Genomic DNA, 106,535 nt, shown 5'->3' with positions numbered 1-106,535 from the left:
CATGTATGCATGTTTGCTCAATGTACAATATTCAATTATGTTTGTAACTTGAAACGATTGCTGCAATGCATGACCCAGACCATTTTGGACATGGACCATTGTATCAAGTAGTGTGTATGAGTGCATGACAATTTTCATCTCTAATAAGTGTAGCCACCCATTATTGCCACTCAACGGTATTACCCTTACTGAGGCCCCACACCAATATACCATTCAGTGCGAAGCAAACTGTTTCATTGGTATATCTTGCAGCATCCTAAAGATCTGCTATCCATACCATGCACAATTTGCACTGCAGTTCTTGAGTTTCAAAAAGAAAACTGAAATCTGTGGGTCAAACTGCAGCTGGAGAAACAAAGAAAGGCAAGTCAACATTTGGGTTAGGACCCTGCATCAAGGTTGAGAGGGAGGAATTGTCAAAATATGACTGGTGTGAAAAGAGGCTGGTTTGTGATAGGTACAACCAGCTGGAAAAAGGATGGTGGTTAATGAGACCAGGTAGGGGATGGGAAAGGTGAATGAAGGAATAGGAAAACAAGATGGATGGGTGAGTGGAAAGAGAAGACCAGGGGTGTAGGTGACCTGTGAGTCAAAAATTCGCATCTTCTGCTTGCCCTTCTACATTGATGAGGACGGTTCATTGAAGTGTAGACGGCTGTAGAACACCTGAGTTCTGTCTGCAATGGCCATCTTGACTTCCAAATGTATATCATGTAATCGATTACAGCAAATTGATTACACTTTCAATACTATAATTCCAAGCAAACTCATCAATTACTTGAGCTGGGACTCAACATCTTTTGCAACAGGGTCCTTCACTTCCTGACCAACAGACTGCAATCAGTAAGTTTAAGGCAGCAGCACTTCCATGTTACCTTCAATGCTAGTGCCTCAGAAGGCTGTGTCCTCAGCCCTCTACTTTCCTCCATGCAAATGGGTGGTGGCCAGATTCTGCCCTAACTCTGTCTACAAGTTTGCAGATGACATTTCTAGTAGGTTGAATCTTGAATAATGCTGAGTAAGATTACATGAAGGAGATGGTGATCCACGTGGCATGGAATCATGTTATTTTTTCCCTTTAATGTCAGCAAAACAGAAGAGATGGTCTTTGATTTCAGGATGCCGGTGATGCACATGCGCATGCCAGTGCCAGGAAGGTGCACCAGTACCTATACCTTCCGAGGAGGCTAACAAAACTTGGCATAGCCCTTTTGGTCCTTATCAATGCACCACAGAAATCATCCTATCTGGATACAACATGACAACTGCTCCGCCTGAGGCTACAAAGAACTACAGAATGTTGTGGACACAGCTCAGTACATCTCATAAGACAGCCAGCCTCTACACTTTTCAATGCCTCAGTAAAGTAGCCAATATAATCAATGACCTCTCCTACCCCAGAGATTCGCTCTTCTCCTCTCCTCCCATTCGGCTGAAGGTACAAAATCCTGAGAGCACTTAACACCAGGCCCAATGACAGCTTCTATCCTGCTTTGAACAGTCCTTTGGTAGAATAAGATGAACAGTTGACCTCACAAATTGCCTCCTTAAGGCTTTGGATCTTATTAGCTGCCTGCACTGCATTTTCTCTGCATCTGTAGGACCTTATCTTGTTTTGCTTCCCCTTGTACTACCTCAAAACACTGTTGAGAAATGATCTGTATGAATGGCATGCAAAATTTAATAAAACACTCGGGTACATGTCAGCACAACTTCATGCTCCCACATTGACCTGCCCGCCTTCAGCCTTCTCCATGATTTCAGAGGCCAAATGCAAATTGGAAAGTGATATCTCATATTCTGTTTGGTTAGCTAACAAGCCAAGAAACAAATAAATAAGTCTAAACTTTAAGCCAAAGGGATGATAATTGATTTTTTCCAATTTCAAGCAATCCATACCTTTGGTATTCTCCCATACAGAATCAGTCATCAGCCAGTATTTTTTCTTAATTTGATCTTTTTTGCCTCCTCCTTCTCACCTACCTACTCTATCTAACACCTAGCCGTCCCAGTCCCAAACCCTCACTGGTTCTGTCTGCCTCTCTTTCCCTCCCCACTTGGTTCCTCCTGCCTCTATCTCACTGCCCTACCCTACAAGCATTGCTAATGTACTGCTTATGTTTTTATGCTCCCACTCAGTCTGAATGCAGGGTCAGGATCTGAAACGTTGTCTTGGACGTTTTGCCTTCATAGATGCTGCTTGACCCACTGAATTCTTGTAGCATTCCTTCGGTTTGTTCCAGATACAGTCTCTGGGCTTCCTACCATGCTTTTTTTTGCCTAAACCTTGGTAATAGGTTATCTATCCTTTGTTACCGCTGAAGTAAACTCCCTCCCCAAAAACTCCACGGAAATACTTTTAAAGAGACTGCAACAGTATTAGGAGGTGGCTAACTATCGTTTTAAAGGCAATAGGTAAAGAAAATCAAAATAATTGAATCTTTCCCGTTTTTGGAAGCAAACTTGCTCTGGTCTCAGGATGCAATAATCCTGTTGATTTTAGAGAACTATTCAACTCATATCCCTGGAAATCCAGAGCAACACACACAAGTTGTTGGAGGAACTCATAAGGCAAAGTCTCCAGCATTTTGTACGCTGCCTGACTTGCTAAATTTCACCAGCGTTTTGTGTTCTCCATAGATGTTGCTTGAGCTGCTGCATTCCGCCAGCTTTGTGTGCATGTGTTGCTCTGAATCGTTAATGGCTTAATTCCCCAGTTTTCATAAAGTAACACTGGAAATGTCATCTTCATAACCTATCAGATCAGATCTATTCTTGTCAAGTCAAAATCATCATGAGTAACCGATGTTGTAAATCTGCAGTTCACCAGGAAGCGAAATGTGGAAGAGATACTTTAAAAAAAACTTGAGAACTGACGCCTGATAGTTCGGGGCCCTAAGTTTTTTTTTCGTGGAATTTCCCGACAGGAATATATCCAGCTTATTCCCTTGCGTTCCTACGAGATTCAAGCCATCCAGTAGCCAAACTACGACTGTAAGTTGTGTTTCATCGTTGTTCATATTAACTTCTCTAATTTCCTTTAATCTCGGTGAAAAGAAAAGTACTTTTCTTTCAGTCAGCCCTCTCGAGTCATTCGTGGCTACTTTTCCGCTTTTGATATTTTTCCAGGGATTCTAGGTCGTGTTGCTACATGCGCAGATGCACGGCTTTCTTTTTCTGCAGCGATAACGAAGGTACTGTACTTCTGGAAACGCGATCTTCTATTCAACTGGTAACTGAACAAGCTTCTAGGCTTTCAAAAACTCTATTTCATATATATATGAATCTGATCTCGGGCATTTCGACATACCCTAAGAAAGTCGTTTGTTACTTGGGACAGTGGTTTTCCGCTAGTGTGTAAAGATAGTACAGCTTTAGAACGCACTGCTAAAGTTTTAAGAGTGCAGTGATTAAATAGCATTTGAATGCACTTAAGTCCTTTAAATTGATTGATATTTCACTAATACCGAGAGGAATCCGGTGGTGCATTCAATGCACTGACTTGCTTTATTAATTTTAGAACGTCTGTGTGTTTCTGGCAAAGCAACCATTTATTATTAACCCGTGTATGTATGTGCTGAATTCGCTTCGAGAGCAAGCAAAACTGGACAACGATGTTGTGAATCTAGAGTTACATACAGGCCGGATTGGAATGGACGTTGCCTTCATAGGCTGTTGACAAGCTCCAGCATGAAGGACTGGTCCAGAAGGTGAGATCACACCAGATCCAGGGTGAACTTGCCAGACACGTATTAAATAACATTAGCTTGGTGGAAGGGGTTAGAGGGATGTCGTGGCTGTTTTTCAAATTGGTTCTGGGTCATTAGGATTAGATTAGGATCAAATGTATTCAGCATTTATATGTATTAGGAAATTACTGTGGTTGTTGGCACTATATGCTACAAAATGACAATATTCAACAATTACTGTATATAGAATGAAGAATTATATGAAAATAAAGTTCAAAATGTGTGGCGTGTGGCCAAGTGGTTAAGGTGTTGGACTGGCGATCTGAAGGTCGTGAGTTTGAGCCCCAGCCGAGGCAGTGTGTTGTGTCCTTGAGCAATGCACTTAACTACACACTGCTCCAGTCCACCCAGCTGAAAATGGGTACCAGCAAAATGCTGAGGGTTAACCTCATGATAGACTGGCATCCTATTTGGTGGGGGTGGGGGGGGGGGGAAGCCTTGTACTCTCAGTCGCTTCACGCCACGGAAACCGGCATAAGCACTGGCCTGATGAGTTTATAAGGCTTGGGACTTTAACTAACTTCAAAATACAGGTATGTAATACAACGTGCATAAATACACCAGCATATCTTTAAAGATAAACATCATTATATAAAGTGGTTTAAAGTGTTTACAGTGCAGTGTAATGGCTGTGGACTGTGGTAATAGATAGAGAGGGTTTGACAGGGCTAACCAGAATGGCTGATCAAATTAACTACTTGGGGGAAGAAACTTTAAAGATGGCATGATTTTTTTTTGTTGTTTTAAAGCCTTGTAGTACTTTCCAGAAAGGAGGTTTGTCCACAATGATTTGTCCTGCCCGCTTCTTCGTCCTGGATGCCAACCAGTCCTGCACTGATGGTGGCCTGCAGGCAATGACCTTTTCTGCGGACCTGACAGTTCACTGTAGTTTTAATTTTCATATATTGTGAGAGGATATTGCACCAAACCAGGCAGTAATGATGGATGTGAGGATGTTCCCATGTAGAATTGCGCCAGTATGTTCTGGGGAAGATGGAATTTCATCAACTGCCACATTTACTGTCATCGACTATTTGTCATTAATAATAAGTTTGTGAATGACATCAAAATTGGTGGACAGCGAAGAAAGTTGTCGACGGTTACCATAGGATGTAGATCAGCAAGAAAAGTGAGCAAAGGGAAGGCAGGAGGAATTTAACTCAGACATGTGCAAAGTCCTGTAATTTGGAAAGTTGTATCAGAAAAAGGACGCACAGTAATGGGGAGGCCCTGGGAATGATGCAGAAAACAGAGAGCTGTTGGTAAAAGTACACAGCTCCCTGAAAGTTGTGAAACAGGCACACAAAATGGTAAAGAAGGCATTTGGAATGTTTACCTTTATCAGCCAGGATACTGAATACAGAAGTTGGGACGTCATGTTATAGCAGGGTGAGACATTGGTGAGACCACACCCGGAATATTGTTTGAAATTCTAGTCGCCACACTATGGGAAGGATGTGATTAAGGCAAAGGGAATGCAGAAATGGTTCACAAGGATGTTGCTATGACTGGTGAGATTGAGTTACAAGGAAAAATTGGAAAGGCTGGTCATGTTTCCCCCAGAGCAAAGGTGAGTGAAGGAAGAGGGGCATAGAAAATGGTCACAGTCTTTTTCCCAGGGCAGGGGAGTCTAAAACTGAGGGCATTGGTTAAAGGACAGAGAGGTTTAATGGGAAGTTTTTCATAAATTGTGACATGTGTATGGACTGGGTTGGCAGAAAAAGTGGTAGAGGTGGGTACAGTTACAATGTTTTAAAGACATCTGTTCAGGTTCATTGATAAGAAGAGCTTAGAAGGATTTGGGCTTAGTGCAGTTAGGGGACATGGTGGGATCTAGCTAAGGAAAGCATAGATGAATTGATCCAAAAGGCCATGCTATTTAACATTGACTTGTTAGCAAGTTAGAACATATTATGCTCAACTCTTTCTTTCAATGTGAAAAAAGGTCTTGGCTATTTTCCTTACCTTTGTGGCTTCATTAGCATAATTCAATACAGTAAGATTTCCCATAGAATCCCTCAGAAACAACATTTAAAGTGCTATTGATATAACTGTCATCAAGCAAGCATGGCTTACTTCGATCAACCCATCAGTTCATAGGGTGCAACTTTCAAGGGGGGAACTGAGCCATGGAGAAGTGAACAATGATTATACCTGATAAAAGCGTAACAGATGAAGTGAATGTTTCCTTGAGAGTAATAGGAAATTAAGTAATGGTAGCAGTCTATCACACATTAGGAGGTGGTAACACATCATGACCATTAATAAAACAATTAAAGGATTTTAAATGTTAAATGTATATTTATAAAGAAACTTTCTGAGGATTATTTAATGTGTAATCCTATCATGTACATGTCATAAGTATAATGTTTGGGGTCAATATGTCCTGAGTTTTTACTCAAGGTATTAACTCAGCAGTAGTCTTATACTTGGTATTGCCAGTTGAAAAGTGACTGTGGTTTGCCCCAGTGCTTTATGGTAATTAAAGTACTTTTATTTACTATAGTCTGAGGAAATTTGATGACTAATTTCGGCACATCCTGATTATATAATCACAAGGTTTTTTTAAATGATTTTTGGTTGAGAGAGGTGAACATTGAACAGAAGCCTTCTGTTGGCTCGGCTCGACCACGGATGTTGTGTCCTAGCTGTCTACATTGTCGCTGTCATTCCATAAGCAAGCAGATATGCAAGCCAGGGCAATACAATGTGGAGAGCAAGCTGTCACCCATGGTTTTTCTGCTCCATGCAGCTGATGAACGGCAGCAACTGATACAAATTGGCACCAGAGGCACTGCAGGAGATGTCAGTCAGCACAGAGCTCAGCATAGGATTACCTTATGGGTTCCAGCTCCAGTCTTCCCCATGAGTTGGTATATTGGTATAGGTATAGGCACCAGAGGCACTGCAGGAGATGTCAGTCAGCACAGAGCTCAGCATAGGATTACCTTATGGATTCCAGCTCCAGTCTTCCCCATGAGTTGGTATAGCCACAAGGAAGTTTCTTCCTCCTTTTAAATGAGGTAATGTATTGAATAATAGATCAGGTCACATTGACCCCAGATGTCGTACTTATGACGTGTACATGATAGTATTATACACTAAATAATCCTCAGACTTTTTCTTCTCCAAGATGAGCTGCCATTTGCCCAAAGTGACTGGTTCTAAGGTGCCAGTAACCTGTCTTTGCCCCTTTCTCATGTCAGTAGAGACGGTTCCACCAGACTTAGTAGCAAAGTACTCTAACAGATTTGTCAGGCAGAATCTCCATATAATGAAACCGTGCTGACTTTGCTCTATGTTATCATTTGCTTCCAATTACTCTGAATTTTCATTCTTAATAATGGACTCTTAAATCTCACCAGCCACTGAGGTCAGACTAACCAGCCTAAAATTTCGTGCATTTTGCCTTCTTAAATGGGGTGTTATATTTGTGAACCTCCCTGACTCCAGTGATTCTGGAAACGTCACTATTAATGCCTCTGCAATGACTTCAACTACTGCTTTCAGAACCCTGGGGTGTAAACCATTTGGTCCAGGGGATTTATTCAAGCTCAGGACTTTCAGCTTACTGAGCACTCAGTAACATCCACTAAGTTCACCTCTATCTTCTGACCCTCCTGAATTTCTGGCATGTTACTGACAGCTTGCACTATGAAGACTAATTTTATTTTTTCTTCTTGTTTGCTGAGATACAGCACAGAGTCGGTAATTCCAGCCCTTCAAGGCGTGCAGCCCAGCAACCCCCGATTTAATCCTTGCCTAATCACAGGGCAACTTACAATGACCAATTAACCTACCAACTGCTAAGTATACTTCGAGTTCCTCCACCATTTCTTTGTTAACCATATGGCCACTTGCTTTTCTCTTACCCGTTACGTATCTAAAAAAAAAGATCAATCAGAATTGACATTATATTTGAAGCACAGCTGATATCAACCTAGTTTGGGAATGTCAGCAAGACTTAGACCAATGAATAAGGACTGTTTATAAATCAAAAATAATGAGCATGTCATATGATATGATCCATATGTCTTTCAATATCTGGATTTGAAATTATATATAAAGATATTAATCCTGGATTTCCATGACGTTTAACCATTATGCCTTTCTTGTTTTGTGAAAGAAGTTTGGTGACAGTACAAAAAGCTACATGCAAGGATCTTGAACCTAAATGTAAACTTTGAAACAAGTATGACTTTGCATTTCATGTCAGATTATGTTCATTATTTGGAATTAATTACAAGAATTTTTATGCCTATGGCAATTATAATTGGCTTTTGATAAATACAAAGTATCTGTGGTAGTAACATTTATCTGTATAATGACAACTTTTTATTTCTGGTTTAGCTAAGTGTTGCAGTTAACAGGAAGAGCGAGCAATGGGATGAATTACTGGCACAGTGAGTGTTTGGAAGGGAAAGCAAGCAAGGAACACATTTGCACAATTTCCTGTTCTTGACATCAAGATAATTGAATCAGAATGAGCTTTTGGAGTGACTTTGTTTCACTTTTAGCTCTACATATTGTATACAGCATTGGTGAATTTATTAAACATTTAAATAGTGCAATCTAAAACTATGGCCAGATAAATATTAAAAGCAGATCAAGATTGCCTCAAATCTTGGAGTCATGGTCTCAGATACAGGGCTTAAAGGCAGATTTCAGCTGCAAGTGTCTGACAGTGATTTGCTAGTGACTGCTACCATGCCATGTGACGTTGGAGAGTGACTATATGTTATCAGAATGGAATGAATTGCACACATTTCCAGTTAGACCAAGCACACCTACAGATGGAGTGGGCAGTTGAGGCTGTGGGATCTTTTTCTGTGATCGTGGCCTTCCTGAGAAGCTGCTTCTCTGATAATAGTCGGCAGTGGAGGCCAGCACTTCTTGTCACATTATGGCAGATGCAAAAGCAGAGGGCAAGTTGCACTACTGATTAGAGAACCTAACAGCAATAATTAGAGGGCATCCTGAAGGGATTGTCCAGTGTGGCCGTGTGTGTAGAATCTAGGAATAGAAGGGTTCATCACTTTGCTCACGTTATGTTATTGGCTTCCTAGTCATCAGGGCGGACTAGAGAAACTAATATGTAAGCAAATTGGAGAAGTGTAACTGCAAGGATACGTGCTTAGCCCACTCTACTCTCTCTACACTCATGACCATGTGGCTACGCTCAAATCAAACGCCATCTAAAAAACCTGCTCAGATGAGACAGCAGATGTAATCCCTTTATTCCAGAAGGACGGCAGGAATAAGCCAGGAAGTTACACGTCAGTAAGCAGAGGATTTACCTGATAAAGTTGAAAGGGACAGAGTTTATGCAGAGCTGGAAAGGCAGCAACTAATAGGAATAGTCAGCATGGCTTTGTGAGAGGGAAATCATGACTTACTAATTTGAATGAATTTTTTGAGGAGGCAAGTAGGAAAATTGATGAAGGTGCTTGTATTGCTTGTATGGAATTTAGTAACAAGATTCACACAGTAGGCGGGTCCATAAGGCTAAGACAGATATGACCCAAGGTGAGTTAAATAATTGGATCCAAATTGGTAATAGAAAGCAGAATGTGATGACGAAAGGATCCTTTTCTGACTACAGTAGTCTGGATTCAGGAGTGTACCTGATATTGTTTGTAACACAGTAGATTACATTTAATTGGGACATATCAGATACAGTAGATTTTGGCCCAATTAAGCAGTTGCTTCAAATTAACTAGTGTCAGGGAAATAGTGAAAAAGGTATGAAAAGGAAAACTGTGTAACAAATTATGTATTTAAATGCAATACGGAACAAATTAGAACACTACCAATACTACTACAGTACCATAAAGCTGTGTATTAGTTCTGAATAGTTATCAATAGAGGAATTTATCCAGTGTTCTCTGCATGTTCTTTTGGTTATCAATGAACAAAATCACGTAGTACAGGTAATGAATTCCGTTCATACAATGCTTTTGACAATTCCAACCTCCAAATCTACATTCTTATTTATTCATTTACGGGATGTGGGCATCATCATTTATTGCCCATGCCTATTTGCCCTTGAGAAGGTGGTGATGAGTTGCCTTCTTGAACCACTTAGTCCCTGAGGTGAAGGTACACCCACACTGCTGTTAGGGAAGGAATTCCACGATTTTGACCCAGTGACAATGAAGGAATGGCGATATGTTTCCAAGTCTGAATGGTGAGTGACTTGGAGGGGGATTTCCAAGTGGTGATGTTCCCTGGTATCTGCTGTTCCTGTCCTTCTAGATGCTAGTGGTCGTGGGTCTGGAAAGTGCTGACTTAGGAACTTCGGCATATTACTGCAGTGCACCTTGTAGATAGTACACACTGTTGCAATTGTTCGTCGATGGTGGAGGGATTGGATGCTTGTGGAAGGGGTATCAATCAAGCGGGCTGCCTTGTAATGGATGGTGAAAACCTTCTTGAGTGTTGATGGAGCTGCACTCATCCAGGAGAGTGGCGAGTATTCCATTACACCCCAGATCTGAGCCTTGTAGTTGGTGGACAGGGTTTGGGGAGTCAGGAGATGAGTTACACACTGCAGGATTCCTAGACTTTGACCTGCTCTGTTAGCCACGGTGTTTTTATGGCTAGACCAGTTCAGTTTCCTGTCAATGGGATGTTGATAGTAGGGGATTCAATGATGGTAATGCCACTAAATGTCAAGGGATGATGGTTAGAGCCTCTCTTGTTGGAGATGGTCATTGCCTGGCACTTGTGTGGCTTGAATGTTACATGCCATTTTTCATTCGTCACTCAAGCCTGGATATTGTCCTGGTCCTGCTGCATTTGGGTAGGAACTGCTTCACTGTCTGAGGAGTCACGGATGGTGCAGAATGTTGTGCATTCATCTGCGAACATCCCCACTTCTGACATGATGGAAGGAAGGTCTTTGATGAAGCAGCTGAAGATGGTTGGTCCTAGGACACTTCCCTGAGGAACTCCTGCAGTGTTGTCCTGAGGATGAGATGATTGACCTCCAAGCATGTGTCATTGATGTGCATTGTTCCTTAAATAGAGCAATGCCCATCTCCCCACTGCAGAGTATTCTCTGGGAAGATGTGAAAGGAGAGCTGGGTGAAGTGAAGAGGAGCTGGAAGGGCTCCTGGGTCAGGGGAAGCCATTTTGAGGGATGTGCTCCAACCACCAAGTGATAAAGGGTTGTCTTTTTGGAACATGGAGAGATTGTGGAAGTACCGGGAGTTAGAGACAACCTGGCGAAAATGGGTGACATATGTAGAAAGGTTCATGGATCAGAAAACACAGGAAATTCAAACCAAGCAGATGATACACAGCTTCCTAGAGTAGCAATCCAGCAGAACTGAGGATATCTAGAAAGGACATGTCAGGGATGACAAATGTACTTTTGCACTTTATAGCTGTGTACATGTATGTAAATGTTTACTGATTATATTACTTTATATTTGTTAACAGCCAGTGACTTAAGTGGTGTATAAGTTTGTGTTCTTTTTAAATATGCAGTGTAGTATATAGAGTATTTTTTAAGTAAGGCGAGTACCTTATAGTGTAACCTTGCTACAATTCCAGACTCTGCTGTTTAGTAGGTTGAGGAGTATTTATAACTGTTTTTATAACTCTGAATTTATAACTTTGCCTCCATCGAATTGACTGAGCTTGCAAGTAACCCAGAGAAATCTACAAACTACAGTATTCTACTCTCATTTATGGATGACTCGGATATATTAAGAATAACTGAAAACCAAAACGCTGGAAATCTTTATAAAAAAAGAACGGAAGCAGGCTTTAGGAAAAGCACTTCATCTTCTGTGTAGATACACATCAGGGAATAGTTATTACCCCTCAGCCATCGGGCTCTTGAACCAGAGGAATAACTTAACTTCACTCACTCCAACAATGAAATGATTCCACAAGCTATGGACTCACTTTCAAGGACTCCAATTAATGTTCTCAATATTTGTTGCATATTTATTTATCGTTATTATTTTGTGCTTTTTTTCTTTTTTTAAATTGCACGGTTTGTTGTCTTTTGCACACTGGTTGGTTGTCTGTCTTTGTTGTGTGTGGTTCATCATTGATTCTATTGTTTCTTTGTATTTACTGTCAATGCTCGCAAAAAAAGAATTTCAGGGTAGTACTATTTGGTGATATATATGTACTTTGATAATAAATTGGCTTTGATCTTTGAACAGTATTTAATGTCAAATTTAACCATTTCAGAAACCAAAAGTAGATTGGGTGATTGCTGGACAAAGCACTTTATGCTCAGATCACAGGTGTGACTCACATCTTCATGTATTCTGTCACTTTCATTCGTTAATCCTCTTTCTCCCTGACCCATTATATGTGGCTTGATGTCATACAATGAAAGACAGAGGAAAGGCATGCCACCCTCCACATGTAGCTTTTCAGACTCCATATCAGATTTTACACCTCCAAGTAATGTTCTTTCTCTATCAGTATCAGAACAGGAAATGCCACCAATGTGATTTTGGCTTTATTGTCTCTTTCCATTAGCACAACCTGACTGTTGGGCATGTCTTACATCACTGAAGTTTGCAGATTTAGTTGTGCTTTGTTTTCCTTATCACTGACAAGCATTTCAACTTTTTCCAGCTTCCTCGAGTAACTCAATGATTATATAATTTCTACAATTTGACATTGGGTATCTCTGAACTCACTCTATTGAAGATATTCTCATTGTCCTATCCATATCTCCCTATCTTCTCTGCACAATGAATCCAATTCATCTTTGCCCTCTCCCAGTTCTGACAAATGGTCTTAGACTTGCAACTCTATTTCTCTTCTCACAGATGATGCTTGCCCTGCCTAGTGACTCCAGCATGATCTATCAAAATCTCACCCAGTACAGTTTTAGGTGCTGATTTTCCTCATGTTAGAGTGACTTCTGCTACAACATTTGAGATATTTTACTAGATTAAGGACATATGGAAATATGGAAGCTCATAACTTTAATTATTGCCTCTGGCAACTGGTCAAACTCTTCTCGTGATTGCAACTTGAAACCACATTTTTAAACCACAAGTTTTCAACCCCACCCTAATCCATCATGTGTTGACCTTTCAGTATGACATGAGTTGATTTTGTGTGTAACACAGAATGTGCATTACAGTTGCATGTGCAGTATATAATTGTTTTGGACTGTGATTGTAACTTAGTGATCCTTGGTATCTTGGTCAGAACAATAATCAATGTGATGCCATGGTAAGTAATCTAACTTATGCATCTAGGGAAATGAAATCTCCAGCAAAAGACCCTTCCTGTATGAATCACAAATGCTATATTCCAGGCAGCGAGTTGGATATTTGAATTATTCTAGGATACAGAATCATGGCTCATTAAAATGCAGCATTACTGCTGTTGGAGTGGAGTGGGGTTGGAGTGGAGTTACCTACCCAAGGGAAGCAACAGCGGCCGTGCCTCTGGCACTGTGACTCAGAAGTGTAGGGAACTGAAGAGGATGGCAACAGTAGTAGGAACTCTATAGTCAGGGGGACAGATAGGCGATTCTGTGGACAGGAGAAAAAAACTGGATAGTAGCTTGTCTCCCAGGCGCCAGGGTCCATGATGTTTCTGAACATGTCCACAATATCATGACAAGGGAGGGGAAGCAGCCAGAAGTTGTGGTGCTTATTGGTATCAATGACATAGGTAGAAAAAGGGAGGTCCTGAAAAAAGAATACAAAGCTGAGAGACAGGACCTCAACAGTAATAATTTCAGGATTGTGCCTGTGCCACGTGACAGTGAGGATGGGAATAGAATGAGGTGGCAGATAAATGCGTGGCTGAAGAATTGGAGCAGGGGGTAGGGTTTCAGATTTCTGGATAATTGGGACCTCTTCTGGGGCAGATGCATAAAAGGGACAGGTTGCACTTGAATCCGAGGGGGATCGATATTCTTGTGGGCAGGTTTACTGGTACTGTTGGGAGTGGTTTAAACTCATATGGCAAAGGAATGGGAACCAGGATGATAGAGCTGAGGATGAGCCAGCAGGTTTACAAGTAGATGCTGGGTGCATCAGGAACGTAAGGAAGGACAAACTGATGATTGGGTACAAATGCAGACAGAGCAAAGAGTTAAATTGTGCCACAGAGGCAGAACTCAAAAGGGCAAAGAATGCAGGACTGAAGGTGCTGTATTTAATGAGTGCAGCACTTGTGGCACAATTACAGATTGATCATTATGATGTTTTGGGCATCACTGAGTCGTGGCTGAAAGAAGGCCATAGTTGGGAGTTTAACATCAAATCATATTCTTCGTACCAAAAGGACAGTCAGAAAGCCATATGTGGTGGTGTGGCTCTGTTGATAAGAGGTGGAATTATGTCTTTAGAAGGAGGTGACATAGGGTCAGAGAATGTTGAATTGTTGTGGGTAGCGTTAAGAAACTACAGGGATAAAAAAACCATTATGGGAATCATATGTAGGCCTCCAAATAGTAGCCAAGATGTGGGGTTGAGATTGCAAAGTGAGGTGGAAAAGGCATGTGATAAGGGTAATGATGCAATTGTAATGGGGATCTTCAATATGCAAGGGGACTGGGAAAATCAGGTTGGTGTCTGATTGCAAGAGAGGGAATTTGTTGAATGCTTATGAGATGGCTTTTTAGAGCAGCTCGTGCTTGAGCCTATCTAGGGAACGGCTGTCTTAGATTGAGTGTTGCATAATAATTCAGATCTTATTAGGGAGCTTAATGTAAAGGAACTCTTAAGAGGCAGTGATCATAATGTGATTGTATTCATACTGCAATTTGTGGGGGAGAAGCATAAGTCACAATGGAATGAATGGAATTACAGAGGCATGAGAGAGGAGCTTGCCCAGGTAGATTGGAGGAGGATACTGGTGGGGCTGATGCAAGTGATGGTGGAAATTTCTGCGAATAGTTCACAAGGTGCAGGATAGGTATGCCCCACAGAGGAAGAAGTTCTTAAATGGCAGGGGTAGGCAATCGTGACTGACAAGGGAAGTTGAGGACTGCATAAAAGCCAAGGAAAAGGCATATAAAGTAGCAAAAGTGAGTGGGAAGTTGGTTGATTTGGAGCTTTTAAAATAAAAAAAAGGCAACTAAACAAGCTATAAGGAAAAGATGAAATATAAGGGTAAACTAGACAATAATATAAAGCAGAGTACCAGAAGTTTTTTCAGTTATATAAAGAATAAAAGGTAGGTGACAGTTGATATTGGACCGCTGGAAAATGATGATAGTGAGATAGTAATGGGAGGTGAACTTAATGGGTATTTTTCATCTGTTGTCATAAGACCATTCAGAGAATATTCAGCCTTTTCTGTGACACTAAAGATATAAGACCATAAAATATAGGAGCAGAATTAAACCATTCAGCCCATCAAGCCTGCTGATCATGGATCTCGCTCAACCCCATACACCTGCCTTCTCACCATATCCTTTGATGCCTTGACCAATCAGGAAGCGGTCAACTTCCACCTTAAATATACACCACAGTCTGTGGCAGAGCACTCCACAGATTCACTACTCTCTGGCTAAAAGAATTCCTCCTTAACTCTGTTCTAAAGGTTGTCCCTCAATTTTGAGTCTGTGCCCTCTAGTTCTGGATATCTTCACCATAGGATGGATCCCCTCCACATCCACCCTATCTATTTCTTTCAACATTCAGTGGGTTTCAATGAGATCCCGCTCCATTCTTATAAATTCCAGTGAGTACAGGCCCAATGCTGCCAAATGCTCCTCATATGTTAACCGCCTCATTCCTGGAATCATCCTCGTGAACCTCTTCAATGATAACACACATCCTTTCTGAGATATGGGGCCCAAAACTGTTGACAATACGCCAAGTGCAGCCTGACTAGTTTCTTATAAAGGCTCAGCATTATCTCTCTGCCTTTGCATTCTATTCCTCTTGAAATGAATGCCAACATTCCATTTGCATTCTTGACCACATACTCAGCCTGTAAATTAATCTATTGGAAGTCTGTCTGCACCTCTGATGTTCAAATCTACTCCCCATTTAAATAATAGTCCACACTATTGTTCTTTTTTTAGTGATAGACTAAAACAATTGCTTAATGTGCTTAAAAATTATTATTTATAATCACTTATAAGTATTTTTATCATCTGCAGGTTGTGTTTCTGATATGATTTGCTGCCTTCTTCTAATATATAAAAGCAGACATCTCGTATTTGTGAATTTTGATCTGTGTCAGTGGCCAATAAAACCCGGTGTCCTAACTGAATGCCCAAAAGAATACATCTCCGGTTAAAGTAATTAAACCATGTCCAGGATTTAAAACACTGCCGGTCTCTTTCCTTTCTAAGTATCTAGCTCAGTGATTAATTATAATAGCTTGGTTAAGTGTATTGTGCTGTGATACTGGGTCAGTAGGTTAATGATGCAAGCCCCATTCCAGAGACTTGAACAACACATCATGGCCGTTACTGAGTGAATGCAACACTCTCAGAGGTGTTGCTTTTCAGATGTGTTTGACCCAGTCTCCTGCTGATGCCAGGGGGATAGAATGGTTCCTAGGCAGTGTTTAAAAGATCAAGGGAACTCTCCTAGAAACTTTGTCAATACTTAGCACTCAATGAAATCAAAGATACAATTCTTGTCCTCCCACTGTTTGTAGGACTTGTTGCACATGGTTTGATTGTAATCTTTCTTAAACCACAATATAAATAAGATAGATACTTTATTGGTCCCAAAGGAAATTATAGTGTCACAGTGGTATTACTAGTGCACAGATATGCAAATATACAAATATTAGAAGAGAAGTAAGAAAAAAGTTAAAAAAATTATCTTAAGCACTCTAATAGGAGGGGGTCATCACTTCCCCAGCAATAGGTTAATTTATTTTAGAGCCTAATGGCCGAGGGTAAAAATGCCCTCACACAGCGCTCTTTGGATCAGTGCAGTTGTTTTAGTCTATCACTAAAAGTGCTCCTTTGTTCAGCCGAGGTGGCATGCAGAAGGTGAGAAACATTGTCCAGAATTGCCAGGATTTTCCGTAGGATCCTTTGTTCTACCACAGCCTCCATTGTGTCCAGTTTGACTCCTATAACTGAGCCAGCCTTTCTAATCAGTTTATTGGGCCTGTTGGCATCACCCGTGTTGATGCCAGTGCCCCAGCACACCACCGCATAGACGATTGTACTGGCGACAACAGACTGTTAGAACATGTGAAGGAGAGGCCTGCATCCCCCAAAGGACCTCAGTCTCCTCAGGAAGTAGAGGGAATTCTGGCCCTTTTTGTCCACAGACTCTTTGTTGGTGCTCCACTCAAGTCTGTCATCCAAGTGTACCTCTAAGTACCTGTAGGTCCTCACCACATCCATGTCCTCACCTTCAATAGTAACAGGGAGCAGTGCAGGCTTAGTCTTCCTAAAGTCCATCACCATCTCCTTTGCCTTACTGATGTTTGAGCTGCAGATGATTCAGCTGGCACCATTTGACAAAGCCCCCCACCAGGGCTCTGTATTCATCCTTCTGTCCTCCCTTTATACACCCAACTATTGCTCAGTCATCAGAGAATTTCTGCAGATGACGTGACTCAGTGTTGTATCTAAAGTCTGAGGAATACAGGATAAACAGGAAGGGAGCTAATACAGTCCCCTGTGTGGCCCCAGTTCTGCTTATAGCCATGTCTGACACACAGTAATATGTAATTGGAAGAAATTTGAGAGATAATTGTAAAGGAATTTGTGCAATTGTGGGTGTTTTCTCCCCATAATTACTGCTGCTATCTCAGTCTACTCTCACTGCCTAAAGAGCACAATAGTATATAGCTAATGGGTGTTATTTGAGGAAAAAGCCAAGAAATGGAGTAGTTATACTTTAATGCTTGACATGAAAAGATGACCTATCCGTGGTTAATAAAGCAAATTAATATAGTGATAGTCTAAAGAGGAGTTAGGGAAAGTTAGCAGCATTTGAGGACTGGGAGCAGTTGAGAATTCTGCAAAGATGGAACAAGAGATTGATTAATAGAGCAAAAATAGAACACAAAAGGAAACTTGCGAAGAATATGATTGGGCATCAAAACTTCTCCGTGAATGTAAAATATAGGTCCCTTACAATGACAACGGGAACAAAGAGAACAGGGAATACTGAAATTGCAGATTAAGTTAGCAATTACCGTTCTTTGATTTAGCCTTCATGGTAAAAGACACGAATAACTTCTCAGAGATGCCAGGAAGTCCAAACTCTAATGAGAAGCAGTTATTAAAGGAAATTAGTATTAGTTAAAAATGGTGCTGGAGAAATTAATGGGTCTGAAGGTCAATAAATTCCCATGGTCTGATAACCGGCATCCCTGAGAATTAAAAGAGGAAGCTGTTGTAAGTATGGATGCATTGATGTCTATCCATAATTCCACACTTTATGGAACGGTTCCTGAAGATGTAGGATGGCAAATATATTCCCACTATTTAAAAATGAAGAGAGAGAGAAAACAAAAATATTGGCTAAATTGACATCAATGGTAGGAAAAGTGCTAAGGGTATGTTATTCATAGCCACACTCTGAAGTTGTCAGTGGGATTAGACAAAGTCAAGATAAGTTTATGAGAGCAGAATTATTTTTGATAAATCAACTAGAATTATTGTGTGGCTAACATGAGAGGTTACTGTTCAGAATTAGCCACATGTTATTGGGAGTAATATTAACTGAAAATTGACAGACAGAAACAGAGAGTGATAATAAATGTGTCTACTTTGGGAACAAGAGCCCAAAATTAATTTCTAAACTGGACAAGCTGCTCGGGGAGGCAGAGCAGGTAATCATCTCTCTGCGCTGTCTGAAAAGAAAGCAACTTAACAATATCTAGGTCTCCATATTGTGCTGGATGTTGAGTTTTCAGAGGTAATTGTTGCTCTAAATGATCTAGATATAGTTCCATTTCTGTTATAATAAATATAGCTGATCTTCTGGGACTAGAGTACCCAGACAAAGCAATAGTTTTACGTGCATCATTGAAATGAAATGGTGCCAATTAACCATTTAAAATTCCGAATCTCTATTGAAACTTTCAGATTTGTCTTGAAAAGATGTACAATTTCTATTACTGCTGACCCTCAAAGACCTATAATATTCTGGTACGCAGAACCTGAACTTAGTGGCAGCAATGCAAGATTCCAGTGTGGCACATTGGTTAGTTAGTTTGTGAGTGAGTAGTTAGTTAGTTGCCCATTGCCTATGCTGCAATGAAGGTTGAAAAGTCTGAATTCAGATTCTGCATTATGAAAGTGTTGGAGCCAGCCTGCACTTCCTTGCTGGAATGGATGAGTTTTCATCTTCCTGACTAAGCAGAAAGGAAGTTTGGAGCTGGACTCTCCTGTGCTGGTTTTTGTGATGGCTTACACAGGCTGTAAACATCTCAATGTCTTTGTCCACTACTTTTCATCTATCAATTCCCAGAAACTTAACTGAATTGTGAATTGTCTTCTGTTCCTGATGGTTATTGGCAAACTGTTGAAATAGTAAAATATGATAACTGGAAGTCCGTTAAAAAAGAACTTCCTAAACTCATTGAATGCAATTTGTAAAGGAAATCTCCAGGCAAAGATCACACAGTTGTGAGCGCATGCCAATATGCATCTTACAAGTTACTGTATTACCTGTAATACTATGGCAAACATTCCAAGGGTGAGAATTGATAATATTTTTAAAAAAATCTTCTAAAAATGCCTAGGAAATATATTCAATTGAATAGCAATACGCTTGGGAAAAACTGATACATATCTCTACAGCAAAAGCAAAGAAACTCTTAATTTTATAGAATTAGATATGCCTGTAAGTGATCTTATGTTTTAATTTCTGTTTTGTAGTTGTTTTAAAGTTATTCTGCAGTGCTTTGTAAAAAAGTGCATTTTACTAATAGAATTCCTCCTATGTTATAGATCAAGATGGTAAGTTCTTTTAAGAGTGAAACAAGTTGTAAAAGCACTCAGCCTCCTGGTTCTCCCTTGCTTTGGCATCACACTCCAATTTCCATCTCCCTTTTCTCACTCTTAAGAGGAACCCCGTCTCTGCCTGTCCAGACCAATACTGTACATCATTCATTCAGACTTCTGGCATTGGAGTAGATTTTGGAAATCATAATCAATGCCATTTAGGTTGGCATGGTAGTGTTCCAGTTAGCATAATGCTATTACAGTGCCCGCAACCCAGGTTCAATTCCCTTCGTTGTTTGTAAGGAGTTACCCCATGACCACACGGGGTTCCTTCGGACGCTCCGGTTTCTTCCTGCGTTGTAAAGACGTATGGGTTAGTAGGTTCATTGGCGTGAGCTCGTCGGGTCAGAAAGGTTTGCTGCTGTGCTGTACTTCTAAATGAGTAAATAAAATACTGTATCATAGCAAATAATGGTCACTTGTAACAAAGTGTGCACTCATTCTATAAATGGTGTAAGAAATATCAAAATATGCAATAGGATTAAGATGGTTTGAAAATGTGATTGAAAGGGTTATTCTTATGGATGGTTATTGATCATTCTTTCGGACTCAAATCAGTAATGATCTTTGGAAATCAATACTAATCAACTGATCTTGTCTGATGAAGGATTCGGGACCTGAAATGTTAACCATGCCCAGCACTTCCTGTTTTACTATATTGATTCTGTTAATTAGTTTGGAGAATAAAATCTTCCAATACTGATCGTATCTTTAAGAAGTGGTGCAATGAAATACTGGTGTCATTGAAATTCAGTGTGATCAATGGGCTTATGTCTGCATTTCATTTCATCAAAGAAAACTACTACAAATGCTGGAATTTTTAAAATAAATTGGGGAAGTGCTGGAAATTCAATATAAGTCAGTCTACACCTGCCAAGGAATAACCCAATGTAAACCTTTCTTCACGCCTTTCAATTCTGACCAAAACTTACAAAATTCATTTTCAATTTTTAAATCTTTTTTATTAATTATTATTGAAGATCAACAAAAAAGATACATTAAGTCAATATGTCATTATGTACAATAAAGAATTAAATTAGCAAATAATTATTAACAAAGCTAAGCAATATATCAATAATAATAAGAAAAAATAAAGCGTTAAGAATTTTTTTTTGAAAGAAAAAAGGGGAAAAAACCCTACTAAGAAAAAAAAACCCTACTAACTGAAAAACACCCAAGAAACAAAAACCCATTGGGAGCACAACCCCGGAGCCTTACATCATACAAGCTTCCATAAAAGAAAAACATCAATCTGCCAACAGTTACAAAATTAATATGGTTTCTTTTTGCAGATGTTCCCGAATCTTCTCTCCACTTCTCGTGTATTTAGTTTCCAGTTTTAATGAATCGAGAATGGCTCTTGATGATCCAGGAATATTATACCGCAGAACTCTTATGACAAGAACTCTATGAATCTTTCAACAATGTGTAAGTTTTTGGAATGATCAGATGAGAGTTGAATTGTCTCAGATGTTCATTGGCTGAGCAGTGTATTTGCAGCTTTTTCTGTTTTATCATCATATGCCTGTATTAATATTAATTGAGCAAATCCAGTGCAAATTGTTGGGGAGTCAAGCAAAGAATTTAGAAAGTAATGAAAGAAGATACGCCTCATGTTCCTCAGATGGTGTAATTTAGCTTTGAATTTTGTATCCTTGTTCACCCTTTTTTCATTCCTTCAGCATTTTCACCATACCCCCTTCCCAACCCCACATCGCATTGTGATAGGAATTGACTCACTGAGCTTCTTCGCCTGTCTAATTCCCTCTCCTCAGATATCTTTGGCTAGGACAATGGTCAACTTTACCCAGGTTCTTTGCTTAGCTTCCCTTCCTTTTGGTTATACATCAGTAAAGTAGAAATTTTGGGAGAGGGTAATGTGGTTGTATATTGGAAGAGTAATCCATGGTTTGGATTAATAATCCAGAAACAGGAGTTCAGATCTTGGAGTTATACAGCGTGGAAACAGGCTTTTTGGCCCAACTGGTCCAGACTGACCAAGATGCCCCATTTGTTCCATTTGTTCCATTTGGTTCATCACCTTCTAAACTTTTCTAATCCGTGTACCTGTCCAGCAGTGTTTTAAAAGTTGCTATTATACTTACCTCAACCATTTCCTCTCTCAGTTCATTCCACATAGACATCACCCTTTATGTAAAAAAATTTGTCCCAGAAATTCCCTTTAAATCTTTCCCCTTTCATCTTAAACCTAGGCTCTCTAGTTCTTGATTCCCAACCCTGGAAAAGACTGAGTACATTCACTGTATCTAGACTTCCCATGAATGTATGCACCTCCAGAAGATCATGTCTCAGTCTTTCACACATTTATAATTCTGGCTTGTTCAATCTTCCCCTATAACTCACTTCCTCAAGTCCTGGCAACATATGCCATGCTGCATGTGGTTATGAAAATTATAAGTCAATTCTGTCATTTGCTGTTGCTTTTAGTTCCTGTATGTGGTAAGCATATTTCAGGAAAAATAAGGATCCTACACCAAGTATGAATAACTTTAACCTTTTGCTATTTTATTAATAATATCATGATTGTGGCATAATTCTGTTTTATAAAATGATGTTAAATATATATTTTGTATTAAATTTCTGAATCAGGTAGGTTAGATCAAATGATTTTATATATATTGATAAGAACATGAGAATAAGAGCAGTAGATGACGATATGCATTTTCAGTAAGGTCATGGCTGATATGATCTTAATCTTGGTTCAACTTTCTTACATATTCCCCATAATTTTTACCTCCTCTAGCCAGCTTCTGGCAAGAACTTGACCGTTTTGTTGAATATTTCTGCATGGCCCTCACTCCATTAATTTAATTATTAACAGATCCATTAACAGATCTTTCTTTCCAGACTCCTAAGAGTTATTTTCAAGATGCAACACCTTGGGGGCTTGAAATGTTAGTTGGAGCATGGAACAAATTGCTGGAGGAATTTTGTTAATGCAGCGTGAGGGTTGATGTTTCAGGTAATGACCTAGCAACAGGGCTGGTGTTGGTTGAACTCTAGTTGCTTGAGCTGAACATCTCTGAACCATATCAGTGAGTGAACAATTTAGAACCAGCAGTCAGAAATTACCTGAGTCACTTGACCTTGTTTCTGCAGTTTTTTTTTATTATGGGAGGGAACTTCAAATTTAAACTGCTCTTTGGATGGAGAAGTGTTTCCTGATGATGCCCTGAAATCATTTAACTTTAATTTTAAAGTTATACCCCCTATTTTGGAGTGACACACAAAAAGGAATAGTTTTCATATATTTAGCCATTCAGTCTTCGTGGAACATCACTTAGTCACGGACAGCTACTCAGAATAAGACCATCAACCATTGTGTTTTATCTTCTATAGCAAGACAATTCTGAATTTGAATGACAAAATCACCATAGACCCCATGCATCATAATCTCTGGATGAGCATCTCATGAGGGACCTTGTCGAATGCCTTGCATGTAGACATTCAACGTCTACTGTTCTACCTTCATTGACCATTTAAGTCATCTCCTCCTGCAGGACTGACAGAAGTTAATTTGCACTTTCCCCTGTTATGGGAATAGCTTAAGTGAAAAAAAAATCAAGGACATTCAGCGGGAATGCCAAACACCATGCTGGAGTCAATTGATCCTAAGAAAGTATAAATCAGGAATCAATCCATTTAAATAGTAAATAAGCGAACGTTATGTGAATCCTTGAAATAGCTGTGGGTTACTATTAAAGGGAAATACTATCTATAAAACAGGGCTGTTTCTTTATAGTACTAGACTATCTAAAAAAATCTGGGTTTGCTTCTACTTTAGTTCTTCAGTTCGGCACTGGATTAAGCTGAGTTTTGTTTCTTTCTTTTTCAAAGATGTATGTCATGACTCACTGGAGAATGATGATTCCTGAGCTGTAGCTTCTTCTGATTTTAATGTCAATGACAGAAAATTGTCGCTTTGTGGTGCCGTTCTTTTTCAGATGACTTAGTCTGAGAAGTTCTAATGGTAGGGCAGCTTGCACGCAAGTAACTCTGAGCAAGGAAATTTCAATATTCATATGGGGCAGAGGGCGAGTGAGCTCTTTATACACATCATGTGCCAGAATGTGTGCATGTAAGCACTGTGAAACCTTCCCTGTGGTTATACAAAAATGCTGCATTATTTCAAAAGTCTCTTGAAAAGAGCCAATTTCAAAATGTGTCCTGCACCTTGCCAAGTACTGTAAAAATGGTGAATCTCAATGGGAGCCACTGCTTTGATTACTGCTGAGGTTCACTGGGGCAAACAGTGTTCTGTAACAGTGAATGTATTATGAGATTATATTAGATCAGTGAAAGAGGGAATAAAATGCATTATTTCATAGTTAACAAATCTGGCTCATTTTTTACAAAAACACTGCCAACCTCAAGACTTGTGCCCAGATATTCAGAGACGAACTCCAGAAGTTGCACTTAAAACCATTCAGAAAAAAAAGACCTCAAAAGTTTATTATTATTTTCACTATGGCTATTATACGTTTAAAAATCTCCTTCTTATCAAAGTGAAGAAACGTTTAAACTTATGACAGCCAAAGTCAGAAAAAAATGCATTCATTTCCTCTGTGCTCTTTTCCTGGTTCCACTGATTGTTGTGTGAAGGGCTTTATCTGTGAACCACAAACACACCTGTGAGTCTTTCATGACTAAATACTCAGATGGGACCATGATAGTGATGGTTGTTAAACCATTTCACAGCCTGTTAAAGTGAAAGTTAACTGCTATACTACAGTGATACATGATGACTATCTCTTCAAACTTTTCCTGTTATGTACTTATCCAAATAACTTCTAAATGTTGTAACTGCATTGGTCTCCACTTCTTCCTCTGCCAGTTAATTCCATGTAAATGGAGTTCTTATTAAATCATAGCCTTCTCTACTTGAACCCGTGCCTCCAGTTCCCCATTCTTCAACCCTGGAGAAATGATTCAGTGGATTAACCCTATCTGTGCTCCTCATGATATTATACAGTCTATACAATCGCTTTTCAGTCTCCTATACTCTAAGGAATCAAGTTCTAATGTATCCAACTTCTCCCTTTAACTCGGTCCCTTGAATCCTGGCAAAATCCTCGCAAATCTTTTCTGCTCTCTTTCCAGTTTAGTAACATCATGGTAGCACAACACTTTACAGTACAGATGATCCAGGTTCAGTTCCTGCCTGCTGCCTGCAAGGAGTTTGTACGTTCTCCCTGTGATCGTGTCGGTTTCCTCCAGATGCTCCGGTTTCCTCCCGCAGTTCAAAGATGTACCAGTTGGCAGGTTAATTGGTCATTGTAAATTGCCCTTGGATTAAGCTAGGATTAAATCAGGGGATTACTGGGTGGCAAGGTTTGAGAGGCTGGAAGGGCGTAATCCAGGCTGTATTCCAATTAATCAATCGTTTCTGTAGCTGGGTGACCAAAAATGAATAGGCTCCTCCAAGTGTGGCATCATCAAAGCCTTATAAAACTGCAGCATAACTTCCACCTTCTATATTCAATGCCCTGGTTTATGAGGCCAGCACGTGAACAGCATAGCAACACATTCAAAAAACTGGAGGATCTCAGCAGGCCAGCAGTATCTATGGAAAAGAGTAAACAGTCAACGTTTTGGGCCGAGACCCTTCATCAGGACTATAGAAGAAAAGAGATGAGAAGTTAGAGTAAGAAGGTGGGGGAAGTGAGGAAGAATTGCAAGGTAGTAGGTGATAAGTGAAACCAGGAGAGGGGGAGGGGTGAAGTAACGAGCTGGGAAGTTGATTCATGAAAGAGATAAAGGTCTGGAGAATGGGGTGTCTGATAGGAGAGGGTAGAAGACCGTGGAAGAAAGGAAAGAGGGAGGAGCACCAGAGTGAGGTGATGGGCAAGTAAGAAGATGAGGTAAAAGAGGGAAACAGGTACGGGAATGGTGGAATGTGGGTGGAGGGGGTAATTACCAAAAGTTCGAGAAACCTACGTTCATGCCATCAAGTTGGAGACTACCCAGACAAAATATAAGGTGTTGCTCCTCCAACGTGGGCGTGGCCTCATTGCAACAGTAGAGGAGGTCATGGACTGACATATTGGCATAGGAACAGGAAGTGGAATTAAAAAGGTTGGCCACTGGGAGATCCCACTTTTTCTGGCAGATGGAGTGTAGGTGCCTTGTGAAACGGTCTCCCAATCTACAGTGTGTCTCACTGACTGGAGGCCACACCGGGAGCACCGGATACAGTAGATGACCCCAACAGTCTAGTTGAGGCGCCTCTTTATTGCTTGCAGTGATAATTTACTTCAGAAAGGGTGTTTTTTAGTCGAGTTCCTTGCCTTTTGAACTAGGAGTGAGCTATAGCTGGGTAGCAGCACTAAAGCAGAAGGTAAGGATTCATGGGGAAAGTATTCATATTCAGTACCCCATATCAGAATTGAGCTCAGTTCAGCAGCTCTAAATAATCATAGAGAACATCCCCAACTTCGTGCAAATCATAATTGTGTTCACCCTTCCAAGGCTGCTGTGCAAGTGATACGTGGAGCTGCTTTTTGCAGAGGAACTTTAAGAAGTATTTCTCTTTGCGTTTTGGTGATGATTGTGTGTGTATGTGTGAGTCAGTGAGGCAATTGGCTGCAACAATGTTGGGTCTGGACTCTGACGCCACAAAGGCTAAATGAAGCCAAGGACTTGGATTTCCTGATGGGGTGTGAAAAATCTACCTTTATTTGGAGGCTCCCATGAGGATTGAATACTTACTTTTTAGATGGCAAGGGAAGATTATGGAGAAGGGAACTTTAGGAGTGAAAATTGTTTTCATTTGTGGTCTCTTCCTGTTTAAAAAAAGGCCAGGGATTATGCTTACAATAAAAAGAGAAGATGTTAAGTGAGATATTGTAAAAGTGTATCAATGAGGGCATCAATGAGGAATAAGTTTTATGTGGTTTTCCTGTAAGCACATAAGGAAAAGTTATTGTAATTGTAATCCATAATAATGTTTAAATCAAGTCCTGTGTGCTACAGGAACTTCTGGAGCTGTTTGTCACTATTGTCTAAATTGGCAGCCAAGAGAAAAAGTTCCTGTTTTTAATCACATTTCTTATAAATCCATCTGAAGTATCCAAAACCAAACTGAAATGAAATCAAACAAGTCAAACATCAAATATCACACGACAGACTGAGGTCAACTTAGTTATTCTGAGTCAACAGAATTACTCTGGTGTTTTAACAATTGGCTTAACATTGAAGGTAGCTGTGTTTAATAAATATAAACACTGGGCACACTTATCACTGGTTTAAGCAGTTTTGTATGCAAATTATTATACCAAAGATTAAGAATCCATTCAGCCGAATACTCAGCGATTCAGGGGAAGTCAGGAGAACACACATCAATCTTCACTGAGGGACCAGTGGTGGAAAAGGAGAGCAATTTCAAGTCTCTGGGTGTCAACATCACAAAGGATCGGTCCTTGGCCCACCATTTTGATGCAATCACAACAAAGACAAGCCTGCCCCTCTACTTCATTGGGAGTCTGAGACGATCTGATATGTCACCAAAGACTCACAAATTTCAGTAGATATTTCATGGAGAACATTCTGATTGGTTGCATCACTGTCTGCTGTGGAGGTGCCAATGCACAGGACCATAAGAGGCTTCAGAGGGTTGAGACTCAGTCAGCTCCATCATGAGCACAAGCCTCCCCACCACTGTGAACATCCTCAAAAGGCAGTGTCCATCACTGAGAACCCTCACTGTCTGGGATATGCCCTCAGGGCGGAGGTACAGATTCAGGTTTATTTTTCATCTATACATGCAAACATACAGTGAAATATGTTGTTTGTGTTAAGAACCAACACACACAAGGATGTACTGGGGACAACCTGCATTCTGGTGCCAATATAGCATTCCCACCATGTTCAACAGAGCAACACTCAGCACAGAACAACAAAAGCAGCAGCAACAGAACTAATACAAAGAACAACAATGAAACAAGCCCCTTTCTCATCCTTCCACCCCTCATACACACAACATCCAAACCCAGGCTGCCTCTGGACCTTCAGGACTTGGCCCCAGACTCTCAAACCCACAGACCTCTGGCCTCCAACCTTCAGTCTCTGGCTTGGACTGTCCTGCTACCTTAAGACTCGCTGACTTCGGTCTTCAACCTTTCGGGTTTTCTCCCTCTGGACTCCCTGAGCTCTGGACTTTGTCCTCTGGGCTTCACTGACTTCTGGGTAGCAATATAATATTTGATATACAGGAGCTGGAAGACCCACAAGTAATGTTTTAGGAACAGCCTCTTCCCCTCCACATCACATTTACAAATGTCCCATGAACATAACTCGCTAATGCACTATTTATATATTCTTATTGTAACTTCTAATAATTGGTTGTGGCTGCATTCTACTGCTGCCGCAAAACAACAAATTTCCTGATTTATGTCAGTGACCATAAATCTGTTTTTGATTCAGTTTCTGATAAATAGGGGCAAGAATGTTAGTATTAATTTTGTGCAATTTTCAATAGCAATTTTGTGAACACCCATTAGAGCTGACCTTATTAACAATAGACCATAAAGGTGCAGAACTATCCTCCAATTTCATAAATATTGTAGCACAGAAGATGCCTAGGAGTAAGATCAGCTGTGCTGTGTGAAAGTAAGTGGATTTGAGGAATGTGTGTAAGAAGTTCAACTATTTGTGACTGAATAAAAAATACTGCAGATGCAAAAAATCTGAAAGAAAAAGTTGGAAGTAACCATCCCAGAAATGTGACCTGACCTGCTAAGCATTTTCAGCATTTTCTGTTTTTGTTGATTAATGGTGGTTTTTTTTCAGACGATGAAGGCTATAACGACCTTAAAGACTTAAATAGAGAAACAGTGAGCTTTTACCGATTATAGGCTCTGCTGACAATAATGTTGAACCATGCAAAACTGATTTTTAATTTATTTTCTTTATGAGTGCCATATATATATGAGCAGAGAGATTATGCTGCAGCTGTACAGGGTACTGGTGAGGCCACCCCTGGAGTTTGTGTGCAGTTCTGGTCTCCTTACTTGAGGAAGGATATAATAGCTTTGGAGGTAGTTCAGAGGAGGTTCACCAGACTGATTCCAGAGATTACGGTTAACGAATGAGGAGAGAATGAGTCATCTGGGATCACACTCACTGGAATTCAGAGGAATCAGAATCAGAATCAGGTTTACTATCACCCGCATGTGATGTCAAATTTGTTAACTTAGCAACAGCAGTTCAATGCAATACATAATCTAGAAGAGAAAAACAACAATAATAATAAAAAATAAATAAGTTTATTATAAATAAGTTAAATTCAGGTTTTTTGTCATTCGTCCGTATACATGTATATTGCCAAATGAAGCAACATTCCTCCAGACCATGACATGCAACACAGTACATATAACACACACGCTGCACATTACCACAAATAAATTAGCAAATAATAAAATATATTCCAGAAGTCTGACATTTAGTATAAGGTACATTTATGACACAAGTTAAAAAATAAACAGTACAGGCGCTTTCATAAGTCAAGGGACAGAGCTTAAGAGTCACGATGTAATGATGCAGCTCAATAAAACTCTGGTTAGGCCACACTTGGAGTACTGTGTCCATTTCTGGTCGCCTCACTATAGGAAGGATGTGGAAGCATTGAAAGGGGTACAGAGAAGATTTACCAGGATGCCGCCTGGTTTAGAGAGTATGGATTATGATCAGAGATTAAGGGAGCTAGGGCTTTACTCTTTGGAGAGAAGGAGGATGAGAGGAGACATGATAGAGGTGTACAAGATAATAAGAGGAATAGATAGACAGGACAACCAGTGCCTCTTCCCCAGGGCACCACTGCTCAGTACAAGAAGACATGGCTTTAAGGTAAGGGGAAGGAATTACAAGGAGGATATTAGAGGAAGGTTTTTTACTCAGAGAGTGGTTGGTGCGTGGAATGCACTGCCTGAGTCAGTGGTGGAGGCAGATACACTAGTGAAGTTTAAGAGACTACTAGACAGGTTTTGGAGGAATTTAAGGTGGGGAGTTATATGGGAGGCAGGGTTTGAGGGTCGGCACAACATTGTGGGCCGAAGGGCCTGTACTGTGCTGTACTATTCTATGTTCTATGTTCTAACACTACTGGATCTTCATACGTGATGAGACACAGGTGGCGACAGGGAGTTTACCTGTCTCATGGTCTGGTGGAAGACATTGTTTCCCATCCTAACAGTCCTTGTCCTGATACTATGCTACCTCCTGCCTGATGGTAGAGGGTCAAAGAGTGGAGGCCCTGAACAAAGCCTACACATTTCACCGGGAGGACATACAGAGAGTTCTTACAGAGGATGCTGGGATTGAATGCTCAACTCTGACGCTCCAAACTGTAATAGCATCACACTCACTGCCACGTGGCGCTACTACTTAAGCATGGCATATTTCCTCAGACGTGATTTCAAAATGTACATGGAGACAACTGGTCAATCTGTTTCGTGGAAGTGAAAAGTTTATGCATCTCTCGACAACTTTTAATAAGCAAATATACCCGGATTTTAAATGTTAAAAATGAAACCCATCAAAGTGAACCAGGAATAGAATCTGAAAGCAAAGTTACACTTGTGTTTTAGATTACTGAGGGCATTGGTGAGTTTGAATTCTGAAGTATCATACCATATGCATTAGGCTCATGATATTCATTAATCTCAATATATCAGATTATGCAGATACCAAAACTCAAGTTTACATATCATGGCGATCAATGGTTAGTTGTAGACTGTGGCCATTTATTTGATTTCAGGTGGAGCCACACCTAGAGAGATGGAAAAAAAATATTAATTGGCTTTCCAATTATTCATTTTAGGGAACTCTAAATTTGCATGGGTGATAAATGGACCATGATGTTTTCCATGCTAAATGAGCCAAACCGTACTGTCTCGATTCACAGAACAGCTGAAGGACAGCCATGAAGCCCTGATGTAATAGCACATTTGAAATGGTATCTTAAAGAGAGTCAGTGTCATGGCGTGCAATGGAAATAATGGATTGAAATATAAATCAAATTGAATAATGTTGTAATTTCCTTGGTATGAATAATTATTCTAAAATAGTAACTGCAGATGACTTGAGAAAATGTCAGTGAAATAGCACAAACAAATAACCTTCTAAACAAGGTTTATTAACAATCATTTACAAATCCTCCTATCACACGACCAATTGAGTACGCTTTATCTTCACTCTCAGTGTATAAGTAACCGAGACTTTAAGCATGGTGAGTATGGTGTGCCTTCCACAACTGGAAGTTTGGCTCTGTTGTTGATAGAGCCAAGATTCATCAGTAACAGGATTTTGGTTGAGCCATCTGACTACCAGGACAACAGACAGTGAACTCGTGTTTAGTCTTGTCTCGCATGGACTGTCCATTGCTCATTGCAATTTCCCACAAGGTCCTTCATCTTTCATGTTCTAAAGAAGAACGTGGATGAAAAAATTCTGAATCAATATGTAATAAATGTTATGACTACTCTAAATGAGAAATTGCTAGCAATATAGAGTGCTCCAGTCAGCATCCAGGGAAGTTAATGTTTCCGGTATGATTCTTTCAGATCTGTTTTGAGTAACTGGCATAAAGAATATCTTTTAAAATTAAGTGTAATTGTTCAGAATATATTATCTTAATATTAAGATCAATATTTTCTTTCTTTTAATTTTGCAGTTTCTACAGGAAAGACTGCCACTGCTTGGGTGTGGGTAATGTTTTCAATAAGTTCATTTTTGGTTGAAGGTAAGCATTATAAAGATTGCATGTGTGGTTGGAGTTCAGACTAATTTATTACACTATCTCGTGTGTGTGTGTGTTGCTTGACTATATCTATCTATCTTTCTTTATATCCTCATTGCATCTCTGAAATGATGTTGGACTCTTGCATTTTACACTCCCTGCTCTTCCAGAACTCTATAATGCTTTTGGCTCATCCTTTCTAGCTCTGTCTCAACTCCTTCAAGTTTTATCTTCCTATACAAAGCTTTCCCACACTCCTAACATTTAATAAAGTCCGCCTACTGCATGTAACAACAAATACACATTAGGCAGAAGAACTGTGTGCCACTTTGTTCAGGGGCTCTACGGGACTTTATAAGTATTGTTGAATCTCAGAGAACAGTCAGTAATATGATGCCTTAAAAGCAAAAAGGATGTTTGTAGCAATGTTACATATTGTATACTACAACTCCAATGGCCATCTTTTTAAAGTTCGAAGTAAAATTTATTATCAGAGTACATATGTGGCACTACCTACAGTCCTGATACTCTTTTTCCTCCAGGCATACTTGCAAATCTATAGAATAGTAACTATAAACAAGATCAATGAAAGATCAAGTAGAGCATAGAAGACACCAAACTGTGCAAATGCAAATATAAATAAATAGCAATAAATTACAAGAGCATGGAATAACAAGATAAAGAATCCTAAAAGTGAGATCGTTGGTTCTGGGGACATCTCATAAATGAATGTAGTTATCCTCTTTTGTTCAAAAGCCTAATGGTTGAGGGGTAGTAACTGTTCTTGAATCTGGTGGTGTGAGTCCTGAGACTCTTATACCTTCTACCTAATGGGAGCAGCAAGAAAAGTACAAGGGTCTGGGTGGTGAGGATCTTTGATGATGGTTGCTGCTTTCCTACGACAGCATTTTATGTAGACGTGTTTAATTGTTGGAAGGCCTTTACCCGTGACATACTGGGCTGAATCCACTACCTTTTACAGGATTTTCCACTCAAAGGCATCGGTGTTCTCCTAACAGGCCATAATGCAACCAGTCAATGCACTTTCCACTACACACCTATAGAAGTTTGTCAAAGTTTTTGATGTCATGCTGAATCTCCACAGACTCCTAAGAAAGTAGAGGTGCTGTTGTGCTTTCTTTGCGGTTACATTTACATAATGGGTCCAGGAAAGGTCCTCTGAGATAGTGACACCCAGGAATTTAAAGCTATCGGCACTATCCAGTGCAAGTTATGGATAAATGGAACATTTATAGCATGGAGATGAGATTGGCTAAAATAATGGGAGGTTATGGTAAATGATTATATTTTTGGACTGGAGGAAGATGAATAGACACCATGCCTATGGATTGCGATGGTAGCCATTGCCCTTTTAATCTGTGACCAGGGTTTGGAGGTGTACTCCTTATTTTCTAATATTGAAAATGGCACAAAATTTACCAATATTGTGAGCACTAGAGAGGATAGATAGTAACTTATTATAAGCAGGCCGGTGGAATTGGCAGATGCGTGGTAGATGAAAGTTAACGTAGAGAAATGTAAGGTGACGCATTTTGATAGGAAGAATGAGGAAAGGCTTTGTGTGTCAATGCAAGGAGCATTTGTAACAAGGTGGATGAATTGAATGTGCACATAGTTATTCATGAATATGATATAGTTGGGATCACAGAGACATGGCTCCAAGGTGACCAAGGATGGGAGCTCAACATCCAGGGAAATTCAATATTCAGGAGAGATAGGAAAGAAAAGGAGGTGGGGTAGCATTGCTGGTCAGAGAGGAGATTAACGCAATAGAAGGGAAGGACATTAGCCTGGAGGATGTGGAATTGATATGGGTAGAGCTGCATTACACTAAGGGGCAGAAAACGCTGGTGGGAGTTGTGTACAGGCCACCTAACAGTCGTAGTGAGGTTGGGGATGGCATTAAACAGGAAATTAGAAATGCGTGCAATAAAGGAACAGTAGTTATAATGGGTGACTTCAATCTACATATAGATTGGGTGAACCAAATTGATAAGGGTGCTGAGGAAGAGGATTTCTTGGAATGTATGCAGGATGGTTTTCTGAACCAACATGTCGAGGAACCAGCTAGAGAGCAGGCCATTCTAGATTGGGTATTGAGCAATGAGGAAGGGTTAGTTAGCAATCTTGTTGTGCGAGGCCCCTTGGGTAAGAGTGACCATAATATGGTGGAATTCTTCATTAAGCTGGAGAGTGAGATAGATAATTCAGAAACAAAGGTTCTGAACTTAAAGAAGGGTAACTTTGAAGGTATGAGATGTGAATTAGCTAAGATAGACTGGCAAATGATACTTAAAGGGTTGACAGTGGATATGCAATGGCAAGCATTTAAAGATCGCATGGATGAACTACAACAATTGTTCATCCCAGTTTGGCAAAAGAATAAACCAGGGAAGGTAGTGCACCCGTGGCTGACAAGGGAAATTAGGGAAGAAACATATAAATTAGCAAAAAAAAAGCGGCACACCTGAGGACTGGGAGAAATTCAGAGACCAGCAGAGGAGGACAAAGGGCTTAATTAGGAAAGGGAAAAAAGATTACAAGAGAAAGCTGGCAGGGAACATAAAAACTGATTAAAAGCTTTTATAGATACGTGAAAAGAAAAAGATTGGTCAAGACAAATGTAGGTCCTTTACAGTCAGAAACAGGTGAATTGATCATAGGGAACAAAGACATGGCAGACCAATTGAATAACTACTTTGGTTCTGTCTTGACTAAGGAGGACATAAATAATCTTCTGGAAATAGTAAGGGACCGAGGGTCTAGTGAGATGGAGGAACTGAGGGAAGTACATGTTAGTAGGGAAGTAGTGTTAGGTAAGTTGAAGGGATTAAAGGCAGATAGACCCCCAGGGCCAGATGGTCTGCATCCCAGAGTGCTTAAGGAAGTAGCCCAAGAAATAGTGGATGCATTAGCGATAATTTTTCAAAACTCCTTAGATTCTGAATTAGTTCCTGAGGATTGGAGGGTGGCTAATGTAACCCCACTTTTTAAAAAAGGAGGGAGAGAGAAACCGGGGAATTATAGACCAGTTAGTCTGACATCGGTGGTGGGGAAAATGCTAGAGTCGTTTATCAAAGATGTGATAACAGCACATTTGGAAAGAGGTAAAATCATCGGACAAAGTCAGCATGGATTTGTAAAAGGAAAATCATGTCTGACAAATCTTATAGAATTTTTTGAAGATGTAACTAGTAGAGTGGATAGGGGAGAGCCAGTGGATGTGGTATATTTAGATTTTCAAAAGGCTTTTGACAAGGTCCCACTCAGGAGATTAGTGTGCAAACTTAAAGCACATGGTATTGGGGGGTATGGTATTGATGTGGATAGAGAATTGGTTGGCAGACAGGAAGCAAAGAGTGGGAGTATACGGGACCTTTTCAGAATGGCAGGCAGTGACTAGTGGGGTACCGCAAGGCTCAGTGCTGGGACCCCAGTTGTTTACAATATATATTAATGATTTAGACAAGGGAATTAAATGCAGCATCTCCAAGTTTGATGACACGAAGCTGTGCGGCGGTGTTAGCTGTGAGGAGGATGCTAAGAGGATGCAGGGTGACTTGGATAGGTTAAGTGAGTGGGCAAATTCATGGCAGATGCAATTTAATGTGGATAAATGTGAAGTTATCCACTTTGGTTGCAAGAACAGGAACACAGATTATTATCTGAACGGTGGCCAATTAGGAAAAGGGGAGATGCAACGAGACCTGGGTGTCATTGTACACCAGTCATTGAAGGTGGGCATGCAGGTACAGCAGGCGGTGAAAAAAGCAAATGGTATGTTGGCATTCATAGCAAAAGGATTCGAGTACAGGAGCAGGGAGGTCCTACTGCAGTTGTACAGGGCCTTGGTGAGACCGCTCCTAGAGTATTGTGTGCAGTTTTGGTCCCCTAATCTGAGGAAAGACATTCTTGCCATAGAGGGAGTACAAAGAAGGTTCACCAGATTGATTCCTGGGATGGCAGGAATTTCATATGAAGAAAGACTGGATCGACTAGGCTTATACTCACCGGAATTTAGAAGATTGAGGGGGGATCTTATTGAAACGTATAAAATTCTAAAGGGATTGGACAGGCTAGATGCAGGAAGATTGTTTCCGATGTTGGGGAAGTCCAGAATGAGGGGTCACAGTTTAAAGACTTTGCTGAAGCCTTTTAGGACCGAGATGAGGAAAAACTTCTTCACACAGAGAGTGGTGAATCTGTGGAATTCTCTGCCACAGGAAACAGTTGAGGCTGGTGTATTGGCTATATTTAAGAGGAAGTTAGATATGGCCCTCGTGGCTAAAGGGATCAGCGGGTATGGAGAGAAAGCAGGTACAGGGTTCTGAGTTGGATGATCAGCCATGATCATACTGAATGGGGGTGCAGGCTCGAAAGGCCGAATGGCCTACTCCTGCACCTATTTTCTATGTTCCTATGTTTCTACGAAAGGCAAAATAGAATAGTGTGGGTATGTGTGTGCAAACAATTGAAAGGTTAAGAACATGGTTCATGAAGCAAACACATTCTTGACTTTATCAGCAAAGGCATAGAAAATAACTGTGAGAAGCTCTACTAGTCTGGCTTCAGTTGGAATACTGTGCTCAATTCTGGTCAAAATATTATAGGAAGGGTGAGTAAGTGTTTGAATGGTTCCTCTAATGAGGGACAACAATTGTGGGATGCTTTAAAAAGGGTGTGGAGCAGAGAAGGCTGAAAGGCAATTTGACACTGCACAAAATTATGAGGGATCTGGCCAGATTTGGTTATTGGGAAGTTGTTCCTGTAGTAATTCAAGGACGAGAGGTCACAGGGTATAAAATTAATGGAAAAAGAATTAATTGTGATTTGTGATGAAGTGCCCTTTTACGCATTCTCTGGTTGAGTTCTGGAATATGTTACACACAGTGGTTCCATTGTGGCCTTAAAATTAGATCTGGATAAATATATAGAAGCATTTTGGACCATGGAAAAAGGACAAGAGAGTGGATCCTAGGAGTTGCTCTGGTAAAGAAATGGTATGGAAATAATATGGCAAATGGACTCATTTTGCGATATAGTCATTTTATTAAATAAATCTATGATAATAGCACCCTTGATCAACATCAAAAGGTTTATCAAATTTAGTTAGATTGAACTTTGAAATTTGATTAGGCCGCTGTTGGAAAGTGGTTTGAATCATCTTGAGGATCTGAAAGGCACATTATAAGTTTACAAGATTTCTTTCTTGAGATATTGTGTAGAGTTTAAGAGGGAAATGAAACACAAAATATGTGAGAAAGGAAGTGAAAAAGAATAAGAAAACAAGTATTAAGGAAGAATGCCTCATTAGAGAGAACAACACAAGATTAAAAAAGGAGCAGTGAGTTTAAACATTAAGTGCGAACAAAAACAAAAGGATTTGAGCAGTGAAACAAAAATAAAAATGAAGATAACTCTCAAGTTGAGGGAGTGCCAAAATTACAGGAATTTTAATGTGCAAGTCCGATCATGATTTGGGAGCAGCATACAACATGATTATGTCCCTTAAATAGAAGTTGATAATATAATTAAGATAAAGGAATTAAACATTAGAGAATCCTGTCCATTAATTTATAACTCCCTTGGTGTTCCTTTTAAGTAACTATTCTTCATGGGTAGACATGAAGACATTCTTATTTCCAGCTGATGTCCACAGAAGAATCTCACTCAATTACAGCCAAGAAAGTTTAACCTTGGTTAAATTACCTTCACATGGGACACTAAATGTAGTTGAAACAGGCACAAGAGACGGCAGAAATGCTGGAATCTACAGTGTCTTCCCATATTGTCTGGCTTGAATTCCTCTTGAACCCTGAAGCTTAACCTGTTGCCACTTAAAATCATTTAACTCTTCTTCTGAAAGATTCTACCCTGAGTATATTATTGGCAGATTGGATGGAGTCTAACTCTAATTCAAGCCACAGCATCGTGAACATCATAAAGTTAAACTTTTATTTAGTGCCTTTAATATAATAAGGTGGCTCAGGCCGGTGTATCAGATAACATTTGGCATATGTAAATGACCGAGGTCAATAAAAAGGAATAGATTTAAAATTGCTTAATGAGAAGAAAGAGAAATAGAAAGAAGAGGGACTTGGGGAGTATCTCAAAAGCAGAGAAAGGTGTGGACAATAACCTGCACCATCGTGGCTTGGTGTGAGGTAGGATGCAGGTTAGTTCAAGAGGGTGCCAGGAAGGAGACTGGCCAAGAAAGCATGGAGGCAGTGATAGAGGGTTTGGTAGCATTTCCGCTACGGCAAGAAATCAGCCAAAGACAGAATCGGCCTCCAATCCAAACACCAGCAGCAAATACAAATTCTTTACACTTTGAGAAGCAAAAGAAACTGCTGATACTAGAAAATCTTGCAAATATTCCTCAGGTTAGGGCAACATCTGTGCAAAGAGAAAGCGAGTTAACATTTCAGTTTGATGATAATTCATTACAGCTGTTCTGAAGAAAGGTAAGGTTATCAGTCTGAAATGTCTCCCCCTTTCACAGATGCTGCTTGACCTTTCCAATACATTTAACTTGCCTTACAACATTTTCTTTTGAGATCTGAATTCAGTAATGTGATTGATTTGCGAATGCACAGAGTTGCTTGGCTTTGACATTCTTTTCTTTTCTAAATGGACAGATGGATTGCCGTTTCTTTGCCATGTTGTTGATTCGACTTCAAAAGTGATTAAACTACGATCATCTCTATCGCTGACTTGTGCATTGCGACGGGAGTGTATTGCATCATTAGATGCAAATGCAAGTCATATATTCTGGAAACTAAATGATACCAAAATTCCACAAGGACAGTATCATTTTAATGAGACTGTTTCACAAGTGACCTTGAATTATTTTGATGCAGTGAAAGGCTATTTGACATGTCACATTAATATCAAAGGAGCACCAAATATTCTTCATCGTTTTACTATTAAAGCAGGATGTAAGTAGTCTTTTTGTAAGAAGTTTGATATGGGTCAGAACAAAATGTTCTAGAGGCAAAATATTAAATATATGTGAAAACTAATGTGAAAATATTTACTGATCTTCTAATTATCAAAATGACCTTATGTAGAAAATATAGAAATTCCGAAGTTTCAGTATAGTTACTAGTTCTGTAATTTGCTAAACTTAAGAAACTGGAGAGGAACAGCAAGAGTGGGCATGTTCAAAACCAAGTCAATGGACAATAACTGGACTAGCAACAGAAAATGCTGCTGCTCGACAGGCCAACAGTGTTACACGTAACAAGTAAAACTGAATTAATAGCTATTGACTTTTCATTAGAACTCCAAACAAAAGACACAAATGGAAGCACTCTGGAGACTGGAGATGCTGGATTCTGGAACAACAGATAATTTGTTGGCAGAAATCAGCATCTGGGGGGCGCGGGGGGGGGGAATGAATTGTCAACATTTCGAGTCAAAATGCTGCACCAGGCCTTTCAGTGAATTATGTACAAGAACATCTCTGAACATCAAAAAAGAGGTTCAACTCAGTTGCCACGACCCCAGCACAGGATTGAAGTGAGGAGGCAGTGCTGCCTAGTCAGTTCAAGTACAACCAATTTCTGTTTTTCGTCTTGATGAATCAGTATGTTGAGCAGCACTTGGAGGAGGCAAGGGAACAGCATGTACTCTAGGTGGGAGATTTCAATGTCCATCACCAAGAGTGGCTTGGTAGTTCCACCATAGACTGAGCTGGACACAGCTACTAGACTGGGACTACAGCAGGTGGTGAGGGAACCAACAAGAGGGAAAAACACATCTGACCTCATTCTCACCAACCTGCCTGCCGCAGAAGCATCTGTGCACGACAGCATTGGTAGAAGTGACTACTGCACAGTATACGTGGAGTAATAGTCCTCGACATCAAAGCAGCTTTCGACCAAGTATGGCATCAAGGTGCCCTAGCTAAAATGGAGTCAATGGGAATTAGGGGGATACCCTCCACTGGTTGGAATCATACTGACACCAAGGAAGATGGTTGTGGTGGTTGGAGGTCAATCACCTCATCCTCAGCACATCACTGCATGTTCGCAGGTGACTGCACAATGTTCTGCACCATTCGTGTCTCCTCAGATAGTGAAGAAGTTTGTACCCAAATGCAGCAGGACCAGGACAATATCCAGGCTTGGGCTGACAAGTGGCATGTAACATTCGAGACACTCAAGTGTCAGGCAATGACCATCTCCAACAAGAGAGGTTCTAACCATTGTCCCTTGACATTCAGCAGCATCACCATCACTGAATCCCCTACTATCAACATCCTGGGGGTTACTATTGACAGGAAACTGAACTGGTCCAGCTATATAAACACCGTGGCTAACAGAGCAGGTCAAAGGCTGGGAACCCTGCCCGGTGGCCTGTAACTCATCTCCTGACTCCCCAAACTCTGTCCACCATCTACAAGGCTCAGATCTGGGGTGTAATGGAATACTCGCCACTCGCCTGGATGAGTGCAGCTCCATCAACACTCAAGAAGCTTTTCACCATCCAGTACAAGGCAGCCCCCTTGATTGGTACCCCTTCCGCGAGCATCCAATCCCTCCACCATCGACGAACAATTGCAGCAGTGTGTACTATCTACAAGATGCACTGCAGCAACACACCGAAGTTTCTTAAGGCAGCACCTTCCAGACCCACGACCACCAGCATCTAGAAGGATGAGAATAACAGATACCTGGGAACACCACCACTTGGAAATCCCCCTCCAAGTCACTCATCATCCTGACTCGGAAACGTATCACTGCTCTTTCATTGTCGCTGGGTCAAAATCACGGAATTCCTTCCCTAACAGCAGTGTGGGTGTACCTTCACCTCAGAGACTGCAGTGATTCAAGAAGGCAGCTCATCACCACCTTCTCAAGGGCAACTAGGGACGGGTTACTTGGCAATGCCCATGTTGTGTAAATGAATAAATTAAAAAAATCATTGTTTCTGTAAACAAATCTTGTTTTATGAGGAGAATATCCCATCTTTTTCTGCGGTCAAGGGAGAATGTGCAATATGAGTAACAATTCAAACAGAGATTAGAGCTTTTTGTCTACCAGTGGACATAGTTCCATTTATCTGGATGTTAAACACATGTTGTGCATTAGAGATTGAGCTCTGGTTCAGCTTATTAAAACATAGAAAAAGTATCTGGAATCAATGCCCTAGAATTTTTTTTGGCAGTTAAACTAAGCAGCACTTCATTTACTTTCAATCTCTTGGAGGCTAGGTCAAAATGTTTTATGCCAAATGTCAGTATTTTCCATTTTAAGTAAAAACAAACAGCAATTCCTTGGAGAAACCGGATGTGCACTGTAGGTGTAATGCCTACTGATGCTTGCTCAAAAGCTTGTTAGCAAAAAGGTGAATCTCAAAAGTCGCATGGCTAAGAGTGATTAAGGTGACTTCATACAGATTTTTATCTTCTCATGTTCAGGACGGAGACCTGAACACACAGGATGATGTGTGCAAAGTGAAGAGATGAGGAATCTCAGTATTGATCAGTAAGCTCTGTATGACACACGTGAAATGCTGGAGGAATTCAGCAGGTCAGGCAGCATCTACTGAGGGGAATAAATAGTTGACATTTCGAGCTGAGACCCTTCATCAGGACCCCACCAAAAGCATTGACTGTTTATTCTCTTCTCTTGATGCTGCCTGACCTATTGAGTGCACCCAGCATTTTGTGTGTGTTACTCTGGATTTTCAGCATCTGCATAATTTCTTGTCCACAGACTCACTGGACTTAACATTTATAATGACAATATAAGCAAAACATTTTTTTATGTTTTGAACAGCCTCTTTTGAGACATCCCATTTTTAATACTGAGATACACTAAACTATTAAGAAGCTACTCTTCCTTCTAACACAAATGTCAATTATTCATCAGAAATGGATCGCCAAGATTTAATGCCTGAATTAATGAGAAATTTTGTGCGGTGTAGGTGTCAGAGATGCATTTCATAATTCGTGTCTTGTTTAGTGTGACATTTCTGTTTCAATACTTTTATTTTTCAGTGCCTCCTGAGAAGCCAAAAAATATTTCCTGTGTTTCATACTGGGTGAAAAACTTTACTTGTTTCTGGGATCAAGGATATGAAACATATCTAGAGACTAATTTTACATTAGTTCGAATAATGTAAGTAACATACTTGACACATTTTACTTGCTATCTGCCTTTTGGTCACTTACTATATCACTAAAACTGTATTTTTGATTGGACTTACGCACTATAATTTGACTGCTTTAAAGTGTAATGTTTGTTTGTCGTTCCGGGCATGTGATTGGGACTGGGAAAGTGTCTATAAAGTCTGCTGATTTGGGCGTATCTCATCAACATCCACAAAATGCTGGAGGAACTTAACAGGCAGCATCCAGGGAAAATAGTACATTTGATGGTTCTAGCCGAGACCCTTCAGCATTTTCTGTGTGTTGCTTGCATCTCCAGCATCTGTAGATTTTCTCCTGGTTGTGTTTGGACATCTCTCATTCTTTACCAGGACATTATCTGGGACCATGTCCGAACAGGCTAATGTTACTTGGTGCATTATCATATGCTAATGTGAGAATTACCACCTCACAGACTCACAGAGCACGACAGCACAGAAATAGGCCATTTGTCCCATCTATTCTGTGCTGTATTATTCTGTCTAGTCCTATCGACCAGCACCTGGACCATAGCCCTCCGTAGTCCACCACCCCTCCCCTCCCAGGTTATCCTTAAACATTTCACCTGTTATCCTTAATCTATGACTTCTAGAGCGTTTCACCCAACCGCTGATGAGAAACCTTTCTTGCATGAACCACAGCTATATCCCTCATAATTTTGTATACTTCTATCAAACCTCTTTCATTTTCCAATGTGCCAGGGAATAAAATCCTATCCTAGAGTCATAGTGTCATAGAACATAGATCACTACATAGTGTCATAGAGCACTACATAGTGTCATAGAGAATTACATAGTGTCATAGAGCACTACATAGTGTTATAGATTACTACATAGTGTTGTAGATCACGACATAGCGTCATAGAGAATTACATAGTGTCATAGAGCACTACATAGTGTTATAGATTACTACATAGTGTCGTAGATCACTACATAGTGTCATAGATCACTACTTAGTGTCATAGATCACTACATAGTGTCATAGAGCACTACATAGTGTCATAGATCACTACATAGTGTCATAGAGCACTACATAGTGTCGTAGATTACTACATAGTGTCATAGAGCACTACATAGTGTCATAGATCACTACTTAGTGTCATAGAGCACTACATAGTGTCATAGATCACTACATAGTGTCATAGAGCACTACATAGTGTCATAGATCACTACATAGTGTCGTAAATCACTACATAGTGTAATAGAACATGACATTGTGTTATAGATCACTACAACATAGAAACAGACCCTTCGATGCACCTTGTCCTTGCCCTACTATTATTCTGCCTAGTCCCATTGACCAACACCTACATCATAGTAATCCATATCCCTCCCATACATGTACATATCCAAATTTCCCTTCAATGTTGAAATTGAACCAACATCCACCACTTCCACTGGCAACTCATTTCTCACTCTCAGCACTCTCTAAGTGAAGCAGATCTCTCTCATGTTCCCCTTAAACACTTCACCTTTCATTTTTAACCCAGACCTCACCCGACCTCAGTGGAGAAAGACAGCTAGCAATTATCCTTTCTATAGCCCTGTTAATTTTGTATGCCTTTATCAAATCTCCTCTTATATTCCTATGCACCAGGGAATAAAGTCCAAATTGTTTCTTGAACTTCTATGGTCCACACTCAATTATGAATCTGGGAGCTTTGTTATAATGAGGAAGACTGGAAGATGGAGATGCCACTATGGTGCAGATGTGCAGTACTTCTGATATGAACTGTACTAATTGCACCTGTTTGGCACAGGTGCCATAAGATCAGCCTCAAGAAATCCTCTTGTTAACATGTATATAGTAACTGGCTAAAAATAAATTTATTTTTTTCTTACCATTTTAGTAGTACTTATTTTTTTAATTTGTTTTACAGAGAACATTCTGGAAATAGTACCTGTGTTAGTACAAGGAAGAATACGTGCTCCTTTATTTTCCCGAATATGTATATTGTAGACTGCAAGGTTATTGTTATGGCGGAAAATGCTCTCGGCAAAGCTTGGTCTGATCCTTTGGACGTGAAGATTGATCAGATTTGTAAATATTAATAACTCAAAAAATAACTTATATAGTACGGTAACTTCTACAGCTAAGTATAGACTTTCTGGCACATAATAAGGAGAAAAAAGTAATAAACAGTGGAGAACAATACGTTTTTTATGGTACACTTACTTTGTAACTGAGAAGATGAAAGATTTGGAGAGATTTAAGATTAATCAAATTAAACAAAAACACTTAGAACACATAAAATTACTCAGGAATATTTGGATAAATTCCGTTAATTTTAAAAAGATTCCACCATATCTTATACCTAGTCCTTTGCAGTTACTCTCTGAACTGAAATGAACAGAGAAGCTTTCTGTGCTTGGCCAATTGTGGAGGTTCTTCATAAACTGTCTCAGAATTGTCCCAGATCTGTGCTCCCATTGATCTCCATGGGGATTCAGGGTGAGGGCAAATATGGAATAAATGACATGATGAATTGACTGCAGTGACAGGAGATCCATGTTATTATGGAAATCCTAAAGATGCAGACCAGCAGGATTGCAGTGAAATCTTGGCAGGTATGTGTGGAATTGTTGGTATTTTAGGGAAGACTACCAACAATTCCTCAAACAACCTGGGTCAATGTTTAAGAAAGATCAACCTAAATCCCACAGCTTTTGGATAGCTAGAGATGTAAAATGTGTTTAGCTTTGAGTTCACAGACTGCTAAGATAGGACACAGAATCTTCAATGCACAACAACATAAACTCACATTGAGTGGCTGGTTTTAGGTAAGTCTAGTTCTATATGAATCAAATTGAGAGTAAAGGACCAAAAGATGTCAGGGTAATTCCACAAAGAGGTATAAGTAATCATGGCAAGTTTATATGGTGTTCATAGTTATCAGAACTCTTGGCCATTATCCACACATGTTAATTGATGCAGGAAACACATTTGAGTGAGCGCCTCACTGCAGCAAAGGGAAGTTTAATAAAATATTGAACCTCCAGTTAACATGAATCTCACATGTCAAAAAGCAATGTTGGTCTAACCCCAGCAGAGTACACTGGAGTATGAAGACAATGGTAAAGCTTGAGAAAATTGAAGTTCAATAAAAAGCCTTTGAAGTATATTTCAAGATGAGAAATCTCAGTTTTTGGTCATGAATTGTCAGTAATGTCTTTATGAAAATCCTAATTTTTCTTTGGATGAACTGTACATCCTTGGAAGAGACTAGAAATTCATTGTGATAAGTACCCACGTTTTCTTAATATTCTGGGTCATTGCACATATGATTTTAAATATGTAGAATACAGAATAAATATTTGGAATATTTATTCAGGAGAAGATGAGTTTTCACAATCTGCATGATTGTTGCTGTTATGCCCAGCATTTTATTAAATATGCATGCTTTCATCATTGCTGTGTGAAAGACTTAAAGCCCTCTCTCTCTCTGACAGCTCTGTGTGAGTGCTTTAAACATATGGATTGCAATCTCCTATTTCAGCAGTGCCATGAAGTATGGTCCCCAGCCTTACCTGACATCCATGTCCTGATAGCAAATAAATACACACTCATTGTATATACCACCCGGTCAATGAATGTCAATAGAATGAATGTTACTACAGCATTCATAGAACTTAGATCATAGAACAGTACAGCACAGGAACAGTGTCCTCAGTCCACAATATTGTGCCATTCAGATTAAATTAGTAATCAAACTAACTAATCCACCTTGCCTAAAAAATGTTCATATCCTTCCATTTCCTCACATTCATGTAGATATCTAAACGTCTCTTGAAAGTCCATAATGTATCTGCCTCTACCCCCTTTCTGGGCAACACATTCCAGACACCTACCACTCCCTGTATTAAGAATTTGCCCTGCACATCTCCTTTGAATTTACCCCCTCTCACCTTACGTGCACATCCTCTGGATTTCAACCAGAGGAAAAGATACTGTGTGTCTATTCTACCTATGCCTCTTGTTATCTTATAAACCTCCATCAGACCTCCCCCCAGCCTCTGCCACTCCAGAGAAACAACTCAAGATGGTCCAACCTCTTGTTATAGTAGATGCAGTCTAACACAAGCAGCACCCTGTACCCTCTTCTGCACCCTCTCCAAAGCCTCGACATCCTTCCTGTAATGGGGTGACTGGAACTAGTCACAGACCTCCAGATAGGACAAGTCCCTTCGACCACAATCCTCTGTCTTCTATAGGTAAGACAGTTCTGAATCTGTACAGCCAATTCACCATGGATTGTAATTTTCTGGATGAGGGACTTTGTCAACCGTCTTACTAAAATGCATGTAAACAACATCCACAGCTTTACCTTCATCATTCACCCTCATTGCCTCATTAAAAAACACACTCGGGCGAATTTTAAAGTTTTCATCCTTTTGAAATATTTTTTCATATTACCCCTTCAACATTTGTAACCTTTTCTCACCCTAAGTGCTTCATGATCACCGCATTCCTTCAAATGTAGCCCCTGGTGGAGGTTGTGCCTTCAAATGCCAAGCCCTAAACCGACGGAACTCTCCCTAAACATATCCATCCCCACCCTTCTCCTTGGTCAGAACGTCAGACGCATGTTATACTATACCATGCAGCTCCTGTCAAACTTTGTTAGGGACATTTTATGATGTTAAAGTTGCACTCTGACTGCAAAATGTTTCAAACAACTTAAACACTGACGTTTACAACAGATACAACTTTTAAAGTTAAGGACCACAGTTGGATGCAAACATGTCATTCAAACTCTCACTGCATCCTTTTATTATTAGTAGGTGAAAGACTTGAACTCTTTCTAACAGCACTGTGTGAGTGCCTTCATCAAATGGATTGCATTCCCTAGTTTCACAAGAGCCACTAAATATGGATCCTAGCCTTACCATGAAATCTGCATCCTGTCATTAAACGAACACACATTATACTATTTATTAAATTGATCATCATTCATAGGATGAATACTACTATAGCATTTATGTATCAGTGTTGCTGTATTATTCTTTCGTTAAGGATGGTTGATTTAGTTAAATTATCCCTTTGTTGAGCTGTGCTAAAATAGTCATTATTTCACAGCAAAAACAAACATTTGAACTTAACTAATTTAACACAGAGGAATGCAGAGTAAGCTCTTGGTTTTTAATTTTGCATTAGTAATAAGTGCAAATAAAATTGATCAACTGTTACTTTGTTCAATGCAGCCAGAACTGGTCCACCTCAGAATGTAATTGTTCAGTCTGTGCGAGGCCAAGGGAGATCTCTACTTGTAACTTGGCAAAAACCCATTGAGGTGATGCCGTCTGTCCACTTACTTTATAACATCCAATACCAAGCGGCTGGCTCAAGCAAGTGGATTCAGGTACAATGTCAGTTTAATCTACTGTAACATCTTCTTTTGAAGTACAAAGCAACTTCTGGGCTTCTGTTGTGGAAGATCCCTGTATCATTCTGGGTAATAATATCGAGTCATTGATAGTTCCAATGAATGGAGATTCCTGTCTTGACAACAACAGCTGTCGGTAGAATATTTATTCACATTAAGATGTCTTTTTTAAAACTGTTCCCTCCATGTCAGGGTTATTGAGCATAGATCCGATAGAATTGGTCTTCCTAAAATGAATGATTTCTCTCTGTTCATTGGGTCACAATGATCTCTTAACGTTGAATAGTAGCACAAGTTCCAGTTTTGCTTCCTAATAATAACATCACAGCTTCGAAACACACAATGTAAAGTATCTACATTAATTGAACGTTCTGTTTCTCTGATAGCAAATTACCATCTAGCCACTAATAAATTTGGGACAATGTATTGTACCACATTATAGTGCATCTTGATAACCATAAAAAGAGTTTAACATAGGGTCTAATATTTATTTCACAGTTAAGATCAGTGAAGCAGAAATACCTGGTCATCATTACATTGCTGTTTGTGAAAGCTTGAAAATTAGCTACATTGCTTCCTAAATTGTTTTCAGACATCCTAAGTAGATGATTCCCATTCAGGAAATTGACCAGAAGCATGGCATTTGCAGAGTCTGTAGCAGTGTCAAGGACCACTTCCATTCATCCCATAATCTCTTTGACCTCCTGCCGTTAGGTTAATGTACCGCAGTGTAAGAACAAGGACTGTCAGGTGGGTAACAGCCTCTTCCTCCAGGCTGCTACCACCTCGTACTCATTACTTATGACAGTGCCAGGAGTATATTGCACTGTTGTATATTTAACTATACATCACATATGCACTTTATGTCAACTTGTACTTCTGGAAAATATTTTTAAATTAGTGATAATCAAACCACCTTGTCTGACACCAACAACCATTCCACAGTTAAAGTCATTTAGATCACATTTCTTCCCCATTCTGATGTTTGGTCTGAGCAACAAATGAACCTCTAGACCAGGGGTTCCCAACCTGGGGTCCACTGACCCCCTTGCTAAGTGGTATTGGTCCATGGCTTTGGAGAGGTTGAGAACCCCTATGTAGACCATGATTGCATTGAGTTGCTGTACATGATTGGCCGTTTAGATATTTCCATTAATGAACTGGTGTACCCAATTCAGTGGCCACTGAGTGTATGTACTGTGCTTTGCACTTTGATTTAGCTCTATACAGTTGAATGAAAATCAACTTGAACTTAAATAGCAAGATTTGAATGCAAGAATTTCTTTCATAGTAGTAGTTATTCCATGCAAGGTGCACATAAATTCTTAAACAAACTGCCACGTCTAATGGGCAGCCATTGTCTTTATTACTGCAAGCAAATGATTCAGGCAGGTACATTAAAAGGCATTTGGATAGGACATGAATTAAAAAGAAAGGACTAGATGAATATGGAACAAACATGGGAAAAGGAACCAGCTTGGATAGGCATCTTGGTTGATATGGACTGGTTGGGCCAAAAGGCCTCTTTTTGTGCTCTGTGGCTCTATAATTTCTCCTCTATTCCTTTTGGACTAAAGGTTCTCAATGCTATTCTGGATCCATCTTCGTACTTTAAGTAGTCATAGACTACGAGTTCCCAGGAATCAGTAGGCCTGTTGCATTGCAGGCAGTGGTGGATTCCATAACTAGAGTTTGCCTTCCTGATGATATCCTCTAGGATATAGAAGTAGTCGACATTTCCCAGGCTTTTCTTCATTGCTGGATGGCTGTGTGGTGTATTGAGTGCAGGAAGGTAGAAGTGCAGTGCTTGCAGATTCTGAGTGCAAGGTATATCTTCAATGGAAACATTGACAGTATCTTGGAGCTCAGTCTCCAAATATTTAAGTTGTCTGCAAAAAGGTGGCATGGTAGCATAGCGGATAATGCAACGTTTTACAACTCCACCAATCAGGGTTCAATTCCTGTCACTGTCTGTAAGGAGTTTGCAGGCTCTCCCCATGACCATGTGGCTTTTCTCCACGTGCTGCAGTTTTCTCCCACATTCCAAAAAGATGTACGGGTAGGGTTGGTAAGTCGTGAGCATGCTCTTTTGGCACTGGAGATGTGGTGACACTTGTGGACTGCCCTCAGAACATCTGTCATGTTTTGATGTTTCAATGTACATATGACAAATAAAGCTAATGTCTCCTCTTTTTGTGGATCAAGAACTGAGGTTTGGGTGACCATGGCGATAAGCAATGACCTAAGTTACCTGGTCAATAAGTGAATTGAAGCAGTTAGATAGAACATTTGAAGAAAGTCCACATACAGATTATGTAGGCATTATGAATTGCAGAGCTGGCAGATATCCCTGGTAGGTCAGGCTGGCCATGTCCCCTGCTTCTAGAGGAATTATTGGGAAAGAAGGAAAAACAAACAGCAAGCTGAATGAATATTATAGATGGACAACTGATACAGACAGGAATCGAGTTACCAGAAGTTTAGAATTCAGTATTAAGTCTAAAAGGCTGCAAATTATTCAAACAAAGATGAGGTGCTGTTCCTCAGATTTGTTTTGGGCTTTATTGTAACAGTGCAAGAGGCTACAGATGGATATGGCAGAGTAGGAGTGGGATGGTGAACTAAAGTGGCAGGCACCAGGAGACTCAGGGTCACAGGAAGGTCTTAGTGCTTGTTTAGACCTTGTTAACTTGTCAGTCAGGAGTATTTACATGGCTGGCCTGAAAAGACAGCTCTAGGATTGATCTAAGTGTGTTTGTGTCAGTGACAGAGTCATGGTTGAGGAAGTCTTCAAGGTGTTGCTTCCGGCAGCTGTTGGTAACCATTTCTGCAACTCAGTGGAATGAGACCATAGGTCAAATAAACTCCTCTCAGGCTTCCAGTCGAGACAGCTCTGCCATCTTTTTCAGGGATGATATCTGGGCATGTCCTGGCTAGATATGTTCAGGTATCATCCCTAAAGAAAGCGGCAGAGTTTGTCATTAAAATGTCGGCTATAATCAGTACCTGTACCAGGCTGGAAGCCTGAGAAGAGTTTATTCATCATATACACCGGGAAAGCATGAGATCCTTTTGGGGACCATAGGTGTTTGGTCCAGGTATGGCTCTTACGCTGCTGAGAAACCTATGCATACAATGGCGGTTGGTACGCTGCTGAGCTCCTGCACTCTCTCCATCCATCATCTATTCTTTAGGTGACATGTTTTCTTCTGTATCTTTGCTATTATGTTTTTCTTAAGAATGGCTTTAGCTTCCAATCCAGGAACACCTTACGTTTGTGTTAATCAGCTCTTTCACCTCTGTACCTGCTTATCAAACCACTCCTGGTTCTTTATTTAATTATATTATCCAAATAGATAATTAAAGATTAGGTGCATGCATACTTTTACAAATTTATTAATATTTGACATTTTTTCATATGAATATCACATTTGAACAATGTATTGTAAAACTTAATTTTATAACAATTATGTTTTCTTAGGTAACAGAAAAAGAAGAAATTGTTAATAATTCATTTGTAGTTCAGAACCTCAACCCCTTCACTAATTATACTGTTGCTGTGCGATGCATTGGTAAAGAACAGACCATATGGAGTGGATGGAGTAATGAAGGAACTGGATTAACATCTGAAGCTAGTATGTAATAAAAGCTCGATAGGCTTATTTATTAACTGGGGATAACAATGTCATAAAATTCTAATATGAAGCACAGGAATGGTCTTGTCAGTGGAGTCAACAATCAACCACTGACAAATGAAGCTCTGTAAGCATGCTTACTTTGTTTTCCAACATTTGATCTTGATATTGTGAACAAAAACGTGAATTGTAACACAAGTTATTTGCTCTCCACTTTCCAAAACTTTTCATAATTTCTTTACTGCACTGTACCCTCCCTGATCTGAAAGATTAACTTTTTAACTCAACAGTCTGTGGAAATGCAGAATAAATTTGAAAAATATTCAAGCAAAAGATAGGAGATTAAGAAAGGTGTAATTTCTTAGTAACTACCTGGTGCTGAAGGTTTGAATTGAAACAGTTTTGTCTTTCTGTGAAATATAGAAAAAGTGATTGATTGGGTTAAAATAACCTGTAGTAGGTCTTAACGTATTTAATTTTTCCATCCTGTACTTCCAGAACCATTGGCAGCACCAGAACTATGGAGGCAAATCAAAAATCATGATTCTCAGGGCATTAGAGAAGTACATCTTCATTGGAAGGTAACTTGCTATGTTTAAATTGGCTATTTGCTTGAAAGAGAAATTTGGATGGATAAATAGATGTAAGCCAATGGAAAAGATTCATTAATTTTGATTCAGATTTCTAGCCATTCCTTGCCTTTTCTGAATAGTGTCTAACTCTTCCCTTCTGGACTGCTCCCCCAATGGAAGCTCACTGATTACCAAACTATAAAAGGCCAACCTGCTGCCTACACAAATGCTGCCAGACCAGCTATTTTCCACCATGTTTTGTTTTATTACACTTTCTCAACATTCTAACCCACCCTCTTCTCCATTTCCCACTGTACGTTCTCAAATAATGTCACAATTTCTGAAACACCTATTTTCTCAGCCAAAGAGATCTTTCAGCCATAGCATATGAGGCTCCTGAGCCCTCCTTCCCCACCGGACACATTCGATAGATCGTTGTCATCTATTTCTGTTGCCTTAATTGCAATCCCTTTAACTAGTACATCTCCCCTTCCCCTGCTCACGAGAAAATGAAACTCAGGGTTGCTTTTGGTGACATATACAGTATGTACTTCGATACTAAATTCATTTTGAACTGCGAATTTTGAAAGAAACTGTACCACAATCATTTATTTTATTGTTTACACTAGTTAGCCAATCCCAATGCTGAACTCCCTGACATTCACTAGTTCAATTGTCCATCCATACCTACTCTGACTTTTTATTCCTTTGTTTTCTGCATTGTTCCAGTGAAGCTCAATGTAAAGTTAACAATTCACACTAGAACATTCTTCCGGTTTCTTTGTGTTGGTCAGGGCATAATGTTGGAACATAAAACATCGCATATTATAGCACTGTACAGGCCCTTCAGTCCACAATGTTGTGCTGACCTTTTAACCTACTCTAAAATCAATCTAACCTTTTCCTCCCATATTGCCCTCCATTTTTTTTATCTATGAGTTTCTTAAATGCCCCTAAAGTATCTGCCTCTTCTGCCACTCCTACCAATCTTCTGTGCACTCAACACTCTCCATGTGAAGAACATACCTCTGATATCCCCCCTATACTTTCCTAAAATCACCTTAAAATTATGCCCCCTATCTTGTACACCTCTATCAAGTCTCCTCTCATCTCCTTCAGAGATAAAATAGTTCAACCTATCTTCATAAGGCATATCCTCTGATCAAGGCAGTATCCTGGTAAACCTAACATTGTCTTAAGTAGTTCCAAATCTTAACCATAGATCATTTCCTTTCTAACAACAAGTCTGGTGATAATGGTGATTCTGTGGATGACTGCATTGTTTTTCCACACCCTGTATTGATCTTCCCCTTTCACTACACTTCTATGTAAGTGGAACCTGATTCCCTTCTCATGTCTACAAACTTAGCTCTCTCTCTATATATATATATAGATATAGCTAGGGTGCTTAAGACTTTTGCACAGTGCTGCACTGTACTGCTGCCTCAAAAAAACCGAATAAATTTCATGACGTCAGTGACGATAAATCTGATTCAGATAGGTGTTTCTATTGTGGAATGAGAATGGGAAGGGGGCAGGGAGAGGAGAATCATGATAGGGACAAGGGGAAAGGGAGTGGAAAGGACCGGGAGGCACCAGAGAGACAACCTTGAATGATCAATAAACCAACTGTTTGGAATCAAATGACCTTGCCTGGTGTCTCACTCCGAAGGCCATTGCTCTGTTATAATGAAGCCCTATGCAACTTGGGGAACTGTATGTTACCTTTTGTTTGCTTTTTAGGTTCTGTATTGCAATCTACTATAACTTGATTTCTCTGTTTGTATCAGTCATCCTCATTTGTTGCCTCAGCTTGTTTATTGCTTCCCTCTCCCACTTAGTGGAGGACATGCCCACCCCAAATTGCTGAGCATTTTGTCTCTGTCTACATTTTGCACCTCCTATGAAAGTAGGAGTTTTGTCCTTGTTCCTTTATCTAAGTTCTTGATCTCAAACTGCTCCTATTCACTCACTGACCAGATCACCTTGTTCACACATTGGTCACCACATTTTTACCCTGTCAGAGACTTCCACTCACCCCCACTCTCCCTGTAGCACGACAAGCTTAACTTGTCCCCTTCCCTGTTCTGACAACAATTCTTTGACATAGAAAGTTAACTCCATTTCTCTTCCCACAGATGTAGCCTGGCCTATTGAGTATTTCAAGCATTTTCAGTTTCTTTTTGTGTTATATTTTCAACATTTACATTTTTTAAAAAAATCACCAAGCTCACCAGTTGCCTGGTGTAGTCTGTTGCATGCGATATGAATCATAGCAATGTCAAACAGGGCTGGCCCTTGGGACACACTAGACAGTCTGCTTTAATTGCAGGTGCAATTTAAGTTAAACTGATAACGAATTGAATATAACAATTTTGCTTACCATATACCTGGCAGCCATTTTAAAATTTTAATTAAATTGCTCTATTTGAGTTAGCAAAGACTCAAAAAAATTGTAATTCTAGCCTTAGATTTGGAGAGTTTGCAAAGGTTCACACTACCCAATTGAACCCCATCATTAAGTTTTGTGGTGCAGCTGAGGACAGCAGTAGTGTGGGCAACAGGACAATGCTGTCAATGGTTTAGGGTCATGTCACCACTAGACCAGAGATAGGAGAAAGTCTGGGTGTAAGTTCTGGTGCTGGAAGAAAGATGTCCAACACCATGGTATGAAAGAGCTGATGTAGCAAAAGTCTTTTATTTTTACAAAAATTATTCATTTCCTTGCCCAAAAGCCTACAGTGATGATGAACTTGATTTTGGTTTTAGATTCATCATATAGAAAATGTTTATAAAACTCCTTAAAGCAATTTAGGAATGCCTTTTAGGTATTGAAAATATGCTCACTACTGATTGAGTGTACGAATAGAAGATCCCAGTTCTTCTATTCTGTTCCCAGTAATCACTTTGATTTCTTAAGTTTGATGCCTTAATTGGGTTGTGTCCATAGATTCCAGGCATGCCCTTCCCATGAGCTGTTTTCTATTAAACGAGCAGATCACTTGCAGCTGTTCGGTTCCTCTGATGCCCTCCCCCACCATCTGAACACTTAAGCTGTGCAGTTTTCAGCCCATTGTCACAATCTGAGCATACTTAGCAAATTGTCCTTGACCATTTCTTACTTAGTGGCTAAGATTCCTGTTATCTGTAAAGTTCAACTAAAGTTCAATTTAAATAGGAAAAATAAACTAACATTGTGTTTGGTACATAATTAAAGCTGACTTTTGAAATATTTGTGTTGACTTCTGCAACTTCAGTGACAAAAGTTGTATTCTTCTGAGAAATTTTTGTTGCTAAATTGTGCAAGCAGAAGGGTTCATAGGAAATATAGACTGAGTCAAATTCTGTAAAACTCAGCAGTCAAGGAGGAGGATATTATAATCTTTTTTCTTAATTATTACATCATGTAATTATGGAAATGTAGACCACAGAAAATGTTCCTTTCAGCTCATCTTATCAGTGCCTGTCTATGCTAATATTATTTGCCCATATTATATCCAAATCTCTCCATATATTCTCTATGTAAGTTGCTGCCCAAATGCTTTAATTGTTGTAACCATATCTGCCTCTACCATGTCTGCTGCAGCTTGTTCAAAATATTCACCACCCTTTATATGAAATCCTTACATCCCCAGATCTCTGCTAACTTTCTTCTTAGCATGTTGACTCTGAACTTTGACCATTGTTTAAATGCGTTCCACAAATCTGGTCTTGTTTCCTTCCCTCACGGTTACCCTTGTCTACCTCTTATACTCTGCAGATCCCATGTCACATGAGAAATCTACCTTGCCTTAGTGTAGGGCCCTAACTCAAGTATCAGCATTTTCTTTTTCTGTGATGACCCTGAAGCTTAGCATCCCATTATTACTGTTCCCAAAAGGTTTCTCCACAGACTCTTTGATCGCTAATCCATTCTCATTCCCTATGATGTCAAGTACAGGCCCCTCCTTTGGGAGGTCAAACACAAGAAGAAAGTAAATAGCAGGATGTATAGTAGCACTGATGTACAGAAAAGTCTTGTTGTACAAGTCCACAGATCCCTGAAAGTGGGAAGGCAAACTGATTGGGTGGCTAAGAATGTGAGTGATGTGCTTGCCTTGAGTATGAAAGTTGAGAAGAATATAAAAGCTGGGTTAGGCCAACTTTGGAGTATTCTGTGGAGTATGGATCACTCCATTACAGGAAAGATGTGGAGGTTTTGGAGCAAATGCTGAAGAGGATCACCAGGATGCTGCTTGTATTGCAGGTTATTATAAAAAAGGAAAGCTTAGACGAACTTTGATTGTTTTCACTGGAACATAGGAGTTTGGGCAACCTGATAGGAAGTGTATAAAACTATAAGGGACATAGACAAGGTAGATAGTTAGAATAGTTTTTCCCAGGATGGCTTTGTCAAGTATAATAGAGCATTAGTTTATGGTAAGAGAGAGATGATGGTGGGTACTTGGAACTTGCTACCAGGGGAAGTGGTGGAAAAGATACAAAAGCACCATTTATGAAGCATTTAGTCAGTTAGATGAAAAGGCAAGGATTAGAAGAATGTGTACTTTGTGTAGGCAGATGATACTGTTTTACAATGGAGTCATGTTTGAAGGAAACATTATAGGCTGAATGGCCTATTCCTGTGCAGCACTGTTCTATGTTCTAAAGTAAAATCCTCTACTACTGTGGCACTATTGCACTTACGTTCTTCTGTGTTCTACTTATAGGGACTCCTTAATTTTATGAGGCAGAATTTACCCGGACATTTAAGGGTTAAGTTTGCTGTGTATGTTATGTGTTACATTTTATGTTATTATGTTCTGGGGGCAGGGTTTTTTTTCCTGATATATGTTCGACATCGCCATTTGTTTGTGGAGGAATAAAGTGTACTTTAGAAGTAATTACCTCTGTGTCGATTTTTGTCGACACTCCTACATACTTACATATGCGTTCTTCTAATTCTCACTGGCTTTTGGGAGGCCTGTAGTCTAACCCCATTCAGGCGACCCCCTCCATTTTTATTCTTAATTTCTATCCATATTGCCTCATTAGATGATCCTTCAAACAGATCCTCTAATTGCTAACACACTGCTCTCCCCGATCAGCAGTACAACATTCCTTCCTCTTTTACACCATAAACATCACTATTCCAGACATTGAGCTGTCAGTCCTGCCCATGTGTCTGTAATTGCAACAATATCAGAATCCCATACGTAGATACATGCTCTCAGCTCCTCTGTCTTAACTGTGAGGTTTAAATGGAGTTAACTAAATACAGTCAAGCCTATTGGCTCTCCCACACCTCCCCTCTTGACTCTGCCAATACATTGCACTGGACATGCCTGCTCTCTTTCTATGTATGAGTCAGTCTCTCCCCAACTTCTGAACTCCCAGCACAAACCGTCCCAACTAGTACCAACAAACTTCTGCTGGATCACTCTGTTTATTTGTCTGGAGTCCTTTGTAAGTCAAGAATGAGTCATAAATCTTGTTGCTTATGATCATGCATTCAGTGTTACAAGAATAAAGAAGAAGTGAGAAAAGGCAAGATAGCAGAAAACATCAAGACCCTAATGGTGAAGAAAGGAACAAAGACGAGAGACAAAAGAGACAGACGAGCAAAAGAGACCAAGCCAACGTGGTCTGGTCCTCTTATGGCAAATTGCTGATAACAGACATTCCATTCAAAGTCCAATGCTTGAATAAGATCACACCCACTCAAGTAATGCAATACCCACAACCGTAACCACTAAAAATCACTGAACAATTGAAGGTATGTAGGTAATTGTATAAAAATACAAACAAGCATAGGAACATAGAAACATAGAAAATAGGTGCAGGAGTAGGCCATTCGGCCCTTCGAGCCTGCACCGCCATTCAGTATGATCATGGCTGATCATCCAACTCAGAACCTTGTACCTGCTTTCTCTCCATACCCCCTGATCCTCATCAGCATAAGAAATACCAAATATGTAGACTAATCCAACAACCCTCCCAATGATTCCAAATTACACATTTAGAATCATTACATCTGAAAATTCTGGGGTAGGAAAATTTGTGGTACTATATTAAGTATAAAGTTATCAAATATTTACCTAATTCATAGAAATAGTGAGGGATTATGTCATTGTTAAGGTAGATTGATTTTGTAAGTAGGCTCACTTACATGTGTTTGAACATGTTAATGATTGCCCTTATACAAGTAAAAAAAGATGTAAATTATGTTGGCATATAGGACAAATTTCATGGCATGCAATATTGAGTAACCTCAGCTTTCTAGATTTAATTGAATCCGGTCAAAGAAATCTCATCCATCAGATTGATGTATTTGAGCTGTTCCTTTACAAATATGATCAGCCATATCAGTTGTGTCTTCCAACTCGCCAGGTGCAGTATATAAGTACAGCATTCCTTGCCTATAACTGTACATGTCTCCCCCTTAAGCACTAAGAAAAGATTTAATGCCACACAATTTTGAAGAACCATTTTATGCATGGTGTCTATTTTGAAGTGAGTGGTGTACATTGACATACAAAACAGCTAGAGGCATCAGCAGATCAGCAAATACATGTGATACCTGCAAGTACACATCTCAATTGACACATTGTGAGCAGGGAAAATTTGTAGAAATATAACCAGCAACAAATAATATTAGAATAATCTTCATAATGTCCAGTAGTTATCGACTCTGTTCAAAGTTTGGCTTATTAGTGATTTGTTCACTGCAGCCCAGCAGTGCAGGCACTGAGTCAGCATATTAAACTCAGTTTTTGTTCTCTCAGTTGCTAGCACTTCAGCCTCAGCTTTAGCTGTCATGTGTCCACTTACTTACATCTTCTACTTTCACTGCTGAGTTGGTAATTAACAACACTGGATAAGGACCTTACTATCAAGTGGTTCTCTTTGCGATGTTTAAAAAATAGGACCTTCTTTAAAGGAATCAGGGCATGTTCTCGTTCTGTTGGATCACTCCAAGTGGCAAAAAACCTGTTGAGATGTTGACTGTACAGCTTAGGTTAATTTCACTCAATTGTTAATTAAACTGTCTGCCATAATATGTATATCAGCCCCTCTGACATCAAGAGCTTCTGGCAATGATGTGGGTTGTCCTGTTACTACCTCAAATGGACTTAACTTAGTTTTCTTGTTTGAGGTCATTTGAACGCTACACAAGACCATGGGAGTTGCTGTAGACATGGTATGCCTCCCTCATATACCTAGTCATTGTTTGATGATTTCATTCATTTGTTTGACTTGTCCTGATGACTCTGGCTGATGTGGTCCATGAAAAGACCATTCAATATTCATCAATTGACATAATTCCTGTTAAACACTCGCAGTGAAAAATGTATTCCTTGGTCAGAATCAATGTGGCATGACAATCCCCATCTAGGAAAATGGTCCTTGTTGTTAGTTTTTGCTGTGTGTGTGGCAGTGGCTTTCCTTGCTGGAATATTTTTCACCCATCTTGAAATCTTGTCCACTATTACCAGCATGTCTGAGTGTCTCTGATGCTTTGGCAAAGTAATGCAGTACACTTGTAGTGTAAAAATGGACCAGGTGAGGCGGGAACACTTATTTCAGGTTGCTTTTCCACTGCTCCAGGATTTGTTTTCTGGTGCATTATGCATCCTTCAATTGTTTGTCGAATCTGTGCCCTGAACTTTGGATTCCACGTTCCTTCACTGCTTAACCGCCACCATTCTCCATCCAAAACCACTCTTCATTGTTAGAGCATTGTGCCTGTATCTCCCAAGTATCTTGTATGTTTGTCAGTAATACAGAGTTCAATTCGTTTCCATATTTCTAGTTGTCTGCTTCCCAGTACTTCTTTTATTTCCTTTACTCCTTTGTGTGCTGCCCTTTTTGCAATTTCACCTGCAAATGCATTTCCACGGCTTTCCATTGTGGTCAATTTGGACTGGCTTTTACATTTTAATACAGTAACTTCTGATGGCATCCATAAGGTCCTGTACTAGTTGGCCATTCTTGATTGGGGTTCTTACAGTTGTAAGAAATCGTTTTGGCTCCATGAGTTTCCAAAGTCATAAACAAATCCAAAAATACCTCAAGAATCAGTGCAGATATTAGCTGATATTCCTTCTGTCATCTTACAAGCTTCAATCAGATCTTTCAGTTCTGCTTGTTGCATAGAGGTACCAGGAGACATGCTTCCTGATAACAGCACTTCAGTTTCAGAAACAACTGCCCATGCAGCCATTAAAGTTCCTCCCTCAGGCACTAAGGGACTATTGGTGTACAGAATCAGATCTGGGCTCACCGGGCGTTTCTTTGTTATAATTTGCATTTTCATGGCACAGTCGTGGTCATCATAGTCTAAAGAGTATTCAGCACATTCATTCCCAATTAATAAGTTAACATATAAGTTGTCTGGTGTTTGCTCCATCAAGGCAAGAAACAAAGGCTGTAGTGAAGAGCTTAAACATTTTTGAATTCAACAATACGTCCACTACACCCAACATTGCTTGTTGAAACCATATAATCGGGTCAGGATCTCCCAACTTTTGTGGGGCAGAGGATTGAACTTGTTGTTCAGCTTGTTCCTGTTTTCCACCTTGTTTCCCATACCAACAATGAATAGCCCAAAGTCATTTTTTTACCACAACAAAGACATTTTGTTTTAGGGGATTGGTCTCGGAGGTATGGCTTAGACTGAGATTTCTCTGGTGAAAGGCAGCCCCATTTTTTTCTGTAGGTTAATGAGCATTGGCTGTTGGCTGATCTGCCGCAGCTGCGGCTGTTGACGAGCAAGTGATGACTGTTGATTCATGGTCAGTGGCTGACTCACCGATCATCTTCCGATCTTGATATTTCCTTCCACTTGTCTGTCGGCTTGCTGGCTCACTATGTGGAACATCAACTTCACCCCAATTTGGTTTTCTCAACTTCACCATTTTGGAAGTATCTGGTTTCAAACCATCCATAAAAGTTGACTTCAAAGGACACATAGAGAATCCTCAATGTTATTTTCATTTATTCCTGGAATTTCTGAATAATTTAATCACATTGTCTTGTTGCATTCCTCATATTCAGAAACATCCACTGAAATAATTTGCTTGCAATCAACCATTTTCTTCCAATCAGTTTATATTGGGACTTGTTCTTCCAATCACCTCTTAATAGCATCCCAACCACCTTGGTCATTTTGTTTATCATCTCCTATGTTGCTGCAAACATGGAGTCAACTGTCTGTTTTGCTGAGAAGCCAACATAGTAGCCAGAATTTGGATACCATCATAAAGGGTACAGGTTGTATATATTCTTATATGTTGATGTGCAGCCCAGGTCTTTAAACTTACTTTTTTTTAGGATGTTGTATTTCTTGGAACCATATTTCCATCATTACCAGTTAAGGTGGTTGATGGAAAACCATCTGCTTCCTTTCATAGATCCACTTTCAGTCCTGTGTGTTTTCACTGTCTTGGTACCAAGCTGTGACATGGCTGACAATGCTAGTTTTTCCATCACTGTCATCCCCACTTAAATGGCTAGAAGTCATTGTAAAGTCCATGTCATGTCTATCCGGTAATTCCTCAGTATTTGAATGGTGGCATTGTCTTGGAGGACAGTCCAATGTAGGGAATGTTTCCCAAGGAGAAGTGCCCCTGGCAGGATTGCCCACTTGAGATCCCTGTTGAGTTTTCTGATACTGCTACAGTTTATTTTGAAGCCCCATACATTTTGATTCAATTACACTTGTGATGTTGTTCTTTCATTCATTCAGTTAATGTAGAGATTTGCTCTTTAGACTTTTTACCCCTCTCTGCCATACTGTTTTTATAGTTTATCACAGTTTTCCCTTTCCTTTTCCACTTGTTCAATTAACCTCCTCACTTCTTTCGCTAACTCACATATTTGACCAAACCAACCATGTGCTGGTTTCTTTAAATGCAATGAGATTGCTAAAATCAATCCAATTTTTCCTTTCTCTTGGGCATTCTCTGCATCTTGTCAAGTGCCTTCTTAATAGACTCAACATTGATGATATATTTCATGCTGAGATTTTCATTAATCTCATCAAATTAAAATATGAGATTTCAAATCCTCAGTCATCTGTTCACACATAACTGAAGATTCAGCTCTCCCTTTTCCGGTGTAGGTTTCACAACTTTGGCCATTGTCTCAATTTTTGGTCATTGTCTCAAGTACCATTTAATTTGCATGTATTTTCTGTGTTTGCTTGACTGGGATTGAAATACTGTTGAATTACATCAAGATATTATTGGATTTCAATCAAAATATCATAGGATTGTGATCAGAATTATCTTTTTAGGGTTGCGATTGGAATATCATTTTAGAATTGCAGTCGGAACATTAGGAATGTGATTAGAATATTATTTTGGGATTGCAATCAAAATTTTATTTTCAGATTGCAATTGGAATTTTGTACAATGGCAATTAAACTTGTAGGACTACAATTGGTATTTTGTAGGATTGCAATCAAAATATTATTGGTTTGCAAACTATAATTTTTTTCTCATTGGATTGCAATCTGTATATTTTTTATAAGCACTAGATTACAATTGGGAGGTTTCCCAGATGCTCCACAGGGTAGTACAATTTTAATTTGAGTATGATGTTAATTTTAGCACAGATCTGACTTCCCCAGAATAGCAAAGTATAATATGAATTTCCTTTACTCCTAAACCTCCGCTAGATAGTGTATTGGAGCAAGAAATAGGTGATTTCTCAGAAAAATTGCAAAATTAGGAAGAAGGTATTACCTCCTATTTAAATATGCATACAAATGTTTCCATTTCATCTCGGATTCTTCCAAGACCTGAACCTTTGTAACCATTCTGCCAATCACATTAAAATTGTTGGCTGTCAATGTTTTTGATCTGAGGATCTTCATAAGTCAAGAATGAGGCGTAAACTTGTTTACAATCATTTATTAAGTGTTACAAAAACAAAGAAAAAATGAGAAAAGGCAAGATAGAAGAGAACATAAAGCTCCTAGTGGCAGGAAAAGGAACAAAGATTCAAGACAGAAGAGGAAAGGAAACTGAATTAACATGATCTGGCCCTTGTATACCAAATTGCTGATAACAGATATCCTATTCAAATTGAATTGCTTGAATTATCCAATATGATTCTCCCATTCAAGTAATGTGACACCTGCAATTACAACCAATAAAAAATCACTGAAGAATTACAAGTGTAGAAGTCTTTACATGAAAGACTTCAGAGCAATAAGAAAGGTAAACTACGAGAAAAATAATTACACAGTTGAATCCAACACTTCCCTAATAAGACATTTGTCGCATTTGTTTTAATGTAACTTCTTGTGAATGTCACATCTACCGCAGATGAGCTTCCCAAAAACTTGAAGCCCTCCCTCCTGCATCAACAGATTCCTCTTGTTCGATTTCTATAGAGACTAGCAGCCTTGAAATCTTAAGTACAACACCAGGAACAATGAATCATAGCACAGTTTTACAGCAAATTCACGGTCTATGCCATGGGAACTGACAGGAAATGATCTATTTTTTGACGCAGGCTTTGAACAAGTCTATAGCAAATGGAATCATTTTGGGATACAGGATATGGTCTGAGAAACGATGGGATCAAACATTGGTGCAACAGGATAACACAACATATTTGAATTATTCCTTGTTGCTGACACATGAAGCACACGTTGTAACTGTCATTGCTTATAATTCAGCGGGCGATTCTCCTAAGGCAGTCTTGATAGTTCCAGCTGTAAACCAGACAGGTATGTTTTTAATGCATCACAATTACTTAACTGAAATCTTTTTGCAGGAGACGTAGAAAAACAAATTATTGTCAGGAATATGATACAAAATAAACATTTGTGTAATTCCGTTGTTCTTCCCATCTCCTAATTTATTACTTCCGTCAGTTTGTAACTTTGTTCAGAGAAGCATATAATATACTGTAGAACAGTACAGCAAAGTACAGGCCTTTGCCCCATGATGTTGTGCCAAACTTTAAGCTTATTCCAAGTTCTACCTAACACTTCCTTCCCACAAAGACCTCTGTTTTTCTATCGTCAATGTACATATCTAAGAGCTTCTTTAAAGTCCCTAATGTATAGAAAAGTGTCGATTGCATTCCTTTCTAAAACATTTCTTGAATGCCTCTCAATGGCTGGTCACATTACTGAACTGGAAATCTGAAATTGTCTTTATTCATCCTATTAATACATTGACACATTCTAAAGTCAGTCATGATTAAATGGCAGAACATTCTCAATGGCCACATTGCTCCCTTGACATATGGCCTTGTGGTCCTTAGCTGCTACTTCACTACCACAGACAATGAACCAAATTAAATTTGAACCCAGGTCTTCCTTCTTATTTTAGAATAGACAGAGTGCCATGGAGAGGAAAGATCACTGTGATTAGGTGTGTACAGTTCTACATAAATACAAGTATTATCAATAGGTTGAACACCTCCTCTGTAATAAACATCCACGATTTTAAGGAGCAACCTGTCTATGTGGGAAATTGTACCCAGCTGCCACTTTTCAGTCCGGTAATCACTTGCAAGAATTGACTGTCCCACACTGAAGCTCCGTGTTGATTTAGCATTCAAGTGCTTGAACTGTCTGTTCTCCACATCACGCCGTACATCTGGTTTGAGAAGATCCATGCGGGACCTCAGGTTCTTGTTCAGAAACATCATCGCTGGAGTCTGGTTAGTGGTTGCATGTATTGCATTACGATAGGCAAGGAAGAAGTTGTCTGTCTTGTGTTGCATGGTCAATTTTCGCCGTCCATTGCCTTAATGGCTTTCTTGAATGTCTGCACGAATCTTTCTGCCAAGCTATTTGTGGATGGATGGTAAGGGGCAGATGTAAAGTGCTTGATTCCATTGTTCTTCACAAAACTTTGGAATTTTTCAGAGACAAAGTGTCGTCCATTGTCTGTGCAGATTTGTTCTGGTACGCCATTCCTGGTGAACATGGCCCTCAGAACTGTAATGGTCTTTTCCGATGTGGTTGTCTTCATTTTGATGACCTCTGGCCATTTGGAATGTGCATCGATGGCGATGAAAAAGATAGAGCCCATGAATGATCCAGCAAAGTTGATGTGCACTCGTTGCCATGGTGATGAGAGCCACTCTCATGGATGGAGAGGGGCTTGTGGTGGTGTGTTCTGGATCCTTTGACATCCAGAGCAGTTCTTGGTCAAGGCCTCAATCCGTTTATCGATTCCTGGCCACCACACATAGGCACAGGCAAGACTTCTCATCTTCACCATACTCAGGTTCCCCTTGTACAGTTCCTCCAGCACTCTGGTGCGTAGCTTAGGAGGAATCGCAACTCATGAACCACACATTAGTGTTCCCCGACACACTGACAGCTGCTCCTTCCTCGCTGAGAAGGCTGGAACCAGAGTGTTATCATGCACTTGCCATCTCTTTACTGTGATGTCATACACTTTTTACAACACAGGGTCATTGCGTGTTTCTCTTTCAGTGAGGCTGTTTGTCACTGGTGATTGTTCAACTATTGTTGTGTGAAAGACCTCTGCTGAATCCATGTGTGTAGTTATCTCTGAAGTCGGCAGTGGTAAACATGACAAACCATCTGCGTTGCCATGTTGCTTGGTCCCCTTGTGCTCAATGTCATACACGTGGCCTAAGAAAAGAGACCATCGCTGCAGCCTTTGTGTTGTCATCACTGGAACGCCTTTCCTTGGGTTGAAGATTGACATGGGAGGCTGATGATTGGTCAACAGGGTAAACTTTTGGCCGTACAGGTAGTGACTGAATTTCTTGACCCCCACACGAGGCTTAGGCCTCTCTGTCAATCTGTGCATAGTTGCGTTCAGCTGAAGTTAGCGTTCTTGAGGCAAAGGCTATTGGTCTTTCTGAGCCATCAGGAATCTTGTGTGATAACACAGCTCCTATCCCATGGGGTGAGGCATCACAAGCCAGTCAGATTGGTAAGGAGGGGTCAAAGTGCACGAGCACCACTTACGAAGGTATGAGTCTTTTAGTTTCTTGAAACGCTTTCTCACAGCTCTCAGTCCACTCCCATTGTGTCCTTGTCTGTAATAGTGCATTCAGTGGGTGTAGGACTGTGGATAGGTTGGGCAAAAACTTGTGGTAGTAGTTCACTAGTCCAAGATATGCGCTCAGCTGAGACACATTTTCAGGTGGTGGTGCCTTAAGCACTGCTTCTATCTTGTCTTGAGATATGTGTAAGCCATCCTTGTTGATCACATGAGCACAGTATGAAATTTGCTTTTTGAAAAACTCACATTTTTCTGTCGATTAGCTCTGAGCCCATATTCTCGTAACCTGGTGAGCACTTGTTTTAGGTTAGAAAGTTGTTTGTCGTCCTCCTTGCCGGTGACAATGATGTCATCCAGGTAACACTGAGTCTCTGGAATCCCCTGCAGGCCCTTTGCCAGATTGCAGGAGCTGCTGCTATCCCAAACACCAACCTGTTGTCCTGGTAAAGTCCTTTGTGTGTATTTATTGTCAGGTACTTCTTGGATGCGTCATCGATTTCCATTTGGAGATAAGCCTGGGCCAAATCGATTTTTATGAAATGTTCCCCTCCTGATAGGGAAACAAAAATGTCCTCAATACGAGGTAGAGGGTACTGTACTGTGCGGAGAACTGGGTTAACAGTCACTTTAAAGTCTCCACATATGCACACCTTGCTTGGTTTTCCTGGTTTTGTGCTGGAGGTTTTCTTCATCACTGGAGCAATAGGTGTGGCCCATTCACTCCAATCCACCTTTGACAGGACCCCAGTCTGCTCCAGATGTTTCAGCTCAGCTTCTACTGTAGGACGGATTGCATATGGCACTGGTCTGGCTTTGCGAAATTTTGGACATGCATTTGCCTCAATCTTTGCCTTCATGCCCTGAACTGTTCCTATTCCTTCCATGAACAGTTCCTCTGAGTCAGCAAGTGTTTGTGACAGTCTCTCAGATGTAGTCTTGCTGCCCTCCTTTGCCGACACAACTAGTGCCTTGATGGTGTGCCAATCCAACTGGATTTTCCTGAATCATTCATGTCCCAGCAACGGTGGTCATCCATTTTTAATACTTAGAGGTTCAGCTGCTGTGTTTTGTGTCTGTAGGTCCATGTCATTTTAATTTTACTTCTAGGATGCACTCTCTGTCCTGTGTAAGTCTTTAGCAGTAATTTAGTTCGTTTCAGAGGTATATGAAAAAACAGTCATTTGTAGTCGTGTACAGAGATCACTGTTAAAGCTGAGCCTGTGTCCAACTCCATTTTCAGTCTCACGCCTGCCACTTGTGGAGTGATCCTTATTACTCTTCGATCACCTGTCTCTTTCACGCTGTGAAGTTGCAGCCAAGACAATTCACTTTTGTCTGAATTGTTTTCATCAGAACTGCTTTCTTCCATTTTGTGTACATTGTTGTGTTTTCCTTTCTGGGCTTTCTTGTTTCTCTGTATTTTGTCCTTTTTCTGCTGTTTACTAGCTCTGCATACTCTGCCAGTGTGGCCCTGTTTGCCACAGTTTCTGCATTCTTTTTCTTTAAGCCAACAGTCATCAGGGTCATGTGACATGTTCCCACAACAGCAACATTTATTTCCTTCATTTCTGTTCAGTAACATTTTATTTGTAGCATATTCCAGAGATTTTTGTTGTATCTCTGAAGCACCCCGTGCTGCTGTTTCCAGTGATATTGCAATGTTCACCGCCTTCTCTAATGTAAAGTCTTTTTCACACAGGAGCTTCTTCAGTGTGGTTTCACAGTGCATGCCACATACTAACCTGTCCCTCAATGCGTCGGATAGACCAGATCCACATTGACAATGTTCTGATAATTTGTGCAATTCAGTACAATATTCAGAAATGCTTTCATTTTTGCTCTGATTCTGTTTGTGAAATTTAAATTTTTCAGCAATGACCAGTGGTTTGGGGTTTAAATGCTGTTGAAGAGTGTCTGCTATTTGCTTGAATGTTTTGTCAGCTGGCTTTTCAGGGGTTAACAAGCTCTGTAGCAGCCTGTATGGTTTTGCTCCCATAACGCTGAGTAAGATGCTGGCTTTCTTTTCATCATTAACACTCTTGGCATCACAATATAACTCCACTCTTTCAACGTAAGTTACCCAGTTTTCAATGCTACTATCAAATGCTGTAATGGTTCCAATCATCACCATCTTTGTTTTGTTAATTTAGTCCAATTTTTTCCCTTGTTTTCTTTTTAGCTAGCTCCTTGCAGTTACTGCATGTTCCACTTAACTCATGTGTCCTTTTTTCTAGTGCCACAAGTGCACTCCGTCTAAATGCTTGTGTCACTCCTTTTCATCTCCCTTCTCTCTCTTCTCCTCCGAGTACCGCTATCAACTAAAACATGGTGTTCCGATAAAATGTAGGTTCATAATTCTCGCCACCAATTTGTTGTGTATGTGGCCTGTTTACACAATTGTGTTATTAATAAAAATGCTGGAGATGGGAACTAAGTTTCATGGCTCTTTACTGGTAGAGTCTGAACTTGACACATACACATACATATCAATATGTGCCTAATAGCGCTTGCAATCATGTGTTACTAAAATATAAAGTAGTCTCTTATTATAATGTAGGCCATACGGTACAAAACCTAAATCAACAACATTGTTTCTGTTGCATAACTATAATGGCTGTAATTTTACAATTATATTATGTTTCATCCCAGGACGTACACTAATTAATGTTTATTTTAACAAACAAGCTCCCACAACTGTTCAGTATGTTCAAGTTACATCACAGAATAACCGACTGCTCATACAGTGGAAGGCTCTAGAACGACCAGATAATGGATATATCATTGAATGGTGTTTGTTTTTGGATGCAAACCCCTGTGCTGGACCACTCCAATGGCAATATGAAGGAAATACAACAGAAATGATGTACTTAAAGGGTAAGCACTTATCATGTTACGTTAAAGGATACTGTGTTGATGCTAGTTTAAGGTGATTGTCTACTGCCCCAAATGTTCTGAAAGAATAGGATTTAAGGGAGCTGTCTCTTACTTAAATTTCATTCCTGGCTCAGAGTGACAGGGTTGTTGATCATCTAGAAAATACAATGCAGTTACTCACTCACATTACTCCACCAGCACCTCCTAAACCAATAGCTTCTAGACCAAGGAGGGCAAGGGTACCATGTGCATAGGAATACCCCCACTGAATTATTTTGTCCTGCTGTACACCATTCTCTCCAATCCCAGAAGACCCAACCCAGGCAGCATTGAAGGAGTAGTGTCACCAGAAGTACTGCAATGGTTCCAGAAGATGGCTCGTCATCACCTTCTCAAGGCCAGTAAATGCTGGCCCTGTTAATGATGCCCCAAGCCAAAAGTGAATCAAAAGAATTACATGTTGCATCAGTGCGTGATATTGGATGGCGATGAGGAGTGGGAAAATAGTAGTAATCTGCTGAAGTGGTGAAGACCAGGGGTGGAATTTGTCTCATCTGTATCCCAGAGGTCTCATATCTGCCTTAAATAGAACAATTAATGAGCAAGGCAGCCTGACAATCCATTTAATATCTAATGGTTGTTAGTCCAATACTAAAGCATATTGACTGTCGATCATTCAAACTTTGGAGTCTCTTAAAAATTTCAATAATTATGATAATATTTTCAATGCTATGAATTTTGCGGTTGTCCATATTTCCTAAAAAGCTATAGAATCTGACAAAACACAACTTTGCATTTTATTCTTTCACAGGTGATTTTAAACCATTTGTGTGCTATAACATTACTGTTTATGCTTTGTACAACGATGGTCCAGGAAATCCACGGTCAGCACTAGCCTATCTGCAACAAAGTTGTAAGTAAATTCTCATGGGGTAATGAGAGGTTTCCAGAGACCTTGATGTGAAAGAATGGCTTGGTACTCTATAATGAATGCATAACTTCATATCTGACATCAGGCGGCATTATTCCTTTCCAGAAATCCAGTTAATGTCATCAGTTTGGAAATGCAGCTGGCCAAGTTGGCTCAGTTCAAAGTCCACATTTCCTGATATACAAACAAGATATGTTCTAGAGAGAACAATGAAATTGAGACAGTTAAAATAACTTGAATGGTTTCCAGCAGTTAGTATTTCTTGCTTTTTGGCTGTAGTTAAAGTAGTATCCCATTCTTCTGTAATTACCAATATTACAGTGTAATATTATGGTGATTTTTGATTGAATTGCAAATATGGAAGTGTTACTTTACTTTGTATTTATCTCTAATTTTCATATTGCTTTGATTTAAGCTGTTTTTATGTAAGTAACTGTATTTGTGGAATTTATTGAATAATAAGTGACATGGCCAAAAGCAACAGATTGCCAATCCAATCAGGTGGACCCAATCTGTGAGGGCAAACGCAATTAGAAATATACAGAGATTGTTTTATTAGTAGAATCATAGAATTATTGAGCAATACAGCACAGATTCAGGCCTTTGGCCCAGCTAGTCCATGTCAACCACAGCACCTGCCCAGTTAGATAATACTTAATGGTGTTGTGGAAGAAAGAGGACCGGTAGTTTTGCATATAAGATAAAAGCCTGATGGCAGAGGACCTAGAACTTCTCAGGATCAGAGAGTCAGAGATCAGAATCTGGTGGGTGGGGTGGTGGTGGAAGGGCTGCTTCTAGACCTAGTTTATTTAAAGGCCTGAACAATTAGTAGTGCCAATCATTTCTCAAAGTTCCAAGTTCAAAGTAAATTTATTATCAAAATATATATACATATGTCACCATATACATTTTCTTGTGGACATACTCAATAAAGCCAATAATCATAATTGCCAATGAAAGACCACACCAACAGGGGGGACAACCAGTGTGCAAAAGACAAAAAACTGCAAATTCAAAAAGAAAGAAAAATATAATAATTAAGCAATAGATATCAAGAGCATGAGATGAAGATTCCTTGAAAGTGGGTCCATAGGTTGTGGGAGCAGTTCAGTGATGGGGCAAGTGAAGTTGAATGAAGTTATCCCCTCTGGTTTAAGATCCTGATGGTTGAGGGGTAATTACTGTTCCTGGACCTGGTGATGTGAATCCTGAGGCTACTGTACCATCTTCCTGATGGCGGCAGTGAGACGAAAGCATGACCTGGGTGATGGGTCCTTAATGATGTTGCTTTCCTGTATCAATGCTCAGTAGTGGGAAGGGCTTTATTCGTGATGAACTGGGACGTATCTACTATTTTTTGTAGGCTTTTCTGTTCAAGGACATTGGGTTTCCATACCAGGCCGTGATGCAACCAGTCAATATACTCTCCACCAAACATCTATAGGAGCTTGTCAAAATTTTGGATGTCATACTGAATCTTTGCAAATTCCTAAGGAAGTGGAGTGTGCTAGCAAGTGTATATATAAAACAAATGGGAGAGATGTAATCTCAAGCAGATGGTGATGTGAAAGAATGTAAACCTTGCTTATCTATGCAAGCAACCTTTTATGCCCCTTCTTAGATTGTTTATGATCAATAAGTTACTTCTGAAATAATGTCACTGTTGAAGTGTAAGGACTGTGACACAAAATGCTGGAGGAACTCAGCAGGTCAGGCAAAGGAATTAAGAATGGGCAGATTAAGTCTCTTCATCAAGACTCATTCTGAAATGTTGAATCTTTACTCCTCTCCATCATGCTGCCTGACCTGCTGAGTTGTGTGTTACTTTGCATTTCCGGCATCTACAGAATCATTGTGTGTAAAAATACCCCATTGTGTTGAATTACTATTTGTTGAGGATGAAGTGAGAAGATTGCTACATATTATTAGATCTGCCACACAATGTTAAACTAAGATATCTTTAGATCCAGCAGAAGGACCCAGCGGCGTTTTTCATAAAGCAAGAGGAACAGAAGTTACGATTAAATGGCAGGAAATTCCTATAGAAAAGCGACGTGGTTTCATTACCAATTACACCATCTTTTATAAATCTGAGAAAGGTGAAAAAGGTAAGGGAACCCAGATCAATTTTGTGACTGGAAATGCCCGTGTTATCATTGCGAATAGCTCATTGTTTACTCCTTATATATGCCACTTTATGCAGCTCTACTTTATGCAAGTCCTGTCACGACTCTCCTACATCTATTCAACCGATAGATTGTGCTATTCCTTTAATGTTGCTGCAACTCAAGTTCCCTCCTCCGTTGTTCAAACAGATTTAATTATGTGGAATGAAAGGGTCATTCCACAAAATTAAATCTGTTATGCTTAATACTTACAAATTACATGCAATAGAATTGTTTAATAGAATTGCCAAATATCAGGAGCTGGTAGAGCAGTGCCAGAGACGGGAGGAGGGTATGATGTGAGCCTATAGAGTTGGGGTACAGAGGTTTTGCTGGTTGCTCGTTCTGCAGAACCTACTCTTCCACTGGCATTATGGGGGCTGTGAAGAAAAGAGCCACCGGACCCTCACAGAAGCTGCTGAGCAAGCCTCCAGACGGCTATGTATTTTCACATTATTACTCAATAATGTGTTACATGAATAGAATACAATCTACATTGCAGAAATAGGTTACATTTGAAAATAAAGTTCCCAACTTTTCCTGAGAAGTGTCTTAGTATGTCTTATTCAGTTCAGGAATACTTGCGCTCCCCCGCAAAATTTGGATGTCAGTGCAAAGACAAGTGACTTCTCAAGAGGTGTTGCCTGATTGTACTCCAAAACAAAATTCCTAGGGTGCCAATTCCTGCAGCTACATTGGGAAATCTGTTTTATAATCCTGCTAACAAATTGGATCAGATTACAAAACTGTTTTCTAGCTTGTTGCAGGTGCTAGTCTCTGCTAGGAAATTACGGAGAGTTTGAAGCAGACACACCTTGTGGAAGGAACTGCCAGCTAAGTTCACTCCACAAGATGATTTATATTTTCAAACTTGCTTGAGACTCAAATAAGTGACTTGCCTCTTCTCTTGGATGTTTGCTATTTGTGAAGCAGTTCTTGAAGGCTCTTAAAGATCCCAGTTTAGATCTTTAGGCCACAGCAATTTGCAGCAGTAATTTTTCCTTCTCATACTAAGACAACCTATGAGCCTTGCTCAATGTAAAATGTGGAGTGAAACTGGGAGTACCTTATCCATGGTTCATTTTATTGAATGTTAATAATAAATAAGATTTTGAAAGACTATCCAGTTACAAATATTATTCACTAAAGTATGATCTTGAATGCTATTTTACTGCTATCTAATTAATTTCTGTTATTTTGTAGCTGTAACACTGAGTCCAGATACTTTTGAGTATACTTTGGAATCTCTGGACAGAAATACTGAATACTTCGTATATATAATGGCATCCACAGTGAAAGGGGGTAAAAATGGCAGCTTGATTGTCTTCAAGACAAATGCAATTGGTAAGTAAATTTAAGAAAACATCAATATAAGGAATGTTAGAGTTGCACAGAGCAAAAAGTTTTTAAAGATAGTGAATGGATTGCCAACTTCCCTTTGTTGTCCTGTCTGAATGTCAGTAGCCTAGAATATGTGGGGATACAATCCGACATATGGATTGGAGTTATATTTGCAGCTTATCATCCCAAGCTTTGCAGGTATGGAACAAACTGTCTGTGGAAATGGGGCAGCTCTGGTCTCTTTCCAGGCCAACTTCAATTGCCCATGTAGGAGCAGTAGTGTGGACACTGGAGTCGACTATGATGTTCTTCTAAGGGGCTGTTTATGGTGGGTCTTTAGGTGACTCCGATCCAGTTTCCACGTTTTCTGAGTGGCTTCCGGACCTCCAGGCCCACCCCCTTTGGCACTTGCTGATTGCCACGGGTCTTAATCCAGGGTGATAGATGTGGATTCCCTTAATGTAAAATGCTTGTGCGTGACTTTGTTTAATGTATGGAGGCTGATGCATGGGCAACCACCACACGGTCCTTGGTAGGTCAGGGTACAGTAGCATGGACTGCAAGATGGCGGGAAACTATTCAATGCTGCAGCCTCCCTCTGCCTTCACACTTCACACCTCGTGGTGTGTCATCATTTTCCACCAGCTTCACCATTGAAGTGTTGGTTGGAATGCACTTCTCTGGAGCCTCCCTCTTAGCCTTAAAGCCACGGGTGACCCTGCCAGGAGTTAAGCATCTGATAGTTAAATTCCAGACATATTGCTCTCACAGTCTCTGGAAATCAGAAGCCTCTTCTCCGTGACAAGACTTGTTTGCATAGCTTACGTTGTTGAGTCCAATGGGAACATGCTAGAGGCTACTTTGCAGCAATTGGATAAACTTTTATCTACCCTCTTTGCCTTGTGATCCTCGGGGTCCTGGCCTGACCTTCTAATTTTGCATTTTGCATTTTGCATAGAGTGAATGGGCCTACATTTTATATTATGGTCACGTATTACGTGCAGTAGCTGCTCACTGAATTTCTAAATAACTGGCTGTCATCTTGTACCGAGTACAGGTATAATTCAGTTGTCTGCTTTACATGTAGAGTGTGCTCAAGTACCAAAATCAAAACACCTCACTAAATTGAGAAAATAAATACAACTTGAAATCTGCGCCTTCTTTGTGCCTTTCACAAGTTTTCCTAGCTTTGCAGCAGAACATTTGAAAGTAAATGTAATTTAACTATAAGAGGTTCCATTCTGCAAGGTCACATTGTTGCAATGGAATGGAGCGACACAGACATAGAGGCTGAGTAATCTGGAATGTTTATTAAAGGTTACAGGGAAGGCCGGGGAGCAAGGACTAGGCAGAGGAGCGCTGAGGATTGAGAAAGGTTTGACCGGGGATCGAACCCGGGTCACTATGGTGGGAATGCAGCATTTAACCACCGAGCCAACGGAAAGTGTAGGCGGGCGGCGGAACAAGGCAGAGCAGGGATGCAGACCAGGGTGTGAGCGTGGCTCGAGGAGAACAGCAGACAGAAGGACGAACTCGAAGACAGGCGGCATGCAATGGCTCCTATTAACACGGAGAGACAGAGTTAACACAGGCAAACATCGCGAAACAGAACTTAGAATACACAATTCTAAGCGGCGAGAGACAGTTAACACGGGTAGACAGTGTGGGAATAGAATTTAGAATGCACAATTCTAAGCGGTTGAGAGACAGAATTAACACAGGCAAACAGCGTGGGTGTTCAGAGGAGCAGGAGGCAGGCAAAACTTACCTTGACACAAAGTGTAGAAAGGCAAGCAGCAGACAACACTTTTCTTAACATGGAGAGACAGAGCTTCACAGGTAAACCTTGGTACTGAAGTAAAACTTAGAATGCTTATCTTGACACAGAGAGACAGAGTTCCACAGGTGAACCTCGGTACTGAAGTTAAACTCAGAATATTATCTTGACACGGAGAGACAGAGTTCCACAGGAGAACCTCGGTACTGAAGTTACACCATTCTAAGCGGCTGGGAACGTGAATTACTGCACTGACTGAAGCAACGGTCTGGCAACGAGTGGATGCAAAGCCAGGGTTTTTATGCAGCAGGTTTAGTAGAGAATCAGGTGCCGCAATCAAGGAGCCCAGGAGAACATGGGGAAAAGGGGATTAGGATAATAAGAGGAATTAATAGTATAGAAAATATTCAATTCCTCCATAGTTTGTAGATTTTCAGCAAGACTCAAATCCTGAATTGAGTTAAAGGAAATAAAGGTTGTAGCTATGGTTAACATACTACAGTGAAAAATTTTAAGCTAAAATAGTTGAACATATGATCTTACAAGAGTTAACAATTTATAATATGCATTGCTTACAAGCAAGAAGAAATAAAATTGGGGTTTGTAATGCCAGCAATGTAACTATGTTTTTAAATATTATTGTTTGTGTGTTGCCCATTGAGCTTGGCAACAGATTATAGATTATTTGCTTGTGCATGTTTGAGCCTTGCTGTTATGTTATACAAATGTTTGACACATTTGAAAACTAGCTAATTATCCTGTGGGATTAAAATGTTAAACATGAAGACTTAATTAGCCTGTCAATATGTACCTAGCATATATTCAGGACCCTCTGTGAAATATGTTTAGGTTCTACAGAAATTGGACCTTTGTCTTCATATTAAGAATAATTAAAATGGAATAAATTGACAGATAGCACCAACATTAAAAGTTTTGTCAAATATAAATATCGACATAAGCATAATATTTTGTGGTCTGCTCTATGACTGACATTGCACTGAAACTAAAGCCATATTACAATTCCTCTGCAGAGCAAGGAGATATTGTGGTGCTTGTGGTGTCCGTCGTTCTCAGCTTCCTACTAATGATCATTGCATCCGTGGCCTGTTTTAATTACCAACACAGGTATATGTTTACATTCATTTTAAATTGACCACCTGAAATAGCAATTAATATTAGATGCATTCCAGTCTTCTCTACTTCTGGATTATGAATTCACACACTATACTCATCAGGAAATCAGATGAATTTCCATCAGTATAATTGAATAAGTTGAAGATGCTGAAAAAACCATTTTACAATAATTACTCCCAGTGGGGGAAAACATCATCTGACAGCAGCACTAAATATAAATGTTCACACACATTTGGCAGCTCATTTAGGAGAAGGAAAAACTCTGGTCTCAAACCTCTGCTGCCTTGTGGCTACACCCACTCATGGGGAAGGCATTGAAAGTAAATCCTGGGGAAAAGATCTGAAACTGGAGTTCCTAGGACAGTCCTTTGTTGAGTTCAATGCTGCCTGGCAACTCCAGTGACAATGCTGGTGTCAGATTGAATCGGTCTCTGCTGTTCCTTTGGACTCATCAGCTGCTTGGAGAGGGTAGCCTGCTACCTGGGTGACAGCTTACTTCCATATCAGACTGCCCTGGCTTGCGTATCATGTAGACAGCTGGGACAAGACCTCAAGCAATGAGGGCCTCACAATAAAAATACCATGCAGAACTCCAGTCTTTAATATTGTAGACTTACTAAACAGGAGGTTACAGTTAGTATCTCTTAACTGGCACAAACATAGTAAAGTATGCCACTTTATCCATTTGAACTGATTAAATTTACTGAAGAGGTTAGCATGCTGTCAGATGCAGAGAGTGGTTAAGGCCCCTTTTCCCTAGTTTAGTACCTGCAGGCTGTTTGGTACTCCACTAATGATGGATTTCCATTGTTAAGCTGCAAAGGAACTGAGAAAGGAGAATAAAACATAGTTTCTGAAATGAAGTCAGCTTAGGTTGTTGAAAAAATTCAGTGAGGAAATACTGAGTAAGGCGATTCTGTGAAATGACATATCTTGAAGGATTACTCTCTGTTCCTGGTGCTTTTTAAATTGTAATAATAAATTCTTGGGTCAGTTCTTCACAGTAAGTCATCAAGGATCAAGGACTAACGTTATGTCTCACACGTGTTAGGAATTTACTGTGGCGTTTTGGCATGACATCACAAAAAAATCACCATTCAATAATTATAAAGAATAAAGGATTATATAAAAAATAAAGTTAGAAGTGCAAAAACAGATACAGAATACAATGTGCATAAATACATAAATACCAGCATGTATTTGCAATGTAAACAGCATTATGCACAGTGGTTTACACTGTAGTGCAGAGATTGAGGGAGTGGTGGGGGTGGGGGGGGGGTGCCTGACAGTGATGTCCTCCTTTTTCAAAGAAAGGGGCTTCCTTTTCTCTACCATCAATGCTGCCGTCAACCGCACCTCTTCCATTTCACTTCCCCATCTTCCTACCAAGAGGTCCCTCTTGTCCTCACCAACCACCCCATCAGCCTACACATCCAGCACATAATTCTCTGAAACTTTTGCCACTTCCAATGTGATCCCACCACCCCACATTCTGCTTTCTGCAGGATTCGCTCCCTATGCCACTCCCTTGTGCATTCTCTGGTTTGTAATTTTACCAGCTGCTGTGCTTCTTAAATAAAGGAACAACTTTTACCATTCTCCACTTTTCTGGTACATCACCCAAGGATAAAGAGGTTTGAAAATTCTCCATCAGGATCCCAATAATTTTCTGTCTGGTTCCCATAACAATTGTGAATAGATCTCATCTGACCCTAGGGATTTCTCTGCCCTTATTCACTTCAAGAGTAGTTGCTGAAGGAGATTTCTGCAGTTGATGGTATACCTAGTGTGTGGTGGAGAGAGTGAATGTTCAGGGTGGAGGTTTAAGCTGGTGGACCTAAGTGCTGGCTGGGCAGACTATTATCTGGGGGTGGTATTAAGGTTATTGTATATGCGTCTATTGCGAGGGCTTCAATAGAAATGAAGGTCTGTTACATTCCTAAACTGTGTCTTTTTGGGAAATCAGGGCTTGAAGCACAGGCCACACAATATCTCTCCTGTCCTGGAATCCAAAATGTCTTTGTATTGGATCTCAATGTATCTCACCCATGGTGACCCAGGATTTTGCTTGTGGTGAAGGCAGAGATCGTAATGTCATTGAATAACAACAGGCAGTGATTAATTATCCTCTAGTTGGGGGACAATCAATGCCTGGCACTTGCATCTTGATTGTAGATGCTGCTTATTCATACTGAGTGATTATGCTTCATGAGTATCAGATGTTGGGCTGCCAAAGTGTTGGTCTACCCAGCAGAGTGATACTGTTTGGTGAATGATAAATCTCAACGTGGACCCAAGACTTAATGACTATTGATTTTACATAATAATGATTAGAAGTAGTTGATAGTCGTTGGATCATAAACCTCATTCCTGCATTCCTGCAAACGATAAGATTGGTTTGTTCTTTGCTTAATTACACAGGTTGAGTTTGAGATTGTGTCATCGTGATAACTTGTTGAGGTTATTTTTGTTCACATAAAAAGCTAAAAACTTGTAAAAAGCTCTAATTTCCATGACTGTCATTTTGTTATAAATATGTCAAATACTTTAATTCTTCCAGGATTAAAACATACATTTGGCCTGATGTTGCAGACCCAGCAGGGAGCAGTATGGCAGATTGGTTACAAAAGCACCCATCCAAGGTATACTTCTGCTGATATGATTTAAATTTAATGTATATTTGTGAAGTTCCTCAAAACTGTAAATCTGATCAGTAATTTACTTTGGCTGGAGGGCTTACACAATTTAGTGTTAGTATGTTTTTCTTTTACTGTTATCATTTCAAAGTTATAATGATACAACTCTGTGATAATGCAGGCTACACAGATGTATGTTTTTAAATTTTCATTCAGCACTAGGTACACTGTGATTGCATTTGCTAAAAAAATGCTTTAATTCTACTTTATATTTTTCCAGATGGTTCAATTCTACTTGCTTGCACGTAACAAATGCTTCCCTATTTTATATTATAAAGATGCAAGTACAGGTAGAAATGTTTTTTAAATGCATGATAAAAGAGTCTTGATTAATGACTTTTGATGTCTAATTCTAAGTAGTTTTTCTTGTTTTATGAAAATTCAAATGGCTCTAGCTCCTTTAGTGATGCCATAAATGAAACATAAGAGTTTTATGAGCAGTGAGGATCTTGTGTCTTTCTGAAGATGTTGATCAAGTTATAGCACCTCATCAATACCTAAGTAATTTCAGGCCTGAGATTTACTTGGTTTATTGAAAGCACCTGGAGCAAGTCATTGTATAATGACAGCCAGAGAAAGGCTCCTGGCTCTCTGTTTCCCAACAGAGGTAGCGGGGGAATGGGAGTGGGGCTGGGGTTGAGGTAATGGGTTATGGCGAGCAATTTTTTTTAAAGTTAGAAGACACTTGAACTCAATTGCCTCCTTCCTATGTGTGAGATAGGCTGATACATCATGTAGTTAGAACTCAGGACTGCCAATAAGCTATATTTTAAGCACACTCAAAATTTTAGGATCAGGGCATGCCTGAGGCCTTTTAGGCTTTGGCCTCTGTTTGGTTCTTTTTTCTGAGGAGTAAACAACCTGGAACACTTTAACAACTACCGCTATACTATCAGCCTGAGAGGGTGCAGTGACACAGTGATTAACGTGACTGATGTTGATTAGAGATAGGAATTCAATTCCCATTCATCAGGCCTGCACAGGCAGGCTCCTTCCAGTCTCTAACCAGCCAACAGGAGTCATCTGCCACTCATTTCCAACTCATCACCTGCAGCCTATTTAAACCCAGCACTCTCCTACAATCCTTGTTCAGCCATCAAATTAGCCGGTTGCTCCTAGCCTACTGTTATCTTGTTGTGTTAAGTATCTGTTCTCTCTTGTTTTTGTGGCTTGTTATTTTGCGTTTTATTAGCTACTATATCATCGCTGCTGCTCTGTATTTGGGCCAAGCTTCCTCTAAATTTCCAGGCACCCTTTGTGGCATCTGGAAGATTTAAGTACAGGCAATTAAATAAAGCTGGATTTAAAAAGTTGTGTGAATGATGTCTGCAAGTATCCATCAAGTTGACCAGTAAGAGAATGGAATCTGGAATCCTGACTGCTATGGTATCTGTGTGAATCTCTGGACCAATCTGATTGAATATTAATAGCCCTTTGTTGACAACAATAAAATAATAAATGTTGACCTTGGTAGTTAAAAAATAAAATAACCAGGACAAATTATTTGAATATTTTAAAAACAGATCCCTTCACTTTTATACAGTACTTCAGGGTGGAGAGTAATGATTAAGTATATTTATCTACTAGAAGTATGATCGTGTATCATTTATAATCGCTTGGTTTGATTATATTTGTACTGTGAATAACAGTAAGAGTGGCAGTCCATCAGTCCATTAGACACAGAGCAGAAATAGGCCATTCAGCCCATCGAGTTGGCTCTGCCATTCCTTCATGGCTGATCCCAGATCCCGTTCAACCCCATACACCTGTCTTCTCACCATAACCTTTGAGGCCCTGACCAGTCAGGAACCTATCGATTTTTGCTTTAGGTATACCCACAGTCTTGGCTTCTACCGCTGTCTGTAGCAGAGCATTCCACAGATCCACCACTCTCTGGCTAAAAATATTCCTCCTTGCCTCTGTTCTAAAGGGTCGCCCCTTGATTTTGAGGCTGTGCACTCTAGTTCTGGAAACCCTCACCACATCCACCATATCTAATTTCCAGTGACTACAGGCCCAAAGCTGCCAAGCTCATTTGTTAACCGCTTCATACCTGAACTCATCCTCGTGAACCGGTTCTGTACTCTCTCCAATGACAATGTATCCTTTCTGAGGTATGAGGCCCAAAACTGTTGACAACACTCCAAGTGCAACCTGACTAGTGTCTTATAAAGCCTCAGCATTATCTCCTTGCTTTTAATTTCCCTTGAAATAAATGCCAACATTGCATTTGCCTTCTTTACCACAGACTCAACCTGTAAATTAACCTTCTCTGAGGAATCCTGAGACCCTTAGCACCTCCAACTGCCTGCTTTATTTCTGAACTTTCCTTTAATTCCAGCAGTGGACAAGTGGGTTCTCAATGCACTTTATATCTGGGCATCATTGGGGAGGGCTGGTGTAGTAACAGCAACCCCCCGTCCCTTTGAGTAGGGAAGCCAGCCTTATCGAAAAAGCAAGTGTAGGCAACTTTTTGTTTTTCTTTTAATATGTTTTGAAATAATGATTTAAATGATTTAAAAATGTTATTATATTTATTTAAATCTATTCAAAAAGTATTCAAATCTCTGATTAAAGGAAATGTTTAGAGATTATTTTGTCAGCCAGTGAGCTGTCAAAAGCTCTCACATTGTTGTGGGAGAATGACTTTTGGAAGCTTGTGGAGAAGATGGACAGTGGCCATAGGGTTGTGTAGTGGAACTGAGAACAGTAAATATTCTCAGGAGTGTAACAATGGATCATAGTCTTAATTACAGGAATGATTTTGTCTTCTTTCCCAGAAGGTTTTAATCCTTCTTTCCACATTTCAAGAATGCCCATTTTGTTAAAGTACTGAATCCCAGGATCAGTTTCATATATGTGCCAGTCAACGTGTCGAACACATGTTGGGTGTGGGGACTCAGCCCATGTAGCCCCTACAACCAGGCGAAGGGAGTACAGCCGGGTGGGGATGTAGGTGCAAGGCTGGGCAGTGATCCGAGAGCTCAGCGTAGAGCTGCTCGTAAGTGTGAACACGCTGACATAATGGTGAGCATGCCACTCACTGGGCTGAACTAGTGCTAGACCTCAAGCAACAGCAGGACAGAAATTTAAAAAAATCTTCAGAAATCACAATGCGTGATTATAAGGTGCCACTATTAAAATGAGGTTTTGAAGATAATTGAAGATCATTAAAGTTGAAAATTATAAATATCCACATGGGCTTTAATGTGATGACTTTTCATTACTGATTACAATTACAATTGAATGGATTAAAAAAAAGGGAAACCCTGATCTTGGAGAATTTAGCTTACGAAGATGATGTTTAGAAGCTCCGGGTGTGTAGTGGTGTTGACAGTAGTATATATTCTCAGGAATGTAACGGTGGATCAAAGTCAAATTAACAAGAATGATTCTATCTTACTTTACCAGAAGGTTTTAATTACTTTCATTTACATTTCAAGGATAATCATGTTCTTAAAATACTGAATCCTGGGAATGAATCCATATCAGACTTCAGTTCCGTTGAAGTTTTGTGTTTGTTTGAGCAAGACAAGCTAAAGTCTGTGCAGAAAGAGGAGACTTCATCCTTGCACACAGCAGAAGAGGAATCTTCATCCGGTTTGTCTCCACCACAGCAAGACATTGCAAATGGAGCAGAAACGGCTCGCCTGTTGCCACCTACAGATGTAGTAGCATACACAGTCTTGGAGGAATGCTACAAGAGCCAAGTGCCAGAGCAGCCATTAGTTTCAACTGTTCCAGAAACAAGTGCAGAGGACCAGGTAAATGGGCAAAGCATCTGTGATGGAGAAGAGGAAAATTGGTGGGAACCAAACGTCAGTGAAAATGATTTGTTGCAACAAATAATTAAAGACAGTCCATATTTGAAGAACTCTTTAAGTGTAAGAGATGTGCCAGATGTACATGACCCACGTGCAGATGGCTCAATTAACTCAGGGGTTGGTAATTGCTCTGAGGTGGACGTAGCTGCACCTGGTGATAATGAAAGTTTGGATCAGAGCGAGTACGATGCTCAGCTTAATAACCATCCAGTTAAACCAGTGCAAACTTACATTACACTAGAAATACTTGGTCTAAGGGTCAACAAAGGAATGTAATTGACTTAGCCGATGGAAACAACATTTTTTTACCACAGGAACCTCATCTTTTTAAATTACTAACAGAAGAATTACACAGCTGGGCTGCTGGGATATGAAAAGAGAAAAGTTAATTAATTTTGTAGCTCTGACAGATCATTAATCTAGTGTTGTCATTTTTGTGTCTTTTTATATTTTTATCTCAACATCTTCACTTGTTTTTTTTTAGCTCTTCCTTTTTTGCAGATTAACTGCAAGTGTTCTCAAGGAATATTTATGGTTGTCAGATTTACTACCAAGTAAGAGAGACTCAGATTTAGTTAACTTTCCTTTATCCACCCACACCTTGGCTCCATTTTAAAAGATAAGCCCAAGGAAAATAACTCAGGAACAGCATAAGCAAGAAGCCAAAGCTGAGAATTTTTATCAGTGTTCGGATGCTGGTTATAGACTACTCCCTTGTCTCCTGGGTTACCAGAATGTATATCATTGCCACATTGAATTACAACAAATACTAAATGTGAGTGTGTGTTGCAGTTTTACAATATGCTGATCAAGGAAGTGCTCGGGGAATTTCTTGGATCTAAATACGTGAAATGACCATGACTTGGTTATGGTTAAAAAGCAATGGAAAATAGCAGATTCCATCATGAAATGATTAGAAAGCTGTTGAGGTGTTGCAACCTATTATTTTTATTTCCGATCCTCTCACTAGCTCCACTGTCAAAATAATCCACTGGTCCTGTGCCTCAGTTTCTCCAACTCTACCTCTTTTTGTGTTTTTTGTTCTCCTTTCTTGATTTCTTATCATGTAGCTTAGTTTAATAAGCTCTTGCAATAAGCCGCAGAGCATTTTGATTCCATTATGTAGCAAGTTGCCCAGTGAGTTGCTGATTTTATTTTATGAAGCATTAATCCCAGTCCGGAATATTGCTCAGGTCATTTGAGATAGATGTTACCCTTTACTGTTTACTGCCATCCTTAGAGGAAATAAGTAAGGAAGGACATCCAAAGTATCTTACACTAAGTATTTTACATTCATTGTGTAGTCACAGTTACAGATCATACAATATAGAACTGGATTGCCTGTTCTGCATTTAAAGTAAGCTATTCACTGAAGTAAACGGGTTCTTTGAAAGCAATATACTTCGCCCCTTTCAAAGGGAAACCCAGTATTCCAGGAGGATGTTGCACGGGAACACCAGCGCCTGCAGGTTCTTCTCCCTTTGGCACGCCTTCCTGACTTAAACACATTACCAATTGTTAATCATCACTGCACTTGACTGTCAGAACTCGGCAGCGCTCCAACAGTATCTTCATCAGAATGCCTTGTCTTCAATGTTCACTTTCTGTAAATAAATTAAAATAACTTGTATTATCAGGTGTAAAGGCCATATGGAAAAGCAGTGAAAATCAAGTCCATTATTTGCTTCTTGCCTCATTTGAAAATTAACACTGAAAATAGGCACTTAGTTTATATGTAGCTAAACTTTGATATACAATATATGAATTGCTTATTAACTTATTTATTTTCTCTACAATCCCACTGAGCCATTCAGACCATTAATAATCTTGGGCACTGATATATCTGGTATTAAATGGAACAGTATAATTGTCCTTGCTGTCAGCACTCATGACAGAGCTTTGGGTTCTGCTGTTGACCCATGAGCTTTGGAGGTAGGACAAAGTGCTCCTGTCGACTGGACATGCCCTGCTTTCTGAGCGTATGAATGGCCCACTGACATCCACTGGCCCAATGCAATCAAGCATACAACATACAGCACCTTCACCCATCAAGCCTCCCTTGGCCGTGATTCCAGTCTTATTTATCCCATTTGCCTGCACATAGTCCACATCCCTCCGTTCCTTGCCTGTTCATGCATCTGTCTTCATCCCTATTTAACATTGTTATTGAATCTGCTTCTGCCACCTCCCTGTCCAGCACATTTTAGGCACCTACCTCTCTGTGTGAAAATAATGCCTTGTAGCTTTCCCCCTTTCACCTTAAACCAATTTCTTCCAGTATTTGACCTGGTAAAGAGACTCTATCTATGCCTCTCATATTTTTATATACTTCTATCAGGTTACCTCTTAGCCTCTCATATGTCAGAGAAGACAATCCAAGTTTTATATAGTTGCAACATGGCTTTCCAACTTTTATACCCATTGCCCCATCCAATGACAACAACTATGTTGTTCTCCTATCTGCTTGTGTTGTCATTTTCAGGGATCTATGGGCATAACTCAAAGCTCCCTCTGTATATCAATGCTCCCAAGGGTTCTATCATTCAACTCTAAACTTTCCTCTTCCATGTTACCCCTGTTCAGATTAAACCCCTTTGATTATTTCTCCATTCAAATTTCCAGGTGATCTATATTCTGATGCATTCTTTGACAAACTTTCTTCACAATCCACATCTCCATCAATTTTCATCTTGTATGCAAACTTACCTACACTTTCGTTCCAATAATTTAAGTTACAAACAGCAGAGGTCCCAGCATTGATTCTTGCAGAGTATGACTGGACACAGAACGCAGTCAGAAAAACACCTTGCATTACCATGACTTCTGTGACCAACTTTGCATGGATCTGAAGTGACTGACTTTTCTTGTCTAGCCGATTATGAGGGCCCTTGTCAAATGCTTTATTAAAATCTATCTGGACAACTTATAATAGCCCACATCATCAATCATATTCATCCGTTCCTTAAAAAAAATCAAATTTCTGAGACAGGTCCTCTCCCACAGAAAGCCATACTTTCCCCCAGGCACCTGAAAATTATGCCCCAACTTATGAGCAATTTCCACTCTGGGAAGAAGCCTCTGGATGTCCAGTCGATCTATGCCCCTTAACACCCTGTATATCTATATCAAGTCTCTTCTCATTCTCCACTCTAAGAGAAAAGTCCTAGCTTGCTTAAACTATCTTCATAAGACATATCCTCTAGTCCAGGTAGCACCTCTGCACCCTCTAAAGCTTTCACATCCTTCCTATAATGAGGCGACTAGAACTGAAAACAATTTGCTTAACCTTTCATCTCCACAATCAACTTGGTGAACATCCTCTGTCACCTCCAAAGTCTGTGCTACGCCTCCTCCCTCACTACCATTTAGAGCCCCAAACAGTCCTTCCAGGTGAGGTGATACTTCACCTGTGAGTCTGTTGGGGTCATCTATTGTATCAGTGCTTCTGGTGTGGCCTCTTGTATATCAGTGAGACCCAATGTAGATTGGGAGATTGCTTCATTAAGCACCTACAGTGGCCACACATTGAAATTCCACTTTCCTTTGCCATTCCGACATGTCTATCCATGGCCTCCTGTACTGTCGCAATGAGACCACACTCAGGTTAGGGGAGCAATGCCTTATATTCCTTCTGGATAGCCTCCAGCCTGATGGCACGAACATCGATATCTTGAACTGCTGGTAATGCTGCCCCCCAGCGTTTCTCTATTCTCCGTCCCATTTTCCCTCTCTCACCTTGTCTCCTTGCCAGCCCATCACCTCTCTCTGATGCTCCTCCCCCTTTTCTTTCTTCCATGGCCTTCTGTTCTCTCCTATCAGATTGCCCCTTCTCCAGCCCTGCATTTCTTTCACCAATCCACTTCCTTACTCTTTACTTTATCCCTCCCCCCACCCCAGTTTCACCTATCACTGTGTTTCTCCCTCCCCTCCCACCACCTTCCAACTCTGCCTCCTCATCTTTTTTTCTCCAGTCCTGCTGAAGGGTCTCGGCCCAAAATGTCGACTGTACTTTTTCCCGTAGATGCTGCCCGGCCTGCTGAGTTCCTCCAGAATTTTGTGTGTGTTGCTCAGTATAACTTTCTTCAATTAAGGAGACTGGAACTGTACACACTACTCCAGGAGATGCTCTCCAATTGCAGCATAATCTTCCTGCACTTAAAATCAATCCTTCCAGCAATGGAGGTCAACTTTTCATTTTCACCTGCAAGCCAACCTTTAGCGATTCAAGCAGAATCACTTCCAAGTCCCTCTGCATGCTGTGTTGTGTGAGAGATATGGCAACTACCTTACAGTGTTTCCTACTGACAGCAGTTACATAAATGTCCCTCTAAACTGCTGCATGGAAATTAATGAATGATAAATGTTGGCCAGGACATTGTCTTCAATCTCCTCACCTCTTCATACTGAGTATGAAATAAGTCTACCACTAAGCCACGGCAGACACTCGATGCAGTTTTGATTGTACATTACAGAGTTTCTTCTCATTTTCACTACAAGGGAGACGTAAATGGATGCATGAAAGTTTGCCACCAGAAGAGCCTGAACTTCACAGCATTTTTCTGTATGAGCAAGAGAAGGTAATGAAGTGCAGCTTGTTATGAGGAGGGGCTTTAAGTCTGAAATAATGACTCTTGGGTTTGAAGAGCTGACAGAGGGAGTCTTCACTTCTGGTAGAGAAAGAAGACAAAAAGTTTGAGATATTCTGCTTGTAGCCCATAAGTAAATACGTTTTCAATTTTAAATACAGTGGCTTTGAAATTCTATCACGGTGGTGGAGGTGGATCAGTGGAGAAAAATGGAGTTGAAGGGGGGGGGAAGGATAGAAGGAAGAAGAAGAGAAAGAAAGGACAATCGGAGGGGAGGACAATTGGAGGGAGGGATGGGACAGTAGAAGGAAGGGAGAGGACAGCAAGAGGGGTGAGGATAATGGGGTAGAGCGTGAAAAGAGTAGGAGGGAGTTGATGGGATGATGGGAATGGAGGAGAATTGTGGGAGTGGTGAAAGATAGTGGGAGGGGGACAGAGTCTTGAGAGTGGGGAAGACCATCATTCCTGGGAAGATGTGTAGCTACAGAAAGCAATTAGGAAGACAAATAGTGTCTTGGCCTTTATTCCAGGTAGATTGAGACACATTATTTCCATGATACTAGGCTTGCATCGGAAATATTACGTACAGAGCTGGTGTCCTGACCTGCATGGAAGGAGTGCAGTGATATTCACCAGAGAGATTCCTGGGATAGTGGGTTTGTTATGTGAGGGGAGTTTATACAGACTGAGCCGTTACAGTTTTAAAGGACTGGTGAACTCATTGAAACTTAGAATTCTTAAGGAGCTTGACAGGGTAAGTGCAGAGATGTTGTTTCCCTGTCTGGACTGTCATAAATAGGGTTCACTATCTCACCATTCAGGGAAGAGATTGGAAGAAATGTTTTTACCCAGTGGGTAGTGAACCTTGGGAATTCTCTGCTCCAGAGGGTTGTGGACTGTCACTGAATATAGTTCAGACAGAGGTTCTTGGATTAAGAGAATCAAGAGACACTGGGCTAGTTCAGTAAATTGCATTGAGGCAAACGTGATGGGCTGGATGGCCTACTGTTTCCTCTTGGCTTACATTCTGATGCTTTAAAAAAGTTGACTGTGGATAAAGAGAGCAGCTCACTGGTTGAATTCCAAGGCTATGGATAATCCAAGATAGGATAGGGATGATTATGTGGGTTTGATAAGCGAGCTTTGTATGGAAGAAGGTTGGTCAGTAATGAGGATGGCAGAGGAGCAGAGGTTAATTAGCTGGTGTGAGTGGGAAGGATGATGGGGAGGATAAGAGCATATTGGTGGGAGAGCTGAGCTATGTTCTCATAGAGCACCAGCTGGGAGGTGGAGGTTGTGTGTGGCAGGAAAGATAACAAAGAAGGTTATTTAATAAAGAAACTAACTTGAAGAAGATGGACATCTGGGCCTTGCAAGGTAATGTTGGTTCCCTTTAAGTAATGACAGTTACTCTCAGTGGGATTTGCTTCAGTGGATGAAGCTCCTTTTTTTCACAGAACCTGCAAGCACAAAATGTATCAAAACACATTAAAAAAATGAAATTCCAGGATCTTGCGCAATAAAGTATTGCGCTTCGTGGGAGACCAGACCATCGTGAATATCAGTTAATAATGATTACAGAGAAATAAATATGCTCAAAGCAGAATCAAGTTTGATGTCAATTCAGTAGTGAACTAGCTGCCCTCTCCTGGACAGAGCAGAAGTCTTACAAGTTTCCCCACCTCTCAGCTTCTCACATTATTCCTGTTTGCTCCTGTTCCCTGCTCTTGTGCCTTCTCCCTGTCACTAGGATTCATCTATCTCCTGCTAGCTCCTGCCCCTTCCCTTCCACTATTCTCGCTTCTGACCATTTCCTTTATAGTCCTGATGAATGTTATTGGCCCAGGGTTCATTTTCCTTCAGAGATGCTGTCTGATCTGCTGAGTTCCTCCAGCATTTTGTGTGTGCTGAAGCCTAGCAGTACAGCTGGGTCACAGGGATGACAGCGGTGACCCACAAATCAGTATTAATTTCCTTGTTAGTTTTCTTTATGGCAAGGTGCATATGGGCATATTGATGGAGGACATCAAATTATGGTTAAAATGTGGTCGTTATTCCATCCTTAAGACTCAATAGTAGGAATTTTAGGGCTGGCATCCAAGGAATTATGTATAGACCAATGTCTATAGAAAATACTTGTGATTTGTTTAACTTTAACCAATTATGTGAATATTATTTCATTTGGGTCTTTTGTAACGCTTGTGATAAAACAATATAATAAAGAATATGATTTCAGAGATTACAAAAAGCCTACATTGTAATTTTGCAACCCAAGTTCACTATCCTGTCTTTTTTGAGGAGCAACAACATTCAAGATTTTTGTTAGCACCTGTACTGGTATTTGGACCTGTTGTATCTTTTCTAGTTTCCAGATGAAAAATCAACACTTTGGACGATTCACTAGGTATGCCTGGTGTTTCGTCATTCATTGCAAGAAAGGCTAGCAGTTTTTTGTGCCTGTTGTGGATCACTGTGCAGTGGTTAGCATGACACTGCTACAGCTCTGGGCATTGGAATTCAGAGGTCAATTCTGGCACCGTCTGTTAGGAGGTTGTAAGTTCTCCTCATGACCATGTGTGTCATGCTTTGTAACTACAAAGGAAGTTGACTCAAAGGAAGACACAGAGTCTGGAATGCGAGTGTAGCTTCAGGCATGCCTGTATCATGTGGAAGCATGATGTCATGTGCAATTAATACATTTTTACATATAATTTGTAATGAATTATTTAAACAAACAAGATGTTTAATCAAACTATATATATAAATACACACACAAGATTATTCAAATATATTGAAATATTAAATGCACAACATTCCTCCCTGCTTACCTATAAACTTCAACTCAATAGAGAATGCAGCTCAACTGCGTACACAGTACTGTAGCGGTGTGCTACACGCAGCGCTAAAATAACGACACGGAGTCGGTAAACTGCAATTAAAGATGATTTTATTCAAACTTCACAGCCTTGCTTTAAAGCCTCCCTCATCCCGCCCTCCCCGGGCGCGGATGCTGTAAGGGACACGTACTCACAAGCCCCCGCAGGCTTTTTCCCTGTGTTGGTGAAGCAGACCTGGCGCCCTTTTGGGACTGGCCTTTGTGCTGGCGCGCTGGCTATTTGTGAGCCGGTTCGAGTGCGCTAGGAAGTGGGTCGCCACAGTATACTATATAAAACAGCTACTATATATAGACCTTCGCAGCATAGTCAAATTTTAAATTGTCCCATTCAGACTTAAAGATTTAATTCTTGTGGAGGATTTCTTACTCTTGTGAGATAAAGTGTTTCCTGACAAATGGGGTCACTCATCCTGGCAGGTGAGACTTGTGGGTGTGAAACATTCTCAGGTCAGGACCTTCCCCCATGGTGGTTCTAGGAGTTGACTGAGACTGCAGGAAGTGGTTCTGATAGCAATAACCAATGTTCTTCTCTATCAAATGACTCTGCTCTTGTCAATTGATTAGAATTTTGTCTCCAGATGATATCAGACTCAATCTGCACTGTGTAGGAGAGTGCTCCTGTTCTGTCCTCAATCTTTCCGAGTACCTACCTTTGTTCACTTCTGTAGTCCCTTACCAGGACTGTTTGAAGAGGAGTGCAAGGTGACACAAGGGTACAATGCCCTCTCGGTCAACATCTTCCAGATAGCTCACGAAAATGTCTTGTTTACTTCTTTTACCTCTGTTTTTCACCTTGAATGTGTTTCTGGGATTGTTAGAGCCTGTGATTAGCAGTTTGGAGATCGATTGAGTAATCCAGTGCTTTGCTGTCTCCGAGAAGATTCTGGGAAGGGAGTGTGTACTTGGACGGCCTCGATGTGAAGAAACCTCAAGATGGGACATGAGCCGATGTTTGACTCCATTTTGCCATTAATCACCGAGGAAGATTGAGACATTGAGGTGAATGCCTAGGGCGAGCAAGAATTTAGCGCCAATTGCCTTCCTTTTCATATTTGCCATAGGAGTCTGTGAGTGGCCTATCAGCGATAGGCCTCTCTGCCTCATGTGGAGTTCCTTTCATAGATGAATGTCCGTGATGTCATAGGACAGTATCATGGTTCTGTGTTTATGAATTGGACAATAGTGTTTATAAACTATGAACTTTTTCAGGCTTATGGTTTTTATATTTTGTGTTTTTTGTTGCCCATTTCTTTGGGGGGATAGGTCGATGTTCCTGTTCTGTTTTGTGCAGGGGTGAGGGCAGATTTGAGGGGTTGACGATCGGGATGCCGCTCTTTTTTGTGTGTGTGGGGAGGGGGTGATGGGTTTGATGTTTCTCTCTCATGTTCTTCCTTTGTTTCGTGACTATCTGGAGAAGATGAATTTTAGAGTTGTATGTGGACACAGGCTGTGTTAATAAATGAACCTTTTTATCTTTGAAACTGGACTTCCTTGTTTGAGGAGCTTCAATTTGTCTCACCTGTTTGTCCTGCATCCTCCTTCTGAGATTGGGTTTGAGGAGATCCAAGCATGAACGCAGGGGACGACCCAGGCATAGCTGGTGAGTTGTTAATTGTGGAGTGTGTTGCATTATGATATGCAAGGAGGAAATTGGCAAGCTTCCAGGTCAGTGTTAGTGTTAGTGTCTGCTGACCTTGCGCTCTTTAGACTCTGGGCAAACCTTTCTGCCAAGCCATTCATAGTTGGGTGGTACTGTGCAGATGTAATATATCTTATTCCATTCGTTTTCAGGAGTGATTGTAACTGTTACCCTACAAACTGTGGTGTGGTTCCAGTCCTTGTGAAGAGCCTTCTCAATAGATCACCAGTGTGTCAGGTTGTAATGGAGGCCATTGGCAACACTTCTGGCCAATTTGTAGCTGCGTCCACTGCTACCAAGAAATTTGTGCTCATGAAGAGTCTGGCAAAATCCACATGAATCCTCTGTCAGGGCAATTCAGACCATTCCCAGGGATGGAGAAGCATTGTTCTTGGCATCTTCTCGATGTGTTAGTATCCTAAACAGTGCATGGCAAGCTGCTCAATCTGCTGATCGATCCAGGTCATCAGGCAAAGTTCTGAGCCAATGCCTTCATTTTAACCACACCTAGATGACTGGCATGTAGCTTCTCCAACACTTCTGCTCTCAGCTTGGATGGTACAACAAATCTCAATCGCTACATAAGCCAAAACCTGTCAAGAGCAAGTTCATATCGGCACTGGTAAAAATGGAGGAAGTTGCATTTCTGTTGCACATTCCAGCCATTTTGGGTGGCCATGTGGACCATAGTGTTTTCCTCCCAAAAGGCTTGCAAAGATATCCTCTATCCCAGACTGAAGGTATTGATCTACTTTCAGTGCTGGGTTGATGGTAACCTTGAAAGCACCACAGGTCCTAATAGACCCATTCTTCTTGGCTACTGGGACTACTGGTGTTGCCCATGGGCCCCGTTCAGAACCTGGGTGCAGCATTTTCACTTAACACTCTTTTACACTTGATATGCTTGAGTTTTCCAATGCCATGCTTGAGCACTGCAGTGGCATCATCCTGTACCTTTCTTAATTCACTGGCTGGTTACTTGATTTTATTTATTGTTTATTTATTTTATTTGTTGTTTTATAGCATTGAGTACAAGGGTTGCAAACTCATTTTTGCTGTATTGGTGCATGACAAATTGTACTATGCAATAACAATAAATATATTTCATTTCATTTCATTTCATATGGCTTCATTGCAAGGACTGTGGCTTACAAGTAGTGGATGTATCTCCAATCAAGCTCTAGTTGTTTCAGACACGCCCCCACAATGATGGTGCTTCTGTTTTATTCTACATTGAAGCTCAACATGGCTTGTTAGTTGTTGTATTTCACAGTTAAGGATGGTTCCCACAGGAGCTCTCTTTTCTCCAACATAAATTCTTCATTGGATATCTGCAGGCTTCAGTTTGGTACAGTATCTTTGAAATCCCATTCAAACTCATTTTGTGGAATGACTGAAGCAGCTGAACCATTGTCTAATTCCATTTTAATTAATTTGCTGATCACTTCTGGCATCAGCCGTATTGCTTGTCGATTGTTAGTTTTCATACTGTAAATATCAAGGCTACACAATCCTGTGTCAATCTCATCGTTATCAGATTTTTTCTCAACAGCATGCAGATTAATGCTCTTTGAAACCGCAACTTGACTTTTTATCTTCTTCTCTTTTCTGTGCAGTCTGTATATTTTTGTCTGCTCAACATGCTCTCTACATGTGTCCTAATTCGTTGCATTATCTGCATGTTTCTCCTTTAAATCTGCAATTGTTCGATGGATGTGAACCCCTTTCACAATAGTAACACAATTTGTTTGGCCAGGTTGGTTTCTTTTTAGATGAAGCAATTTTGTTCATGTTCACTCGCTCACTTTTATTCCTGATAGCAACTCAGTTGTGTCTCTGTCTGTGGTTTCCTGTGAAGCAGTGATTTCCATTACTTATCTGAATGTCAGCTGAGCTTCAGTTAGGAGCTATTTTTGAATGCCTTCTTTTAAGATTCCACAAACTAACTGATCTCTCTGTGTATCATTAAGCCCATTGCCGAACTGACATGCTCAGATGATCTCCTCAAATGGACTCCCCTTCTTTTTGATTTCGCTTATGAAACCTAAAGCATTCTGCAATAAACAATGACTTTATTTCTAAATGCTCCTGCATCATTTTTACAATAGTAGCAAAGCTCATTTCTGATGGATTGGTCAGAGTGGTCAAACTTCAAAGCAAACTGTATGCCTTTAAACCTAATGGACTCAGCAAAATTGGCACTTGTTTCTCATTGGCTATTTCATTTGTTTCAATCCACTGTTCCAAAAGTTCAGTATAAATGAGTCAATTACCCGTTGTGTAATCAAGCTTGTCAATCTTTCCGATGTAGCCAGTCATTTCTGTTTTTAATGATTATTGTCACGCAGTACTCACTCTTTATGAATCCTGAATTCTTTCATTTATGGCTTTTGTTTAAGAACTCGATTGTGTCTTCCCTTCCAAAGAGCATGTTCTACTCTATTTCAACACTGCTTTCACTGCATTTTATTTTATTTTGAATGTCTTGCTGCAACAGTTTGATGCTGGGTTCGTTTTAAAAATACCTCGTTGCCAGAGTTAAACTTTGTAACTTCAAAGGAAGATACGGAGTCTGGGAATACGAGTGTAACTTCATCTTTACTTTAAGTGAGGAGTGCATGTTTCACATCATAGTGTGATTACAATTAATGTATTTTTACATACAACCCATAATTGATTATTTAAACAGCGCACAACCTCAGGGTAGAGGGGCGCACTTTCAAAACAGAGATGCAGAGGAATTTCTTTAGCCAAAGTGTGATGAATGTGTGGATGTATTTAAGGCAGAGGTTGATAGGTTCTTGATTGGACATAGCATCAAAGGTTGCGGGGAGAAGACCGGGAACTGGGGTTGGGGAGGAGATAGAGAAAAAGGATCAGCCATGATTGAATGGTGGAGCAGACTCAATGGGCCAGATGGCTTAATTCTGCTCCGATGTCTTCTGGTGTTAAGGTAAGCTGCCCTCCTGAACTGTTACAATTCCTGTGTTGGAGATTCTTCTGAAATGGAACAGATATTCCAAGATTTCAATTTTCACCCTTCCTCTGTGCTGAAGGAACAGTGGTATAACTCCAACTATAACATATGTTGTAGATGGCACACTAGCCAGAGGCTTATTCCCAGGGCTGAAATGGCTAACATGAGGGGGATAGTTTTAAGGTGCTTGAAAGTAGGTCAGGGGTAAGTTTTTCATGAAGAGCATGGTGAGGGCATGGAATGCATTGCCAGGTATGGCAGTGGAGGCAGAGTAGGGTCTTTTAAGAGACTCTTAGAGAGGTACATGGAGCTTCGAAAAATAGAAGGCTATGCGTTAAGGTAATTCTAGGCAGTTTCTAGGGCAGGTTACATGGTCAGCACAACATTGTGGTCCAAAGGGCCTGTGATGTGCTGTAGATTTCTATGTTCTATGCAATCATTTGGGCAAATTATTATTATTGGAGATACATAAATGGGCCTTCCTGGCCCAATGAGTCCATGCTGCCCATTTACACCCATGTGGCCAATTAACCCAATAAACTGCCTTTGGAAAGTGGGAGAAAATTGGAACATAGAAACACCTTACAGATGGCGACAAAACTGAACCCGGGTTGCTGGTGCTGCAATAGTGTTATGTTAACCAATATGCTACCGTGTTGTCCCCAGTGAGATAAAATGTGGAGAATTTCATCCCACTGCCAACTTCGGCTACAATGGTCAAGTTGATGAGTGGCAAATTAACCAGCCCCAAAGTGCTGTTGTAGCCACTGTGTTTATGTGTCACTTTTGTTGTGCAGTGGTGGAGTGAGGTGCTGATATTTAGCTGAGGTGAAATTCTGTGATGCTTCGTAGTGGTACTTCCTCTGCCTCAGCAACTCACTTGCATGCTGATGTCTTAGACTCTTCAGATGAGGCTAGATACTAAGGAGTTGATGTTTGACCTCATTTTGTTTCAGATAGCTGGACCATTATCCAATAGAAACTCTCCAGATACAGAATATGTTTGTATTTATATATATATTTGGCAATGGCACGTGACTTAATGTGCCTTACTTTAATTTACTGACACTAGGAAGTTGTCCAGACCTTTCTCATTTCATTCCATGCGGTCACACTGCAATACCATATCTTTGGCAGGGCAATAGACAGAGGCACAGGCTGCAAGAGTCATGTTAGTGCTCCAAGTTAAATTCTTCCGTTATTTTTCTACCTGGATTTTGGGGGTAAAACTATGACCCAACCCTCTGCAGCTCTGATGTTCAGATATTCAGAATGCCTCTGACCCTCAAACGTGTAACTGAACTAGTACAACTACTCAAAAAAGGACTTGTGTACCTGCCATAATTCTGGGTCATTCTGCATCAATCTCACCAATGTTACAGGGAAACGTTTGCCTCATTTCACTGTCTATGTTGATGCTTTCATTGGGTATCTTGATAATGCAGCTATTATTTGGATGCTTCCTGTCCATTGTTTGTTGAGTGGCAGGAATGCCTCACAGCACACATTTGAGGAAGTTGCCAAATTTATATAGATGTGACGTTATTCAATTAGACAATAGACAATAGGTGCAGAAGTAGACCATTCGGCCCTTCGAACCTGCACCGCCATTCTGAGTTCATGGCTGATCATCTACTATCAATACCCGGTTCCTGCCTTGTCCCCATATCCCTTGATTCCCCTATCCATAAGATACCTATCTAGCTCCTTCTTGAAAGTATCCAGAGAATTGGCCTCCACTGCCTTCTGAGGCAGTGCATTCCAGACCCCCACAACTCTCTGGGAGAAGAAGTTTTTCCTTAACTTTGTCCTAAATGACCTACCCCTTATTCTTAAACCATGCCCTCTGGTACTGGACTCTCCCAGCATCTGGAACATATTTCCTGCCTCTATCTTGTCCAATCCCTTAATAATCTTATATGTTGCAATCAGATCCCCTCTCAATCTCCTTAATTCCAGTGTATACAAGCCCAGTCTCTCAAACCTCTCTGCGTAAGACAGTCTGGACATCCCAAGAATTAACCTTGTGAATCTACACTGCACTTCCTCTACAGCCAGGATGTCCTTCCTTAACCCTGGAGAGCAAAGTTGTACACAATACTCCAGGTGTGGTCTCACCAGGGCCCTGTACAAATGCAAGAGGATTTCCTTGCTCTTGTACTCAATTCCCTTTGTAATAAAGGCCAACATTCCATTAGCCTTCTTCACTGCCTGCTGCACTTGCTCATTCACCTTCAGTGACTGATGAACAAGGACTCCTAGATCTCTTTGTATTTCTCCCTTACCTAACTACACTGCTCAGATAATAATCTGCCTTCCTGTTCTTACTCCCAAAGTGGATAACCTCATACTTATTCACATTAAACGTCATCTGCCAAGTATCTGCCCACTCACCCAGCCTATCCAAGTCACCCTGAATTCTCCTAACGTCCTCATCACATGTCACACTGCCACCCAACTTAGTATCATCAGCAAACTTGCTGATGTTATTCTCAAAGCCTTCATCTAAATCATTGATGTAAATCATAAACAGCTGTGGTCCCAATACCGAGCCCTGTGGCACCCCACTAGTCACCACCTGCCATTCCGAGAAACACCCATTCACCGCTACCCTTTGCTTTCTATCTGCCAACCAGTTTTCTATCCTTGTCAATGTCTTCCCCCCAATGCCATGAGCTCTGATTTTACCCACCAATCTCCTATGTGGGACCTTATCAAATGCCTTCTGAAAATCGAGGTACACTACATCCACTGGATCTCCCTTGTCTAACTTCCTGGTTACATCCTCGAAAAACTCCAATAGAATAGTCAAGCATGATTTGCCCTTGGTAAATCCATGCTGGCTCGGCCCAATCCTATCACTGCTATCTGGATATGCCACTATTTCATCTTTAATAATGGACTCTAGCATCTTCCCCACTACTGATGTTAGGCTGACAGGATGATAGTTCTCTGTTTTCTCCCTCCCTCCTTTTTTAAAAAGTGGGATAACATTAGCCATTCTCCAATCCTCAGGAACTGATTAGGGGATCCCATGTAGCGGGAAAGGGGGCAGAGAAGGTTCACCAGGATGTTACTGTCTCTGGAGGGTTGAGATAAAAGGGGAACACAAGAGATTCTGCCGATACTGCAGATTCTGAGATAACTCACAAAATGCTGGAAGAACTCAGCAAGTCAGGCGGCATCTATGGAAATCAATAAAGAGTCAACATTAGGGTCTCGGTCCAAAACGTCGACTCTTTACTCCTTTCCATATCAAAGCAAAACTAATAAGAAAGCAAAAATGGAATTGGTCCAATAACTAGCTTCTCCTTTCACTGACATATAAGTAAGAATAATAAATAACAGTGATGATGATGTACTATATAACTGGAATGTACACCAAAGAAGATGAAGGAGGTGGTGGTGCCTGCTAGTTGGGATGGACTACTGCAGCGGCCTGCAGACAATGAGAAATGCAGCTGTATTGAACTGAACTGAGCAGAGCTAAATATGCCTGGACTCTTTTGATGTCTTTGTGATTTGGTGTTTTGTATTGTGTTTTTCACTTGTTATGTTTTTCTTGACGTTTGCTCGAATTGTTATTCTCATGTGCATTGGGGGTTTGATGTCTTTCTTCAAACGGTTCCATGATTTTCTTTGTTCCATGGCTGTCTATGGGAAGATGAATCTCAGAGTTGTATACTGCACACAGACTTTGAATCTCTGAAGTACAAACAGAATGAGTTAGGACTATTCACATTGGAAATTAGGAGCGATAAACTTCTAGAGGTTTTTAAAATTATGAGCGAGATAGATCGGATAGATATTCATAATCTTTTCCCCAGAGCAGAGAAATCCAGAACCAGAGGGCAGAGTTTTAATGTAAAAGGGGAGGAATTTAAAGGAGATCTGAGGGGTACATTTTTCCTGTGGAGAGTGGTGAATAGCTGCTAGAGGAGGTGGTAGAGACAATTACAATTACAATATTAAAATAGCAATTTGACGGCACTAGAAGTTTTAAAAATTTATTTAGAGATACAGCTTGGTAACAGGCCCTTCCGGTCCAATGAGTCTGCGCCACCGAATTACACCCATGTGACCCATTAACCTACTAATCAGTACGTCTTTGGAAAGTGGGAAGAAACTGCAGCACCTGGAGGAAACCCACATGTTCAAATGGAGAACGTATAATCTTTTTTCAGACAGCTGCGGGTTGGCAGGGGAGGTGTAGAGGAATGCAGGTCTAATGCCTAAAGTGCGATTAGTGTAGATGGTCATCATGTTTGGCTGGAAGTGTGTTACATATTCAGTTGTTCTGTGAGTTACTTAAGCAACTATGGCCAAATTCTTGCAATTTCCCATGAACAAAGTATTTTTCCATAGTCTTGATTCACTTTGAAAGGCTTATGCTCACAGAGTTCACAAAGAAAATGGAATGAAGAGATAAAGGGGGATGAAGGGAAAGAGTGCAAAGGGAAAGGGAAGAGTATGAATTGAGAGCAACGATAAACGAGGGGAAAGTGGAGATAGGAAAGAAAGGAGTGAAATAAGAAGAGTGGAGGGGTAGATGGAGGGAGGTGTATAAGATAGGGAGGAAAGAATGGGAGATTAATAAGTGAGTGAGGAACAGGTGGGGTTTACTCATTCCCTATAACATCTCTCACTATTCCTCCTTCATCACTCTCTTTCTTAAAATATCTTTTCCAACTCTCCCCACTTGTCCCATCTGCTCTATTGCCCACATTGTCACTTCCCAATGTCAGTAAAAGGCAAAGCAGGAATGGATTTGGGGGAGGCATTTTGGACGTGCTGGAGTCTGTGTCCATGGTATCAACAGGCAGGCAAAGTAAAGCACTGTAGAAATTGAAAGACCATTGATTGAAATTCTGTTTCTCTTTCCATAGATGCTGCTTGTTTGTTGAGTGCTTCCTAAATTGCCTGCTTTGCTAATGGAGAAGTAAAATAAGACAGTCAGTGCGGTGTGGGAGTGACCAGTGCCAGTATTACGATGCAGATTCACGCAATGGAATTTCCCTAGAAGTGCTTGACTCTCACAACTTCATCAGTGTGGTAGAAAACCTATTCTACAGTTATGGCTAGAGTCTGAGAACAGGGCTGAGGAAATTTTAGGTTTCAGAACCACATTCATTAAAACCTACAAGATCAAAGTTGTATGTTGAAACTGTAACCTTCAGCCAATATATATTGCCAATTGCTTTGGGTCCTGTAGGTTTTGCCTTGATTTCTTCTTTGTAAGAAACCTTACGGGGCCAGTTGTAATACATTATAAATGGGTAAGTCTAGAATGAGATAAATGGGAAGAGGCTATCTGGCCTTTTGTTTCAGTGATAAGAAAGAAAGGATTGAAGATCTGGTCCTGATCCTGTGCCCAATATACAAATCATTTAACAAAATAGCAAATAACAGTTTCTTTACCTAAATACAAAACAACTTTTATGAAACTGAAAAAGCCAAAAGTCATGACTGATTCAAAGTGAAACCACAGTTCAGTGGGGCTTAATGCAGCTCACTGTTTGCAGGACAATTGGCCATTGAACTCCATGGTAACGATGATGCATCTGGTTGACCTTCAGTGAAGCTGAGTATCTGCTCCCATGTTTGTCATGTCAGTTCTCACAGGAGCCTGCTCCACCACACCCAGCAAGCGCTCCTGTTGAGAACTGATGTCTCACCATCACCCACAAATTTTGAAATAGTTCCCTGAACTGACAAACTCACGTTAAGAGGACATACCAGGAACAGAAAAGGGAACATCTCAGTCCATCTTCCACCCGTTCATTAGAACTCCTTGTTTTCTTTCCCCAAGTTATTTTCCCATGATCTTTTTATTCGATAAGCTTCAGGCTTCCTGACATGCCCACTAAGTGGTTTTTGGAAGCTTGCATCCATCAGTCCAGTCATTTCACTGACATCAGCCTTCACCATTAACTTGTGATACATCAATCCAATCATTTAACACAGCTTGCTTTTTACCAAACATCAAATAATTTACTGGAGGAATTCAGCAGGTTGAGCAATATATTGTGGACTTATTTATTCATTTATTGTTTTGGATTAAAACCTTGTATCATTTCCCTTCCTCCTGCAGATATTGCTTCACCTGCTAGGTTTCTCCAACCGATTGTTACTCTAGACTCCAGTAACTGCTGTCCCTTGCATCTCCCTTCTCTTTTATGATTTCTTGCTGTCTTTCATTCATTAATCCATCTGCATCCAACTGTTGATTTTGTTCCAGATTTTTTTTCTGCATCCTCAAGGTTAGCTGGGCTAGGACATGGATTTTGCTGTTACAAGAATCACTCCTTGTTATAATGATCAGTGAGGCACAGAGAATCTGTATTTACTGACTTTTTACTAACTAAATACTAAAGTATTTGCTAACTTTTATTGTCTCAACTAAGGAGCATGTGGGTTCACAAACTAACTACCTGTGTGCACCCTACTTGAATCTCTGACCCTCCATGAACTGTCAATGAAGAGAAAAGATATTACCCAAGAAAGGAATCTATACTGGCCAGGTGTTCCTTGTGGTCCCGATCTCCATGTGTCCATGGTGTTCTTATCTGCAATGGTTGGTCCCTGGTGGCTGGAGAGTTATTGCCCTGGTGTATTTGGAGCTCCTGAGTCTTGTACTGTTCCTCATCAATTGAACTGGTGGATCTCCATCCCATTGGCTCAAGGTCACCTGACCTACCTGGGTCACCTTCTTACTGGTCATTGTCCAAGGCTATAAACAACATTGTTTCATGGTACTGCCCACCGTGTGTATTTGTGTCTTTCAACTCTGACTGGTCCAAGCCAGTTAAATGGCAGAGTCTAACGAGATTACGGATTGATTGATTCTTTGGTGGGTGTGGCATTTTACATAATAAGCAGCTACTCCTCTGAGAATGGTCTCAGATTTAGCAGGACATTACCTTCTGTCCACATTCAATTGCTCTGATTAGGTTGTCCCAGAGCAAGAGTAATTTCAGAGTCCATAAAATGGGGGAAATAAAGACTGCGCAGAGAGATTGGAGAGATTGGCGCAGAGAGATTGGAGAGATTGGGCTTGTACACGCTGGAATTGAAGAGATTGAGAGGGGATCTGATTGAAACGTTTCAAATAATTAAAGGATTTGATAGGATTGAGGCAGGAAATATGTTCCAGATGTTGGGAGAGTCCAGTACCAGAGGGCATGGATTGAGAATAAGAGGTCAGTTATTTAAAACAGAGTTGAGGAAGAGCTTCTTCTCCCAGAGAGTTGTGGAGGTGTGGAATGCACTGCCTCGGAAGACGGTGGAGGCCAATTCTCTGGATGCTTTAAAGAAGGAGCTAGATAGACATTTGATGGATAGGGGAATCAAGGGATATGGGGACAAGGCAGGGACTGGGTATTGATAGTGAATGATCAGCCATGATCTCAGAATGGTGGTGCCGAATGGTCTACTTCTGCACCTATTGTCTATTGTCTATTGTCTATTCTTTGTCTGTATCCTCTGTCCTTGATCAGACTGTACTTTCTCTGGCCAACATTGCACTGTTTGTTTTTTTGAATAGTAATGTAACATGGGCAGATCTTCGGTCCTATGATTAAGAGCCCCCACAAGTTTCAGCCTTCCTCTCTCAACAACTCAGTGTTCCTCCCATTCCTGGTGATATATTCATTTCTATTATATCCACCCTTCTGATCATAATTTTTATTCATTTCAATACATCCAGCTTATCAACTATCTCCTCTTCTTGGCAGCATCTTCACCCATGATAAATCAGATATCTAATATTGGGGCAATGCATGCTGAATGTGTGAGTGGGTCTCTCACAGGGCTCCATTTACTCTTTATGTCCATGTAGGAGATTCTTAGATTTGTTTTTGTGCCAGATGTCCGTGAGCTTTCATAGTCTGTTTGTACTTATTTCCGTTTTCACATCCTTTCTACACTTTCAGTCTTAAGTCTGGTTCTCACATCAATCTTTTGTGTCTCTGCCTCCTTTTATTGCTCAACCTCGAGAGCTCTGGTTTCGATTTCCCAACCCTTTCCCTTGTGGCCTTGTATACTCACTGCATCCAAACGGTCTCTGGTTTACTGCTCACATCTCTTTCACATACGAATATCTGATTCCAATTCACCAGGCAACTATATTCACATATCACAGTCACTGGCCCTCCTACTATTAAGGTAGGAGGCTTGATTGAGTCCATCCTTGGACTTTGTGAGAGGCTAGAGAAGAAATTGAGGAGGCCCTTGTGGAGATACTTGCTTCATCGTAAGCCACTGTTGAAGGTTTGGAAGACTGGAAGGTGGCTAATGTTTTTTTTTTCAAGAAGGTTGAGTCAGTCTCCCATCAGCAGTGGGCAGGTTACTGGAGGGTATCTGAGAGTTAGGATCTACCAGCATCTGGATAAACAAAGTCTGATTAGGAGGAGTCAGGAGACCCTTACTCCTGATGAAGGGTTTCGGCCCGAAACATCGTCACTTCCTCCTCCCATATATGTTGTCAGGTCTGCTGAGTTCTGCCAGCATTTTGTGTTTTTATTAGGAGGAGTCAGCATGTCTTTGTGCAGGGGAAGTCCTGGTTGATGAACTTTTAAGAATTTTTAGGAGAGGTAACCAAAAAGGTAGATGAGAGTAGGACAATGGATGTTAGCAAGATGTTCGACATGACTCCACGTGGTTGTTAAGTCTGGAAGATTAGGTCCAATGGAATCCAGGGAGAGCTAGGTCAGTGGATTCAACATTTTAAAGGTAGGAAGCTGAGGGAGATGGCTGAAAGTTGCTTCTCAGAATGGATGCTGGTGACTACTGATGTGTCTCAGGGGTCAATGTTGGGCTGTTTGTTCTTTATAGAAATGATTTGGATGCAAATGCACAAGGCTTGATGTGGTGAACTACATATACCTGTCTGGACATGCCCCCTGCTGACTGCTCCTGTGGCTCCTCCCACAGACCCCGGTATAAAGGCAATTGAGGCCTGAGCCCGGCCCTCAGTCTCCAGGATGTAGTATGGTGGTCAACCACTGCTTGTTCTTTCTTCCAGTCAATAAAAGCCGATATCTCACCTTCACGTCTCAGAGAGAGTTATTGATGGTGCATCACTTGAGCAGTAAGTCTGCAGCTGACAGAAGATTTGGAGGTGCTGTTGATAATGAAGATGGTTATCATAGTTAACAGGGTATTAGCATATGTTTTTATGTATTTGATATGTTAGTCAAGTGAGCTGAGAAGTGGCAAGTGGTTTTCAGTGCAGATGAGTGTGACATGATGCAGTTTGGAAGACAAATCAGCATAGGATTTATACTGTGAATGGTAGGGCACTGGGGTGTGTAACGTAACTAAGAGTAGAAGTACATAATTCATTGAGGCAGGGATGCAGTGTGGTGAAAAGTGTGTTTAGCACATAAGCCTTCCTCAGTCGGGGCAATGAGTATAGAAGCTGAGACAATATGTTGCAGTTGTAGATGTTGTTGGTGGAGCTGCACTTGGAGTACTGTGAGCCCTGGTCACCCTGTTAGAGAGCCATAGATTCATAGAACACTGCAGCACAGAAACAGTGCCAAACCATTGTTCTGCCCAGTCCCACTGACCTGCACCTGAACCATAGTCCTCCACACTGCTCGCATCCATGTACTTATCTAAACTTCTCACAAACTTTAAATTTGAACCTGAAACAAACACTTCCACTGGCAGCTCGTTCCACACTTTCACCACCACCTGAGTGAAGAGTTCCCCTTAAACATTACACCTTTCACCCTTAACCCATAACCTCTAGTTCTGGTCTTACCCAACCTCAGTGGAAAAAGCCTGCTTGCATTTACCCTTTCTATACCGCTCATAATTTTGTATATCATATCTCCCCTCATTCTCCTGGGCTCCAGGGAATAAAATATCTCCATAATTCCCCTGTCCATCTGTCACTCTCCACTAATACCCCTCCTGGTGCTTATCCCTACAAGTGGAACAAGTGCCGTACCTGTCCATTCGCCTCCTCCCTCATAACCATTCAGGACCCAAACAGTCCTTCTAGGAAAGGCAACACTTCACCTGCAAGTCTGCTGGGATCAGCTTCTATATCCAGTCTTCCCATTGTGGTCTCGTCTACATCGCTGAGACCTGACGTAGATTGGAAGACTGCTTTGTCAAGCACCTTCACTCCATCTGCAACAGGAAGATGTCCCTGTTGACAACTATTTTAATGCCACTCTCCATTCCCATTCCAACATTTCGGTTTATTGGCCTCCTCTTCTGCTACGAAGAGGCCACTCTCAGGCTGGAGGAGCAACATCTCATACTCCGTTTGGGTAGGCTCCAACCTGCTGACATAAAACATCGATTTCTCCAACTTACAGTATTTTTCCCCACTCCCCCTTCTCTCCTTTACTGTTCCCTATTCTGGCTTCCCGCTTCCCACTTCTCTTCACCTGCCTGTCACCTTCTTCTGGTGCCCCTACTCTTCTCTTTCTCTCATGATCCCCTCTCCTCTTCTAACCTTCCTCTTCTACTTTTATCACCTATCACCTCCCAGCTTCTAGCTTCATCACCCACCCACCCACCTACCTACCTTCTTATCTGACTGGTATTCTAGCTGGTATTCATTTCCCTTCCCCACCACCCACCTTCTTATTCTGGCTTCTTCCGCCTTCTTTTCCCATCCCGATGAAGGGTCTCTGTCCAAAACATCAAATCTTTATTCCTCTCTGTAGATGTTGCCTGACCTGTTGAGTTCCTCCAGCATTTTATTGCGTGTTAATAAAGACCTAACCTATTCAAATTTCCCTGTAACTCAAGTCCTCAAGCCCAGGCAACATCCTTGAAAATTTTCTCTGTACTTCTCTAATATAATTGATATCTTTCCTTTGGGAAGGTGACCAGAATAGATAGATGCACGAATAAAGTTGAAAGCTCAAAATAAATTTATTATCAAACCACATACTGTATATGTCAGCATATTAGTATATGAGATAATTTTCTTGCAAGTATAACAAAGGAATGCAATATAATCAGTGAAAGACTACTGTTATGAGTGATGAACAGACCTGATGGACAATGGGGTACAGAGTTAACCACCCCCCCCCCGAGAAACACGAACTATTACTGTTGCTATGTTGACCATGAGAAAGAGAGACGGAAAAACAAGAACATCGGCGACAGATAAGAGAGAGGGGGAAATTGCTGATTAACCGTATTGTGACTCCTTTTTGAATTATTTACTGTTTCGCTGCAAGGACAATAGTTTGCTCATAAACATTCCTCAGTGGACTGAAGGAGTGGCCTTATTTGATGGACACAGTCATTCAGGAGTAATGGATAGCTGAGACCCCGTGAGAGGATAAAAAGACAGGTCTGGAGAGACACCCTCCAGACACGCCAGTGGACACTGATTGAGTGTTGGAACCCACAAGAAAGGTGGGGGCTTCGAAGACCGAACCAGGAGGTCGGTCATTAAGGCTATCAGTGTAAAAGCAGGGCCGGTGGGGACTTGTGTGTGTGTCCACTCATGCCAGAGTGACGAGTCCACCACAGAAGAACGGTCTAGCAGAAGGACGGAGAGATCATAACTGAATGACCACACCGATACGACAGATTAAGAAAGCAAAGGAAGGTTTGCCTGACTGTAGCTGTTACATCTCGCTCGCTCTCTCGCTCTCTTTTTCTCTCTCTCCAACGATTACAATACAACAACTATAACTACATCAGCACTCATGAACTGAACTGAACTTTATACTTTTCTATGACAATTTATTTACCCCTAGACATCAATAGAGCTTGTTTATTATTGATTATTATTATTCCTACACTTTTAGGTTTATTACTGCTAATTGGTTTTATAAGTATATTTGCATTATTGATATGGTTTTGCTTATTTTTTATTAATAAACACCTTTAGTATAGTACCACCAGACTCCAACGGATACTTCTTTCTCTGCTGGTTAGACACCCAGTTATGGGATACGTAACACTACACACAGAAACTCTTAAGTAACCAATGTGAAAGGAATACTAAATATAAAATAATAATAATAATTAAAGTACTGGCAGTGTTAATATTCATAATTGTTGGTATTAATTTTTGTCTTGCCTTCATCAGTACCTATTAATGCATATCAACAATTTTCTTAAAAATCTTGAAAAAGTGTCTGAATTTTTGACAGAACATGAAACATATCTTTCACCTAAAGGGGAAATCACAAAGGATCCATCAAAATATTCTCCAATCACTTGTTTACAAACTAATTATAAAATTGTAACATCATGTACCTGACAACTAATCACCACTCACTTAGGACTTCAAGGCTTAAGAAAATCTGCCAAACAGAGCTCAACAGTAAAAATATAACAAAGCCAATAAGCACTTACACTAAGCCCATAATAACGTAATCTTCTGGCATAATATCTTGGTCTGAAAGCAATTTGGAAAGTTTACAAGGAAAAATAAGTACTGAAATGATAAATTTCAGAATACACTATGTACATTCAAATAAACTAATATTAACACTACCTAGGACAGAAGGGGGAAGAA

General features: G+C 40.4%; 1 protein-coding gene across 5 annotated transcripts; it reads left to right on the top strand.

Annotated features, from left to right (window-relative positions):
* Window positions 1-2,840: 2,840 nt before the first annotated feature.
* On the top strand, window positions 2,841-106,239 carry LOC132404843 (interleukin-6 receptor subunit beta-like). 5 transcript variants are annotated; one of them, XM_059989394.1, is made up of 18 exons: window positions 2,841-2,994; window positions 20,976-21,111; window positions 31,373-31,441; window positions 38,098-38,397; window positions 41,466-41,586; window positions 43,495-43,655; window positions 46,817-46,974; window positions 50,480-50,633; window positions 51,132-51,214; window positions 62,708-62,924; window positions 67,879-68,067; window positions 68,879-68,980; window positions 70,963-71,106; window positions 72,367-72,507; window positions 75,313-75,406; window positions 77,976-78,057; window positions 81,555-81,875; window positions 98,920-106,239. In XM_059989394.1, exons 2-18 carry the CDS (start codon window positions 21,093-21,095, stop codon window positions 98,935-98,937), a joined length of 2,373 nt encoding a protein of 790 aa, XP_059845377.1. In that variant the 5' UTR covers window positions 2,841-2,994; window positions 20,976-21,092; the 3' UTR covers window positions 98,938-106,239. The 5 variants fall into 5 exon arrangements, with proteins under 5 accessions (XP_059845377.1, XP_059845372.1, XP_059845375.1 ...); XM_059989389.1 differs by lacking the exon at window positions 98,920-106,239 and having other exon boundaries at window positions 81,555-88,888; XM_059989392.1 differs by lacking the exons at window positions 2,841-2,994; window positions 98,920-106,239 and adding an exon at window positions 3,162-3,194 and having other exon boundaries at window positions 81,555-88,888.
* Window positions 106,240-106,535: the final 296 nt, after the last annotated feature.

Source organism: Hypanus sabinus, chromosome 14 (assembly GCF_030144855.1).
Source record: "Hypanus sabinus isolate sHypSab1 chromosome 14, sHypSab1.hap1, whole genome shotgun sequence".
In the NCBI taxonomy this organism is placed as follows: Eukaryota; Metazoa; Chordata; class Chondrichthyes; order Myliobatiformes; family Dasyatidae; genus Hypanus; species Hypanus sabinus.
This window is presented reverse-complemented; position numbering and strand designations above follow the sequence as displayed.

Coding starts and splice junctions, on each gene's coding strand:
- LOC132404843 (XM_059989389.1), top strand. Junction 51,215..62,707: donor AAGTACATCTTCATTGGAAG/GTAACTTGCTAT, acceptor TTTTTGACGCAG/GCTTTGAACAAGTCTATAGC. Junction 68,068..68,878: donor AGAAATGATGTACTTAAAGG/GTAAGCACTTAT, acceptor ATTCTTTCACAG/GTGATTTTAAACCATTTGTG.